This window comes from Sinohyriopsis cumingii, chromosome 12 (genome assembly GCF_028554795.1).
Source record: "Sinohyriopsis cumingii isolate HCF-2022 chromosome 12, ASM2855479v2, whole genome shotgun sequence".
Classification (NCBI taxonomy): domain Eukaryota; kingdom Metazoa; phylum Mollusca; class Bivalvia; order Unionida; family Unionidae; genus Sinohyriopsis; species Sinohyriopsis cumingii.
Window position 1 is genome coordinate 89824485 of NC_142972.1, and position 144179 is coordinate 89968663.

At 36.1% G+C, this 144179-nt stretch overlaps 3 protein-coding genes across 18 annotated transcripts; 2 read left to right on the forward strand and 1 right to left on the reverse strand.

Moving 5' to 3' along the window:
• Positions 1–10064: 10064 nt before the first annotated feature.
• Positions 10065–32036, forward strand: LOC149786945 (uncharacterized). Of its 9 annotated transcripts, none has more exons than XM_089977486.1 (11): positions 21764–24306; positions 24789–24956; positions 25488–25624; positions 26029–26134; positions 26592–26672; positions 27111–27291; positions 27594–27683; positions 29349–29439; positions 29880–29938; positions 30172–30234; positions 31962–32036. In XM_089977486.1, the coding sequence occupies exons 1-9, from the start codon at positions 24301–24303 to the stop codon at positions 29896–29898; spliced, it is 879 nt and encodes a 292-aa protein (XP_089833612.1). In that variant the 5' UTR covers positions 21764–24300; the 3' UTR covers positions 29899–29938; positions 30172–30234; positions 31962–32036. The 9 variants fall into 9 exon arrangements, with proteins under 9 accessions (XP_089833613.1, XP_089833606.1, XP_089833608.1 ...); XM_089977485.1 differs by having other exon boundaries at positions 21764–24302; XM_089977480.1 differs by lacking the exons at positions 25488–25624; positions 26029–26134; positions 26592–26672; ... (4 more) ...; positions 30172–30234; positions 31962–32036 and adding exons at positions 19210–19676; positions 20252–20487; positions 20935–21194; positions 21589–21697 and having other exon boundaries at positions 22370–22602; positions 24138–24269; positions 24789–24926.
• Positions 32037–41733: 9697 nt separating this feature from the next.
• On the reverse strand, positions 41734–83202 carry LOC149786946 (uncharacterized). 8 transcript variants are annotated; one of them, XM_089977490.1, is made up of 15 exons: positions 83085–83202; positions 57876–57999; positions 55081–55226; positions 54059–54172; positions 53149–53173; positions 52439–52611; positions 51107–51251; positions 50389–50475; positions 49762–49858; positions 48760–48837; positions 48254–48309; positions 47447–47524; positions 47010–47087; positions 45269–45346; positions 41734–43557 (listed from the first exon to the last, which is right to left on the reverse strand). In XM_089977490.1, the coding sequence occupies exons 3-15, from the start codon at positions 55093–55095 to the stop codon at positions 43490–43492; spliced, it is 1092 nt and encodes a 363-aa protein (XP_089833616.1). In that variant the 5' UTR covers positions 55096–55226; positions 57876–57999; positions 83085–83202; the 3' UTR covers positions 41734–43489. The 8 variants fall into 8 exon arrangements, with proteins under 8 accessions (XP_089833616.1, XP_089833618.1, XP_089833615.1 ...); XM_089977492.1 differs by lacking the exon at positions 83085–83202 and having other exon boundaries at positions 55081–55196; positions 57876–58308; XM_089977489.1 differs by lacking the exon at positions 83085–83202 and having other exon boundaries at positions 57876–58306.
• Positions 83203–83339: 137 nt separating this feature from the next.
• Positions 83340–91482, forward strand: LOC149786947 (complement C1q-like protein 2). The gene is made up of 2 exons (XM_089977498.1): positions 83340–83589; positions 90973–91482. Exons 1-2 carry the CDS (start codon positions 83391–83393, stop codon positions 91407–91409), a joined length of 636 nt encoding a protein of 211 aa, XP_089833624.1. The 5' UTR covers positions 83340–83390; the 3' UTR covers positions 91410–91482.
• Positions 91483–144179: the final 52697 nt, after the last annotated feature.

Here is a 144179-nt window from a genome sequence, read left to right on the forward strand (position 1 = left end):
GTCGTTGCATAAATTTCTCCAATTCTTCTTTCTGTCTCTGTCTAAAATTCTCCACTTGCGGTAATGAAGAAGGTAACGAAGGTTCCGGAACAAATTCTTGCGAGGTAAGAAAATCCACAAAATCCCAATGTACCTCTTCTGAAAGTAAGTCCGGGTTCCCTTGGGCAGTCTCCCCTGTTGGTGCACCCCAATGGATCGTTTTCTGAGTTTCCATCATGTTGAATCACTGTCGCATAGACTGACTGCACACAAGCGCTAACGAATCTATATAGACCACGTGACGTCACAGACTGCTATCTTCGGATTGGATGCGAGCTGACTTAATTTTGTAACGCGTGTTCGGATTGGTGAATGAATTCAATCCGTTTCAATCCTTCCTGTACCTATAAATAAGCGCAGTTCACTGCATTGATTCACCTGTTCTCGTCGCTTCAAGATGTGGACCACAGTTGAATCATCCACCCTTGTGTCTTCCATGATGTTTAGGACGGACATGCTCACGTATGTCAGGTCCAAGTGGACTGTTGTTGATAGGACAGATACTAGTCAATGGATGAGGAGAGTTTACATAGAAAGACAAGGATGTCTCAAGAGGGTACTTGTGTATGGACCGGCAGTCAGAAGGAGTTTAAGAAGAAGAAGAAGAAGATGTGACAGATACCATCTATGTTAATATTAATATTAACATAAACCCAAAGGCCCTTTTCAGGGCCAGCCATATTTCTCGAAAAGAGATAGCCTTTCCATTGCCTACCCCTTTTTTTAAATTTAAATTTAAATTTAAATTTAAAAAAAAAAAATCCCATATTCAATTCCCCTTGTCCCTAGACAAACCCAAACTCTATTCCCATGTTAATTTCCCCTTGTCGCTAGACAGACCCACACTATAGTTCCATGTTAAATTCCCCTTGTCGCTAGAGTGACCCACGATTTTTCTCCATGTTAATTTCCCTTGACGCTAATCTGACCCACGATTTTTCTCCATGTTAATTTTCCCTTGACACTAGAGTTGCCCAAGGGGTCTTGTAATGCTAATTCCCCTTTGACGGTAAAGTGGCCCACCTTACTACTAATATAGAATTTCTACAAGATGAATTTTGACGGACTAGAGGATACTTACTATAAGCGCCGTGATATTTTCAGAAAAAACATGATATCATTAATATACAACTATCGGGAGAAAACAGGAAAGTAATGCAAAAAGAAAAACAAGGAAAAAGAAAAAGAAAAACAAATATCCAGGAAACGGAAATGCTCACTAAAAAATGAAGAACGAGAAAGAGAACCGCAGCCATATATACCCCATAAACTGATAATGGAAAAGGAAAATACGAAAACGTGGCAAATAAAATGAACTACATTCAACTTTAAAGTTTTGTCAAATCATACTTAAAACCAAAGTGTCAGACCTTTGGGAAAAGGTACACAAATCTACTGAACATTGGCTTGGGTGAGTAAGGGGAGGAAACCCGACTAACAGGTAAATGCATGAAGAGAGGGAAATACGGAGTTGATTCCACAAAATTTTAAAAACTTAATATTTAGTAAAAAATACAGAGGAACCTCAATCAATATTTTCTTTCAAAATAATGAAATAACGCCTTCAGGCATTCGGGAGGTATTTTGAGGGAACGTCTCTAAATTTGTAACCAACCATATATGCTATGAAGGTAATAGGGCCCACAGATGTAATATTAGTGACCTGTCAGCTCCCCAGTTTGCGCCTCTGAGTTTGCGAAGCAAGTTGATATCCCGATTTCTCCGTTTTAATAACTATTTTATGTGAGTTGCCCACGTGAGCTCTTCATCCAGAATCATGCCTAAAAAAGTTGCCTGTTTTTCTAATTTAATATGTTCACCCTTGAGCCTTAATTTTGGTGGTGGTGGGTGGTTTTTGCCAAGTGGTTTGACTACTATGTCTATTGTTTTCTGCAGTTCCATTTGAACTCCATCCCCTTTTATCTGTCCAGTTCCCTATTTCATTTAGTCCTTTCTTTACTTGTCTGGTTATTTCTCTCATTGTTGGTTTGCCTGTTTTCCATATCCCGCTATCATCTGTGAATTGTCATAGGTCATCATGGTATGGGTCAAATGTTTTTTTCCCATCTCATTTGTCACATTAAATAGAGTGGGGCTGATCACACTTCCCTGTGGTGTACCATTATCTATTGTTCCGAAAAAATATTTTCCAATGCGGACTTGAATCATTCTGTCAGTTAGGAAGTTGATTGTCCATTTGTAGTTATTTCCTGTTATTCAGTTATTTCTGGGTTTATGATCAGCCATTTTTCCACATTACGGCTTATGCTCTATCCAAGTCTAAGAATATATCTGTAACGTACCCTGATTGTTTGTTTCTTTACGCAAATATTAGTTGAATGTCGGATTCCAATCGAATTAATTGGTCTCTTGTGCGTCGGTTACTGTGGAATCCGCTCTATAAGTTATCTATTAGCCACTGGCTTTCTAGATGGTATGTAGGTCCATTATTTATCATTTGTTTACGAGTGTTGTTAGTTATATGAGCCTGTATGAATATACATCATTTGTTGGATTCCCTGGTTTAGGGAATGGGATGTTTACTGCATTTTTCGATCTTTTTGGGTATTGTCTTATTTCCCATATTTTGTTTATAATGTTGATTATTACTGCTGCATTAGTGTCCACTACCGTGACGTCTTTGAGATTAGAAATGTTTAGGCTATAAATATAGACTTGAGTTTTTCCATAGGAATTTCTACAGGTTGTAGCTATAAATACATACTGGGTTTTTCTATAGGATTTTGATACAAGTCGTGGCTATAAATAGTTGCTAGGTTTATCCAATTTTAATCTAAACCAATGTAACGCAATGTTCTGTGATATGTTTAGCCTCCGTTAAATTCTTGGACAATTTCGTAACTTTAGAGTTACGTTTAGTCACATCCATTTTGGCGTTGGTCTTTTCCTTGATTATATCTATTTATAGCATCATTACAATTATGCAAATTTATGAACACCGCCAACATATTTTCAGGTCTAGGTAATACTTTATGTATAAATTTCGAATACAAGAATATAGTCAGTACAGTGTACACACGTATGCAATCTGAGGTCAGCCACTTGTAACAATGTTATTATGTAGACCAAACGGAAGTTAGCCACGTGTAACACTGTTCCCATTGCCGTGACGTCTTGGGTCTCAATGGTCCCATCCATTTCTACCCCATGATAACATTTAACATAGGATTTCTCATTGTCCCCAAGTGTCATTCTTATGGTAAATATCCATTGACCCTATAGTGCAAACCACCTCTTTTAACATAGATCAAATAGACCCCCACGCACCCCCAAATACTACTGATATGGTCCGGGCCGCAATGCAAATTTGCATTAGATCTATCTAGTGTTCAATGGCACTTCAGCTATAGGCCTATCAACTTCACTAAGATGAACTTAAATCCTGCCATCATAATGATTTTTTTAAGTAAAGACCGTTTCCTATTTGAACTTCTAGTACCCTCGTTGTTCTTGATGTCGCTAGTTTTGTTCAATGAAGTCCTTTAGCTGTACTTGTTATACTACTCACCCGAATTCACTAATGAGTCACAAATCAATGTCGTTGACACGTTCACTCAATGTATACGTTTCTTTCCTTAATGCATACCTTTTTCTATATCAATATACGTCTATCATTCAAAAACAATAAATAAATTAAACAATAAATATAGCTTGGATCTGAAAATATCGCAACCTAAATTGTGTACATTAGTACCTACGTTACTGTCGCCAGTATAATTTCGAGCTAATTATATCAGATAAAGATGGAGAAAACTGAAGATTGAATTGAAAAGTCTCTGAATCAATGGTGTATACACTTTGAGAAATCTAAAAGTAAATTGTGAATAATTATACACTGAACATTCATTCACGTGGCTTCAGAATGGCGGTTTTTGTGTAAAACGAGGATTTTGGGGAGTAGAAAAGGCGCTTAAAATTCACTTTTACGTTTTATTATAAAATAATCCCAACAAAATAATTTGTTATTGTTGATGCATATAACTTTTTTACGTGCCATATGTTGTGATGTTCATTGGTTATTTAATAGGGAATACTCACGTTACTTGGTCCAAATAATATGAAATAAAAATCAAAATATTGAATGAACCCTTCGAAAATGCAATCAAGTTTCATATATGTCTGAAAATAAAATCTTTATAAATCTATCAAGTAATATTTTGACAAATTTTAGCATAAAAAATGCTTAACAATGCGTACCTTACCGATACATACGTAACAAAGATATACTAAACTACGGAACACGTGACGACAGAAGGACAACGTTGCATGCTGACAGGTGTCATGCCGCCATCTTTAAATTCTCAGTAAAAAACATTATCAAGTACAACGAGGACAAGCCATTAAAACTGTGTTATACTCTATGCACTAAAGATCACCTATAGGTAAGCAATTCAAATCAATTATTTTGATTGACACTTACTTTTTTATTGGACAGGAATCAGTGAGAAAGAAAGATTATATATCATACATAGCGTAACATATGTCTTAAGTCATATTCTTAAAAACACAATTACTACTGGATTGAATTTTAAAAAGCTTTAAAATGACTATGAATGATATGAGTATATTTGGTAACTAATGGTTAAAGGACTAGCATAAAAAATAACAAATCTTTAGTGCGAAGGTAAATTATAAACGAACTAAGAAAAAAATCAATGCAAAGGTAAATTAGAAACAATCCATGAGTGTAAATATTTATCTAAACAAATAAATTAATTTCAGCTATGCTGAATACGTCACATAATAATTTGGTAAGGTATTATCGATACGTACGTCATTAGTGCCCTACCGGTGAAACGTGGGGGGGTGGGGGTACTTTAGGTCTGCACTGACTCGTTCTTGTTTATTTTAGAATGGCCAAAACAAGAAAGGAAATACAAAAAGCCTACAGGGAACGCCAGAAGGCTAAAGGTCCGGAGTTCCTCCAAAAGGAGAGAGCTAGGCAAAGGCAATATTATGTGCCATCGCCACAATTAAGCAAGCAGAAAGTGGAGGAGAGAAACATGACAAAATAAATTGAGAAACATACTTTCACGGCTGAGAAAAAAGGAAGCGAAGAAAGCAAAGAAAGCATAAGTGAACAGACCAGTGTATATGACAGTGATATTGTACCAAGAAATGAAGCGCAGAATGATCACCTGATAGTAAGGATACCATTTAGTACTAAAGGTAACAAAGGAAAAGGTTTGCAGATGATGAGGCGTAGGGCTCTTGCAGTGTCCACAAAAATATAGGTATTCTGAAATCTAACGTTTCAAACCGGAGACGTAAGATAAAGAGAAAAAAATAAGAAAGTTGAGCGACTAAGTAAAACTCTCAGGCTGTTGACAACACCTAAGGAATTAGCACCAAGTAAATGAGCCGATGCAGATGTTGAAAATTTATATCTGACCCCAAGAAGACGGAATCTTGAAAGACGAAAACTCCTTGTATGCAATGTAGTTTTGTCTGAAACAAAGGCGTCAAAACATTCTCATTTTCTGCAAGGACGCCGTGTTGTACATCAGATTATTTCTGGGTCGATAACGAAAGATTATCGATGTTTAAAAAAGTTAAGTAGCTTCACAGGCGCTCTCTGGGAAATGTAAACGACAAAGGTCTCGCCTATTTTAAAGAGAGACGACAATGCCTTTCGCGTTCAAATGCATCACTATTCTGAGACATGGACAGTGGAGAAAAATAATAGACACGGTTCCTGATCGATCACCTCAAGAATATTCACTGAAAAACAAATATGAAAATCCGAGTCACACTATTTCTCTAACTACATTCGGACGTTTGAGACCAAAATATATACTGCTTGCCTCATTCATTTCCAGAAATCGTTGTCAATGTATACACCATCAAACAATGGTCCTCAAAATTCAAGCTCTAAGAAAGAATGGAGTCAAAATAAGTGAGAGTTCTGAAAATCTAATCGGTAATGCAGATTGCTTTCATGAACTTCTTAAACCTCTGCCCAGCAATATTGTCTATAGGACCTGGAAAAAAGCAACACTTGAGAACGGGAAAACCAAAATGAAAATCGTGGAAATCGAATGTCAAGTACAAAGCTTCAAGGAAGATCTGAAAAAGCAGTTAGAGCTTTTTGACCAGCATGTACAGAGTCCATGAGCAGTACCAGCACATAAGGCAGGGAAAGAATTTCTTCCTGAAGATTAAATTGTTGTACAGATGGACTTTGCAGAAAATGTTTCTTGTAGGTCTTTGCAATAAATATAGACGACCTACTGGAATCAGTCTATGGTTACCCTCCATCCAGTCGTTCCATACAAGAAAGAGAATGATGAACTAAAAAACAAACGTTTCGTTTTTTGTCAGTGATGAAATGTCACATTCTTCTGGTACAGTTGCTACATTTCTGGACAGACTCATTCCGGAGCTGAAGGAGATGAAACCTAATCTTAAGCTTAACGGACAGTCACCGTCAATCAGTACAGAAACAGTTTTATATTCTATTTGATTGCTAATCACATAAACCTGTACTCCGTTGGTGCCAAGTAGAATTACTTCAAAGCGAGGCATGAGAAAGGGCCATGTGATGGATTGGAAGGGACAGTAAAAGAATATTAGATGAAGCCATAGGACAGGGAAATGCTGTAATCCAGGATACTGCGGATTTTCATGCATGGGGAACAAAGTCAAGCATGACTGGAGTACGCTTTATCCACGTCTCCAGTGAAGCAACCAAACTAACACAATGTGAACTGAATTCAGTTAAGCTAAATCCAGTGCGAAACACAATGAAATATCACGCAGTTGGCATCACTGATGACCCTAAAAAAATTGACGACCCACGAAACCTCCTGCTCCTGTTCTGTGTGCATTACGGGTTGTTGCTGCGACGAACTTCCCTTGTAGTCAGCTGGCCACTTCACCAGACGAGAGCACTTCGTCACCCACTGTCAATGACCTACCAAGTAGTACCCATCCGTCTGTACAGTCAGACGTGGCCATGGATCCTACAATCTCTGAAAACGACACCTCATCGCCTGCATTTGTTGGAGTTAAAGAAGGAGACTTCGTAGCCGCCATATACGATGGAAAATGGTACCTTGGAATGATTGAAGAAATTGATCTGGACGACAAAGACAGTGAGATTAACTTTATGAAACAAGCAAAAGGACTGATCAAATGGCCGGAACAACCTGATCTTGTCTTGATTGACGAACAAAATATCCTTTGTAAAGTCGAATCTCTTTTACCATCTGGAAAATCTGAACGAGTGTTCAAAATATCCGATGTCGAAATGGAATTAATTAACAATGCATGTGCTTCACGTTAGTGAAATACATACATTACCTAAATAGTACACGTGAACAGTCCGCTCACTTTAATCGGCTAAAAATGTTGTTTTTTATATGAGAGACTGCATATAAGTGCAGGCCTTTTGAATTGCACACAATTTGTTTTATTTTAAAACTTTCGTGAATTCACCTAATTAAGCATAAACATTTTAATCATAATATCTTCCTATAAAATATTAAAGAAGTCATAATGATTATATCAGACCAATGATCACGTAAATAATGATGATGTTCAACTGTCACATACAGGATGAAAACACTAAAATGACAAATGTAAGTGATTAATAGGGTAAATCAAACATATCTGTAATAATTTTATGCCACATTTTCATGACCAAAAGGGAAACAAGAAAACTGAGTGAAAACAATTATAGATTTAATGAGCAGTCTTTTGTCGCGAGTATCTGAAACATACGTTACATGTTTGGAGTCACTAAAAAAGCATATACATTTTAAACTTTCGTGCTTATATTTTGAATCGGAAACTGTTATGATTAAAATGGTATTGATGTGACAACTTTAAATGATTTTGATGTTTTGAATATTCATTATTATCAATTTATATGAAATTTAAATTCGAGAAATTTTAGGTAAAGATGAATATTACTTTATGCACATTTGTCTGTCTTTTTCATAATTCATGATAGCAAAACACAATAATGTTTTGAATTAAATTTATGTGAAATTATCGCAAATACCTAATTAAAAAATTTTCTACCATTTTCCTGATATAATTTGATTTGTAAATCATAAAAAATACTTTCAAATACGAGAAGATCTCTTGCAACTTATGTATTTTTCTTGAGAATTAAGGTTTTGAGACCATATTTGTGAGTAAACATAAACAAAATATGGGTCAATTGGTGTTGTTGAAAAGTTTTACAGTTTAAATTTCAGATACTTCGCTGTAAATTAGGCGAAGAAAGTTGTTGTTTTTAGATAATTTTTTCTTCCATTTTTATACGTCAAATTGCGCCTCATTGGTGAATTGGGGCCTATTGCCGTTTATTCAGCTATATTCACTGACATTGTGCAAGCTTCTAAACAAAAACATATTGATATCCATATTTAAATTTTTAAGTCCGCTTTCTGTGATGTGTTCCATATGTTCACACACACACACACACACACACACACACACACACACACACACACATAATGTTGTGCATCTCAATGTTGTATATTACTGAATAGAAGTTTAATTTGATGTTGTACTATATTTTATCTAATGTTGTATGGTGTTTTAATCTGATGTTGTATTGTCTAATCTAACGTTGCATATTTTAAAATTTATGTTACCATTGGCACTGTAATGCCTGCATGTGTACTATTACATTAAATATGTACTATCTGTGTACCACGCTAGTGAATTAATAAATGTTGTTATGTCAGTAAAATAGCTCGTACAGAGCTATTGCTAAATGTATTTTACTCAGATCACATACGTCAAGTACAGTGTATTGTATATTGCAATTTGCATCTGCAAGCATTCAGTTATGATTAGCTCTACTGTTAGAGCTTCTTTAATTACCCTGGGATATATGGCACTATTTTATCAGTGCTCTCAAGAGCAATCATCACAACGCTGGTTTCATTTGCTACAGTGTTCATTATCTTGGTGGTGTAGACCACATTGATTACACTTGAGTTGGTTTCGACACGTGTTGAAGAGATGTCCCCAGCCTTTGCAAATGCTATAATACCATGGCTTATTAGTGATTCGATAGATTCTGATAGGTACCACCACCCGCCCCTATCCCTTATTTTCTCTCTTTGAAGAATAGTACCACAGCGTCGCTATATTTTCCTTCCATATTCTTCAGTCTCATTGCTTTTGCTAGTTCATGTCCTTTGAATCGGATGAAATCGGCAATTTCATCTACCTTTTTGTGTTTGTTTGTGAATATCACACCTTTGTCGTGGTTTTTTCTGGAATTTTTATTCTTTAGCCTTTGTCCTATTATTTTTTGTGAAGCTGACATTACAGTTACCAATTTTTTCAATTTCCAAGGACTGTGCAACTTGTCGTGTAGTCCATCATAGGCTTAAGCAGATTTGCTTCTTGGACATTTAGTAGTAAAATCCCCACTGTTTCTTTTCTTCAGGTCTCCCTCCACCGATTGTAAAGTTAATCTGGCTAGATTGTAACCAACCTCTTTCATAAGTAGAGTGAGATTGGTGGGGTGTCTTTGGTGCTCTGGTGGTGTTGGGGTTTCCTTGATGATGGTCGGGTTGGTTTATTATTTTTGCTTCTGGCTGCGGCGGTTTCCTAGGTTCGAAGTTTGGTCTGGATGCTTTTTATTCATTCAGGATGTTTTCGTGGTCGGCATTTGTTTCCATGGGTTCGTCCAATTTGTGTATCTTCTTGGTTTGTAAGAGGTGGTGTTACCATATGGGTTTTGAAGTTTCGTTTTTCTACCTGCTTTGGTGGTTGGCTGGCCTATGACGATGTAATTTGGTATCTCTCCATTATCTCCTATTATATATTTATCTGAATGAATATAATTTAAGGATAAAATAAATTGTAAGTATATCATTTAATTTTATATCCAATAAGCATTCTGTTTATAATTCCTAATCAAATGATCAAATAGGGCACTTACAAAGATCTTCTAGCTTTCCTTTTTTTGTTCTGCCCTACCCTACCTACTTAGTCCTGGTCGTTTGTTTGATTTCCGACTTCCTGCGCGTATATGCGTCCGCTCTGTTCGTGACAGGTGTATATATATACATAGCAGCATGATGTTGTCCTGTTATTATAGTCAAGGCAATTACACAGGATAATTCAGGAAGCTTACAGTTGAAGAATTTAGATAGATTTTGTAAGTAGCAGTTTTCTTTAAACGATATAAAGCTACATATTTTTATAACCTGTACTCACGGGTAGTTGAAATAATACCCAGTCAATGTGTTTTGCAAGCATCGGTCTAACTATGCAAATGATGGACCAGAAAATTGTTTACCTCCATTTTTCTCTGACATGACTGCTTGCAGATTTCAAACAAGAAGAGGGGATGGGGGTGGAGCATAACAATGTATTGTTCTATGTTGAATGCAAGCCTTGCACATACCCTTTCGCTGTTGATCGTTTGTTTTAGTAGTGACGTAAACGTAGCCAGTATTGACTCGAACATGGTGAATACATTTGTTGGAAAGCCACTTTTGTTCAGGGAGTAACATTTTCGAGAGAAGTTTAGCTCAGCATCGCTGATGATATTTTTGTGTTAATACATTGATATTATTTTCTCGAAATTACTGGTAAAAATGCCACATACCTTTGTAGCACATATGATTTCAGGGTCATTATACAGCGCAACATTCCTCAATCGACGCATGCCCAAAACAAGTGGTACGCATACATGTAATATATTGGTCCCCGGGATGGGGAGAGTCCAATTATGATATTTCTGAAAAATTACAGGAGCCCTTGCTTGCCTTAAATAATCAAACAACTTTCGCATCATATATTTTGTTTTTCAGCTTAATAGCAGTTGGATTTGTTTAGTGAGTAATATGACCTATATTTCGACTTAGAAAGGGTTATAAAATTATTCAAATACATTCATGTGATGTGGATGCAGCTCTATTGAATGGCCGAAGGTAACCGAATATGAAAAGTAATCATAGTCTGATTCCCTGCTTTGTATGTTCACATGTTCAATGAGTTGCATTCGCAATGCGAAGTCAGACGAACGCAGACTCCACTTTATCATGTGATAAAAAAAATTGCCACATGAAGATAAAGACTACAAGGGATATTGTGTATGTACACATTTGATGCGGTACTCACCAGAATATTATTTTTAAAAAATCATAAAAATAAAATACGTATATGAATCCAAAATGGTCCATATTTTTCGATAGGGTTATTAAAACAAAGCTTAAGAGAAATATTCACTTGACCCAAGAAGGCAGTTCAAAAAAGTTCATGCACCTCAACCGCAAATGTACACCTGCATTTTTCACGTGCTGAAGATCGTTTCTAATAACTTGTGATACTCACATTGCAAACACAAGTCCTTTTCCTTGGTAATAAGTTTGCAAAACATCGTGTTCTAAACAGCTTGATGCAATTCAAAATGTTGCCATTTCATCCGTTTTTAGATATTCTACATGCCTCGACCCCACATGTCTACTGATATGGGTGGCGAGCTCTTTCTCTTAGCCGACTATTGGTATTTCACTATCTACGTACTGTAGACTAACTATGTGAATTGTATCAATTCACATGAATTTCAAGGACAACAAGATCCAAACACCTGATTCACAAATATATTCATATCTTTAATTAGTAAACAATACTAGCCGAAAAAGTTACACCCTAGCTTTAAATTAAGAAATTTGGCAGACTCCAATTTCCGAAACTATCCCCTGCCAACTAAAGCTTGATTATCAAGCAGTGACAAATTCATCCCTTTCATTTTCTGCTTGTTAGTGACTCTTCAGTACAAATGTTAGTTATATGTTTGGTTTGATATAGAGCAGTCACAGCAATTCGGTCACATAACTAATTTACAAACTTGTCACAAACGGGTGAAGATGAAGGAAAGGAATCTGAGTGTCAATAACGAGGCTTTGTTAATTGTGCACGTTTCCCACTACAATTGCTTCTCGAATCGATTCCTTAATAAAATTGATATGAGCTTATATATGACACCCTTAATTTTGGACACAATTATGATGAACATATCAACCGTCTTCTACGAGGGGTTAGGGTAATAAATGATTTATAAATATTGCACATTTTACGCTGAATCGTCTAAAATAATAAATCCGCAATCCCGTTCCTTGATCAATTTTCATCGATACTAATATATCATTGTACATGAAGGCCCATATTTTTTTCGAATATTATGATCCAAATACCACCTTCCATGATAGAGTGAGATTGACGATATCTTTACAAATATTGGTGATCTCTGACTATACCGCACAAGAATTTCATTTGCAATAGATTCAGTGAACAAAGTGGCGTATCAAACCTTGCAACTGCGGGGTAGGTCAGACTGGACCAGTAGGGAACCAAAATGCATGGAAGATAATATATACTAAAACAAAATAGAAGAATAGTTTAAGAACAGTCCGCTCGAGGTTTGAAGACTGAATTTACGTTCCCCTGACAAAAGATTTCATAATAAAGTTTTGCATGTACAAGTAAATTTATAACGCTTGAAAAAGAAAAGAAAAACTCGTGAGTTCATAAATGGCAATATAATTCTGATTGTTTTGAACTGAGCAAATTGTTTGCAATCATATTGTATATAAATGATAACGTGATACTGATTTTGAATTTATTATACATCAACCAATTCTGATGACGTCTGGTTCCCAATTTCCATGTAATTTTATGCAACGCTTTATCTATACCAACGCCATAGACCATAATAATAACATGTTTTCTTTTCTTGTCGGTACTAATGGTACATTTTGGTAGACACAGACATACTTATTTTTCTTCATCCCATTACTGTCTCTTAACCCATGTTTGCGTCATCCCTTTGTAAAAGAAGGATTGTACTTTGGTTTTAATCTGTACTTCCACTACACGGAAATGGAGGAGCACTCTCCCATTTACACTTAATTCCTCTCTAGCTCTCTAACTCCTGTCCTCTGACTCTTTCCACATTTCTAAAACACATTCACACTGTCATTTTTAATGATTCATTGTGTTTAGAATTTTCGTCTAATGTAATATAAAGATATCATTGCGCTTTTATCTGTTTGCGTTTCCAAAGCGTTGAAATTCAAAACTAAACAAATGCATTAAGTCCTTTTATAGCAAAGTATGTACTTTTTTTTCGAATATCGTGCAATAAAAGTATTCCGCTCCATGAGCTATTCATTTCCCAGGCATGCGTAATCATTAAGCAAACGCAAGAATGTTATGTAGAACTCTATGTCAATGAAAGCGAATGAAAATGGAACTTTCAGAAGATGCAGTCTTAAATGTGCATCTTTTGGCAAATTAGCACCCCACCCACCCGCGCCTTCAAGAAAAAATAAGGTGGTCATATATCTCCTTGTGTCAGTTCATACATAAAATATATCAAAAAATCAATTGCAAATGGAATGCTTTACAATCCCGTATTTAGTTTACTTGAAAAGGATCATCGTGCTCTGATTACCAAAATTGATGTTCTTTACAAATGTTCAAAAAGTGGACAAGTCGATATGATACTGCGTATGAACCATTCAACGTTTTATAAGGCGTGAAGTTTGTATAAGACCTTTCAAGTCTGGACGTGAATGACATCTGCTAGTCACTGCTACTATCATGTAAAAGACGTTTAAAATCTGACATGAATAAGGTCTGCTAGTCAATACTACTGTCATGTAAAATGTGCCATTACTGTAAGGCCTTTAAAACCTGACATGAGTGAGATCTGCCAGTAAGTGATAACATGTTGTAACATTCGCATATGGTCTTTAAAGCCTGACATGGGTGAGGTGTGCCATTCAGTGTTACTGTGATTTTAAATTAGCATAAGGCCTATAAAGCTTGACATATATACGGTATGCTAGTCAGTTTGCATGTGATATAGGATGTACCATCTCTGCAAGGCTGACATAGGTAAGGTCCGCTAGTTTGTCCTACTGTGATGTACAATATACCATATTTGTAAGGCCTCTCAAACCTGACAGAGATAGTACCTGCTCGTCACTGCTATTGTTATATGCAATGCACTACGTTGGTATAATGCCCTTCAATATGTCATCTCTATTTCACCTTTCAAACCTGAATCTGACGATGTCTGCTTAGCAATACTAACATGATATATACAATGTACCATGTGTTTGTATAAGGCCTTTAATGCCTTATGTATAAAATGTCTTATATTCAGTGCTGCTGTGATCTAAAATGAATAAGACCTTTCAAACCTAACAAGGATGACGTCTGCTAAGTATTGCTACTGTGATATACAATGTACTATGTCTCTATAAGGCCTTTCAATGTGTCGTCTGGGATAATGTGTGCTAGTATGTGCTGCCATGATATCATTTATGTAATATTTGTGTAAGGTCTTACAAGTCAGAAGGATAACATCTGCCAGTCACTGCTAATGTGATTAGTTGGCAAGGGTGACAAAACGATGCAGAATTGTGAAAAGAAACAAATGTTCATATTAAGAACATTTTTCATTTCAGTACTCGTTAATAACGAATCCCTTCATTGTAACACATAAGGCAAATATGATCATTAACTTCATTTTATAACGCGGTAGTAAAATTAAATGTATAAGGTACTTATTTATAAGATGAAGCCACTATAATGAGCTGCATGATATTACACAAGTGGACGGCATTATAATGGGGAATAATAACCTTCTAGAATGATCCATTGAGACTTGTTTACTTACAACACAATAACCTACAAAATTCACGTCGGAAACTCTAAGACCCTAATCAACATACTAAACACTTCTTATTTTACCCGAATAATAATTTGGTTAATATGCTCTTACACATAGAGAATACTAAAGCAATTTGTAGTTGTTTACATAAATGAAATTTTAAAAAATGTCAATCAAGTTAAGCAGAAATGAATTCAATTTTGGACAAGGTCAAGTCCAGCAGAAACATGGTACATTACAATAACATGTAATGGAATAAAAAAAAAAACAACAAACAAGTAAATTAATTATACATTACATTGTATTACTACATACCAAATAAATGAGTTATGTTAGTTTGCAAGTCAACTAATCAAATAATTTCACAAAGTGTTTCTAATTCGTAAACAGCAACAGCAGCAATGCTGCTACTACTTCTTCTTCTTCTAATAATAATAATAATGATAATAGTAATAATAACAAGATAGCAACAGCAGTTCATAATGAAATATGGTACATGAATTTTAACGACATTGCTCAAGATAATTACACTGTTCATTTTAGATCCTTGAGAAAATATTATATTTTTATGGAGAAGGTTTAGATGCAGACGCCCATGATTATTTATTTATTAGCAATGTGTTCCTAGGTGTGTCCCTGGGGTATACATTAATGTCGTTTCTAGGCCGTTATAGTTAGCAATGTGTACATTGGTGTGTCCTTAGGAAAGCTGCATAGCTTCAATTTCTTGGCATAATATAACAATTATGTGCACCTCAGTGTGCACATGGGGAAAGCTATTAACTCCAGTTTCCCTTTATGATACATCACATAATATTCAAAACGTGCCCTTAAAAGCCAAATAAATAGTAAACCAAAAAAATTTTTAAAAAAATCGAAAGAGTCTTACTTTGGCTAATGCGGATAGATATATAAAGCCCATTAAGTATATGTTTAAGGGATAAGAGTGAGAAGCAGCGCAGTAAATATTTTTTCATTATTTGTAATTTAATAAGGGTGATTCATTCAGATAGAACTATTTTATACAGAAGTTTCCTGTATGGGGTAATATATGCTGAATAATGGCGACATATTCAGATATCATATTTTATATCGAGGTTTTATGTGGAATCAGAATGGCAGATTACGATAGCACTATTTTACGCAGCTAGTCTTTTTTAATAATGATGACATATCGTTATTTTACAAAGGTGTTGTGGCCCAAATTTATTAACTCAGAAATATCCTGATTAGAATGGTGTGTTCATTGGTTACCATGGTTATTGCATATGTCATTGAAAAGTCCGTTGATTTGTGTTCAGGGGATAAGAGTGAGATATAGTGGGAAAACATACATTTCCTCATATAAGGTTTGTTTAATATGGATTAAGATAAGATTGAGATATTGCTATCTCACATAGATGTACTGTTTATGGAATAAGGAGGATAAATTCAAATATAACTATTTTACACAGGGTTTCCTTACTTCAGGATGACAGATTCAAATCTCAATAGTTTTCGTAAGTGTTCTGTATATTGAGTCAGAATAACAGATTCTGATTTCACTATTGTACAAACTTGTTTGTAAATTGCTCAAACTTGTTCACTCACTCTCCTAATTATAAATATTATGTTTGGTATGGAAGCAACCGTTTCACTTCAGATCAAACATGCAATATACCGTCTTATATCATCAAGTCGTTGATTGTTCCAGTAATGAACGAGTGACATGCTTATGTATTAGGTGTTCTTGCATCTGATTGGCTGTGCTGATGACCACTCTAGAAACTGTATTTTGATCACAGAACCAATCAGTATGCAATATGGTGTTTTCCTTCTCATATGTAATGCTTACAAAGTGAATCACGATACGTTCAACTGATATGAGAATACGATGTTTTAACTGAAATACATTCACATAAAACTGCTTCAAAAGCTCTTTCCGTCCACATTCTCTGATTAGTAGAAAACAAATACAATTCCCCTAACATATTAGTGAAAATTATATGGTACTCATGTCTGTTTATTTTCTGTTAGGAAATGAGTTTACACGCTAATACTTTAATTTAAGGATGTTGTCATTCTGTATTATTTACCATTGAAATAATAATTCAAACCCAAAGACGTAAACTAACTGTCATTACCTTACAGACAGTTTGAAAAGTGTATAGAAGTACCATGCTCAGTGAGGCGGCATCTTGTGTCCTTATCTCAATAGCCAGCTTCCGATTTACATTTAATCCTGCCCTCGAGTTTCCGTACATTGTCAAAGTCACGATGCTGAATTAATGGCCGAATACGGTCTATATTAAACAGGAAACAAAACTTAAACTCTTGACCTTTGGTTAATTGTAAGAAGATGTAGGTCCTTACAGTACACGTGATAATTAGAGATTAGCTTCTCTTCAAAATATTCCGCTTGAAAGCATAAATCAAGAACGAAAAATAAAGTAACTTACAATAAGGGTCTGTTCGGATTTAAGATTCTGAATTAATCCAAAGTCACACGTTCGACAAACTCAAATATGATTAAGACACAGAGATGATGCGTCAAACATCTTTCAGTTAAGCTAGGTAACAATATCGCAGCCAAACAAAATACAAATAAATAAATAAATAAATAAATTAGAAACATACAGTCAATGTACACACTACCACGATGCTTTGAAATTTTGCATTTCATCCTATATTTACGAGATTGCTTGAATTATTTACTATCACTGATATGAAATTATGAAGTCATGATTTTATCTGTATCTCCGTTCACAAATTAGCTTAGCAATTACTATTTATTTCATCATTTATTTACATGACGTAACAATTTTATCTGTATTTCCGTCTAAAAGGTAAGTTAGCAATCGATCTGTGCGTCATCAATTTATACAGGCCTTGACTGCAAAGGTAATTATCTGAACTGCATGCATCACATGGATGTGATATGTCAATCCCCGACAGTAACTCTGCAGTATGTGTCAAAACAGTCCTTAATCTTGTTAAATTGTATATTCAGAGTAGATTTAGTTGAAATTATTAAAAATGTAATTGCTTCAATATACATAACATATTGATGCATAGTAAATTGATGAAGGGCGATATCTTTGAATTAAGTGATCAAAATTTGTGGTTGTTTGCATTGTAAGTCGATGAAAGTCAAAGTGTTTTCATAGACTGATCAAAATTCGATGTTAAATGCATTGTAAGGCTATGAAAGGCAATATATTTTGTATAAACATATCAAAATTCCGGGTTAATTGCACGGGTTCGTCGCACGATGAATCTTCATTAAAAATTGTATTATTTATTAGTATCGAACATTGTGCTGCTGGAATGCTCTTCATGAAAGACTGGCGTCCGTCAATCATGAGCTATTATTTAAGGTAGAACTCTAATCATATAAACTATTACAATCATTTTAAGGAACAGCTTGACAGACACTTTGATGAAACTTAAAACAAATAAGGTTACAACGTGCATAGTTTGAAAGTTGGTAGGTTGGACTAAATTTGGTGATTAAAACACTCTAAAAGAAACCCACCAAATTATCCCAGTGATTGAACATGAACTTTTGAAGATGAATCTTTGACAATATTTGATTGCTAATACGCCATTGAAATACTTATTTTTACACAAATATGGCCTTACCTTGCACAATGTGGACAAAATGTATTCGTTATTGGATATATCTAAATAGATGATGGGTTAAAACTTCACATCGCATCGGGTCTTTTGGACTGAAGCAGCATACGATGCTTGATAAATATAATACTAAATAGGACACTGGTGGGGTTTAAAATATGATCATGGACGGATGTGTGGACGATTAGGCTTAATAAAGGACGAATACATTTGCAAAAGAGCTGACGAATAGTGGAGTAATACAGACACACCCAATTAACTGACTGTTTAGTGCTCCCTGTACATAGCGATATCGGTTAAATTCCTTAGCAATGAAAACAAACTGATTAAATGAACCTTATAGTATATTAGGTTTACTTGAGAAAACTTGCATTCAAAAGGTCAAGTTCTAAATGAAAATATGTTTTCAATAAAAGTATGATCTCCTTGACTCTGTGAATATCTGTCTGTTTCTATGTGTGCGTATGTGTGTCGGTCTTGAATTTTACTCTCTAATTTTATATTTCCGTATAAACTTATGGTTTTCCTACGTCTGTATTAAACGATTGTAGGTATTTCCATGTGTCTATTGGATATATTGTCTCTCGAGAGGTTTGAAAATTAATCACTAACAATGCCGAAAGATCTAATTACGAATTTATTTTAAGAATACCTAGCCTAATTTTATTAAAAATACGCGTATATATTTCAAATGAAGAATAGTGATGTCGGTATCTGAATGTAGTGTACTTAGTTACAAATATTTTCAAGTATATTTGCAATGATAGAAGCTGAGTGCTGAGTGCACTTTTGTATTAATAATCGTATCGCCTGCGTCACGCGTTTGCAGCATACCATCTACACGCCAACCTCATTAACATTCAACATTCTATCTACACGGTTAAGATTGCAAAATATTAAGCTAGATGAAATATATTCACAAACGTACAATTAGTAGAATAGGAATAACTAAATTCTTATAATAAATGTTCTGAACATTACTAGAACTACATTTTGTAGCGGACATACTCGGGATGTGAGGAGTTCATTCACTGGGTCAATACACAGCCGCGTGTAGTAAATTTTCGTTGAAAGGGCAAATATATGGATTTGTATGTGATATAAATACAATGTATCACCCGATACGTCCATTGTTACAGCCTACAAGCCTGGAATTGTTGATATTGTTAAGGCCTTCAAACCGCAACAACGTATATGTTCGTACGATGCAGTATACGTTATGTAGCTACCAAGCCTTAACAATGTTGTTGGAATATTTTCTCTGTTGTGCATGTGCGCAATTTCTAAAACTAAAACATCCGGTTGCAGAAGCTGTGGGCCATTCAGTTTCCCTTTGTTCCTGGTATGTAGATCTTGAGTATGGCTTCATTCCCAAACTTATGATAGATTTTGATCTTGGATTTATTGTGTTGTCTGTTACTGAAGTAATTACAACAATAATAATTTGTATCAAATGGAAGAAGTAATTATCTTTGATAGAGATTGCCTGATAATTCATTTTCCGTGATGTTGATTTGTACAATTAAAAATAAATGCTTTGACAAATTACCCTAGAGATGTATCTGGAGAATTGTAAATGTGCAAAGACTTATTTATAGGAACAGTTTAGCAAAGCTGAATTTTGTTGTAGCAGGTTGCTCAATATTGGTTTAGACAAGATGCAATAGCGAGAGCGTTGTGTTTAAGTCAGTTGAGAGCAGGTGTGAATAAAACTCCTGAAAAAGCACTGGTTTTTTTGAGGTAATTATTCTTCGTTTTTATCACTTTAATAATTCCATTTTATTTGTTAGTGCCACAATTTTGGAATGGTTTGTGCTTTTTCATAGTATTATTTCATGGCGTTGCATTAAATGCAAATATTTGTCGTTGAATCCATTTAACAGTAGATAAAAATGTTTGTGTCTGTTTTTTATTAAGGAAAATGGTGTTCTCATGGGATCGAAAGCCAGCCAAGAGAAAATATATATCTGTTCAAAACAAGTCAATTAGGATAAAGTATGAGAGAATTTTACCAACTTCTAGTAGAGAACAAGACCCAGTGGCCATAGATGAAACAAGTGGATCTCTTCCAAAGGCAATATCTGCATCTGGGTCCATATCCTTAAACTCAGAACTTGTAGATAAACAATCAGAAGAGGCAGTTTTTCTCTCAGGTAAAATACAGTCTGTCCCTAGTTCAAGATCCTAATGCAGAGTCCTTGCAAAAAGAACATGTTCTTATTTACAAAAATACCTTCCTATAAGAGTTGATAGAATGTTTCCTGATATTTACCGTGTCTTTCTTTAATTGACATCCCAATCATTCAGTACATAATAAATGCTTACCTAACAGATGTCTTTAATTGGCAAATACTTCCAGAAAAGCAATAAAATTAGAACAGCCAAAAGAGGCATAATTACAGAAGAATAAAATTACAGTGGTTACAGCCTGAATATACTACAAAAGCAAATTTATTTCTAGCATTTTTTCTGTCTCATACATGTATGTGCTTATTTACATTGATTTTACATGCGACTGGAATATATGTATCATATGATGTATAATCTGTTATTTTTCTCTTATTAATCAAGAACAAATAAAGTGCTTACAAATCTTGCAGATGCCTTAGATGAAACAAAAGTCTCCTACCGAGAGAAGAAGAGAAAAAGACTAGAAAATTGGGCAGCTCTTGCTGATGAATTGGTTGAAGTTGGCACAGCCGTGTTGTTTACACCACCTCACAGTCAGTGCATTTGTTGTACACAAAGTCCCGATCAGATTTTTCGCTGCATGGACTGTGGCACATCAGCCGTGTACTGCAGAGAATGCCTTGACATTTGTCACAGTCTGCCACATCTGCACGTGTTTGAAGTGTTTAAAGTAAGCTGTTGTTAATTTTTAATGTGTAAGTTTTGTTAGCATCAATTTATATTGTCTTGTATGAATTGAAATTGTTGTCTGTATATTTTACATCTTCAAGATATTGAAATACAGTCCAGGTTATCTTTTTATTAATTACCTTGTTAATCCTCAGATGATCTAGTCAGTTTATGAAAACAGATTTTTACCCAGAGAGTATAACATTTTGCAACATTTGTATATTAATGTGATTTTTTCATTCTTTTTATTTTCTTTTACATTATTTTTCTTCACTAGTTATCTTAATAGTATTAATTTTATTTACAAAAGATTTTTTTATTGTCTAGAGATTATACCACATAAGGGAATATATATTTTTCAAATGAGAAGTAACCAGCATTTTCTTGTTTTTCAGAATGGCACATTTGTTTGTGTGGACACAGATACACCAGTGTGGAGAAGGCCAGATAACCATGTATGTCAAAGTATCTATTGTCAGCAGATTGTAGTAATGGATGAACATGGTTGGTATACATTTATCCTCTTTAATATATACAAATTAAAAATGGTCCATTATCATTTCTAAACAGAAATTTACAAACTGCTTCTGGGGGCCCCGAGTGGCCGAGTGGTATAAAGCGCTCTCCGTTACGGATCACTGCCATCTCACCTCTGCCTGCGTGTGTTTGAGTCTCGGATACAGCCAATGTCGGTATGTGAGAAAGCTTGCCAGTAGCTTCTCGTGGGTCGGTATTTCTTTCCAGGTTTTCCTGGGTTCTTCCTCCGCCATTAATACTGGCCGCCATGTATAGCCTATCGTGTGCTGAAAAATGGCGTTAAACACTACAAGAACAACAACAACAACAAACTGCCTCTGATAAATCACCTAGCCTGTTTGACAAAATTTGAGGGAGGAAAAAAAACATCCTGGAATGGCTACATTTCAGACTGGTACTTATGATAAGAAATTTGAATCTGATATGTACATCACTACTACATGTGGAAACAAAATTCAATTCTTCCTGCAAACTGGTCAGCCAAGTTTAAAAATTTTTAAGAGGAAACCTTTCTTATTATTAGGCTTCTTAAGTTTGCACTAATGATACTAATCAGCCACTGATAATGACTTTGCTGCTTTCAGGTAATGTTCATTTTTTACACCTTCATTTTTCCAATAAGCATTTTTCTTTTAACAGGCAGACAGCACAAGCGTATCATTGAATTATGTGGGTGCGAGTCTGCGGCAGTTACAATGATCCGTAGTTATCTCTGGCCTTCCTCACCTAAGAATCCCATTGTAGGTTTCCACATAGGACTTCTTTAGTGGATGACAGCGCTGTTGCTGGAGTGTCATGTGTCTGCCAAAGGTTTCTGTGAAGCTTTAAAGGCCAAATTGTCCAAGCATCACAAAGGATTGTTTGATTCAGAAGTAATGCATTCAGTTCTTGTCTTTTTCATAATTATTCCATTTTTGTGTTTATATTCTTTCTTGAAAACAGTTGTTAAATATTTATATATGTAATGAAAGATTATTATTTTAGTGGTTTGTAAATTGATGTTTTTGTAATGAGTTCTGTTGTTTCCAGCAAAAATTAGGTTTTTTTTTTGGTTTTCAATTTGTGGCATGTAGCAACTGTGTATCAACATAAAATTTAGATTTTTCAGAATATTCTTACAAGTATCCAGTTCACCCAGATTTTATAACCTATGCTTTTTGCCATAATTAGCACACTGGGTTTGTTGAATATTTGACAGACTTGGTCACATTATCCTGTGAAAGCATTTACACATCATGTATGGATATATAATTTGGTGTTATACATTTTCGAAGTTGTTGTATTCTGCTCATTGGTTCAGTTTCACATAATGTGATTTGAGTCTGTTTAAAATAGAAATAACTGAAGACCTGCATCCTGTTTCTAAAATAAATATTTCTGATAATTTTGATTTTGTTGCATCTTTGTAAATGTTGTTTTGTAATCCACATGCTTTACAATGATACTAATACCCTTTGCCTGTCCGTTTTGGGGTCTCCAGGTGGCCAAATGGTCTGAATCACTCTCCATTACAGATCACTGCAATCTCACCCCTGTCTGCGTGGGTTTGAGTCACTAGCTCAGCAAAAGTAGGTATGTGAGAAAGCTTCCCATCGGTCGATGGGTCTTTGGAGTTTTCCCGTTTCTTCCTCCACTAGTTATACTGGCTGCCATGTATAGCCTATCTGGTGCTGAGAAATGGCGTTAAACCCCACAACAACAATAACAACTGTCTGTTTTGTTGATCTATCTATCAACAGATCTTTTTTTTTCAAAACTGCTAGGTGGCATTTCACAAAACTTAGTATGTTTTATGATCTTTCCCACAAAGTAAATATCATTTCAAAGAGGGTTCGAGTTTTGCAATCACCCGGTGGGAGAGAAAAAATGTTCTGTCACATAATATTTAGGTATATATTATGTTATAGCAGGAAGATGCACCATCTGTGTGACACATATTCCATTCCATTTTTTGGGGTAATCACAATATCTTGTTTTACAATGGACAAAGAAGAAATAAACTGTATCCATGATAAACAAAATTCTGAAAGTTAGCAGCTATTTGGCAAAGTATCCAGTATGCATATTTTAACTATCTCAGTTGGTCACATCGCCTTTTCTTTTATCAAATAGCTTTTATATGAAGTTTTGTGTTTACAAGATTCCGTTTCATGTGAAGTTGACACATTCAAACAAGAAATATATTTAGATGCTTTCATTTATTAAATCCTGTTGAAAGTTTGGGAGGGAAACGTTAGGACCAAAAAATTCCATCTCTACAAGAGATGTCAGTTTACTTATGTGCTATGAGTTATCAGTAATATTTATTATATCAAAATTGTATGCCCTTCTGTTAGATACAGTATAAAGTTTAAAATGAATCAAACTTGTTATTTATATTCTTGTTTTTTTGTTGTTTATTCTCCAGTTTAAAGACGTTTATAAAATTTTAATGAATGAATGCCTGGTGCAGTATCGAAATTTTAGGTACAGGATCAGTCACCCTATACATCTTTGTGAAGAAATTGATTCTGGAACCCAGTGACCAGCATGCTTTGAGGTACCAGCTGCTTTAAGAAGCCAATGGATGAATGTATGTATGTATGTATGTATGTATGTATGTGTGAATATATATATATATATATATATATATATATATATATATATATATATATATATATATATATATATATATTACATTATTCCTAGTATTGTAGACTGCAGTTTCTCATTATGTTTGTATATATCATCTGACAGGTATATAAATTTCCTTTGGATACAGTAAGATATGCAAACAGCTCTTTACTGCATAAAAAATACAGTTTCCTAGTTGATATATAAATCTAAATTTATGCAAAATATTAAGCATGCACATTTCCATCTGGCACTTGTTATTTGATGTTGTTCATTGTACAGTCTGATAGAAGCCTTCATTGCATGTCTGCTCTGACATTGAAGGTTGATGGGTATAAGGAATTCGATTTAAATAAGACAATAATTAGAGGCTGTTTTAACATAATTTTGACCAGACAGATGTACCACAACATTTCCTATAACTCATTTTCAATTTCATTTTCAGAATCCACAAAAGATTATTTCTTTTGATGCAGATTTCCAGTTGGTCAGAAAGGTTTCATCGGGAGCTGAGGCAGGAAAGCCTAAACATGATGGTCATTTCTTTCTTCATCAGGATGAAGTTGATAAATTCATGGATGGCTACTCCACAGAAAAGACAAAGAATATGCAGGTAAAAGGCAGTTCACAATGTAAGAAGAGTTTTAACTACTTGATTCTATACTTTATATACTATTTTCCTCAAATAAAGACAGTTTCATTAATTTACTCATATTTTTGTGAAGCTATTATCTTTTTAGATGCTTTTTGTTTACCATTGCCTGCCCAGTGCCATCAGATGACAGATACATTAATTTATTACCACATCTCCATCCACTACAGATGGTTACCATAATAAGTACCATGTATGCTTAATTTCCACCAAATAGTTTAGAAGGTCATACATATGCAGTTTTGGAGACAGAATGGTAGTTTACATGCAGCTAATGCTTGAGCGAAAATCTTGTAGATCATGAGTCTTATAACAAGTTCTATTCTCGTGCTTTAGCGTTTAATAATTTATCATCTAGCTGCTTTGCATAAAGATGAAGGATTCTGACCTAAGTTTATTAAGTCACTTCATATTTACCATAAAATTTTGCCTCATCTTCTGGACTCTTGATGTAGTTATTTTATTTTGCAAGTTTCCGTTTGTTTATTTCAGGAATGTAGTGAGTTTCAAGCTGGCAGTTCCCTAAGATCCAAAGCAAAGAACAAGAAACTTGATGAGACTGCTCTGTTTGGTTCCGCCTGTCGTCATGAATTCCCACACTATTTTTTCAACCTGAAACATGGTGAAAGGTATACAATTGTTTTTTTTTATCAAAAGTCTTAATAATTTAGTATCCACAATATCATTTGGGTAAATATTTGTCATGCAAAGTTTTATTTTCCCATCTTTGAAAATTGGTTAATTACTTACCAAAGTTTCTCTCCTCAAGGAATGTAACTGCATTAAAGATTTTTTACATAGTTGAATGAAATATCTTTACGGCTCAGTTATTTCAATCAATTTTACATTTATTCGTAATTACTCGATTACAATATTGTAATGATTATTTGTTTTGAACAGCATTGAGATTCATTAATACCGGAAGTAACTTATTGTTACTGGCAAAATTTTACAACTAAAGTTTGGTATACTTATACAATTGATTTTTTTTCTTAATATGATCTTGCATGTTTGAATTTCAATTTTATTACAGAATTGGTTATTCAGTGTACCTGCTTGAAAAATTAGTTGCAGAAAACAAGGACAGCCAAATGCACATATTGTATGATATAGCTTGTCTCCTGGAAACCCACCTGAAGGTACATGTCTGCCCTGTCTATTATGTGGGTGAATTTCTCCTGACTTAGTTGTGTATGTGGCCATGTCGTATTTCATGCAGTATTTCAGTAATTTTTCTGTTTTGATTCTCTCTCATTTCCTGATTGTTGTACAATACATATCTTCTTTTAATCATTTTAATGTATTAATTGAAAACACTTCTTGTTTATAATTAAATTTAGGTTCAGTATTTGATGTCAGATAATCTGTCAATAGATTGAGGTGTGAAGCATAGCTGAAACCTTATTACCACTTTGTGAAAGTTTTGTCATTTTGTTTTTGGCGTCAGTGTTATTTATGTGTTCAATAATTATTATGATAGTGTTGTTTCTAATCATTTTCAGCTTGCAATTTTGTTCTTCAGGTGCATTCTATTAGCATGGTATCATTGTGATATTGTAACATATTTTGTAATTTAATTTCATTGTTTATTTTTAGAAAAAAAAACGTACTGATCTGTTGGATGCAGTGAAGCTAGTTATCCCAATATTTCATTATGGACACAAAATGGCTTGCCAGGTTTGTTTTCTCTTTACCAGCAAAAACATAATGAAATATATCTTCATATACCTTTTGAAATGTTTTTAATTGTTGATTGTTCCAATATCAAATGCCTGTCTCTTTTAATGAAAATTTTATATGATGATGTAGACGCTCGGTGTATGCACCAAAGTTGTAATGACAAAGGAAATCTTCTTGCTACTGGCATTTGTAAAAATGTTGCAGTTTGTTTCAGATAACTGTATTTATAAGATCACGAAAAACTTTATTTAAGATCAGTTTTAATTAAATGGTTTTTGTAATTACTGCAGTTCTCAAGAATTTACATTCACTTTATTAACAATTTTTTTTGAAAGAACATTACCATGTAAAGGGAATACAAAATCTTGTGTATTAATGTTTCAACTGTGTTTTTTTAATTCAGTTTTGTCATGTACATTTTCCCCATTTTTGTAGGTATTGTACAACCCAAGGCGAACACCTGGGTTAGGACTGACTGATGGGGAGTGCTTGGAGCGCCTGTGGGCATACTTAGGGAAATTTAAAAGCATTTCCAAGGAGATGACTCCAGAAAATCGTGTTGATCTGCTTGTTGATGGCCTTATGCATTATGGAGATAAAATTAAAAGAAAACAAGGTACATGTAGTCTCTGCATATGCAGTTTCTGCAAGTAAGAAAATATGTCATTACCATCTAATTGTGCCATTAACAGATTAGGTTTTATCAAACATAATTATATTTAAAATTCCTTGCCATCTTTTTGTTGTATTAATGTATACATACATTAAGACCTGTCCTAACATGCAAATCCTGGAGTGAATAGATTTGACCGGTTGAAAATTAATATAGTACATCTTGATAAAAACACGATTTTCACATTCATTACAGAAATTATATACACAAACACACACAGTAATTATCATCTTACTGATTTTCAGGCAAAACCTTTGCAGAAAGGTTGAAGAAAGCAGAAGCTCTGAAAGTCAACACCAACAGAATGCTTCAAGAAACTCTAGGAAATATTTCAGGTGTTTTTAAATTATGCTTTTCTTTAATTCTTTCTTTATGTATATTTTGAACCATTAATCAATTTTTTTTAATTAAGATTTTCAACTTATGCTTGTTTTTGTTTTTTGATATATTATTTTCAGTATAACATCCATACATGTTAGCCTGTAACAATTTTGCTGGTGTTTGTTAAAATTATGCCGACCTGATAAAATCATGAACTAACAAATGATTAACAGGTATTTTGAAGTGATTTTCATGAAACGTGCAAGAACTCTAATGCTAAATCTTTAGTAATTGATTAATTAAGCTGACACTATACATATTTTAGTCATCTCTGGTGGACACTGTATTTCTTGTTTGCCTTACTATTAAAAAAAAATTGGAAATGTCTTTCAAAATTACAGCAAAATATCAAATCATTTTCAATTCAAACACAATTTCAGATCAAACCATTGACTTTGTATAAGCATTGTAATTTAATTCTGAGAAATGGATATGATGCTTTCAGTTTATTTTTATAAGCAGTGTTGCTCATGGAGGTGCAGGGTATTACCAGTAGAGCAGTTTTCCTCATGATATTTTCTTCCAGCTGTACATACCACATTATGTTTCCACTAAATCATACATGCCAACCATTACACTTTTGGCATAATCATTATGCTTTTCTCACCAGATTACATTTTATGTTAGCCGGTATATGAATTGTGCTTTTTTGGCATACAAAAAAGAGCAATAAAAAGTTCTTTTGTAATTTTTATTATCATTTCTTTGATTCCACTCATACACTGGAGATTATTCTTGAAAAGATGACTGCTGTGTAAGAATAGTGCAAGAGTAGTTTCCTTTTTCGCTATTTAGAGCAAATGTATATGACCAATTTCCAAGAAACAGACTGGTTTCTTCAAATATGAACATTGCATCACAGATTCATTAAATTGACAAGCTAGTTAGTTAGTGGACCTGTCTTTACATTTAATGGTGCCATATGTTAAGCAATTATGGTGTGAGTCGATATATGATAGAAAATATTAGAGCAGTTATCATCAAGAAGGAATGTACAGAAATTGCAAAGTAATTTTGTTATTGAAAGAAAGTAATGATATTTTTCACTTGTTATGCTAATTTGTTAAAAGTATGTGCATAATTCTAAGATTGGGGCATTGGTGTTGGCATCAGACTCCAGTTTCCCTGCCAACTGTATCATTATCATCACTTAGTGGAGTGTATGCTTCAGTGTCAGCACCTCCCATTTTTATGCACAAGCACTCAGTTGTTATAACAGTATCATTTACAGGGAGTAACTTATAGTGTAAGCAGACTCATTCATATGATAGGCCGATCATTTGCTATTTTTTGGATGGTAAGCAGGGATTGTTCTGAAGAACATTCTGTGTCCCAAATAGCATTAAAAATGTATTCTGATTTCTTGAGGTAAAAGAGAAAAAATCAAAGTTCGAAAGAAAATTCCAAGACCTACCTTCAAACAATTTAAATGGTCAATTGTGGTATACCACAGTACAGAGTTATGTGTAGTATCCATTGTAGCTTCATGTTAGTGTAATATAGAAATTTGCGTTGCATGCATTACTTGACCGGTTTTTTGCTTATTGCGAATTTATTTTCATGTATATCACTTTTTCTGGCTTTGCAGAAATAATTTTATTGTCGCTGTCTTTTTAAAGGTGTGTCAACAGATGACATTAGAAGATGGTCAGTGGAGGATAAAAATCGATTTTCCACAGGCAACTCTCTCTTGCAAGAAGTGAAAGCAAGGTATAACAGCACATCATTCACTGAGTTTGGTTTAAGAGATGATAGCACCCCTATGTATAGGTCAGGTAGAATTTATATCTCTAAAATTTCATCTTTGCTCATTTTAATTTCTTTTTGCTTTGCTTCAGATCCGAATTTCAGTTTGGAGTGGAAATAAATCATTGTTAATAAAAGTCGGTCATCACCCAATATAGTGACTGTGCTAAAATATATTTGCATGGAGGTGTTTTTGCCTTGTTTCTAATGAAGTTCATCAATAAAATACCTTTAAACTACTCATTTTCAATTGCTCTGAATCAATTATATTTTACTGTAACATCAGTAATGTATGTTATTAAATCTATGATTATTTTAACCTCCAATTATTATAGGTGACTTCACCATGTCAGCCGCAATTGCACAAGCAATATGTTTAATTTATGCTTTATAATAAATTTCAGGAACCGCTTACCCGATTAGAGACATATGCTATCAGTTTGAAGAAATACTACCATTTAAGGTAAGTTGTTCATCTCTTATAACTGATACCTTTTGTTAATTAGACATACAAAACCTCATACAGTAGCTTGTCCTTAAACCTGAAATCGTGCTATGAATAATGTGCCAGTGTTGCCCTAAACAATATTTTCTTTAATAATTTTATAATTTCTTTGAAAGGAAATACTTCACATAAATTTCAATTATATTTCAATATCCATCAAGTCAGTGTTATTTTTATATATAATCTTTCAGTCAGTCTTCACTGGGAGTTGTTGATCCACTAGTTAAAGAGAACATCAGGAAGAAAATGTCTGGGTAAATATGTTTCATTTTCATTATGTCTCAAGTCACTCAACCATTTACTACTGTATGTATGGTTCAAGGCATTGTTGTACAGGCAGTGTCTTTTACTGCACAGGTGCATCTTGCCAGCATCATAGTTTGAGAATGTAGTATATGTCAAAATTAAAGCTGTAATTTTATGACTGAGGTCAAACCTGCCTGTTGTCACAAAACTACCAACAAATAAAAAAGATGCAGTGATCACATTGAATAATATATAATATGTTTTTGTTGATTGTTTCAAGTTAATAATTGCAGAGATGCATATTTACTTCAGCCTATTCATTTTGGCAGGATGCATAGAAATCGTCTGGATCAGCTACAATAGAACAACCTCATGCATAGTTTGCGAGGCAGTTTTGGATGGCTTAAATTGGTCATTCTATAGTTTCTGTGCATCAGAGTAGTTTCAAAAACTTAGACTGAAATAGGTTTTTCAAAACAGTTTAATCAGTTGTCATAGTTTTCTACACACAAATGCACACCCAACACTTTTTCAAGTTAATGGTTAGGTATGGTGGCAGTATTTCAGAAATGGTCTAAAAGTGGGCTTGTTCAAAAACTGGTTGCAAATGTTAATGCCTGTTTCATGTTTATTCAACAGATTCAGATACATAGCTTTATTACAGCATGTGATTCATGGATTTATTCATTTGTGCATTTTAATTAACTTTCCATAGTTTCCTTATTAGCTACAATTAAAGTGTCCACACTTTTCATGATATAGTTACAACAAACTATGATATTATCAGACTCAAGTGACAAAGTATTTAATGCTGAAAAAAGTGAATATTTGTTGCAGAAATGAATAAATCCATGATTCTTGCACCTGTGGTCATTGTCAGACTCTCTCCCCCTCCCCCCAATTTTCATACTGTGATTTTTAATTTCTCACGATTGGGTTACCATTACTTGTTAAAATGTATTTTAGTTATTTGAGTCACTGATGTTTCTCCAGTCTGTATGCTACTTTAGAAATAAATGCAGCATTTTGACTATTTAATCTTCTATTTGTTTCATTTTCTTTCAGTGATCATTGGCTCTTGATTGGTTTTCAAGCTAATCAAAATAAGTAAAAGATTTCTCTCAACAAGTAAAGTTTAGTATGATATGCTTCTTTTGCTGGGAGTGCAAACTATCAAGTAATCTTGGTATGCACTCCATTCAGTCAGACCGCTCTGGTGGCCTAGTGGTTAGACTGTCCGCCTCGGATGTGGGAGGTCGTGGGTTCAATCCTCAGCCAAGTTATACCAAAGACTTTTAAAAAAATGGTACTAACAGTTACCTCGCTTGGCGCTCAGCATTAAGAGGTTAGTGTTAGGACTGGTCAGCCTGGTGTCAGGATAATGTGACTGAGTGGGACATCATGCAAAATGTCTGCGGCCTGATGTAAACTGTCACATTGCAGACATTGTAGAGATATGACTGAAACATTGTTAAAGCTATGTTAAAAATCCAAATCACATCACAACACATAACACAATCCAGTCAGTCTAAAAAATTCTTCTCTCTTTTTTGTTGCCCTGTTTTAATTGTTCTGGAGGAAAAAAATTTATGCAAAAGATGAAAACAATAGTGACTGGCACACGAGCAGCCTAAAATGAACACTGGGGCAGTAACTTAATTAAATTAAAGGAAACAGATGTAGTGATTATTACAATTTACTGGCAGTTCAGAGTATTCTGATTTATGTTTTTCAGTCTAGAACAGGTCTTGAAATCCCACGAAAGGTTCTTAAAGATTACCAGGTGGTCTTCGACATCAGACCAGTATAAAATGAACACTGAATCCAGTAATAGAAAAACAATATCTGCCAAAGTCCAGGTGATGACAAGGCTAATGGCAGAGAGAACCTTCTTACAGCAGATGATGAAGAAATATGCGCGTAAGTATTGACATAACAAGCCTTGATATCATGAGATAAAGGAGAATGTGAAAGAAGTGTTAATGGATATTTGGGTAATTAAAACATGTGTTTTGAAATACAGTTGTCTTTGTTTAAGAAGACTTACATTATTCCAGGCAATCTTTACAAATGTGTCATTTTAGAGGTAATCACAAGAAACAATTAAACAAAATGTGTAGGGAATTAATTTGGTGTATGTTTTTATGGTATGAGTTTTGTTTCATTGTAGTATATATTAAGTTGATCTGGCTTTATAAATATAACTGGCATAATAAAAGGTCATGTTTTTCTGTCTATTCAAGGTGGACAAGCTGTTGCAGTAAGACTTGGGAGACAGCTAAAAAAAGTAAACACAGCTGTTCAACATTATCTTAAGGAGTACAATTTATTGGAAGGCAGCAAAATCCCGTATCCAGATAAACTGGACCTGGACAGCTTGAAATCTCTAGAGGTTCCAGCTGCAGTTCCAGAAGAACTTAAAAGGCTTCTAATTGATTTGTTTGAAACAATGGAGAGATGTGATGAAGAAATTGAACTAATTGCATGTGACATGAGGAGCACAAATTGTTTTTACATAAAACAACAGGGAGCAGTGCTAACTTCATTTAAGAGAGCAGAGAGTGATGTGCACAGGGCTGTCCTGCTCTTGGAGGGTTTACATATAGAAAGATGTATTCTTCAGCTGAGAAACACGTTCTCTAATGTATGCATTGTTAATGAAGTTCCATTGCATTTCCACAAGATATTACAGTTTGACTTACCAAGTGTCGACCAAGAAATTCCCTCTATTCTTGGCAATCTTGTATCAGATGAATATCTGCTAGAACAGTTAGATGTTGAAGGGTATGAATCGATGGATTCAGACCCATCTTCAGACGAGGCTGATGACATTGAGATGCATATTTAAATTCCTTCTCCTATCAGATTTATTAGTGGTTTCTGTTTCCTTTTTTTAAGAGAAAAAAGTCATAATTTTGAATTCTTCAAACAGAACAAATAATCTTTAAAATATAAAAAAAATATAGTATTGTTTTAAATTATCAATCTACAGAGTTATTCTGAACTTTTGCTTATTACCAGTTGTACATATTGCATTTAGAATAAAGATACATTAATTCTTACTTACTGATACATGTATAGTTAACTGTTTTCATGTCTCAAATACAAACAGTATTTCGCTTTTATCTCTTAAATCCATATGGTTACTCATTTAATTGAGAGTGATCAAAATTATGGCAAGAGATAAGATTTAATCACTACATTATGCATAATAAATTGTCAAAATATAGTAATGATTATTTATGATGATTCACAAGAGACTGATTTTTTAATAATGTTATAACTAAGCAATGCTACGTCCAAATTCATCGTTTATTTTTCATAATGATCATGTTCATATTCATGTTATTGGACTAAGCCGATAAATCAGGTATTGGGACTGATAACACCTATTCATTAAAAGTTGCAAATATTTGTTTCATCTGCACACGTCAGTGTACATTTTATACACTTACTGGTATTTCTTGCAGCTGTTGAGCTATTGTCAACTTAAGGGTTCTTATGTATATAATATTTCTGGATCAAAACCTATGTTTGATAGATTATAACTCCATGTTTAATAGCACAACTCTTTCCAGTGACCATTTTTAATGTGGCACTAGATTTGGCTATTACCAAATGCCAGTGGTGATGTGAAATGAACAGGTGCATTAACTGTAATATTTTGTGGTTGGTTTGTTTTCAACATAACTTCTGCTTGTAGAGTCACATAAATTGTTGTCATATCCATTATTGAAAACTTAGTGACTTTGAACTGTATTTAATGGTTTGTAGTCAGACAGTATTGTTATATTTTTTGTTATTTTACCTCATGGCAAAGTGATGAATGTTATCATTATTAAGTTTGTTTTGAAAGCTGGCTATGTGCTGTAGATTTTATAGTAACTTGATTGACTATTTTGGGGGTATATGAATATAAAAAATTCATGACAGTACAAAGTCATGCGTTCTTGAAGAAGTGATAGCCTGACAATAGCATTTTTATATGAAATATATCTTGGAAATTATCATTTACTGTAAAGTACATAAAGTACACTATAGTAACTTAGTCATTTTGGTTTGTCATTTTGTATATTGTCATGCCTCAAAAACATAATATTGTGACCAAAATATATTTAATAATTATGTCTGACACAATAAACATGTTTTAATTGCATAATCTTTTATGTAATCCTTTCTTTATGGTTGTTCTCCATACCTGAACTTTCTGAAGTTGTTCTTTCATTTCTGTCTTTATTTCCTAGAATGTCTCTGAGTCACTTGTGCCTTCACTATGTATACATTTTTATATTTAAAAATTTTTAAACTTTCATATACTATTAAAAATATTCTCAGACATTTTCATTTAATTTACATACCTTTTTGGTGGAGTGCTATTGTAACGTTAAGTACATTTTTGCTAACCTTGCACTAATAAGTTTTATTAGCCCAGACATTCACTATGTCCAACATTGTGGCCATCTTGAAAATCTTATTATCAAATCTGCTATTGAATTGATGGTCATATTGACATGGGGATTTCACCTGAATATTTTACTCCATTTAGCTGGTCTTAAATATTGTGGCTGATTGTATATTCAATATGGTTGCTACCATGGCATCATGGAACATTTTAACACAGCTCCAGAACGGATGGTCATAGTGACATGGTTTTCAACAAATTGTATCTTGTATCATTCATTCCTGGAATTTCTTTTCAACCAGTAGAGTGCTAGCCCCTTCCAGGGATACTTGTTTATGTAGCCAGAAACAAGAGTGCCAGAGAAAGTTGACTCAGGATGATTACTACCATGATCTCAACAGGTTTCCGTCTCATGACATAATTTTCACGCCTTGTTAGGAAAACTTTGTTTTTAACCATGACAATTTCCTACATAATTGAAAATAATTACAAATTATCTTTTATACACGTTCAGTATGGCCCACATGCATTTTCATTATAATTTATCAATTATTTAGGAATTTATACATTTTTAACATTAGCATTACTGGTCATAGATCAAAAGAGCGTGTGGGATGGCCGGTTGCCAGATCAGTTGTCAAACGTGGCCTCCTGATAGAAAAAGTCATATTCACCAGAAGACTTCATTGTTGATTCTAAATCCAAACAGTGCCCAGTGGATATCCATCATAGTCACTATATCTGCCATCTTGAACATGTTTAAGCTACTCAACCTGAATCAGTGGTCGTATCAACACGGACTTTTCAAGGCAAGAATTATGATATCTCGTTCCTAAGTGATAATGGTCCGGATCTGATGTCAAATATGGCCACTTCATTGGTCATCTAGAATATCCTGTTTTTGCTCTTCCTTCTAAACAGAAAGTTGTATCAACATAAGATTGATGTAAACAGTGAGCCTTGATGCTGAAAGAAACACCTTGTCACATAAATTTAGTCCTCATCTCTGTAAGCATTTAATAAACGTAATACTTTTACAAATCTAATGTAAGTCAGTTAGGATTATGAATGAAAATCCAATTTTATAATTCATAAGTTTCTTAGCCCAAATTTGTCTCCTGTTTTCTTCAACGTTTTCGCTTTTGATAAATCTACTTTTATCAAGTTGTTCGCACCTAATGTTTTTCAGCTATATTATTCAGTCTTTGGGCCATTAGGTCATGGAATCTATCAAAACCATGACCTTGCTTAAAACAAAGCATATAGAAAACTAAAGTGTTTTTTACTAAACGGGTCTAATTAATTGATCCAGCTATAAAGCCTGCAATCCTTATTCAGAATCTGACCCTACTCAAGACATTTCACCCAGGTTATATCGCAACAAATATATTGTTGCATTAAAACAAATGATCTGCCCATACATCTGGAAACATTTCAACTGTCTCTATTAAGCATATGACGATTATTGCCATCGTTGTAATCATCGTCATCCTGATTATCAGCTCTGTCTTCTTCCTGTGAAGGCACTTTAATTCAGTTGCATCAGAACTAACTAATCTGTCCGTGTCGCTGTTTCGTCACTGTGGTGCCGTGAAACACAACACGGAATTTTTTCGTCATTAGTGCGACAGTCGTGTGTGTGTCTGTCTGTCTGTCTGTGTGTGTGAGAGAGAGAGAGAGAGAATAAATTCAATATCAGTACACTTCGAATTCAAATTCTCTTTCTTACTCGTATTTCCATTTTTGAATTCTGATCATGTGAGGCCCTCGGTCATTAAATTATAAATATCTACAACTCTGAACGCATGTAAGTATTAGAGAAAATCTCTCTCTCTCTCTCTCTCTCTCTCTCTCTGCAATAAACCGAAAACATTATATATTAAACAACGGAAAACCCTTTGAATCAAATTTAATTTGCGATTTTCTCTCTCTCTCTCTCTCCGAAAACAGTATATATTAAACACCGCAAAACGGAAAAACATTTGAATCAAATTTAATTTGCGATTTGGAGAGGTTTTATGTTTAATGCGCAACCGAGAGAGAGAGAGAGAGAGAGAGAGATTGTGTGTATTTGTGCGCATGAGTGAACAAATTAAGAAACCTGTTGTTGTATTTTAATATAACATTTAATGACAATTTAGATGAACAATGAGCGTTGCTATCGACAATCACACACATTCATAGAAATACAGTGCTCGTCTCAGTATTTAAAATACGTGATAATTCTTCAAGCTTAACGTAACTCCATTACGATTGTAAGCAATAATCCATAGTTTTAAAGCTTCTGGATACGTTATAAGTCTCATAGCCCAAATTTGTCTCGTTTCTTCAACGTAGTGTTTAGCATCTATTCATATTCTATAATCAGATTAAATATATAATGAAAAGATAATACACTCATGCGACATTTAGCAGGTAGTTTTGACAGCTTGACGTACGAGTGGCGACAAATATCAGTGATCGCTACATAAATACGTGTATGCAATGCCTGTTATCTTTCGAAATTCCTTCTAGTAAATCTGACTGTTGTATTGGTCGCCAGCGACAATAAGCATCAAAAAGCTCGTTCATCAAGCCCTGGAATGCAATAATAAGAAATGCACAAATGAAAATAAAAAATAAAAAGTTATATGGATCATTGATACAAAATAATAGAGAGGAAAAAACAAGAATCCGTGCTATGCCACCAGTTATGAACGGAAACGTTTTTTCTGTCATTATCATGCGGGTAATCACCACAACAAATATCACGATTTAAACACAAGAAATTCACGTACCTCTATCAGCATGATTACTCGGAATATGTGATCAACACAATATTTATTATAAACCAGTGATTTTAACCAAAGCGATCCACACACTTTTATAAGGATTAATTTGAATATATATTTTTTGTTGATTACTTACATGATAAAGACCAAAACACGTTTCCGTTTCATTCATTCTCACATATTCATAAGTAGAAATGATCCATAAATTTGTTATTATTGTATTGCATTCCAGGGCTTCATTAACTCTCTCTCTCTCTCTCTCTCTCTCTCTGCGCACTGAAATGCAGTAGTGCAGATTTATCATCATAAAAAAGAGGGAGTCAGAAAAGAAGTTTATATGTCAGTAATAAAATAAAGGTACCTAAAATTTACATTATTATAGTATCGGTTGAAACGCGATATCAACAATATTAAAATAATACATCAGTTGGATAGAGTAGATCCAACGGTTCCTGTTGGTTTTATCGATTGTCTCGTTTCTCACAGTTTTGTAAGTTTTTTTTTACTCTCTCTCTCTCTCTCTCTCTCTCTCTCTCTCTCTCTCTCTCTATATATATATATATATATATATATATATAGAGAGAGAGAGAGAGAGAGAGAGAGAGATAGAGAGTAAAAAAAACTTACAATTTTTTTATCATGATTAATCTGCACTACTCTCTCTCTCTCTTTATATATATATATATATATATATATATATATATATATATATATATATATAAATTATTATTATTATTATTATTATTAAATAATTCGTGAACCCAACTTTTGGTTTTATTTGACTGTTGACGTATCTTAGTCTTATTAGAGAAAGTGGTCGAGTATGAAATGGAGGCCCTTGTTTCGGTTTTGGCCACGAATTAGGTATGTCTACATGTCTTAATCAGATAGATGCTTACTTTATTACTAACAGTGCAGTTTAAAGCACTTAAGTTATTGTGTGTCAAGATCGATCGATGGAGTGGGGGGAGAGAGAGAGATCGGGGGAGAGAGAGAGAGAGAGAGATTCACTACTACACATTTTAGTGTCCACCTCTTTCTGGATCTTAAGAGCTATGCTAGAGCCCCCACGACCCAGACATGAGCCCCACCAAACCTTAGGATCCTATTCCAAGTTTTAAAATTTCAATTTGGTTTTACATTCTAATATAAATTAAATAGGAACCCCAACTCAATATAAATTATATAAATTTAAATCGTTTAATTTTTAATAATTGGGAAAAATCTACTAAATTATAACAAGGCTTGTATAGGAATCCTAACTTATTGTAACTTTCAAATACCATTTGAACTTTCTAAAGAATCCTATGACGTTACACATTGGAAAATTCTAAAATACTATTACCCGAAATATGAAATTAGAGGGAATCTATATGGGGAAAGTGCAAGGTGATGACATCATGGGGCTATGTCACAGGGCGCAACGCGAAGTGGACAGACCTTCTTTAACACGTATTGAGAAGAACGACACATATTACCACTCGAATAAAACAATATAACTTTTTTCCATAACCTAAAATATTACACAGTTCCGATCGCCAAAATTCTAAATTGAAAATAAACGGAATATAATTTTAAAAAATATATTGTAATGGATTTTAAATCCAAAGAATTAAAATAAGACAACTGGGGGGGGGATATAAAAAAAATTTGATTTATACTTGCTGTCTCAAACATACAGAAAATATAGCATACACACAATAGCAAACACTGCTAATTAGGAGACCTCTAGCAAAGGTCACAAAAATTACAAGGCTCGGATGGACAACCCTTTAGATAAACACTAGGGAAAAATAAATAACCCATCAAAAACTCAAATTAATTTTTTTCATACAAAATTCTTTATAAATAGAACATACAACATCTGAAGGAGAAACACAAACTTAAAATACTTTTTATATTTTTTTTAAATGGGCGGGGGTGGCATCTGTCTGTTCCCCCCCCCCCAACTTAAGAACTAAGCATATTATTTTTGGGAGGGGAGTGATTTGTATTATTTGTATCTGAAAAGTCTGTTATACCCTAAATACATCAGGAGATACGCCTTACATTGTAGGACTAGTACTGATGCAATATAGTACTAATATTAAATGGCCGGATTGGGTGAGTGGGTGTCAAGGTTTTCCAGCTGGCCCCAAAAATAATAAACCAACCACATAAACGAAGTTACTTGTCACTTGCAATTGTACCATCGCTGTATTCTTGCATATGCTTATTGGATATTGTGCACACTGTTAGTTTAGTCCTTCTAGCTACGATATTGTTGCCTCAACTTGATTTGTTGTGGTTGTCCACGAGGTTTTAGTAAGGGTACTAATATTAGTATTATATTCCTACATGTAAGACCTCGACGCTGATATGTTGTGTGCGGCATAGCGCTCTAAACAAAAACAACATGTGCTATGTCTTGCATTGTAGGACTAGATCGTAATAAGAAGATCATTGATAGAACGCAATACCTGCTAGACCAAGAACGAATTCTATTTGCGCTTGAGTTTTCAGCATTTAACTCTTAATGTGTCACGAATGAAAATGTGTACCGATGGATAAACAGGTGTTAGGTTCTGACAGGGATTACTACTAAAAAGGTGAGTGTTCTGAAGGATTTAATGCTATAGGTCAATAGTAGATTAATTTAACTTAACCAGATACAAAGGTGGATCAAAATAATTGTAGTAATTACTAACAAGTGGCCAATAGTCCGACAGAGCAGGTTGCTCAAAACTCCAGCACAGATAGTGCCAAGTGGAGAACCACTTGCTGCAGTTGTTGCCAAAACCTCATGCAAGCTAACGTGGTACGTCCATTCATAGGTTCGCTGCAAGTATACATAATTGTCTGTTACAATGCTGCATGTATTATCATATTGAAATTATACAGGCAAATTGTTTTCTATTATCGTTTATTACTCATAATAAGTAGAACTAAACTTTATCCTGGCAATAAGGAAGAATGTTCCGATGATTTTAATATCATGACCTTTTGTCAAATGTTTTGGGATGCTCAGCATGGGTTTTCATTCACCTCAGTTGCATAAGTATCAAATCCAAATTCAGAAATATTTGCCAAAGCATATATTTTATGCAAAGCAGAGTAGACTATACCTGATTGATCTTTAAAATGATAGCATTTTCAATATGATTCCTTGCAGCAACATTTACAGAGGAACTCTCATGTACATTTGTGTATATACTGACCCATACAAAGCTACTAAATGCCCCAACAAGTCTTTTAGAATTCAATCTAATTTTGGATCAAAGCATCAGTTTAACTATTTTAAGATTTTGAAGTTATTTTGTGCCAAATCAAAATATTTGGTTGTCTTGAAATTTATTTGCACAGCACATTATTAAAATATGTTCATGTTAAAATGAAACAGCCTTATCGAAACATACTTTGTTATACATTATAACGAGTCAGTTCTATTGCTCACATGATGAACATTATACCACTCCTAGGATGATAGATACCCTCTTTGGATCTGGTGTTTATGACCAGGTAGAATTTTTTTAACCAAAGTCTTAAATAGGATATTTAAATTACCAGGACCATGTCTGATGTTACAAGGTAGGGTTGAAGTGCATTGACTTGAATGGTACTGTAGAAATAATGTAAATTCATGAATGTTGGGTGTCCACTGTTAGGCTGATAAGAAAAATTGTTACCACATACCTCGCTGGAGAGTTCAGCATTTATTAGTCTGTGCATACAACGAAAGACTATACTAGAAATACATAAATGCATGGCCTGTAGTATTTTGAACAGCATCATTCCTTATTTTGTTTTCTAATTTCAGTACAGAAAAACTTTATTTTGTGATAAGATTATGTGAATTTTAGATACTTTAGAAAGTAACGATCTTTAATTTACCGTAATCATTTTTCACCATATTCCATGTACTGTTTAAGCTCATTTGATAATAAATCATAACGAAACTGAAAAATACCAGATCCAAAAATATTTGACCACCTCTTACTAATTTTCGCATTTTTCAGTCTCTCACTGACAGTTGCCAAAAGGATAATTTTGATAACACACACAGTTGAAGACCCAAATCCTTCAACAAGGTTGCAGAATTTAATATCAATAAGTCCAAAATTTTCTATTTAATCAAGATGTTCAAATGACCTTAACACTGACAGAGTCAGAGGAAGAGTAGAGGTGAATGGCTATTAAAGGTCTTACCTGATTCCACAGTATGAGAGTTATCAACCCAAATGTATGAGAATTATGAGCATTCAGAAAAAAGTCTGCCTTATCTAAGTCATACTCTCTTTAAAGCAGGCAAGACAACTAGGCATGAAAAACAAAAACATTGTAAAAACAAAACTTAATCCAGTTTCATCATTTTATTCAATATGTGCATTCACTTGTGACAAATTCAATACAAATGCAAAATAAATTTGTTTTTTTCAGCAATGAACTATAATACTGAAGCATCTAGCAAAGATTAAACTGATTATTGCTTAAACACCAGTTAAAGTTTAATATGCAAAGTGACTTCTAAGGAAAAATAAAAAGTTGCAAAGTGTGTCCACGATCCAAAATCAAAATGCATTTTCTAAGCAACATTTTTCCTGAATGAGAAATTTATAAATGGAAAGCAACATCTTTTATCGCAAACTTAAAATATCATTTTTTAAATAAAAATCCAATCACCCCTCTCCCTCACAAAAGTGACATTAAGATTCTGTGCCAAGATGGATAATAAATAACAGTTTTCTCAACTTTACATGGTGAATCTTTTATATCCAAGATAATGACACATATTCAACAACTTCTGTTGCAACTAATCTGCCTATCAATATACTGGTAGGCTTTCTAAAAACGCTTTTAAATGACCATACGTCAGTACTGGCTGCATTTTGATAGCTGTAATATTGTCACCTAGCAGCAATTTGGCTACTTTCAATGTCCAGTTTGTGTAGTTCATATTCTGAATACACAATATTACAGGCAAGATACATTTTTGATTAAGCTAGCAAGTTAACAGTTATAGGTTACTTCACTTGAGAGTGCAGTATATCCATCCGACAAAACGAGTTCATATTTTCCTATGCAAATGAAGTAACCTTTTTATTATATGCTAATTTTCTTATTCTACCTAAGGCTTAATTACATAAACAAAATACACTACATGAAACAAAGTAATTGAATGTACGCCGCATTTCAAAAAACTAAATACACAAGCAAATATTCATCAGTACACAACATTATGAATGCCCACTTAAATCCACCCAGATAAATTTGAAATGTCACGTGCTACACATACCTTCTGAAAGAAAATTTCATTTTGATCTACTTTAAATTTAAAGTTGTAGTCATATTGTGAATGAATGTGCATTACAACAACTTTCCCATTTGATCTGTAATGAAAAGATTTTGGTATTTTTTTCATACTTACGAAATTTCGTGATTATGGACTGGATTTATGTGCCAACTGTACATGAAGTACATTAAATTTCAGCAGCGACGGAGCAGCGTGTTGACATCTGCAAGTGTGTTTCTGTTCTGCCATTGAATGTTTGAAATCATAATGTAGGAAAAATATGAAGTCATTCAATTTAGTTATCACAAAGACGCTATGGACATAACAATTATTTAGCATCTAAGCATATACTCTTATCATTTGAGTATTATATTGGCAAAATATATACATATGTACAAGAAATAAATATTAGAAAAAATCATCAGACTGCAATCGTTGCATCGAGAAACAATGTCAAAACTTGAACAAATAAGTTCCAACTAAATCCAGCTCATGGTAAAAATACAAATGTAATAAATTATCTTGTGTTTTTTTTAAATATTAAGCCCTATCTTTACACAGTCCGATCAATCCAGAATTATAGTAAAATTGGCTTGAAGTAGTACTAATTTGTACCTATATAACAAATGAATAGGTAGATAATAAAGCTGTCTCTGAATATTTATGGTAAATATGATAACTGGTTTGATGATAAGAAATGATATTCACACTGAAGGAAAGTGGTATAGTATATGTATTGATGTTAATCCCTTTCTTGTAATTTTTTGGGTTTTCTAATATTGTGTTCTGGTTCCCAGGTTGGCTCCTCATATCCCTTCCACTTAATGAGATATTGTTTGCCTTTTCCTTTTTTTTTTTTTCAGTATCTTCTCCACCTCAAACCAATCAGCTGAAATTAAAAAATTAAGATATTTATTTTCTCATTGTATTCCTGTTGATCAGTAGACACAATAAGCATGAGTGTGGCACTATGATTTAATTTCAAGAACAGTTAAATCCTATACTTTTTCATAAGATAGACTGATACAATTTTTTAAAACTTTAATTTAATTGGCACCATAAAGGCATTATTGTTTGGACATGATACTATACTCTAATACAAATATGCATACATACATACATACATACATACATACAAAGATGCGTACATACATACATACATACATACATAGATGTGTACATACATACATACATACATATATTCATACATACATACATACATACATACAAAGATGCGTACATACATACATACAAACATACATGCATGCATGCATGCATGCATACATACATACATACATACATACATACTGGAAATAAAGATTTAATACATACAGCACTAATTCAGAACAAAGTAAGTAAGCTTAATGCAGCTAACAATTCTATTTCAAATCAGTTATTGTTTACAAATGAGAATAATTTCTTTACAACATGTTCAAGGCCAATATGCTCTTTGATTTCTCACTGTTATACATTATACTGTGCACTTCACAAATTTTGCAACATAATTTCACTTATCACAAGAAATGCACACAATATTAACATACAACATATGCAAATCTTAATAGCTTACAAAATTATAATTCAATTTTCAATTTTCAATAAACTGTCATTTATAATAAAAAAATAATTTGTCAATCACTGGAAATATTAAGAAGAAGATCTCAGGGTTAAATTAAAAAAGTATGTAATAACAAGAGAACAGTTCATTTTCCAAGTATCTGAGGAGTTACTGGATGCAAGAAATATGTCTTAACTGCCTTTAATATCACAAATAACAGTAACTGGGAAGGTGAAAAATTTTCAAGATGGCCACCATGGCAGCTGTACTGGATGTCAGAGGAGTACAGTTTAGAAATTTAAGACCAATGGGTATTTTTTGAATGAATAGGTGTAGTTTCATAGCAACAATAGCACACAATATTACTATATAACACATAAAAATCATAACTTCCACAACCTGAATGCAATTTTAAATAACTTAGCAAATATAATAATAACAGGGTTAGAAGTGAAATTGAATTTGAAAATTTTTGGTTATTATTAAGTTTTTTTCTTCAAAGTTTTAAAAGTATTTTTCAGGTTGAAAAAAAAACATTTTAGGTTTATATTATCTATTTAGGTTTCCTACAGTTTCTTTGTGATTTTGTTAGGTTTCAAAGGTCAAATGAAAATTTAGGATTTTCATGTGTTTTTAGGTCCGCTTCTAACACTTAACAAATTCTTTGTCCAGCACTGATAATATTTTCAATAAGATCAGAATGATTAAAATAAAATAATAAACTGGTTGGAGAAGAATGCATGTTCCAGAAAACTGTTCATGCTGTTGAGAAGGGATGTCAATAAGATTCTCAAGGTTGTCACCATGGCAGCCATATTACATGCATGTCTGAAGGGCAAACTAGACCTTGCAACAAATAAGTGTACAGTTTCAGCAATCCTTCCAGTTTGTTAGGAGAAGAAGCAATAACAAATTAGCACTAATGGCTGGACAGATAACAATTTATTGCATAAGCATTTATCAGTTATATATGACATAAAGAGATAAAAATTGTGTACACTTATTATAAGAGGTTAATGTACACTCCTAAAGCAATTCTTACATGTTGAGGGTTCCATAACCTCTAACACTGAATTTGTATCCTCTGAATCAGTGAGGTCCATCAAAAGCTCAGCTTCAACTGTAAATAAATTTAAAACTGAAACAAGTACAAAACCATTATCAGACAGTAAAACAATGAACTGCTTTATTTTTGTTATAAAAATTGTTGAAACTTAGAGAAAATCATAATTTGATTTCTCTAGTGTAAGAATAAAGAAAACATTTTGTTACTTTTACAAACAATGGAGCAAATGTATTCAACATTTACAATAGTGAAGACAATATAGGGGTCTCTGTATTAACACTTAATTTCACCTGCATAAGGTGGCATAACAGCAATAAAGAATAACCTAAAGATGACACATTGCACTTTCCCAATTTATTTTAAGAATCCAACTGAAAGCACGCTGTATCATCACTCAATCTGCATACTCACAAGTTATATACTACTTATGTTACACTATATTTCCATGGTAACAGAATATAATGAATGCAGTATCAATAGGAAGTGTACACAGCTTGGTTGATAAGTGTACCACGTCTGTCTGAAATACTGTACCTAGAATGGTTTAAGAGTTTTGCTCTGGAAATGAAATTGTTTTTGGACAGACACAGTGATGGTTCTATTTCTCCATCTCACACTGGAAAGTGAAAAACAGATAAAGAATGTTTTCTTGCTTGCCCAAAAGTTGTTTCAATTCCAAACGGCGATCAAAACAGACATTTTACCCTCTTTGATAAAATAAAATAAAATGACCTCATGATAATGCTGACCATTATATAATATACATATGGTTCCCATTGCATTGGATTTTAACTTTGTTATTGATACATTGTTTTTAACTTGACTTGATGTTGGACTGCTCCCGTGGCCCAGTGGTTAGTTAGAGCGTCTGTCTTGGATGAAGGATGTCATGGGTTTGAACACCAGCTGGGTCCTAAGAAAGACTCATAAAAATGGTACTAGCAGCTGCCTTGCTTGGTGCGAAGCACTAAGAGGGTAGTTTTAGGACTGGTTGGTCTGGTGTTAAGATAATGTCACTTAGTGGGAAATGATGCCACATGTCTGCAGTATGATGCCCCAGTGCTGGATCAAAAAAACTGTCACACTGCAGACATCACAGAGATATGACTCAGATTATTAAAGCAACGTTAAAAATCTAAATCACACATACACATACATCTGATGTTGTTTCTGGCTTAAGAGAAACCTGTTATAATGTTGTTTTTAATTCAGTGACACCAAATTTTTGTGCTGGGTATAATAAAAATTTGGAGCATGAATATCTAGCCCTATTGTGATGATGTTGTTGAATGATTATCTTAAAAAATGAATATACATACTGCATCAGAGACGTGTATATATTTATCAATAATTCTGAATTGAAGTCATTGCTGTAATTATTAAAAAAGCAATCTCGAGAATGTCAGACAGACTGAGACTTTAAAAAAATGTTTGTGCCAATAAAGAACTTATTGAAATAACAATTATTAAACAACTGGGCTGTTTATAGAAAGAATGCAGCTAAAATGTATTGCATGTTAGTCCAAAAGAAAGAGTCGTTATAATACAATGATAAACTCATTATACCGTCTACATATGCATATAAACATGCATATTAATTTCAATTTAGCCAAGAGCTACACAGCAAACAAGTGATGGATGATTAGCCAGTAGCAGATACCATGATACAATGCAATGGGAGCATAAAAATGAAATGAGACCTTTGTCAGGAGAGTACCTGGATTGGGAACAAAGGCCTTTTGCTTTCCCTTATCTTCCAGTGACTCTTGCATTACATTTGGAACACCATTATAATCTGAAGTAAAACAAATTTCATTAAGTTTTCTGATGTTATTAAGTGATACTGCTTTTTAAAAAAGAAAATGTGCAAGGAAATAACTTGTTAAAAGAACTGCTATTAAGCATACTACATGAGTAACAAGATTTTTTATTTAAAAAAAGGCAGCCAAAATGTATTGCATGCAAATCCAAAAGAAAGAAGGCAGAGTCATTCCAATGCAATGATAAACTCATCATCTACATATGTATAGAAACATGCCTACTAATCTCAGTTTGGCTGAGAGCTACCCACCTAACGAATTATAGATGAATGGCCAGTAGAAAATAAAATGCAATGGGAAGGTAAAAATGAAATGACCATTCTTAAGAAAGTACCTAGATTGGGAAAAAAGGCAGTTTGGTTTCCCTCATCTTCCAGTGAATCTTTAATTGCAGTTGGAATTTCAACCTGTTCTGCAAGAAAACAAAATTTGTTAAGTTTCCTCATGCAATTAAGTGATGCTTCTTTTACTATTTTGTCATCAACATTCCACTACCACGACGTAAATTCTGTCACACAAGGATTGTGCAACATATACAGATGGCCTAATTCCAAGACCAAAATGCACCCCCCCCCAAACGATTCAGAATACAAGTAAAAAAGCTTATAAATCTGATTAAGTTGGCTGTCAATATAAAGAGGACTACTAAAATCCAAATGCATAACTAAATTAGTTTCTGAGAAAACTATACCAAAATGGTTTTCACCAAATAATGCTTAATTTAAAAATATGCCAAAATGGATAAAGAAATGCAAGGGCCTAAATAACATATTACTTTGTTATGCATATGAACATGCTGTACACATTTAATTTACAGCTTTTAGTTGCTTAAAATCTGGTCAGTAAATCTTTATATGAATACAAACATAACAAAAATCCTGCATCTGTGTTGGATATGTCCAAAAAAAGCTTCAAATGCATGTACAAGTAAAAGATAAATGTAATCAGATGGCCGTTAGAACTGATCATCACTGAGTAAGCAATCTACCATTATCATGATATTAGGTACATATATTACTGCTTTACTTGGTTAAGTGTATGAATTCTAATATAAATGCATAATAATCCAAGACATATATATTCACAGATCAGCCTTTTCATGCTGTGAACACACCAAAAGATATGTCATAATATAAATTACCTTGATTCAGATGGCAAGGCGCATCTGATGATGTTCTTGTGGCTACTTTATTTGTCCTTTAAAAAAGAAATTATAAAGGAGTAAATAACTAACCCTAACAGTCATTTTGTAAGCTAAAGTAAAACCTTTTAAAATAAAAAACACACAAAAACACAATCTAAAATGATAAGAAACACACTATATATATATATATATATATATATATATATATATATATATATATATATATATATATATATATATATATATATATATATATATATATATGTATTTAAACTGTATAATTAATGGGCATAAAATCTTCACTGTATAGACAGCTTATAATCCAAAACAACAAACACTATGCTTCTCTGCTTGGCAGAGATTTACTCTTGATTCTCAGTTTGTCCCACTGCAGAGTGGATTACAAATTTATGATGTACTGTCCACAAGTAACCTTAAATTGTTTCTTTAGATTGCAACTCTCTGACTTCGATCATTTTAGAGTAGTTTCAATGGCCAAGTACCTTGTGACGGAGAATTCCAAACTGTCTCTTGCATTAATTATTTCTTTTAGAGTTGGAAGGCCCATACAGCTTGGGTCCCTGGCACACACAAAAAAATACAACTGAGACACAATCTTGGATAGTCAAAAAACAATTCATGAACATACAATTACTTCAATGAACAAGAATTTTGCAGGATGTCTTGCATTAAAGGCTAGTGAATAATGTACAATACTTAATCAAAAGCTGAGTGGCTCTCTTTTAATTTTCCGATTCTGTAATATGAAAGGTTTACTAGACATTCATACAATAAAATAATATTTTTTACAAAGATTTTATATTTCTTAAGGTACCATAGTTCTTTTGAAGGATTATGTGTTTATTCTTGCTTTTTCCCTTCCCAAATGATTTTGCAATTTTTTAACAAATAATCTTTATTCTGTAACTTTTTATCCTAAAATAAAGAATGGATTGTGATGCCATGTCCTTTTATCCCATTACATACATGAAAAAATCAAACTAATAAGAAATTCAAAGGAATTATATCATTGATATCCAACTTGATACAGAGATGACCTCTCTGCTTGAGGGTCACTGTAAGAGTGCAGGTAAGGGTGCATACATTATGAAATGAATTCCTTCTTTATACTACATTACAAGTATAACACAGCCAGCCATCCCTGGATCTGGGACTTTTACCATATGCATAAACCTGAATGAAACCATTAACCAATGTTGCTGTTATACCCATTGGTGGAATTAGTGTATTCTGTGCTTTTTCTATGTGCATTTGTTTTATCCAATGTCGCATTAGCTTTTTACAAAACTCAAAAGATGGCAAAAACTTGATACATAGTATCAGCGTCATAAAGTACCTAATATAACTTGATACATCACATCAGCATCTGAACCTAATGCAGCACCTAATAAATGGCAACATAATTTGATACATGATATCAACAAGGTAATATATTACTAATAATGAATATAAAGTCTACAGCGAAAAGAAGAAAGAACACTTACCTAAATTTAACACCATTAGGCAAGTTCTTAATCTCTACCTGATACAAGTTATCTTTTATTGTCTTGTATGGCACTTTATTCTTTCCTGTTGTCTTGGCTGAAAAAAATATTGTCACTTAATGACAGACATTTGTTCATAGTAATTGTATGTAAAGCATTAAGTTGTACAATGAAATTTCAGATGTTGAAACTTAAAATTACATTTAATAAATATTTATTACCTATAATAAAAGGTTTTTTTTACTTGAAGACTTCATCTTAATGTGGGTAATGGATTTAACATTCTTCAGTCATACCTTGATAACACACATTTTGTGAATGTAAGATAAACATTCATTTACCATGCATCAAACATATTAGAAAATTGAAACATGACATGACATTTGGCAGTTGAACAATTCATGAAGATAAACTGAATGGGTTTTTCAATTGCAAACATGGAGGATACAAGGATACATATTACTGAAGATGGAGAAAATGCTATCATGATTAACTGACAGATCAGTAAACATAAATTTTCCCTGCCATACAAATGATGACCATTACTATAGAAGGCATTCATATTTCTTTCTCTTTATCTAAATAAATGTAAGTGATGACAAAAATGAAATTTGTATCAAATATTACCCCAGCAGTCATTAAAGATCTGTTGCACTTGTGACACATATTTTTTCTTGATTTCATCAACCGCTGGTGATAAACTTGTCTGTGAATCTAAAATATTAAACTGAAGCCTAAATTGCATATTCAAACAATAAATATTCATGTCATTCAAGATTTTAAAAGCCTTCATATGATTTGGCAAACAAAATGCCATCAAAAATTAATGGACATGGATCTTAAATCCAATGTATAAAATAATTTTGTACAATACTGTTACATATAAATACAAAATATGCTAGCCAAATTCCTGTTGTATATGTTGATTTGTTTCTTTACCATTCTTAATTAATTTTGTTCACATGTGAATGTATAACCCAGTGTAATCTATGTTTATTTTCTGGCAATTACATGTATAAAAAAAGCTTTCAAAAAAGAGTGTCACTTTCCCTTTTGAACCTAGTAGCATTTCAAACAATATCTGGACCTAGTCTAAAAGTAGTGGACACCATCTTGAACATAACAAATTCAAATATGCAAGACTGTAAATAAACCAGCTATGTATTGATATATTTAAACTAATTGACAAATTTATTACATATAATGCAATTTTGGCCAAATGATCATGACACTATTAATCTGCCTAAAAGCTAACAATGTAATGTAACACTTGGCCTAGAAACAAATATTTTCTGCCACTGAAAAATTGTCATAAAATGATATAAAACTGATTAGTTATACAAACCCATCATGCTGGTTACGAACTGATCTTTCCATTCAACAGTCTGAAAAGACTGGTAGGCCCTTGTGTTACCGAATACACCAACACGTCTAGTACTGTCAGTAAACAGACCACCAATATTTACACCCATGTCATTAAGAGCTTCACACTGAAAATACATGATAACAAAGTCCCTTAAAAAAAATGATGCTTTACTGGGCAAATAGAATTTTCAGGAATTCAAGATAAAACCATTTCTTTCTATTAACTTTGAAGTCTTGAAACTATCTCTGGTGTTACTGTTATTAAGTGCTAAGAAGATTCTCAAATTAGCTGCTGTGAATACTTTGGATTTCAGATTGACATCATTTCCATTTAGGCCAAGCAGACATCATTAAAAGTCTTCTGGTGAAAAGCCCACATTTCAATATTACCAGTCATTAAAGGGGAATGAGGACAACAAGATTTTCAAGACAGCCATCAAGCCAGCCATATATGATGTACCATTGGCAAGATCTGCATTTTCAGGATTATGTAGTTAGCAAAAGAGGTCTTTTGGTGAAATCCCCATATTGATATAGCCATCCATATGGCCTCCACTGTGGACAGATTGAGAACTAGTTTGCATCATTATCATTAGTACCAACCTGACACATTACCAACCGTTAATATGAAACCCTTCATGTTCAAATTGCTTTCTATTTAAAAGTAGGAATGACAAGATATCATTGTAGAAATATTGGACTCGATAACAGCACCATTTTAATTTTGGACCAATAAGACAGTATACGAAGTCTTTTGGTGAAAGCACAATGTTCATATGACCAGCCATCTAAGTTCTTTTCCTTTCTGATATGACCAGTAGAGCTAAAAACCAAAGTAAAAGCACAGACAAGTAAAAGAAAGAAAGAAATCACAGACAAGTAAAAGAAAGAAAGAAATGGAGAGGCCGAAAAAATGGGAGAGAATGTATTAGCAAGCAAACTCTGCCAGCTAAATGGCAAACAAAGATTTACAAAATAATGACAAACTCAGCATCAAAATAAAAATGAAAACTAATGAGTAAAAAGTATTTAAACAAATCAGTTCTAAACGAACCTCAAGTCTAATCATCAGTGAAATTAGCTTGTTTAAAACTGCGTTTTATTAAAAATAGAAATGAAGGAATCTATAATATTTACATTGTTACCTGAAACACTAAAGTACAGTAGTACATTTTATAAATCAATGTTTGTTAGATGCAGGTTCTCTTCCTCCAGGTTGAAGTATTCATAGGATCTGAAAGATGACCTCATACATGACTGCATGCTAACTGAACAGACATAACTTCATACTGAATCAAGAAACATGACTTACCGACTGACTGATCAGTTTTAGGTGGTGCCTTATGAATTTTGGGGTGCCCACAGATGTTGACAAATTTTGCCTCTGTTCCTCAGCAGTCTGCTGATATTGGACCTTTTCTGAAGCAGGCAGATGCTTCCATTCATTTGCCCACTGAACAAAAGTAGTTCCTGAGGATGATGGCTCTTTAAACAAATATAGATAATAATATGAAAGAATTCCGATACTTTCATAAACAAAACTAACCACAAAAAATAATTCAAAAGTGATATAGGCATATAAATTGAAGTTTACAATAATAATAAACAAAATGCACTTTACCATCTAGGCATTAATATGTATTAAGAATAACAGTGTCATTATTTTTCAAACACCATTAGCATACAGTTGCACATATATGTGAATATAATTTAAAGGTGCATTTTATACAAAAATTGCTCAGAGTATACTGCAAAGAGATTAATGAGCCTGGTTATACATGTGCATACACAAGACTAGAGAAAAATGTAAGCAATACTACCTGAATAATAAATTAATAACAGAACATGCCAGAAGAAACAGGTAAAGCAGTACTTTCCACACATTCACTATGTCGCAGCATCAAAAACAAGACAAAAAGCAAAGTGATCAGAAAAAGGAGTTTTATATTACATTCATACAAAACAAACAGCCATTAACACCATTACCAGAGTGTATATGTCACTAAATCAAAGTTATTTTACCTCTCTGACATCTTAAAAGTACAGACTGAAAATAAATAAAAATTAGTAACATAACAAGAGTAATAGATTTATGAGACTCCTTCATTATATAATATTTGCAAAATGAAGCCATTCAACACAGATGCATTTGTAGTAATTTCTGTACAATACAATTCATTTGCTTTCTAAATTTGTCAATAACCCAATAAGAGTGTTCTCAACACACAACTAATGACCTTTATTTTTTATTTCATATACATTTGACAGAATGTAACATCTTTACGATTTATATTTTATATTGTTGATAATAATGTTCATATTTTGAATGGTTTGTCTTCCTAAACTTATGTGCAAATTCACTGTTAGATCATGTTAAATGGACATTTAGTTGCCACTGCATAGCCACTATTGTGCTGAGGTGTCATAAGATGTAACACACACACACACACACACACACACACACATCTTAATGAAACATCACCTAAAGATAATCACTATCTCACCACCAGTGTACTAATAAGCTTACAAGAAGTAAATAAATGATCTGCATATGGGCAAACTGACGGACAGACCGGATTATTCATTGTAATATTACCAAGTGGGCACATGGTAAGATATCAGAGAAAATCTAAGTTTATGCAGAATAATTAAGCAAATGATGTCAGCATAAGTCAATATATACAGTTTTACCCCGCTATAGCACACTCCGCTATTATATGAATTCAGATATAACATGGTATTATACAGAGTAGGACAAAGACCTAAACATTCTTTTGTTAGAATCTGTTAAAAACAAAGCAACACTTTCAAAGGGAATGAAAATAAATTTCCTTTTTCTTCCATTTTTGGAAATAGTATGGTACAGGACTGGCTTTATCAAAACTGCACAGAGCAATAAAAAAGTTTGTGACCAATAACATATTTAGCCTACCAAGTGATTTTCCCTTGCAAAATATATTGCATGCACTGGCTTGGAAGCAGAGCTTGAGACAGCAGGCTGCTGAATGCTGTGTTTCTGTTTTTGCCGCTTATTTCCAATCCAGTCCTGAAAATAATAAATAAACAGACTGTATGCTATTCATTGTGTCATCAACATTATTAAATTCATCCTAGATAATGCGAGCTTCCACTGACCTGCTGCAATCTATTTCATCTTGTTTGTTTCCTGTATTATCTGTCCTTGAGAATAATGATCCTTGATTTTTTGTTGTTGCTGTTGTTGTGGGGTTTAATGCCATTTTTCAGCACATGATAGGCTATACATGGCGTCAAGTATTAATGGTGGAGGAACAACCCTGGAAAACCCCGGAAACAACCACCAACCCACGAGAAGCTACTGGCAAGTTTCTCACATACCCACATTTGTTGAATCCGAGACTCGAACCCACGCAAACTGAGGTGAGATGGCAGTGATTCATAATGAGAGCGCTTTAGACCACTCGGCCATTCGGGGCCCCCTATAATCCTTGACAATGGGCAATCTATTTTGTACCAACCTCCAAAAACCAAATTGCAAAGCATGTGGCTAGCATATGGTTTTTAGGCAGACTAAAATAAATTCAAAGATGCAATAAAATCATAATTTCAAAGAACGGATGTATTTAAATGATTTACAAACTATTGAATACATTTACTTCTGCACCCTCCCAAAAAAACTGAATATGAAAACAACTGAGAACATTCATTTCTAAGGTGAAATAGAGATCAAGAAACCTAAAAAAATGTTAAAGCCAAAGATTTTAATTAATTGAAAAGAAATGTACTTTTGAGAAGTTTTACTTTCATTTGAAAATTGAGAAGCAAACACTGGAAATATCCTGCAACTCTGACTTACGACAGTAATTGATTAATATAACAAACTGTATTGCTTTTAAATTATTAAGAAATGCAATTCATTAAGCTGCTGGATATCAAAACTTTACAAGAAAGAGGAAATTCTTTAAAACAACTAACCCTGACTTGTTGCATTGTAAGGTTCAGAGAGTTGGCCAGGTTCTCGATTCTTCTGCCATCCTTTACACTCGTCAATCCTGCATTCCATTCTGTTTCCAATGCATGCAGTTGTTCATCTGTAAAGATGTGGCGCAGCTTTTTGGATGCTGACGGCAGCAGATGATAACAAATTATGAGTTATTGCATTGTTTTGATACCATATAAATAGGACTACCAATTCAGGGGAAGTAGCTAAATGATTCTGAAGATGACTGATGTCTAATGTCTGAGAGGTATATTTCATTCCGAATCAACAGGACATGATAAGAAGTCTTTCAGTGAAAATCACATATCAACTAATTTGACAAAACAGCTGCAATTGTAGCAATATTGGATACTATATTGGTACCATTTTCATTTAGGAAAAACCAAGCATAATAAAAAGTCTTGAGGGGAAACACGATGTAGATAGTACCTACTGTCAACTGAAAATACAGGACCAGTGGTGATCAGATTTTCATCAAATCAGCACCATTTTAATTTTGGGTCATCTTTGGTTAAAACACCGTATCTACATATACATCAATTGTAATAGAACGATTTTCAAAATGAATAACGTGTAAATATTAGATGTAAAAGTTCTAAGGACCAACTAAACAGAAAATTATAAATCTTTTAGTAAATGACATGTGACCTATTACCTAGTCCTACCTGTAATACCTGACGCTGATAGTTATGTTTTAACTAACACGCTGTGTAGTGCGTTTTGATGTCGACTAACATCGTTATGAAAGTAAAATTTTCAGGAATATTTCACACAACTGACAACTAAAATAACGACGCTTTTCTACAAAGTAAAGTTATAATGTTTTAGTCGTACTTTACTTACTATGATGCCTTTTCTCTAATAAATTCAAATTTTCACAAAAGAAACGGGCCCGTTTTCAAGTTTCTAGCACCTAAACAAAATCAAAATGTGCTATGTCTTACATGTAGGACTGACCTATTACCATGCACCCACTAAGAGTACCTGTACAATTTTCAAGATGACCACCATGGTAGATGTATTTCATATCAGAGGGGTATTATTTTAATTTAGGACCAAGCAGTATGTATTGGTTTGATTGGCATTTTTAACGTTGCTTTAACAATTTGAGTCATATCGTTATGATGTTTGCCGTGTGACAGTCTATAGTGATGCAACATAATGTGAGATAGTGGTAAATTATTCAAGGTTTAAACATGTGAGCGAAAAATCAATTTCATATATTGTAACAAGTGTGTTAAGGAAATATTAGGATAAATATACCAGCATAGTATGAGCTGTCATATGGGCCTCAGTCGACATATTTTCCATTTCAAATTCTCAACGTTCTGCTTTCAGCTACTTAATTATGCACAGCTTCCGCAACCGGATGTTATAGTTTTAGAAATTGCGCACATACACAACAGAGAAAATATTCCAACAACATTGTTAAGGCGTGGTAGCTACATAACGTATACTGCATCGTACGAACATATACGTTGTTGCGGTTTGAAGGCCTTAACAATATCAACAATTCCAGGCTTGTAGGCTGTAACAATTGACGTATCGGGTGAATGTATGTACCGTATGCACGCTGTATCAATGATATACCACTCGTTGTATAAACGTTTCATTAAAAGACAACTCGACAATCCTCTTAGCCTTTTAATTAAAAATGTATACATGCCGTGGAATATCATTGATACAGCGTACATATTATATATATATATATATATATATATATATATATATATATATATCAGGGAGCTGGAATAGAGATGGTTAGGAGAGAGAGTGTTAGATAAATTTAGGACGGAGAGATAGTGAGCGTCTGGATAGTACATGAGTATGTGAGAGTGATTTGTGTGATTTGGATTTTAACGTAGCGAGTACGAGAGAGAGAGAGAGATTCGGTAGAGGGTAGAGAGCTTAGGTAGATAAAATACGAATGGAAAGAGTTGGGGTATGGAGATTGAGTAAGATATGTATATAGCGAGATTGTAGAAAGAGGGAGAGCAGAAACATATATAGTTGTGAGATAGGAAGGGAAAGTTGAGAAATAGTAGGAATACCAAGAGAGAGACGGTTTGGAGGGAGAATAGGTATACAGAGAGAGAGAGAGAGAGAGAGAGAGAGAGAGAGAGAGAAGTAACTAGAGAGAGATAGAGAGAGTTGGGGCATGGGAAAAAGTAAGAGTCGGAAGAGTGAGGGAGTAGGGCGGAGATGTATATTCATGGAGAGAGAGTGAGAAAGAGAGAGATTGGCGAGAGAGAGGGGGGAGAGAGAACGAGAGTAGGTAGAAAGAGAGAGAGTATGGGCAGAGTCAGTATGGTGATTGAAAGAGGGAGAGATATAGAGAGAGAGAAAAGCGAGGGAGAGTTTGGATAATGAGCAAGTAAGATATGTTCATAGCGAGAGAGAAAGATAAAGATCAGATACAGAGTTCGGATGGAACAAGGGTAAGCTCGAGCAGAGAGAGAGAGAGAGGGATAGTAGGGATATATTGAATGAGTAGGGATAGAGAGGGCAAGTTATAGATACTAAGGAAAGGTAGAGAGTCGTGATAAGAGACGAAGATGTAAATTATTATTATTATTATTATCATTATTACTGATAGTAGTTGTAATATCGTATTTGGTAAAGCACTAGCTGAGGTACAGTACATAAATTAATGAACAGCCAACAAAAAAATAATAATAAACGAAAAGAAGAAAACAAGGAAAAGTTATTATTTGGATGAATGGCTATATCAAACAGGATGTTGTTTACCGTACTATGTTACAACAAATACCTGAAACCTGGTCAAAGTATCTAGATCTGACTGATCAACAGCTTGTTCCAAGCGGCGCATCACAAGCAACCAACTGTTCAACGCGTTGTACATAGAGCCTCATCACAACGTGTAAAGGAAGTTGCTGAAAATAATGGCAAATATTACAGCGAAAAAGTGATATGACAACTCGTCTAGTGTTGATAAAGTACACATTGGTGTATAATTGCAATGCCAGTAGCTGGCAAAGGAAAGAAACATTTCCATTGGTCACAATGTTACAACGTGATCAAAATGAATTGCGTTCATTTCTGTATGAACTGTAAGGAGAACTACTTTTCCAGTTCTATAAATAGAGTCACGTGTACAGCATAAGATAAACATTGCCAGTGAAGGCAGACACGAAGTAAGCATTAAAGGAAAACAACATTCTTACATTTTTTTAAAAAAAAAAATAATTGAATAAATTTGGCTTCCATTGGTTGAAGGATTGTATTATGATGACCTTATTGAGATCAAGATGGACATCCCAAGTGCTATAAATAGCTAAGTAACACAAAAACCACAAACATGTATTACTACGCTCAATTAAGATTTCTGTTTTTGTAATGATGCAAACAAAATAACATAACAAATAATTAAAATTTCAATTATAAGAGTTTAACGTTGTTTTTTTTTTCTGAGTTTATCGTGGTATAAACTGTCAGTTGCCGACTCACACAGCTTACATAAAGCCCTTCGGGCGTTATGTGCCGTGTGAGTCGGCAACTGACAGTTTATATCACGATAAACTCAGAAAAAACAACGTTAAACTCTTACATGTACTTTTTCTCTATAACACGTGTAATGTTTTATATTTATACAAGGTGAGTAATGTATATTATTTCATATTTTCAATTGCTATATTATGCTTTTTTTCCTTTAACAGTTTTGATTGTATAGAATGCTGCTATGTTACCATCTGAAATAATTGCAATCTTATCCAAACATCCTCTAATCAATATCAAATACTTTGTCTGAACTATCAACTTAAGACATTTATTTTATTACAAAACCAGTTAACAGTAGTCATCACAACAAACTAGTTAAATTACACACCATGATACTTAGAGAGGCGATAAAAGGGTTAGATTTATAGTCCCATTGATTATTTTTCATTTTCCCTTGCAGCTTTCTAGCCAACAATACAATAGACTACATGGATTTTATGATACTTGCCTGTTCATTTAATCAATGTGTTATCCACGGCCTCTTTTCATTTGGACCATATTTGTATAAGAATATCGATATTTTTTAAGCGTATTTACAAAACTATCTTCTTATTCTCTCCCTATCAAGATGAAAATAGCTTAAAATGAATGACGATCGTTTACCCTCTAGTATATATTTATGTAATCAATGAGAACGGGCCATCATCAAAGCTTAAAAATGAACCATAAACAAAAGAAATCATTCTTTAAGTATTATATTTAATAGTTTTCCACATCAATTATGCAAAGTGTCTGTGACTGAACATAATGACCTAATGCGATTCGATGCTCTTCTTCACCCAAACAATACAGTACACCTGTTACACTCAGCATCAGATGGTACGTATCTTTGAGAAGCTATTTATTACACATAGTAATAAAATTGTTCAAGTAGCAATTATAACTGTTACCACAATAATGTTCACAACAATACATTCATTGAATACAGAAATTAAAGCAAAAATAGAAAACCAAATTCTTGCCAGTAAACATACAATAATACTGTTTTATACAATATGTCACGGAGTCACACAAGAGGTCGGGTTGAACGAGACTGTACTTGAGACCACTGAACGACACATTATATGACATCATTATGTATATGCAGTCAAACATCTACAACGTTTCGAGTGCTTTCAAAACCGAAACGTCAATTTGTCCGGTTTACATGTATACATTATTACTTACATTATTGCTTACAACATATATATTTTTGAAAACTAAGCTTGCATGCTTTTTATTCATGACTTACAATTTTACATAAAGTAATCATTCTATAGCTACACCTAAATTTTGGCTAAATGTGCAATGAGATTTTTATTGGACATATTGATAGTTCCAATTCCTTCGTATATATTTACAATGACTTGTATCACATTTTCACAAATTATAACAAGAACCATAATCTAGATATGAATTCACAGGATGTAACAATTTCCCAAGAGATTTAACTTGTTTTAAGCCTGACAGAAATGACAACTTTTACATTATGTATCAATACGAGTTATTTTATTTTGGTTTATTTCTGTATACAATGTTACTTAGACATTAGCCCCCTCCGTTGGTACCATGATATTTATTCTGACTCAGTTATAAATCATTGGAGTAACTATGTAACTGAATTATAAATATCTTTAATCTGTCCATTGCAAATAATTACTTTGTATATTCGCAAGTAGTGAATGGGGTCACTTTAGCGTCAATGGGAATTAGCATTACAGAGACCCCTGGGTCACTTTAGCGTCAAGGGAAAATTAACATGGAGAAAAATCGTGGGTCACTTTAGCATGAAGGGGAATTGAACATGGGAATAAATCGTGGGTCACTCTAGCGTCAATGGGAATTGAATATGGAGAAAAATCGTGGGTCAATCTAGCGTCAAAGGAAATTGAATATGGGATTTTTTTTTTAAATAAAAATTTTAAAAAAAGGGGTAGGCAATTGAAAATCATTCTCTTTTCGAGAAATATGGGTGGCCCTGAAAAGGGCCTTTGGTTTTTCTTCTTCTTCTTCTTCTGCTTCTAATTTCTTCTTTTTCTCAACCAACTTCTTATTTTCTCTCCTACCCTCTTTCTCTTCTTTTTTTTCTCCTCCTCTTCTTTCTTCTTCTCTTCCTCCTCTTCTTTCTTCCTCTTCTCATTTTCTTCTTCTTTTTCAATTTTTTCATTCCATTTTCGTATTCTTATCCTTTCCTCTTCATCCTCCTTCTCCTCCTTTATCTCTTTCATGACACCACTTATTATGTCCTTTACTTTTCTTAAGTTTTTAATTTCCATCTTTAGTCGATGGGGACAATAGGAATAGTGGTCTTCATTGAGTCTCATTAACATCTGCTCCATCATTCCTAAATTGTCTAAAACGTCTTGTAATTGTTGCATTTTGTCAAGTTGGTTCGAAGCCATCTTCTTTGTAGAATGGTTTGAACGACGAATACTGTGGGTTCTTATACGAAAAGCGCGGACGTGAAGGAAAACATCCCCCTAAAAAACATAAAATTGATCTTACCTAGATCATGACCAAACAACGCGCGGACGTGAAGGAAAACACCCCCCACTTTTCTCATTTCATATAATAAAACCCAAACTATACTCTCCACATACGCTAAGAAACAATAAAGAAACCCATAATCTACTATTCACACAAACTTACGTGAGCAGTTACAAACACAAACACACAAACACATACACTCGCACTATGAAAAAAAGAGTTAGTGTTTATATTCACACTACTCTACCTACACACATTGGCAAATTGATGGTTATTTCTTTTCTAGAGTATTGGGTAGCCCTGAAAAGGGCTGTTGGTTTTTTTTTTTTTTGAACTCCAGATGCACCTATCTAATGATGGCACCTTCCTGGCCTGGCGCCACACACGCATCTTCTTCCCCAGTCTCCTTTCACCTTTCTTCTTGGGAGTGCAGAGGCGGGATGATTGGCTTCAGCACCCCAATTCTCTGTCTCTGGTATCTTGTAAGTCATCCTCTCTCCTATTTTCTTTTCCTCCTCCTCCGTCTCTCTTCTCTCCTCCTCTTCCTTATTTATTCTTGCCTCTTCTACTATGGCTTCCGCGGATAGTTCATTTACTATGCGCCTGGCATATTCCAGGTGCATCTGGAGTTCTAGCAGTTTCACAATTCTGGTGTTCATTCTTCTGGTGGTGTTGATCAATCAACAAGGGTAGCTAGACTGCCGAGCGAGTTTCAATTTATACTGAAAGCGCGGACGTGATGGAAAACATCCCCCTAAAAACATAAAATTGATCTTACCTAGATCATGACCAAAAAACAACGCGCGGACCTAAAAGAAACACTCACTCACTTTTTATGCTACCCATTACTATTCTAAAAATTTTTTGTTATTAACCACTTCAATAGACTATCCACATACGCAAAGCAATCCAATCTAACTCCAAATATACACCTCAAACACCAAAAAAAGACATCATTTTAATCTACTATCCATACCAACGTACGTGAGCACTTACAAACACAAACACACAAACACACAAACACATACCCTCACATTTTTAAAAAAAAAGAGTTAGTGTTTATATTCACACTACTCTACCTACACACATTGGCAAATTGATGGTTATTTCTTTTCTAGAGTATTGGGGTAGCCCTGAAAAGGGCTGGGTTTTTTTGTTTGCTATGGCAATCTTTTTTTAGTTTCTAAGAATGCGATGTCCTCTGAGGATAGACTTTCTGGCAATAGGTCTGCTTCTTCTGAAAGAGAAGAAGAACTCTTTGGTGTCGATACAACAATCGACAAAGCCTCTGTCAGCTTCAGGTTGCTGCTGCTGCTGCTGTTGTTCTTGTTGTTGTTGTTGTTGCTGCTGTTGCTGTTGCTGTCTTTGAAGTCTGTACTTCTCTGTCCATTCTTCTTTCTCCCTGTTCACTTCTTCTCTGAAGAGCTCTTCTATCAGGTCTTCAGTAACTTTTAGCATTCTCACATTCTCTATCTCTTCTGGCTTCGGTATCAGAATGTGTCTGACCCTGTGCAAATTCACGTAGGCTTCGTTTAGCTTAGCTAGTTTGGAGCACATCTTCGTAGGAGGATGAGTCGACAATGGATGGTTAGACTGGAAACAACCCGTTTCTTAAAGTCAAAGCGCGGACGTGAAGGAAAACATCCCCCACAAGGTTTTCGAGCCGCAACGTTCAGTGAGTGTCATGAGAGGGATAGTAAGAAATTAAAGAGCAGGAATCCAACATTCTTACAGCTAAACAAAAGACAAAGGCATTTTTTTCAAAACACAACATTTTTTATTCAAAAATCACTTAACACTAACCAACAACTTTAACATATTTTAAACAATAATCCAACACTATAACATCAAATATTTTTTTCTTCAAAAAAAATGACAAACATTTTTTTTCTCAATTCACAGTCTACTTTAAACAGGGCTGACAACGTTGTGAATGAAATTGTGATTTCCACTGTTGGAAATCATTAGGCCATTGATGGACACTACGTTTCCTAGCTTGAGACAAAAGATAAGCATAATGGTCACAAAACCATCGATCTACTTTCACATCGTTTCTAGAAGAAGAACGAGGATCAAAATGAGTCACTAAATGTTCTAAGGAATAACCTAGGCTGCGATGATGCAGAAAATACACACAATATTGTCCACACACCAAGGAATCGGTGCCTTGTAATTTCACATTATTGAATCGGGTGGTCTGAGCATTTCTTCTCATAAAGTCAATAATATCGTCTTCCAAAGGGGGCAATCCGTACGAATCGAAATATTCCGCACATCCTTCTTGAGGAAAGTAGACAGCAACCCAGTGGGTTCCTGGGAGATGACTGTCGTCCGTGTTGATCACGTAAGCTTGATGGTCTTTAGGTTTGCGATGAGGGAGTTCATCTTTAGCACAGACGACAGGATTCCAAGAAGCCGTATACGAACTGTGGTTCAAAAGGTAATAAAGTTCCCAGGTATCCATTGATTTGTGTGTTTTTTTCTTCTTCACAGGTAATAATAAGTCATCAATTCGATCCTGACTTTTTGCTTGAAAATGTCTGACGAATAACCGTTTCTTCGTTTCGTCTCCTCACTCTGATTCAGGAGAGCTTCGATGCGATGGATCTCTTGAATGGTTAATGGTGGACAAGAATGTTCACGCAAGTCTTTATACCACTGATGCAACACGACTTCGTCCGAGATGAGACTCCAAGCTTCGTCCAGATATTCGTCCAATTTTTCTTCTTGACTCAGTATTAGGCATTTATCGTGTTGAATTTGACTGGGATGATCGTTTTGACATCCATAGCAATTTTTCTTGATCAATTCCGTCATTTTTTCGGCCAAGTGTTTGGCAAAACAGCAGACTAAACGGGCTTCTTGTTCTGGCCATCTCGACTTCATCATGATCACTTCTTCTTCTTCCACAGTCTCCTCACATTTTATGTCCAAAGTTTCTCCACTAGGTAAAGAGGGATAACAGTCTTCCATGACTTCTAGTAATCTAGAATGACTTCTCTCAAACTGTTGATTTCTATGGTGTTATCGAATTCGGCATACAGGATGACGTTCAACGTTACATCATCATCACGGATTGTGTTTCCAAACTGAATTTCCACACGAATCTGGCCAGATTTTATAGGGTGGAAATGTCCCTCGTCGCTGCCTTGGTCTGGAGTGAAATCAAAAGACCACAAAGCATAGCCTCCGTCATAATCGTCGTACGTAATGCCGTGACTGGTGTTGGTTCCTAACTGTCCGGTGGCTTCGTACAGGGGTAAGTACGATCTCAAGTAATTCTTCGCGGCACCAAAGTCAGGTTCGAAAGGTCAGGTACACAAGGTCTTGCCATCGCGACTGACTTCAATCTTGGACACGTTGAAGTGATGAAAGTTGAACGGATTTTCATTGATAGCTCCGTTGAAGGCTTCATTCTCGACCATACCAAGGATCAAACGTTTGGGTAGCTGTCCTTGGAACAGATGATCTTGGATCATGGATCGCTGCCCCTTGGGAATGGTGAAAGTTTTCATTTCCACGCGTCGTATGGGATACTTGGCGGTCGTTCTGCTCAACGTCTGACTGATGTCGTTTCCCACTTTAGGTAACACTTCCACACGGCGTACGTAGAGTCTGGCTTCTTGGATTTTGGTTTTGTAATTATCGTCAGTATCAGCCAATAAATGGAAAGCGGTACTGCTCCGATTCAGTCTCAGGCGGACATCCACCCCGTTCAGCAAATATTTTTCTTGCAACCACATGTCCAAATGCAAACGATCCATCAGTTCTAAACTGTGTCCGTCTTTGATTCTGTCTCTTCGTTCTACAAATCCCGCATTGTGTGTACTCTTTGGATTAATTTCGAATTCTTCAAACTGGCCTGCATCGTCAGCTTCCCATACCACACAGGCATTGAGATGAGTGTTCTTGGCGTCTATTCCGTACGTCAAGAGATTTTCCAGGTAGGCACGGTAAGGGTAAGTATCCATGCTGCTGCTGACTAGTTTGTTATTCAAGTACAAGTCCACTCCACTAAACAAGAAATGCATGAAATTGTTGACGGGAGCTACTGCTTCATCGTCTATATTACCTCCATTCTTATCTATAACTTTGACTTTCAGGTACAAGTAACTGCTGTTCAGATCGATGTAATCTTCGGGCTGTCCTTTGATTTCAAACTCGATGGGAGCAGAATCGGTCAATGAGGAGACGGGATGAAATTCCACCCATTGGGATTCTTGTATGGTCATCATGGTGGGTGGCATGGCAAACAGATCCAGTTCCGTCTTGGAACAGGCGCAAGACTCTCGGTGCATCATTTTTTTCTGTGTTTCAATAATCGAAAACGTCTAAGTCTCGAACGGTTCTTCTTTTCTTGATCTTTCCCGCTTGAAGTCTGGTGAAAGGGTGTTTTCTTCGTCGTCTCTTTCTGCCTTGTCCTTGCTGAATGCTTGACTCGGTAGCGTGCAGTGCATTTATAGGTGTGTCTCGTCGGCCCAAAATGTCTTTGCCCGTTTGCAGCAAGACATTTTTGCCTGCCCTCATGAAGGCTTCTTTAGGGTTTTGTTTGTCGATGATGACATTTTGGAGAAATTCTTTGCCTTGCGTCAGTGCCGCATCTTTCAAGGCGTGCAATCCGCGTGTCACCATTGGTTTCAACACCGGGGCACCGAACGAAAGGCCGATTTTAGCATATCTCCTTAACCGTGTCCTCGCTGTCGAGCAACCCCTCGGTACACTGGATACATGACTTACGAATCGTGAGAGAACCGTTTTCGAAAATGGAGTTTCACCGTGACTTTTCCTTTGGTGAATGGATTTTGTCCCAAATCTCCTTTTATAGTAATGTTGACCGTGTCCAAATACGACTTGCTGACAGGCAAATAGTGAGGATGGACAAATTCGCGGTGAACGTGGTAAGTGTTTCCACCTTCCTCGTCGGCGTTCGCGGCAGAATCCACTTTGAAAGGAATGACACGCAGTAACGGTACGAAGGTGTGTCCCACCACGTTGTACTCCACCACATCGGAATACACGAACATCAAATTCAGTCCTTGGTTCAGTTCTACCGGGGTACGAAATAACTTGCTAAAAGACTCGTTGTCGTAAACGATGGGTAATTCGTTTTTCTTCATCATGGTCATTCTCATGTTCATGTCTCCGTCCAACATGTCAAACAATTCAGGACAAAATAAGAAAGACATGATTTTACCCCCCTCAGGAAATTTCATCAGGAAGCGACGAGCTGTTTTGTGGTATTCCAGGGTGACACTTTTTTTGACACTTTCCAAAGCTCTAAGAAACACGCCATTAAACCTGGTGGCTATGGCGCTGACCAAATGTTGACCACTAAAATAATAGCCTGTGGGAATGAACAAGTGATAGGTGGTGTACTTTTGATTTTGTGAACGGGTTTTCTTGTCATATTTGACGTTGTCATCCAAGTGACGTTGTATTTGTTCGTCATAAACTTCCACATCAAATTTATTTTGATTGGGAAGGACATTGAGGACTTGGGTCGGGTGAATGATTTCCACTAAAGCCACTTCCCAATGGGCTTCGTGATCTTACGGGATAGCTTGAGGTAATTTGGCCGTGTAACAGCACAACGTGTTGTGGGGAAACACCTCCATGGAACTGTCACTGGGTAAGGTTAAGTAAAATTGGTTTTGGTGACTCATAATTCCAGAGTTCTGTGGCTGTCCGAGGGGTTACTGAACGTCAGAGGCGTGTCTCCGCCCAAAATGGGGTTCTGGTTGTGGTTGTTGTTATTGGAGTGGTGACTGTCACTGGCACTGGACACAAGGTTCCCGTGGTTCCCGTTCGAAGAGAATTTCAGGGAGGGATTGGGAAGCAGGTAACCGATGCAACTGCTCAATAAAATGGTCCACAATTGTTTATCTCCTTGTTGCAAACTCAAATTGGCGATGGCTGCCCCGATGACACAATACACCACGAAGATTTGGCAGAAAAAGACGATTTGCGTTTTAGGCACACGTTCTCCGCACCACACCCACAAGGGTTGTTTTTGTAAATCTTGCACAGAAGAACTAGGTGAAGGAGGAGTGGTCGACGTAGCTGCGTCTGTGTGAAAGGGCATGATGGTCACTTCTTTTTATAGTCGATGACTTGCGAAGCCTCGATCCAAGAATCAAAACTGGGTGGATATCCTTTCCAACGTACTTTGACTTCTTTGACACGTCGTTTGCCCACTTTACGGGTTCTGCGTTCGAGAATGCTTTCGATGTCGTACACGTCGTCTTCTTTTTTGGTGACACGTTGTAACTCGGGCAAATAAAACGTTCCTTTGAGCACTTCTCCGTTCATGTCTTCCAATTTATAGACGGTAGGATGACGGCCATGCACTCGTCCAGTGACGCGAAACAATTCAGTCGTCCAGTTAGGTAAGTAACCTTTGTCGAAAGTGCGTTTGGTTTTGCCAATGCGTACCCAATCTCCTACGGCCAACTCTCCACTTTTCTTGGGGGACAGCCCTCGTCGGGGACGTACCAAACAGGCGCTCAAACACCAACACTTCGTTCTCGGGAGTCACGTCTTGCGGGGCACGTCCGATACTTCGATGGTAAGATTGATTGTACGCTTGCACCAGGTGCGGTAAGATGTCGATGTACTTCAGAGTGTGGTGATGCGTAAAATATTTCCACATGCGTTCTTTCAAAGTGCGTTGAAAACGTTCCACGATGCTGGCTTTGGTTTCGGGATTCTCGGTGGTAAAAAAATGAATGTCACGTTTCTTTAATTCTTTTTGGAAAGCTTGGTTCAGAAATTCGGTGCCTTTGTCCGTTTGCCATCGAAGAAGGTGACGACCGCTTTGTTTCAACACCCGTTGCAGGGCTCGCACTAACTCGCTGCTCGATTTGGAAGTCAAGGGCACGACCCAGGCAAATTTGGAAAAGACGTCGATGACACAAAACAAATATTTGTAGCCACGATTATAGCTGGCCAGATGAGAGACATCGGCTAAATCGGCTTGACATTGATGATCGATGCCTTCCACTCGGGTGCGACTTCTGGCAAACTTGCGTCGAATGGGTTTGTGTAAAGTGTAGGTAGCTTGTTCTTGTAACCATCGTTGCACTTGAGGTAAACGGAGACTTTTCAGTCGCGTTTTGGCAGCACGATACAATTTTTGAACTCCTGCGTAACCTGCAGGATGCGAGGGATCGTAGTAAATGCTGGCTAAGACTTTTTCCATTTTTTGTGTTGGTTGGTGTGTTAATAAGGCACCCACTCTTGGAGGATGCTACTCTTTTTCTCTTGGGGTACTTTCTTGGATTGCAGTGCTTTGCGTGTGCGACCGGCAATAGGTGTTGAAGAGGAGGATGTCTGAGCGGGGGATATCGGTTCTTGTTTCACTTCTGTCTTCACTTTCTTTTTCTCTTGTGATGAAGAAGGGGTGGCCATCATCTTTTTAATCCATCCAATTCTGGAGGTAGGTGGTGTTGTTAACTTGCGTACTTTTTCTGGTGGAGTTTGAAACCCTTCTTCTTCTTCTTCTCCTTTTTCTGTCTTGGTCACTGGTAGTGGTGGTACTGGTACTGGTACTGGTGATGGTGCTGGACTTTTCATCAAGGTCTTAAAATCTTTCAGAGTGGGTAGAGCTGTTTCGTCTAAAGCTTTCTGGTGAAAGAGTTGCAGTCGTTGCAAGAGTTGACCGTACTTTTGCGATTTTTCTGTTTCGGACAAATCTTGGCGATCCATCAAGGACTGCAGTTCGTGTTGTAACTGGGACATCTCGCTCAAATTGGGATTGGGAGGTAAATGCGGGGTGCGTTGTTCTTGCCACCAATGGTATTCCATCCATCGTTTGTAAGGCACTAAAGCCAGTTTTCGTCCTTCCATGGGGTTGTCAGGGGTCGATTCTGAGATCTTGGGACTTCCGAGGACCTTTTTTTCTTGCTCCCACCAGTCCTCCCAACATGGTTCCCAAGACTCCTTTCAGTATGGGGCCTAACAAGAGGGGTAAAATGCCTCCACGTTGGACCAACAGCTTCTTCTTTTGACGAATGGGAATTTTCTTTTGAACCATTTGGCGAAGAACGTGACGATGTTTGCTTAAGCATTGTTTCTGGTGTTTGGACAAAGGGATCGTGCCTTTCAAGACGTTCAAACAACATTCGCACACGGTATCGATGACCTCTTTGGAGGCCGATTGAATGAGTTTTTTTCGTAGAGGTGGAGAAGGTTTGGACAGGACAGATAACATGTCCCCATGTTTGACTAAACGTGGTGGTAGTCCTTTTCTTTTTTTTCCTTGGGGTTTTCTGGAGGGTGACATCTTTGAGTCTTCAGGAGCACCAAAAAACACTGATACCGCCGACTTGGTCACAGGCCTTTTTTATACTGGAACGCGTCGCCACTGATTGTCTTTACGTCGTATCAGTTTGAGGACAGGCATGACACGTCGTGCAGGGGTACGCAACGGACTAAATCGAGCCAGTTCTTGCTTGGACAAATCCAGTAAACTTTGTAACATGCCCGATCTTTCATGGACTTTGATTTTGGGAGAAGGTACTTTGTGAGCAGCAGCCACTGCCACTAAATTGGAGGGTCCTGCCACTGGGGAAGTTCTTTTTGGAGTCATCAACGGAGAAGTTCTTGGTGTGATCAACGTCTCCAAGTACTCTTCAGTTATTGGTGTCATCAACGGAGAAGTGGATGAACGTGAGGCTGCCGGTGACCGTGTCACTGCCGCGGCAGGTCGTGGTTTGCGAGTGTAAGGTTGCGTCCTGGCCGAAGAAGAAGTGCCTCTCTTGCGACTAGTTTTCTTCTGTGGGCTTTTCTTTTTCTTGGGACTTTTTCTCTGTTTCTTTTTCCGGGGTGGTGGTGTCTGGTCAGAGGAGGGTCCCGCCACTGGAGAAGTTTTTCTTCTTCTTGGGGACCTGGTCTTTTTCTTTTTCTTCTTGGGGCTTCGTTGGACTTTTTTCTTGGGGATAACTTTGGGGGCATTAGGATCCCATCTTAAGAGTGAGCGAATGATGACCCCTCCTAGAGTACCACTCCCTCCAGGTTTCAAAATGATTTGTTTTTTGGTTTGAGTGTCGATGCGGGGATCGGCCAGTTGGACCAAAGCGACTTTGTTTCGATCGAAAAAGCGTTTGGTTTGATGAGGAATCTGAATGATTCCTTGGAGTATTTGACGTGCCTTCACCGTGAACCATCGTAAGACTTCTTTGAGACTAGCTTCTAAGACACGAACTCGTATTTGTGGATTTTTTTCTCGACTGATGCCATACAAGGCACGAATCAATTTGAAGGGAAGATGCGACTGAAGGGACGTCATGTTCACACTGTGTGTGAGACAGACGAAAAGGGTCTGAGGTTTTTATGGATTTTTTATGTGGAGTGAAATGAAGTCGAGGACGGAGACGTGTACAGGACAGGTCCTCCGTCTTGGCACCAGTGGTGAAACAAGTGGGTACGAAATCGCAAATCCTCGGGGGTTGTCGGTTTCAAATCGACGAGTAAATAGGCGTGTGGCGTTTGAGTGGCATCGTCGTACGCCTGAGCCAGCCAAGGCGTTCCTAACTGTTTGGCTAAGACTTGCACTTGCGATTTATCTCGAGGGCTTTTAAACAAGACACGTAATGCGCATTGAGACTGATGGTGCGATGGGCTTTACTTTGTTGAAACAAATTTTGGGTGATGTAAACGACACTGGCATTACGGTGATGCCCTTTGCGCGTGAACCACAGTTTAATTTCTTCTTCGTCTTCTCCTAACATGTCGTCGAAAAGGACCAAATGGGTTTGACGGGAGTCAGAGACGATGCCGTCGTCTTCTTTAGGAATGCCTTCCACAAACACGATGGAATCGCCTTGACTTTCTCGCAAGAGGCTGTACGCCGATTGCCACTCTTTGTAACACCACACGATCCGTTGAGGTGGCCGATCGATCAAATGATGTTTATGTTCGATCAAACGTTTGACGAATTCGGTTTTGCCTGAACCGCTAGGTCCAGCAATGAGCATGTTAAAGGGATGGCGAAGATACAAAGCCTCCCAACTGGCACGATCTAAGTGTTCGTCGATGACTTTGACAGTAGAGGAAGAGGGAGCAGAGACAGCAGAGGTAGCCATAGTGTGAGAAATGTCACTTGTGACACGAAAACAAACAAGACAAGAGTTTATATACTTTTTTTCAGAACACGTTTATTGAATGTTTTTTTTTCAAACATCAATACGAAAGACAAAAATACATAAAAGCCAAAGACTTAAGTACAAGAATAAAAGGCACATGATAATCATTAACGTGGAATAAAAACAAGTGGCTGTACAACAACATGTTTTGGGTAATGTTCTAACCAGTTCTATAGTAGGGGGTAAGGTCACACAAGTGTCCTCCCGAGAGGGTCTTTCAGGTCTGTCCACGTCCTGGGTGACAGGTTCTTCTGGCACCGTCACTAACACGGGATGAAAAGTAACTTTTTTCCTTGAACAACTCTCGTGCATACTGGGCCACTTCTTGGGTCCAAGCCTCAAAATTCCATTCTTTCCAGGCACGGACATCTTTCCAATGGGGGTGTAAGTCACAAGCTACACACACATCGTCATACACGTCTTGGGTAGCTAAAAGTTGACGAATCTTTTTTTCCTGTTGAGGTTGAGAAGTATCCAGATGAAAACGCAAGGCTTTGAGCAAAAGGAGTTTTTCGTGACCATTTAAGGCCATTGAGGTGGTAAGTACTGATCGTAAAGAGTCCACAAAGAATCGGCTGGTAAATGAAATCCCAGAAAACAAGTCACTAAGACACACACCACTTGTCGACCCAAATTGAATGGATACAGTTCTTGTAATAATCGATGGTAATGATCCACAGTTTGAATATGGTCATTGAGTTCCTTCCACGGAATCTGTTGGATTACATGCGATAAAAGTCGTGGCATGGCAGCCTGTTTTTATAGTCTCTTTGTTTTGGAAACAATACACGTACTTTCTAGCCAGACATCTTCGTTCTCCAGTAGGGAATTTAAATGTTGCATACTGTAACCGAAACGTCAGACTTCGTTTAGAAGTTTCCTCTTCCGCTAAGTAGATTCCACGTAAAATATGTCTGTAATCCTTTACCTTGTCTTCCTCAATGTGTTGTACTAGGTGAATCTCGAAGTAACCAAAATGATCAACACGTGGATCATCGGGGGCCTGGAAGTATTGAACAAGGTCTGACCACTGAAACAATTTCTGACGAATCAGTTCTCTTATACCATTCAGGTACCAGTGGTTAAAACTCTGGTGACGTAACGGATGCAATTGTTCTTTACGTTTCACTTGTATTTTCACCAGCTCTCGGTAAATCCTTTCTCTCAACTCCACAGGCAAGGCACGAATGTTCTCTTGTAAAGTATCTATGAATAGGTCATACTAAATCCTCTTTGGTCTGACACAAGACATGTACTGTTTGCACAGACATGGTTTCAATTCATTGTCGAATCTAAATCGTTTAGTTACTAATTTACACGTTACAATTCGTTCAGAAGTTTCTTCTTTCACCAAGTTGACATTGTGTTCAAGATGTTGGTAATTCGTTAACTCTTCCTCTGGAATTCGATGCAGTACGTTTACAATGTAGTAGATAGAATCGTCAATGCCAAACCATTCCTTTTTAAAACCAGGGGGGTCGTTGATCAATGTCTGTCCAATGGAACACTTTCAACTCAATCAGTCCTTGTATAGCATTCAGGTACCAGTTGTTCAAACACTGGTGACGTAACGGATGCAATTGTTCTTTACGTTTCACTTGTATTTTGACCAGCTCTCGGTAAATGCGTTCTCTCAACTCCACAGGCAAGGCACGAATGTTCTCGTGTAAAGTATCCATGAACAGATTATGGTAAGTTACTTCAATGTCTCGGTCCCACTAAGGGTAAGTAATGACAATTCGGTGACCATCGAGCATGTTCTACGTAGGCCGAATTTTGCGGTTCCCAGTAATGAAGTGACACACCGCAACTGAAGCACTTGACTTTATCTCCTTCGCCCAGGTAGAAAAATCCGGCTCTGGCTAATTCTTAGGGGGTCGGTCCTCCCAGATACTTAGGCCATTTTCCTTTGAACGATTGAAGACGATTTTCAAAGTCGTAGTATTCCGACAAACGTACAGGAAACGAATATTCGTCTTTCACAGGTTCGTTTCGATGAGGGTTGGGTGACATGAACAGGAATTTGCTCAGGGCTGGATGACATCCGTAGGGGGGTAGACGTGAAGGTGAACATTCCCCTTTAAAACGAAACCCAGTAAAATGTCCAAGAGGACGAGCGGCATCACTTTCGCATCCCTCAGGTTGGACACGCACAGCATCCCTTTCCATGATAGGGGTAGTGACACTAAAGTTCCCATGATGCTTTACGGCATCGCTAAGGTCACAACGTACAGCATCGTACCCATCGCAAGGCTCACAATAGCATTCCACTTCAGAAGCCTCACACTTGAATTGTGCCTTTATAAACAACTTGTTCTGTGTTTCTCTGAAAGTATTCATCTTGTTCCCTCGGTCTTGGTAGTCCCAATGAACTATCTATCTTGCCTAGGGTTCCTTTTTATATAGAGACCAATACCAACGTGTCCATACGGTAAGGTGAAATGATTGGGAAGTCGCACTCGCTTCTGGTACACGATTTGATAGACTTTTTCCAGGGGTCGACTGACGATGTGGTGAGTGGGTAAACGTACAATCTTGTTCGGTTGGTGAGTGGTCACCTTAAAGTTTCCATCCTCTCCGGATTGCAAAGCTTCTTTCAATACCCCAAAGTTGACCACACGACTGGTACGATAATTCAGAGTCAGACCTTTCACTTTGCACGTCGTGTGCACTTCTCCTTGTTTGTCCCGGTATTCGTAGCCGTAATTTTTGGGACCGCCACTGACGAAACTTAGAATCTTGTCGTCGGGATGCTCGTCTGTCCAGGCTCCTAAACGGTCTCCTTCGATGTTAGGGTGCTGTTGACTCGGGTGATGGATGTAAATGCAACTGTCCGTGTCAAAGTACAGGACGCGTTCTCCTAACAGTTCTAAAGCTTCGTACAATTTTAAGCGAGCATGAGCTGTCACGTAAGCCGCAATGATGACATTTCCAAAAGGGTCGTCTTGTACAAAGTCCAGATCTTCTTCGTAATTGACCAAGATCAAATCCTCACGAACGACGTCCACGTGTTTCATGTATTTGGTTTTGTCGTGAATCATCTGGAAGTAGCGGGAAGGTTCTGTCAAATACTCCGTCTTGGGTAAACACGGTCGTTGTGCCATTTTACCCCACAAGCAATTTAACATCGCTTTGGCAAACGATCGCCTGCCTTCGTTTTTCTCGATGTGGTCTAAAGAGATGCCTTCTTGTTCATAGTATTTCTCTTTGAATTGTATTTGGTCTTCGGGAGTGTGACACCAGGAAGGATAGCCGCTGGCTTCTTGTTTCAGTTTCAAAAAGGCATCCACGTAGTCTGCGAAAATGCCTTTCTGACTGGAATCACCCTTGTGGTATTGTTGTGTCTTGGGAAAGTGGCAAATTTCGTATACTTCTAACAGTTGGTATCCCATGTCCAGAGCTTTGAACAATTCTACGCTGACCCAGGTTCCCGTCAAGGCCCGTTCTTCATGGGTGTGCTGACAAGGTTGGTCTTGGTTGCACGTTTCGGCACAAGTACGGCACAATGGAAACATCAGTTTGCCTTGACAATGGTGAGGTAAGACGGGATGGTATAGGTTCGTGGGCGGCAAAACTTTACACTTGATCAAGCCTTCGTATTGTCGAATGTTTTTCGGGTCGATGTAGTCCGTTAACAATTGCGGGTGCCCTACAGGAAAGCGGCAATATTTGCACACGTCCAAGTATTTGATTTCTTCTCCTTTCTCTTCGCCGGCTTGGTACAGCAAACAGGTGGCATTGGTCCTTCCTCCGTACAAACTATCCCTCGGGTTCAGCGGGTCCATGAACTGGTAACTTTCCACGAGGCGTTTAAACTCGGGATCGGTTTTCATACAGTGATCGTACTCGTGTTCCCACATTTCCACCACTTGGTATCCTTCCTGTTCCAACTTTAGGCGCCGCTGACAAGTGTCCTGGTACAAGTCTTCCACGGTTCGTTGTAAAACTGATTTTTTAGTGCTACGATCAGGGTAACAGACGGGACATCCGTGAAATAAGCAACCGTTAAACTCGTACACGATCTTGGGGTTTTCTAAGTCCCAGCCATCGACCGAATACGTTCCGATGGTCTTTTCACCCCCTCCGTTGCGAGCATGCTGAATCCACTTGTCTTCCTTGTCGCACAAGTAATGTAACCAACGTAGGGCTTTGACCGAGCATTGACGTTTGACAAAGTTGGTCGTTTGAGGACTAATGACAGCCACTGTGTTTTCAGGCATGAATCGTTGTCGATACACTAAGGAACACGCTTTGGCAATGGTGCAAGCTTCTTTCAAAGGATCGACCCCTCCGTGTTCCATGAACAGTTCTCGAAATTTTCCACAGCAACGCCGTAAAATGTCCACGTCGGAACGACAATACTTTAGCATTTCTTCCTGAAAGTCGAAAGGGTCCGAGGCGTGAGCCTGGTACCAAGTGTAGAAAGCTTCTCGTTGTTCGGTACGCATGTTGTCGGGGTCGTAATAGTGAACCTCAGGTAAATGGGTTAGAACGGCGTGTTGATTGGCTTCCGTATTGAAAAAGTGTGGAAAGTACCCTTTAGCCATTTCTGTCATTCCAAACGTTTTAGGCATTCGACTCAAAGGCATGGCCAAGTAGCTCATCGAATCTTTAAACTGTACTTGTCCCACTTGCATGAAAATGATTTTGGCTCCGTTCAAAGTGACTTTAGGACGCTCGGTGCCTTGTTCCGTATAGTACCTCAAAAGAAACTGTCCATCGTATCCGGAGAAATTGTGAGCCATCACCGTGGCATGACGATGACAATCTCCGTAACGTTCGATGTCCTCTTGGCTCCACGTCTTGTCGATGGGGTCTAAGACCCATTGGGCAAAATCGGCTAACGTGTTCGGTCCCCGAAAGATTTTTTCACGCCCTCCGGGAATCTTGCTGCAGTGAGGGCAATGACTGAAGATAGGTTCTTGAATGCACTTCTCGCACGCTCGATGAGCCACACAGAAATTAGGAATGTGAATGCCAGTCTCTTGCATGCATTCGAAATCGAAAAAGATGAAATTGCCTTTCTTCTTGTGACCGTCCTCTTTCTCTGGTGGGGGTTGGTATTTTTGCACGTAGCATTGGTGTTCCAAGTCCACGATGTGGTGACAAATGTGACATTTTTTCTTTCCTCGACATACGTGTGCCATGGTACTATTGGTACGTATGCCTTGTCTACACGTAGGGCACAATCTTAGGAGTTGACAAGCACATTTCTTCCGTGAACCTTGTGTTTTCAGATGTTGTTGGTAACAGGTAGGGCTGACAAACGTGCGCAGACAAGTTGAACAAGGCACTGGTTCTTCGCTCAGACGGGGTGAAGAGGCCAAACATCCTGAGCATTTCCATCCACAATGCTTGTGTTGCTCTCGATTATTATAACCATAATCACATTTCTCACAATAATAAACATATCCCAGGAATCCGGTGATAGTGGTAATGGTATCGAAATGGTCATCGTGATAATAAACATGAATGTATTTTCCGTCCTTAAAATCTTGACCTCGAAACAACAGAGGCCCGCGCATTTCTTGAGGGTGCAATTTCAAGGTGTATCGTGGAGCTAGGGCATCTTGCAATTTTTGCATCTCAGGAATGCCACAGGGTGTGTCTTTGGACAGTCCGGCTTGTTGTAACAGGAGTTCTGCTTCGTTTCGTTGTTTGGCTCGGTCGGATTGTTGAATAGTTCTCCAGGTTCTTTTCCATTCTACCGTATCGTTCTTGTTGGCATAGGTTCGTCCCACCACGATGGCACGGGCTAAATACATCTGGTCTTGAGGGTTGTTAATTCGGACGAGACTCTTTTTGGTGTTGCGAAGGTCGTCCACCAATAACATCTTTTTGCGTCCAGTCCCTTGAGGAGGAGAGACGTGGGTCATGTCCAGTGTGGCTTTACCATCGGTGATGTCAAACTGATCATTAGATTGTTGTACGTGTTGAATCTTGTCCATGACTTTGGAAGCGGTCAATTCTGCAGGGGTGCTAAACTCGATCCAAACAGGGGATTTCAAACCGTCGTGTTGTATGGAAAGTCTCAAGCGATCGTCTTCTTTGGGTTGACATTTTCGCTTAAGTGCGGTGAGCAAAGAATCCCACACCCCAGTGATAAACACTTCTGCTTTCTCTAACGGCACTTCAGCCTTGAAATCTTTAAACTTCACTGTGTATTTGTAAGCCGTGGTTCTAAATTTTCTAGAGGAGCGCTTTTCAGTCTCTCGAATGGAATAGTATTTTTCAGGGTTGACTAAGGGTAGTGAACTTGGTTTAGAGGGTTCGGATTCTGGTTCACTCATGTCCTCTTCAAAATCACTGGCATGAATTTGTGCCAAGATTTCAGCTCTAGTACGAGGCGATAGATCACGTTTCTGCCTCTTACTTTCTTCTTCTTCTTTCTCAAATGAATAGGATCGTTTCATCTTGAGTGAAAAACGTCAAATGACTCTAGTTTAAACATCATAGACTAATTTATAGTCATGGCAGACCGGCGTATATAAAAGTGTGTGTGTCCTGTTCTTTCACTATTCATTTCACTCTCAAGCCGAACAGAACGATGGAAGAGACTAGCCAAATCGAACGTTTCGTCAGAGCTTTGCGAGGGGTCATTAGAAAATTCTCTTCAGACCAGCCCACGGACTACTCTCCTTCCTTTCGAGATAAAAGTCAAGATACTTGCTATATCTGTCAGAAGAAAGGGCATTGGTCTTCAGAGTGTCCAGACCGTCAAAAAAGAAAAAAAAACAGGGGTTAAAAAAGACAAAAGTCAAGATACCTGTTATTATTGTCAAGAAAAAGGACATTGGTCTCCAGATTGCCCAAAAAAGAAACAAGAGGAGTCAGAAGAAAAGAGGAATTCTTCAGAAGAAGAGAGGGATTCTTCGGAAGAAGAGAGGGATTTTTCAGAGGAAGAAAGCAGACAGGTGAAGAAAAAGAAACAGGAGAAGAAAAGAAGAAGGGAAGAAAGTGAGGAGGAAGAAGAGGAAAAGAGTGTGACGGTGAAGAAATTCAAAAAAACAGAGAGACTAAACAAGGAGACAGAAGAAGTCAATGAACTTTTAATTAAAGTGTTCTGTTGTGAATTGTGAATTGGATTGTAACAATGGATAAAAGAATAAATTAATGATATAAGGTAAGTGTCTTTGAGTTTTGATTTTAAAATAAGAAGCTACACTCACGTACTCATACAAAGACACGTACAATAGGGGGTAAAATGGGTTGGGTTTTTTTTTGAGTTATTGGCAAATTGAAAGGCTATCTCTTCTCGAGAAATGTGGGTGGCCCTGAAAAGGACCTTTTTTTCATTTTGGTGTAGGGGTGAGTTTAAGCAATCAACTTTAACTGCCTTAAACCTTTGCCACGGCCAAGGCCTACTTCTGGACTGCGTAATGTTGATGATTGGGTTGAAATCACTAAGGGTGGTACGGTAGGCTTAGTCACAGGGTTAACGTGTTTAGCTCGGGAAGGTCGTATTCTCTTCGGTCGTAATAAAGAAGTCTGATACATTTGTTTCAGACTTCTTAACTCCGCTAAAATGTCCAACAGTACCGTGATCGTTTGATTTTCACCCTCTTGTTTCTTTGCTGCTACTTCTTCTTGCTGTTGTTGCTCTTGTTTTTTTCTTACCTCTTCTTCTTGCTGCTGTAGGAGAAAAGCTTGTTCCGCTTCCTTTTGTCGTTGTATAAATTTCTCCAATTCTTCTTTCTGTCTCTGTCTAAAATTCTCCACTTGCGGTAATGAAGAAGGTAACGAAGTTTCCGGAACAAATTCTTGCGAGGTAAGAAAATCCACAAAATCCCAATTTACCTCTTCTGAAAGTAAGTCCGGGTTCCCTTGGGCAGTCTCCCCTGCTGGTGCACCCCAATGGATCGTTTTCTGAGTTTCCGTCATGTTGAATCACTGTCGCATAGATTGACTGTACACAAGCGCTAGCAAATCTATATAGACCACGTGACGTCACAGACTGCTCTCTTCGGATTGGATGCGAGCTGACTGAATTTTGTAACGCGTGTTCGGATTGGTGAATGAACTCAATCCGTTTCAATCCTTCCTCTACCTATAAATAAGCGCAGTTCACTGCATTGACTCACCTGTTCTCGTCGCTTCAAGATGTGGACCACAGTCGAATCATCCACCCTTGTGTCTTCCATGATGTTTAGGACGGACATGCTCATGTATGTCCGGTCCAAGTGGACCGTTGTCGACAAGTCAGACACCAGTCTGTGGATACGAAGAGTGTACGTAGAAAGACAAGGTTGCCTCAAGAGGACACTGATTTATGGCCCTCGAGTAAGACGCAGCTTGAGGACAAGAAGATTCCACAGATGCCCTTTATGTTAATGGATACATTAACATAAACCCAAAGGCCCTTTTCAGGGCCACCCATATTTCTCGAAAAGGGAATGACTTTCAATTGCCTACCCCTTTTTTTAAATTTTTATTTAAAAAAAAAAAATCCCATATTCAATTTCCCTTGACGCTAGATTGAGCCACGATTTTTCTCCATATTCAATTCCCCTTGACGCTAGAGTGACCCACGATTTATTCCCATGTTCAATTCCCCTTGACGCTAAAGTGACCCACGATTTTTCTCCATGTTAATTTTTCCTTGACGCTAAAGTGACCCAGGGGTCTCTGTAATCCTAATTCCCATTGACGCTAAAGTGACCCCATTCACTACTTTCGCATGTTTCCTGCATCACCGTTCCAGTGGCCTAGTGGTCATGCATAGACTTACAAAAATGGTACTAACAGCAGCCTCGCTAGGTGCTCCGAATTAAAATTTTAGAGTTAGGACTGGTCAGCCTGGTGTCACAATAATGTGACTGGTTGGGACAGCAAGTTTCCCTCAGTGCTAGACATCACTATAAACTGCCACACTGCAGACATCGTAGCGATATGACTGAATTTGCATTTAACGCTACGTTAAAACTCCTAATCACACAGACACACAAACAGACACACCTGCATTTCCAGTCAATGGATGGATTAATGGATGTATACACTAAATCGCTGCATTATTCTTGTGCCATTAATGCCAGTCGCGCACCATCCTTAGTTTACAGTCACGTTTATTCAAACTCAGCCATGCACTCTGCTGCGTTTACAGTCACGCCCACTCAGACGATGATTGTGCAACTAAAAACTTCCCAGGAACATCGTCTCAGACACTGATCAGGCATAATACTGAGAAATATTTATAAACTAGTTTAATTACTCGTCCCAGGAAAAGAAAGTTTCAACATAAAAATAAAAGAGTAAAAAGAAACATTTGGAACTCGAGTTTAAAGAAAATTTGAAAATACAAATAAAAAGTATATATTTTGTTCATATTGCGATGCCGCGAGTTTCGAACTCACGACCTATTTTGGAATTAGGCGGGCGATATACGCCAGATTTCATACAATTGATGGGTACCTACAAATAACATGCAATTGACAAAGCTTGCGCTGTCTCCTTTAGCTGGTAATAAGAATGGCAAATCATATATTTACAGTTTTACATCCTGAATTTCCCAAAAAATGTACTTTCTTAGTTCTCCAAATCCGAATTACATGAGCCATGTCATAAGTTCTCAAGATTGATTACACATTTCGAAATTGTACCGTAATTTTGAATATATTCCATGTGAAATTACATCCTCCTTACTGGACTACAAATAAAAAACATTAAATTCCATAGCGTCTTTTTGATATTTGCAATTGAAAGACTTCATACGTTTCCCACATTATGATTTCAAACATTCAGTGACAGAATAGAAACACTTTCAGATGTCAAAACACTTCTCTCTCGCTTCAATCCGATGTATTTTAAGTAGAATTGTCACATATAAATCCAGTTCATAATCACGAAATTTCTTAGAATCAATAAAAATACCAAAATATATTCATTCCAGATCAAATGGAAAAGTTGTTGCAAAGCGCATTCATTCACAATATGGCTCCAAATTTCAATTTTAAGTAGACACGCCATTTTCTTTCGAAAGTTATGTCTAGCGCGCGACTAAGTTCAAATTTATATGGGCGGAGTTATGTGCGCATTAATATTGTTGTTGTGTAATGATGAATCTTAGGTTGTGTATTTAGTTTGGAATACGGCATACATTCAGTTACTGTGTTTCTTGTAGTGTATTTTCGCTTATATAATTAAGCATTAAGCAGAATAAGAAAATGAGCATATAATAATGAACTCGTTTTGTTGGATGGATATACTGCACTCCCAAGGTCGTACAGTATTTCGATCCGAAAAACTTGTTCATATTTTCCCAAACAAATGAAGTAACCTATAATTATGACAGGTCTGTGGGTACGTAATATGTTTTATTAGGTTAAGTATATGGGTATGCAGAAAGTGTTATTATGCCATTAATACGGCTATTTAATACGTGATATTATGTTGCTTCTGTGTATATGTAATAAGTGAAATTATGTCATGGCCATGGGTATGCAATAATTGTTATGATGTCATGAATTTGGACATGTAATAGTTTTTATTGAATCATGAATATGCGTATGTAATACTTGTTATTACGTCATGTATAAAGGGATGTAATATATGTCATTATATTATGTGTATGAATATGTCATGACTGTTATCATCTCATATATAGGTACGTAATGGGTGTTTTTATTTTCCTAAACTTCTACCCATTTCCATGCTTCATTTTAAGTTAAGTACGTCGACATTGTAGTTTTCAAAGTTCTACTAAAGTTTTCTGGAATAAGGTCTTTGGTTTGAGAGGACGTTTTGGAAACATCATGAACATATAGTATGTTCTGAAAGGATGACTGACACTGATGACCTGGAATAAGTTGTGAATGAATATTTATATTATAAAGGATATAATGGAACAATTTGAACTCAAATCAATACTTTATTCCAGTGTGATAGATTTGATTATGAAATGTTTCAGAAATGTACTGCAAGTAAATTAAGAGCACGGCTGATTCGACCATTCTTTGACTACTCAACTGTGTGGAACTCACATAATAAAGACCTAATAAATAAGATATATATGGTTCAGAGGGGAGCTGTAAGATTCACCACAAACATACAACTATATCTCCAGTGGGAATCATCTAGCGGACGAAGCAGCGAACAAATACTTGACCCTAACGTATAGCCAAAAAAGGGCCAACCACAGGAGTAGGTTTCAATTAAAGTCAACATCAACATATTGTTTCAAGCTTACATTCTTCCCAAGTACAAGAGCTAATTGGAATAAGTTAACATCAATAATTGCAGAAGCTTCTGACCTTGTACCTCACAATGGGGAGCTTTCTAAAATCACATTCTAATGAACCAGACAGCAACAAGCTAGTCCTGGTGATTATCAGGGCTATGCCGCTTGAGGTTCATTACCTTATCGTTGCTAGCCGGATTGGTCTGAGTATGATGGGAAGGAAACGAACACTGACAATAGTTTACTTATTTCTGCATTCGCTATCATTACTCATCTGACTGTCCTGTCGCTACCATCCTTGCTTAACCTTTAAAAGTCATTTGTGGCTGTCAAAGTATTTATATATAGATATAGAGACAAATAGACAGACAGACAGACAGACATACAGACAGACAAACAGACAGACAGACAGGCAGATAGATAGATAGATAGAAAGATAGATAGACAGGAAACCTGTGTTTCATTATATGTTCTTTTCTCTGACGTGTAATTCATTAAGGTATGCTAAAAGAACAATACACAAAATAAAATAATTTATGAAAATATTATATGTGAGCCAAGTTCCAGATTGAAAAAAGAAAACACAGAATTAAGCTATGTATATGGAGATAAATTTACACACATAAAAGAGTAATAAATAAAAATTAAAAATTAAAAAAACAATAAAAAATTATCTTACTGCATGCTTGTTTTGTGAAGGACCCACTGCTTGTTACATTATAACTCTTGAAAAATCCTGAAAAAGTTATAAATCCTTTCAGCAATGAAATTGTAATCGATAATGACTCCAGCCGATTTAGATATATCGTTTACATCGAGAGTTAGCTCAAAAATTCAAACACATACTGCATTTTGGTGTATATGAAAATTATAATAATCGTGTACCAGTCAAAACTGCTCAGCTAAGCTTATGAATATTCATTTTATCCATATTTCTTCGTTTGTCAAGGCATACCTGCAGTACTTTCCGTCTAGCGTTTACCCGATGCAGATCATAGGAGAACTTGCATTTTTTGCAACCCTATGTGGGTTAGGCTTTATGGAGGATACGGGGAAGGCCAACCTGGAAGCAGTCATGGCCCGTCTGTCGGAGGAAAAGGCCAAGAGACTTCTCTTAGAGAGTGACGTAGAGATGCTGATGCTACAGGACCGGAAGAGGAGATGTGAAACTCGTGATAATCAAGGTACACCTTTTCCACGTTTTATCTTGCATTCAATGATCATTCAGTAATACTTTTTCATCTAGAAGTAGTATGCATACTTCCTCCACCCTGTTTCCTGCAGTGAAATAAAATAGAGCTTTTACCAGTACATTTATAGCAATAGCATGTGCATTGAGAACTGTAGTGTTGGATGAATTCTAAAGAATATGAAAGTTCGCAAAGAATGTGAGGTTTTAAAATGTTCACAATTCACTCTAATAAATAGAGCTTCTTACTGTCACAATCATATTCCAAACAAATCATCATGTCCTCAATAAAATCTAATTTTTGAAAAAAAATATTATTGTGTATTTTACATTTCTATTTCTGTTAATGTTTTCATAACATTTAATATTTAACGCACACATTTACATTGCTCATCTGTATATCGCTTAAAACTAAAATCTAAAAATGCAATACTGGAAGATGATAACATGACGCAAATAGCTATACCTATAAATACAAGAAACGAATGCATTTAATTATTGACAAAAAGAGACTGTGGACATAGGCATACATGTATTTACCAAACCATGGTGACTGTCGACAAAGGTACATCCATCATAAAAACGGAAACTTACATTATCTTGTAAAATGAAAATGAAGAAAAACATTACTAGTCCGTGGTTCAGACACAGAAAGTTAGAGTACTTTCAACTAATTGCAGTTAATTTGTATTCCTGGACAGGTCCTTAAACCTTGCGATAATCATAAGACGACCGCTGTATTATTGTATTTCCCTAGGTGACGTGGATTGTTGAGTGTTAGTATTGTGGTTCCCCTCTTATATATACACACACACACATACACACACACACACATATATATATATATATATATATATATATATATATATATATATATATATATATATATATAGGTATATAGGTATACATACATACATACAAGAATGCGTCAATTGACACTATCAGCGCGGTTTCTACGCTATCATATTTCAAAACACGTGATGCATTCTAATTTAAAAAATCACAAATAAATCACAAATAAACCGAACAAAACAATAAATCGTGGAAACTCTAGGGACTGTAGTCCAACGAGGACATGCAATATCCTGAGAAATGAAAACAAAACTAATTTTCAAAAAGGCATGATTGAGGGGATCAATAAAATCATGTATCAGAATATACATCTGTATTTCTCAAACATCGTTATGTAATATAAACTCTTCTTATGATACGTTTCATCATTTCAAAATTTATTTCCACTAGTTTCAGCTTGTTGTTTTTTAAAACAGACAAGTACATTGGGAGCAAACACAATGTTCGTGGTAACATGAATAGTATTATTTTCAGCTTTCTCTTTTGCGTGTGAGTGTTCATGATGTAGTTCTCTCCTCAACTATTACCAATATTTTACTGTATTTGTGATTATATTTTATCTTCATTTGTAACGATTACATATTTAACACTCAGTATTACTCTCGCCAGCTCGTCCGTAAATAAGTCCATCCATAAGATTTGTAAGATCCACTGTATTAAAACTAAATAATATCTTCTGGAATTTCTACCTGGTAATGTCGTTTTGTTTGGAGTTTTTATTGTTCATCATTGTCGATTTCCATATGCAGGTTATAAAAAGACATTCCAGAGGCTTGTGTGCGTTTCATGCAGTAAACTTTTGAATTAATTTCAAAGTTGGTACTAAAGTTTATAGAAGAAAACCTAAACATATTGTTTGAGAAGAAATTTTCTTAGAATTGTTTTCTGTCTTCACATTACTCTTTGTTTCGTAGCAGCTAAGTCCAAAACTGAAACAGCACTAAAGGAAGGCGTCGTGGTGGACCACCATACTAAGTCCCTCAAACATGGAGCTACACCAAATATGTATATCTTTATGTCAAATCAAAGGTGTCTGATGGTAATATTGCACGAACAATGAATTTAGACCACTGCTTTAACACTTCAACACCATGCAGCTGATATATTTGATAACAACACATTCAAAATTTCCTTGACATTCGTAAAAAGAAAAACAGAAAAAAATTATAAAATATATAATATGCATTCTTTTCCAAAATCTCTTTACAACCGTTGACAAACATCAATCATGTCTTCATTACCTGTGTTAAAATGCAAATCTTGACATTTAAAGTCGTGAAATGTACACAAAGAGGACTGCTTGAGTGACAACTTCCTGATTGGTATGTAGCAGTCTGAACTTGCCAGAAACGATTTTATATGCATAAAACTGACATATACTGTATATTTGGAAAGGACAACACTTATTTATTTAAAAATATAGCTATGCAGTTAATTTGCAGGAAGGTTGTATGTGTACCAATAGATGTGTTATTTTGTGTTGACTTAGTTGTAGTGTTGAAAACCAATAGATGTGTTATCTTGTGTTGACTTAGTTGTAGTGTTGAAAATGTGGAACATATTGTATCTGACATTTTCTTTAAACATTCCTTAGACGATCATTATATAAAACACATACGACACAATCGCAGTTAATGTAATTTGACATTTTAGACTATGGCACCTAGAGGGATGGTTCATTGTAAACGCTGTAGAATATCGCTCTATGTCGTCATAACTAAAGTGACCATATTGGAAACAAAATGTAACTGCTCACTGTATTTGTAATTATTTGATCTAATCTGATTAGTTAAAATCCATAGCGATTCAGAATTTTCATCAACAACATATATGCAGATTCGCTCCACTAGCAGAAAGAAATAGACGTTGGTTAAGCTGCTTTAGTATTACATTAAGAACAACAGTTAATACATTACTTACACCTTATTAATGTTATCTCTTTTAACCTAGGGAACTTTATCTGATGATTTCAGTTCTTTATATCGTTGGATTGACTTTATCAACTATTGTCTAACTTGTATTAAATGAATAGGTTGAGATAATGGATCACATCTAAAAAGAATTATCAAGGTTCCGTTCAGGAGAGAATAAATGCCCAGTGTTACAGGCATGACAGATAGAATCGACAAAAATAATTGTTCAGCAAAGATGTATTACTATGCTTAAGATGCGGAGAAACAAAAGAAGAGTAATAAAGTAGTTCCATTGTCTCTTGACATTTTGTACATGATTTTAGGACCCATTCAGTTAATTTGGCAACATAGAGAACATGCATTTGGTTCATGTTATGTATTATAAACCTTTACAATTTTAACAATACTATGATTTTAATGACTATTAATCAAGGTCTACCTTAATGACATTATGTTTGGCTCCCAAATATCGAAATATTCACCGCTCATTGCATCCTTTCATTTGTACCGCCACATATATACTTCATTTTCATTTTATATTTAAAATTTTCTCAGTCCCGAATAGATCGTCTCCTTATCGCATATAAATAAATCCTTGCAAAATGTTTCATTTTTACTATTTCCTTTTCGGTCTTCTACTGTATATACCAGTGGAACTCCAAGTTAACTTCTCCGACGTTAATACTCTTTTCGTGAAATTAGGATGATAGTCGTATGCAATAACAGACTTCTCTCTTAGATACTATGTGTGAAATATAGGGACTTGTTGGCGAAATAATTGTCTTATCGTATTCATCCATGTTTCAAATGTGAAAATAATATTGTTATTTCTTCACATTTGAAGAATATATCCTTACCTTTTCACATGTGAAAATATAAAATGTCTCATCATGTCATTGTGTGTATCTGTAAAGGTTGTATCTGTAAGAATAAATGTGTTTGAGCTGGAACAAATAAATAGAACTACTTTGCATTACGGGCACGGAAGTCAAGCATTAATAAATAAATCTGAACAGACACTGTGCGCGTCTCTCTGAAGTTATTTCCCTTTACACCTTGACAACAAGGACAATCCTGCATTGCTGACTTTGAATTGCATTGTTTTTAGTTAGATAGGGTCGAATGACACAAATGTAATTTACTTCTGTAGATTAGGAGAACCCAATCATACAGCTTTCTTCAGTCTCGTATAGTTATATGCCCATCATATGTAAGTGAGGCGAATTAACAAAAAGTAATGGGGGAGAATATGTTGTGTCGTAGGGTGAGTTTAATCTTTTAACCTTCAAAGATGGAGCAAGTGTTTTATATAACAAAAATAAGATTTTATTTTCCCCACATTAACACCTAATATATTTCACCTTGAAGTACAAAAACGCCACTCATTAAACTATCAAGTTTTTAGTACAATGCGATGGAATATATCTAGTATTAACTTTGGAAAATAACGTGTACTCTGTATATTCTATATATTAAAATCCTGACATTTTCAGTTATGTTAATTCTATGCGCTCCATAGACATATGTTGAAAGATCTCCAAATAAATTAATTCATATTTTAGATTTATTTTCTTGCTTGCTTCAATTGTCGACATGTCTTAAGGTCGATAATGTGATTATTGCATCCATCAATAAGGTTTCGTAATGTATTGAGTAAAATGCTTCAAACGTTCTAGTTTAAAAAGTCCGATTAATATTTTTGTAAATAGACGCTTCATTAATGAGTGAATGGAACAATACTCAGTACGTTCTCCCTCAAGTGATGCATTGGCTTAGCTTCATCAAACTTTGTTTTGTCTCTCTCTCTCTCTCTCTCTCTCTCTCCAATATTTTGTTACAGCAATGGTGTATTTCATCCCATATTGTTGCTTTTACACTGTTGAAAAGACATATATAATTGTTGAAATTTATTAACCTTTTATAATGTTTAGTAAGCTACAATATGAGCTATAACTAAATCCGCTTGATTAAGGTAAACCGTTCTATATGGAAATTTATATTTGATATATTTGTCTAATGTGTAAGTAGAGTTTAAGATTAGATAGTCTTTAGGTTCAGAATAATTATAGGACTTAAACTTTGCCATGCTGCCTAAATGTTCCACAATATATAAATAATATTTTTTATTCAACCGAACTGTAAGGGTCGTCTAAACATATGTGTATGTCCATATATATATATATATATATATATATATATATATATATATATATATATATATATATATATATATATATATATAGTTCCTATAAATGATAATGAATGGCTCAAGCGTAGGTGTGTAATCAAATAACATCTCAATTTACAACAATGATTATTCTTTTCAAACTGTAAATTTTGCCACTTTATTCTCTGTAAAACATATATTGTTTTCTCATATTCCGTGATGTCAGCATACATGATGTAAGTGTCTAAGGCATTTATGTATCTTGTTATAAGGAAAACTCAGCATTAGATTAACAATATCAATTATCTTTTCATTAATTTTGTCAGTATAGCTTGATATGATAATATTCAAACTGTTAATATAAAATATTTCCTATGACAACTTTAAGCTTTCAGAAAAGTAATATTAGTTTTTCATTCGTTAAACGTTATAAACATTGATTTTACGCATTGTAGTTGAACAGTTGAAATTGTACTTGATTGAATTCATGCACAACATTTGAGAATTATATATAATTGGAAATTTATTTCTCTATTAAATGTCAATCATATTTTAACTGCTGTTTGATTAATTGTTCACTGGAATATTTGAAATCCAGAAATTCTAGGAATATTTAACACTTGTAAAACTTGGTACAAATGTTAGCATAAAGAGGAATAGTTTTGCCTGTTTTTATCTTCAAGTAATAATATTGCTTCTGCATATCTTAAGGAACACATCTCCACTATGTACGCAATAGTATCGACACATGTCACCTCTCACACGTCAGCAAAATGTAATAAATATTTCGGATCAGTCGACGGAGTGACAACTGATGGAGAAGATAAAATGCTCTCACTAGTTCTAACGTTTCGGCTTGGACAGTTTTCCTTTAAAAAAATAATAAGAAACAAAAATGTTTTCCCTGAGATATTGTGAAGACGAAAAGTTCATGACAGCTCGAACCTTTTTGTAATAAACGAGCAGAAAACCAAATCATTTAACGACAATTAGAACAAGCTCATACATTTTTAACGTTTTGAAGATGTCTGAAATTTAACAAATGGTCAATACAAACAAGATCGAACTCTAATATGCTGTCAGAGATTTACACAGGAGTAGCATTGGATTCTTGCATTATTTCTCTCTAGATATATCATCACTTGATTATGGGAAATATGATTACTTTCTTCCTCTTAAAATGAGACAGGAAACATCTATAAAAGTATAGTGTTTTACAAAAGTCTTAGACATCTATATTTATTTTCGCGATTTTATGATACAAATAATATTTGGGAAGAAATATTTCTCTTTCAGGCTATTTATGATACAAAACTATGACTGATGCTATTATGAAGTCATTATAGAAAGGTTTATATCAATTTTGGGAGTTACAAAACTTTCGTTATATGTAGTTTCATTCTTTTAAATGTTGCTCCATAAAACACTTCGTTGTAAAGTTAACGGCTTTGCTTTGAATGAACATGTTGAAAATAACTGAAATCTGGTCAAGATATGTGTTATTCTTCTCAATTATCTCCGTGTGCATAAAATGTATAATATCATTTCGAGAGTATGAATAAAATGATTTATACCTTCTGAGTCTTCAGTTCATTAAATTTCTTTGTTGGACTTGTAACTGTATTTTTTTTTATCAATGAATTTAATTATTTCTTTAATTCATTCAATGTTCAACTGATTAAATTTGTGTTTATTGATATATTTATGTGGTGTCACAACCTACTATGTGGCATGTTATTAAGAATATAAAATAATTATTGTACCGAACGAAAGCGAAATTAAGAAAATTATTAGCTATGGTGGTTGACATAAATAATGAAAACTTTTATCTTGACGCATTTATTAAATTAGGAAAGGAATTTAAAATTTTTAAACCACTACATAAGCGGATTCGGAAACGAAAATTCATACATGTATCGCTTCCTCATGCTAAAATAACGGAATTAATTCAGGCCGAATTACATGTAAATGCAGGAATTACAATATTGAAACTTCAGAGTAACTAATCTCCATAATGTTGCTTCCTAGAACGCACGGATATATTCAATAAAAGTCCAAGCAAATGGCATATACAGCAATGTATACAAATACAACTTATTTGGCCCTATACACCATGAGACCAATCGGAACATCCTAGACTGTCGAATACCTTTTACTCTCTACCATAAACTCTGTGTTAACTGTAGTGATACTTCCCAAACTGGTAAGTTTTGGTGAGTGAACTTACATTCAACTGGAACTGCGAAAAAGATCACAACAAAATTATTAATATTGAAAATAACACTTGACAATATTTCAACCAGCAACCTGCGTTTTTAATTTTTATTTTTATTTCTGCACCTGTTAATGCAAAAAAATGAAGACATTAATAATTGTCTGCTCCATAACAACAACGGATTTTTAGCTTTTGCTGTAATTATAAAAACGATCGTATTAATATTTTCAGATCTCTGTCAGGCTCATTGTTTGAACAAGACTGGCGTCGCTTTTACAGCCCAAATGTCAGCAGATCACACGCACGCCGCAAGAGAGGTAGTACGTTTTGATAAAGTCCTGGTCAACGAAGGTAACTCCTATGACCCACTGACAGGCAAATTCACAGCACCCTATCGAGGTCTTTACCTCTTCTCCGTCACTGTTATTAGTCTACCGGGGAAAACCGTACACTGTCAAGTGATGAAAGGCGATATTGAAATTGGTAGAGTGTATCAAGGTGAGATCCAGGCCAACCGGCACAAGTCAGGGTCAGTAACTGTGGTCACAGTATTAGACAAAAGCCAAGTCGTCTATGTTATGGCCTACTCTGAAATTGTCGGTGTGGAAACCATTCATGGAAACAGCTTTACAACATTCACTGGTATGCTACAAATGAAATATGACTAAGATGTGGCAATGTTAACTGACCAGAAGATCACGTTCTTGTCGTGACAGGTTTTCAATAAATCGTAATATCTTCCAGCATGTTTGTTGTATATTATTCATAAGAATTATCGGATATATAGTCTCGTGTTGATACAAAATACTAAAAACCAAGTGCATAATTATATCAATCCCAAAATCAATCCTTTCCACACCAGGCTCAGTGAATCATACCCAGTCATTCCAAACAACGACCAGTCATGGTAACAATACAAAGCGGTCATTTGGAACAGGTGGTTTATATATATATATATATATATATATATATATATATATATATATATATATATATATATATATATATATATATATATATGTGTGTGTGTGTGTGTGTGTGTGTGTGTGTGTGTTACAATGTTATATATGTTTGACGACATTAAGAGTTCATAAGCAGTTACGATGTTATATATATTTGATGACATTAAGAGTTCATAAGCATAAAACTTGCCCGAACAATCGTGTTGACCTAAACATATAAAAACAATGCAAATCTGTATTGTAAATGCCACAGAAATCTAGCTACGAACGGTGGACTAAGTAACTGAAACACTGTATTCAATATTAAAAGCTACATGCGAACAGTGGATTGAACTCGATATACATTAATCATTACGATTTGTACACCTTTATACGCATTTAAAACTGTAGTAGTGTCCTTTTATAATTAGGACTATCATTTTAAAGTAAATTCAAGAGCAATATCATGCAGGTTTACTGATCTTTGCTAGGAAAATACAATTATTAGCGTCCCGATCAAGTAGATATTGTTTCCTGAATTTGCATCCTTTAAGTAGAATCAGAATAAAAAGTTGGCAAGCTCAATACAACGTTAGAACTAAATAAACTGATTTAAAACATTTACAAATTTATTATGATTGCAGATAAATGAAGTTATTACATTTGGATATTATTTTATAACGCATATTTCATCTCTTAAACTTTGTCGCGTTATTATTTGCTTAGTGAATGAAATAAATTGCAATATTTATTCCAATGCAGGTATGGGACAGATGTTGATTTTTAAAGCCACGCGCTATGATATAAATTGTCGAATAAACCAGTTTACGGGCTGAATCTGTCCTTAGGATCGTATTTTGCCCACCTATGTTCAAATGATTGATAGCCAGTGTTATGATAGTCAAGTATTTATCGTGATATGCAAAGTATCATGATATTGATATCTTATCGCGGCAAAACTGTCAGCGGCAGAGAAGGCCAACAGCCTCTAATTGGTTCACTCTCCGTTTCACAAAATAAGCCTTCCTGGAAATCGCAAAGAAACAAAATCAAAAATAAATCGCGATTGTCTCAGTACCTGGTATGAGAGGAAACTTTAATTGACTTACCCAGCCTAAGTTTTTCTGTTCGCGAAAAATCGCAAGGAAAATACGCGATCGCGTCGGTGTCAAGTTGAGACAGTGCTCTCTCTGCTGCTATTAATTAAAAATTGTTATATTTATGATTCATCCGCAATCTTATACTGCCCGGTTAGCTCGAGAGCGACTAGAAGCAATTAAGAAATTTCTCCTTGTGAGAGATTCTGTTAGAGAAAACCTTCAAGCGAGACAGCACGCACCAATTGAATAAGCAAAAGGTACAAAACAGTTATTTAAACCTGTTACTAAAGTTACTGAACGAGTTGCAACAGCTACTGAAAGCCTTCTTTCACTTTCCAAACAAACAGATGAGAAAATTGCAAAGATACCTGCCGCTCAACCCCAACCCCAACCACAAGATGTTGACGTTGACGACCCTGCCTCGGATAAAGATGTTGGTAAAAAAGAACTTAAAAAGGAAACTAATTTTACGGGAAAATGTACTGATGGTGGCGCACAAGAAATAAAACAATTCCAGTTAAGAAGTAAAAAGGATATAGAGGAGTTTGGTTCGTTTGCTGCTGCAAGTTATCCATTAAGACATAATTTTTTAAAACCTGAATATGTTAAAAATATAAGTCGTGATACATGGATTGATTGGGTGTATAAAATAAACAGGGGTATTAGTCGGATATCCAGATAAGACAATATTTAGGTCACTTTGTAGGTGGAGTAATATTGCATGATGGAATGCAACAGAAACAAAGAAAACAAAAACAAAAGGAAAAGAAAAAGGAATAAATACAAAAGAAAAAGGAACAAAAACGACAACAACAAACTTCCTCATAACTTCCTCCTCCATTGCAACAAACGGAAACAGACAAATAATTTCGTAAATTACATGGAGAACCTACAGAACAATAATTTTACAATGAGCCTGGTGCTACTGGTAGTGGTTTGGGAAGGGGTTTTGGTTGTCCTAACAATATTCTTTCCGATATATCACGATTAGAAGTTCTCGTGGGGTAAGCGCGTGCTGGTAATAATTATCCGGAAATAATTAATTAAGCAGCTGATATTTGTCAATGAATATTTCAAGGTGGTATCGTGTATATTGGCGTCTAATGGTAAGTAAAATAAGATGATCATACACAATGGACAACATAAACCTGTAATGGGCAGAGTAGTAAACTCGCGATTACCTATTTATATAATGTATTACGGAGATGGACTTGGTGATGTTGTTCAGGGAGTGTTCAGAAGATTAGCTCAAAACGTAGCTCATGTTGCAAAACAATTATCTATGAAAGCTATTGATGTTATTCGTGATAAAGCCCCTGGTGCAATCGTCATTGTTTTTCCTGGTAAGGCATTCTCGGCAATCAAAGAAAGACTAGCACGATTAATACGACGAAAATCACAGCCAGTGAAATTACCAAGCAATGAAGTTATGCCTGCACATGTCAGTAAAATAATAAATCAAGCTGCAAATCAGCAACTGGCAGCGCTATCCGATCAAGAACTCGGTGAAGCAGGACATAATATTTCAAGTTGAATACCAGGAAGCGGAATTTCCCGAAGAAGGTGTTCACGTGTTAGACGAAAATAATTATAATAAAACATGTTTAAGCGCATGCCAGAAGCAGCATTTGACATGGACGCACCTGTCCTTAAGGACGAAAGTGTACGTAATTATCACTTTTATTCGTATAACGCACCAGTACCCAACGAACGAGGAGGAATTGAGTTATATGTCCATGATACAAGCATATACTTTATGCCCGCCGAGGCTATTATTGAGGTAGAAGGTCAAATTATAAAAACAGATGGTAATGCATATGCATCAGGGTTTGAAATTGGCTTTGTCAACAACGGCATTATGGCATTGTTTGAGAGCGCTAGTCATTCAATTGATGGAGACATCATCGAGACGATTCAGCAAAATGATGACGTTGCTACAGCAATAATAGAACTTGCAATATACTCTGACGATTATATAAGATCAGTAGGTCCTACAATGATGTTTTCGAAGGATAATTTTAATTCCCCCGTTGCCAAACAGTATACTGAAAGACGGCCAAGAAAACATACTAATGTTGCCTAAATTGCAGATGCAGAGTCTGTGGTCGTAAGCTCTAATCCAGATTTTAACCTAGGATTTGAAACACGCCGAACAATGTTGGAGGGGGAATAAAGAAAGTTTTCATGCGCAATTGCACTGTCGCATATCTTTGGATTTCGCAGAAATGTTAGAAAAGGTATCTTTGGAGCTAGATACACAGTTGCTCTTGTGAGAAGGGATACCGACAACGACGCGCTCTGGAGACCTGCTGGTGATGCTGGTAAAGTAGTACTGTCAAAACCTTCGTTGCGGATACCGGTAATGACTCCATCGCTTGCTGAAGAACAGCGACTATTATCTTTTATGAGCACAGGTGGTAAGTCTCTGTTGTCCTGGTTGACAGCAACCACGGATAGTATACAATCTACCGTCAACGGGGATTTTACATGGCATATAGCATCACAGAAAAATGTTTCTGCACCACGACATATATTTGTTGCTTTTCAGAATTATGATCGATTGAACTCACAAGAAGTAGTCATATGAAATTTGATCGACTTGGTGTTACTGAGTATTGTTTGCGGATAAACGGACAACAAGAACCAACAGTAAGCATAAAACTGGATTTTGCTAAAAAAATCATATAGCACGTGCATAACATCGGTTAATGATGTATATGGGACGTGATCAAAACGTAGATACTGAATTACAGATCTCAGAGCATGATTTTAGAACTAAGTATCAAATTTATTACGTTTCACCGGAGCATCTTGATTTATCCAAACAGTGTGTCGTTGATATACACTTCAACACCATAACAAATAAAGGGGGTGCCGTCTACAGAGCAATCGCGGTTATACTTAGTGACAAATCAATGTTCATTGAGGGTGGAAGTGGTCAAATGAGAGTCGTTAAGACACCAGTGGAAAATCTTTAATCTTTTAGACACACGAGTATTTTATAAAAATGTCATATCATCATGTTAGTGTCAGTCTGACTCCTGATCAGATCAAGAAGCTACAATCCGCATCAACAACAATATCGGGGACCACAATAACGCTAAAGCACAATCAAATCACAGGCGGTGAAAATAAACTATCGCTGACAGAACGACAGCTTAAACATCTTAATAAAGCCAAACAATCCAAAACTGGAGTACGACTTGAACTTTCCGATGGTGCCATCACATATACTGCTAAGACAGGCGGGATATTCCCATTTCTCGCGGCAATACCACCGCTGCTGCTCCAGCTGTTTCAAAAGCTGCTTGGTAGGTGCTGATGGAACCGCTGCTGAAATGGCATTAAAGAAAGCAACTGGGAAAGGATATAAAAAAGGAGCAGGTCTGAGACTTCCAGAAACTTATCTAGGAATAGGTCTACGACTTCCGGGAACTTATCTACGTTGAACTCACAATGGGGTTTACACCAATGTCAAATTTTGATTTAGTCTATGCGGCTAAACAATTCCAAATAAAAAACTTCAGAGTTTTTTTTTATGCGCGATCAATTACCACAACATCCAAATTACACTGAAACCGTTATTATTAATCTCGATGACAGCGTTGGTCCAGGAACTCATTGGGTATCATACACGATTGACCCTCGTGGAATTGTTTATTTTGACTCATACGGGTTAGCTCCACTACAGGAATTTATCAAATATGTGTCACCGCTTCACGCAATTGCTTGGTACTCAACGCTTCCAACACAAAAACTAACAGATCCGGCAATATGCGGTAGTGAAGAAATTGCTCTACTTGACGCTATATCAAAATCGTCATTTCCACCTCACAAGACAGTGCACAATTATACAAGTCAGCAATGGAAATCTCTGATTTATTAAAAAAAACACGAAATGAACAACGGTAGATATTTACGGAAGATCTAGTAGTGATATTAGTAAAAACAAATCTGACATAGATTGATCAAAGTACGTGACCAAAGATGATCTTAATGATCTAATGAACCTGACTGGAGTTGAACGGGATGAGGTTGTTGTTTTTCAGGACCGAAATGGCAGGCTAAAAGCCAGCAACATCAAATGGAATGATATAGTTCGACGAGTAATCGGTGCGGTCACGGATAACATCCCTGTGTTTACTGACGGCGGTAGAATCAGATACTCAAGTATATCGTTTACAACTGTCAGAGATGAAATTGCAAAAAGTGCTGCTAATCGTTCAAAGAATACCAGCGGCACAATGCAGGTGAACAAAGCATGAAAGGAAATAAAATAGTAGCTGTAACAGGTCCAAAATCTGATGAAGACGTGGCGACGAAAAAATATGTGGACGTTAACTACAGCGCCGTAGATGGTAAATTATCCTCGTTACGGGCCGAGTATGATGTTCACGTAAAAGCGTTTACAAATCTCCGTAGAAACTTTAGAAAAATTAATGAAATCGCAGAGGAATTCTTTGGTACTCCGCTCACCGCTAACATGAAACTTTCTGATTAAAATTCCTACAATCAGATCATCAATAACGTATACACGGAATCATCCGGGTTAGTAACATGGTCACAGCAAAATAACACTATCAAACATACTGCAGAAGTCACTGGCATATACAGACTGACTGTGTTGAGTGCTGCAAAATTTAGTATATTTACTATATATCCCTGGCGACATAACACCGACAAATTTTCCGGGGTTGTGACTGTTGGGTTAAAAAGCGGGAGCGAAGAAATGTTTTTTCGGGAAGCAGCTGATAACAAATTAACCGCAACATCTTACTGGTGGTGTCTGGAATTTGTTGCTGAAACACCTCAATTGGTTACTGCGTACAATAATATGGCACTGACAAGTCAAATGTTCAACAATATAGATACGATCAAATACGCGAATGGCAATCAGAGTTAAAAACCATCATTGACCAGTACACGCTGAAAGTAAAAAAAAAATACAAGAGGCTTGTAATCGCGCTGGATGTTGTGGTTTATTCAGTATATGCGTTAGTTGCGTCCACCGGGGTAGTATTATCAGCAATAACACCGGTAACAACTGCAGTAGTAGTAACAATATGCGTTTCATTATCAACGTCTGTTGCAGGTATTTTTAATATTATCGTGAAAAAAGATAGCCACGTGCACAAGCACAAAACTCAACGAGTACGTTGCAAAATTAAACACGGCAACAGAAGCATATTCTAAATTATTGTCGCTGATATCATCAAGCCTCGACGAAACAACACTATCAGATTTCGAATTTACCAACATCGTGAAGATATACAATGAAGTCCTTGGTAAACGCGGCGACGCAAAAAACCGACATTTGAAAGAAAATAAAAAGAATAATGACAGAACTACTTCAGCAGAAAGGCGCAAATACAATTCGGGCAAGAACAACGATGATAACGATAAGCTAAACAAACCCTGGATTTGGTAATAATTTTCCAACTGCAATTTCAGTAAAAGAAATCGCTCTTGCACAGTTGCGAATATACCACAGTTGGTCAAATATCAGATCAACATCAATCGGTATATTACAATCAAATAATTCACTGGTGTTTGCAAATAAAAATAAACCAGATGGAACCCCCCACTGGACTGTTGTTGGAATACCAACTGGTATTTATCAAATGGAACAGATCAATGAGGAATTTGAACGCAGAAATATAAAATATCACCGGAAGGGAATCAGAAATAAAAATAACAGTTCATAAACCAACGCTATCATCTGCAATCGAGATAACCTCTCCCGATTACGCCGTTGATATATATCCATCATCAATCAGATCAGTGTCATGATGGCCTGAAATTCCACCTGAAGTACCACCACGTTCACCTGACCTCGTTCGGGATAAATTTAGCACGGATGTGAAACAAATGTATAATGGTACCAGAGTACAGAAAGAAGCTTTCTGATGATTATTTTTTGACTGAAGATTAAGATTTGTTTATAAATTATTTGAGTTCGCGACACTGGCGACTCGTCTGGTTATCGAGAAGAATATTTTAATTTTCTTTCAAAAGCAAATACAATTTCTCCTGAACTTATACGCGTATTTGGTAAATTAAAGAATTTATTTGCAAGTATTACGCAGTATTATTCTGATGACCTAAAACAACAAATTATCGAAACAATTATGCATTTAAATAAAATTGTGGACGATATCGAGCATTTTAATCAAGAAATTCGTGACACGGTAATTAATGAAGAATATTATAAACTTTATGGAACCAGAGAGCCATCATATAATGTGATTCTTGATTATTTTAAAATAACCGAACAACAATTACCAACATTTGTATTACCAGCACTTGCAACCGATGAAATAAAGTAAACTCTCAACGATCAAATCAATGAAAACTTCCCTAAAATACTCGCTGCATGGAGAAAGATAACATCACCCCAGGATAATATTCTCCTACACAACAATGACCCATCAGGGACAGGCCGTCATGTATCTCCGGAAATCGTAAATATATCCTCGGTGATCGCGATCAACCTCGTCTGTGATGCATTTGATGGAATCTATCAGAATAACACAGAAATATCCACACAAGCACAACATCTTGTATAATTTTAAAGTACAAATCCCACCTGGGTCTCTTAGTGTGCAAGAGCCGGCCAATCCCGTCTATGTGCGATGTCTTAATCCACTGTTATCAAGAATAAATATCAGATTACCTGACCAATCCGGGAACTTGATTGGCCTAATAAATGAAACACTGAGTATCGAATTTGCATGTAAGATCTTAAAATCTCATCGTAAAAATCTACGATTATCAAGGGAACAGCACACATCACAGAGCAGGTCTTTCTGCAACTGTCGCTCAGATTCATAATAATTTTGTAATTCTGATAGGGTAAAGGGTTGTCAAAATCATGTAAATTGACTGCTTAGTTAATTCTGATAGGGTAAATGGTAGTCATAATCGTGTAAATCTAACAAACTTCAGTGAAAAACAAAAATTATAATATTTTACTGAAATCTGTAAGTGTACAAAAATATTATAGGACATTTATTTTCTGACTGATTTTGTTAATTCTGAAGGGGTAAAGAGTAGTCAGACTCATGTAAATCGACTGATTTGTTAATTCTAAAGGGGTAAAGGTAGTCAAAATCATGTAAATCGAGTGATTTGTCAATTCTGAAGGGGTAATAGGTAGTCGAAATCATGCAAATCGTCGGATTTCACACACAAAAATACAATTACTTTTTTACTGATAATAGCACCAAAAGAAAATAATTATCCGTCCTTGTCCTTGGATCAACGAGGTGGACAAACATACTACTTTCACTTTCACTTTCCACGATCTACGAGTCTAACTATCATTTTCATTACTTGAAACATTTTTTATCTTAGTTGCCTAACACGAGTATTAATTGTCTTCTTAGCCTCTTATTCATGAGATAATTCTGATCTAATTTTTTCGATTGCACGAGAGCGAGAGAGAGAGACAAACTATTTTACTCTTTCTTCTTCTATTGTAGCCAGCGATTGACACATATCCGTCTGAATTTTCGCTACAAATATGTACTCAGACAGTAGAGTATATGCTCCATATTCTTGTTTTTCTTACAGTGTCTCAAAATCAGAAATAATTTTTTCAGGATTTAGTTCATCAGATATATTTATGCCGTCGCGCTCTAATTTTTTAATAGCAGAAGTTACATCGTTGATATTTTCATACTTCATTATTTAGTATATTATTATACCCAATATTATATATTTAAGAAAAGATATTTTACCCTTCATGTGAACACCAAGGGTGCCATCGCATCCTAGCAAGTCCAGAAGGGTGTACACTGACAACACAACCCCATATGAGCCTCTAGGGTGTTCATATAACATCATACCAGGCTCAGGGGCATTAAGAAACACAACCCCCGTTGTGAGCCTCTAACAGCGACTAGAGGCTCAAGAGGGCGTGTTTTCGGAAGACGTGACAACACATATAATTTACATCTGCAAACTCCTAAGATGCCACCGCATCTTAGCGAGTTTACAAGAATATAATAAACCTTAATTAAGGGACGGCAAAACACATAGTATTTAGATCTGTAAACTCCTAAGGTGCCATCGCATCTTAGCGAGTTTACAAGAATACAGTAAACCTTAATCAAGGGACGGCACAAAACATCTTTTGTCTGGTGTGGAATTACCGTCTGCTTGTCATGCTGAACAACACACTGAGCTCCAGACACCCACTGGAGCAGGCAGACGATGGCGGGTCAACGCCTTATTGACCGGGGGCTGCCCGGCTTGAGGCGGGCGATAGTTGACCAGTGGGACACGATGATCCCTCCCACCGTCAAAGCTGACCCGTGGCGCCCCTTCCCTACGCCAATCGGGTGGGACTTATAACCCGTAAACTGTCAGCTTCCGTGTTGTTTCCTCACTCAGTAGCGAGACTGGAGTGTCCTCTCCAGGGTGCAAGCCTGGGCGTGAAGTATGGAGATCCTGGGCTGCCCAGACGTCAGGATTCCCCTCTCGTCCTTGCTGGTGGGGTCCAAAGGAATGCTGAGCATGACATTTGGCACCAGTCTGGATGCAGGAGCTGCCGGAAGGAGGCCGTAGTCGACCCCCAGCCGCTTTAGGGGCTCCACTCCTGATTTTCTGTCTGGGTTTACTCCCGTAGCCTTTCCTTCTCCCGAAGATATCCACAAGGCAGTGGAGCCATAATCCAATGGATGGGACTTGGTTGGTTTTGAATCAGAGTTTCCTTCTCCTAGATGAACTGCCTGACAAGGCTAACGAGCTTCTTCTGCCCGGGTTTGGGGTCAGAGTTTCCCTTCTCTTAGACTGGTTGCCTGCCAAGGCTAATGAGCCCAGTCTGCCCACCCAGTTATACCGCCGGGTACTCGGTCGCGCCACACAGCAGGCTCTGTTAAAACAGGGGGCACCGCGTGAAGGTGCTGCTATGGACACAATAGTGTAGGAGAGGCCATATGCAAGTAACCTCCTGCCCCGCAGAGCGAGACAGTGGTCCTGCGGCGATCACTACACCTGGGAAGGAGAGGCTATGAGAGACGCTTCACTTTCCTTTGGCAAGCGGTACGTCAGGCCCAGGCCACGCACCCCCCACAAAACATACTATTTACATTATTTACACTATTTATAGTAAGGACAGCACGGTACGTGTATTTACACGATTTATGGCAAGGACGAAACAAATATATGTATTTACACTATTTACAGTAGGACGGCACATACATATACAGGGTTATTTTCTACGCTCAACAGATTTTGCACACCCTCCCTCCAAATCTATCCCGGGAGGTGCAAAATAGCACCGCCACGTGGTGACATTGCGGAAAGGTGTTTTTTCTGTTGAGTTTCGAAAACCCCATAAACAATACGGACCCTATAGTATATAAGCTGACTGTTACTTGGAAACTCACGCGATGGGTGTGGTTTATTTGCTGTATTTTTTCTTAAATATAATCGCAGAAGAAATACGGATGAACCAGAAAACCAGACTGATTCAGAAAAACATATATATCGTCTGTGAAAAATAATACTATTTATCCTAATAATTAATTACATATGTCCGTGTAGACAGTCCTTGATAAAATCTACGGGAAGTAATTGGAGGTAGACCGTAGTATTTTACTTCCGTGTTAACCATATTCTATCCTAATGATCATAATGGGTCCATCTGGATCTGGTAAAACACAACTGCTACATAATTTGATAATGACATGGTTAAAATGGGATAAGTTTTATTTGGTAGCTTCGTCTATTTATGACCAGTGGTGCTATGACGTAATTAAGGATTTTAATGAAAATGCAAAGTTGTTGGATGAGCGGGATGATGATGTTGTTGAATGTATTACTGATATTGTTGAAGCGCCATCGGTAGACGATCTTGATGGATTTATTAATAATTTAGTGGTGTACGATGATGTAATGTTGGATAGACAGACAAACCCTACTAGAATATTTTCCAGAGGTAGGCGTAAAAACACAGACGTGATTTATGTTACTAAGCGGTATACACAAATACCAAAAGTAATCAGGGATAACTGTAATATTCTTGTTGTGTTTAACGGAGTTGATACTCACACGTTGCAAGATATTCATCGGACCTGATGCGACGCTGACATAGATATAACTAAATTTAGAAATTTATTTAGTCAGGCTCAGTTATCCCCGCATTGTTTCCAAACAATAAATTTACATGATCCTCGAACACGTTATCGAATTGGTCTGGATAAAATTGTTGGATAATAGCAGCAGAAAGGGCGCTGTCTCAACTTGACACCGACGCGATCGCGTATTTTCCTTGCGATTTTTCGCGATCAGAAAAACTTAGGCTGGGTAAGTCAATTAGACCTTCGTCTCATGCCAGGTACTGAGACAATCGCGATTTTTTGTCTTGTTTTTTGTTGCGATTTCCAGGAACGCTTATTTTGCGAAACGTAGAGGGAACCAATTACAGGCTGTTCGCCCTCTCGGCTGCTCTGTCGATACATAGCTTTTCGTCGGTCATCGGCTCAGCCGTATTGTTAAAACCAGGAGTAAGTGTTCAAAAACCTTTTGTTCACACAATGATGGCGAAGACGCATTTCCAACCGTTTGACATTGATTTAGTATTACTCTGCTTTTTTTTCTTGTTTTGGCTTTTTCCTGAAGTAGTCGTGATTATGTATGTATCGCTACATCTTTCACTACAGTAGCAACTGAACTGTTGTGTTATAATTACCTTTAAACGATATGTTTCTTTATCTTCACAATCTTCTCTTAATTAATTACCACATACACAGATGCAGGCACACATACAAATACATTCACAAATATTTACAAAAATACAAATTGGCATAAAACTCCTAAGGTGTTATCAAATTTTCATATTGTTTTTTTTAAAATATAATTTCTTTCATCCTCGCTACAAAATTGAAAGGCACGAAAATTAGTCACATCTTAATAACAAAATACGTACCAAACTTGACAATAGGTGAACACTTTCTTTCATTTATCAATTATGTTGTTCACTTTGGAAATGTATATTTCCAACCTCTCATCAAGGTTTATATTTCCTTAAGAAAGATATTTTCTAAGCTTTCAATCATAACCTTGGTTTCCAAACGTGTTTAGTAACTGAACAGTCATATGATACGTGCTCGCGTCATTATATTCCATCCATGCAAAAAGATGTATTTATGATTATCACTTAAATTAATCTTTATTTTTTCAAACACTGGTTTTGTAGCATAGGCTATATGAATATATATGAAATGAAAGCCTATCAGTTTTGTAAATTTTGTACACAGTTTAGCCAAGTTGTCTAAACCAAGTTTCAGATTTACCTTTTAAATTTTGTATCTGAGTTATTGTGAGGTCTTTAAAAAAATGCAGGGTTTCCACTTACGCTAAGGAATGACCTTTTATTAAAAACTACAAAAAAATATGTCCACGTTCAAAACAATAATCTACTTTTGCTGTTTCATCATCATTAACGTCGTCGTCATCATAATTGTTACTATCGTGATGTGCTTAAAGATGTGTGTTTAGAACAGCAAACATTTTATTTGGTTTACTAAACACTTGTTCGTCTGTACTGACAATAAAAACAGTTTGCCCAAGCCTGTGTGACAGCATCAATATGTATGTTGCAAGGTGTTACTTTTTCAATTAATTTAAGCCATTAAAAAACCTCCTGAATATAGTTCATCAAAAACGCTGTTTCTAGCTTAGGAAAGTCACTATCGTACAGAATTTAGTAGAGCTAAGAATTCCTAGACGGATAATGTCTATTAGTTCAAGTTATAAAAATTATTCGCAGTTTATGTAATTATACATTAATAATAATGTGGGGAAGGAGTCAACAAGTTGTTCTGCAAAATAGAGGAACGCAAAAAAAATTGTGCAGGTTCAACGTATACAAAATAATACATTAAAGATCTCGCAAATTAATGAATACAAATGTTTGAACGTTTGAAATATTGTCTGGAAATGTCTTCTTAACATCATTACACAAACTTTTTACTGTGAGAATACTATTTATTCAGTTTACAATAATAAAAAATAACTTACAAATTTCCTGGTCATCTACATTATATTTTCCTTTCCCAGTTACAACATACTATTATGATTCGGATTCGTATTTCCCCCTTATCGCGAATCATTTGCACAAAAAACACGAGTATATGGCTTGAATTACAATACTATCATTCTAGATTATATGATGATGTGTTTGGTAGTGTCTTGAAACATTTAGTAAGGTATTTAACATATGAATATGATATCGTAAATTATTTCATGGAATAGAATAATTGCGGTATATGTTCAGTTCAATAATGCAGATTGAATTATGTGTGTACAATATTGGGTTCATTTTCTTCACATTAACAGTACTGGATTCCCATTAGAATATATACTTCATTTGTTGTTGTTGTGGGGTTTAACATCAGTGTTCAACGCAGGATAGGCAATACATAGCGGCCAGTATAAATGGCAGAGAAAGAACCATAGAAAATCCCGGGAAGAACCACAGACCCACGAGAAGCTACTAACATTCTCACGTAGCCACGTTAGCCCAGCCCGAGACTCTAACACACACAGACAGATGTGCGATGGCAGTGATCCGGAATGATGCTAGATTTATTTTGAACGTTATTTCTCTATATTTAGTGCAAAAAAACATAGAAATTTGGTTTAGGAATTATTAAATCTATCAGGTTCCTTGTATCCAAAATTTAGTGTCTTTACGAATTTTTAAAAACAAATAATGATGTCTAATTTGTAATTTTAAAAACATTTGTTTGATGAGCGTCTTGACTTGATTCAGTATTTTCCTTCAGATTGTAACAAATTACTTCTTATTTCACGTCCGTTAGGGGCGCTGAAGGACCTTATTCGACAGTTTTGCAATTCATCGTTCATGCGTCCACTAAGAAATATTAGGCAGGATATGAGCAAAGGACTAGCTTACATGTAGTACGTACAACACCTCCTGGAGCAGGTGAAATAACTGGAGCTACATTCAGGCAGGATATATATGCATAGAGAGTCACTCATTTGAAAATGGACAAAAAGCTGGTGGTATCGATGTAACAGAAGCAGCAAAGGAGGTGAATGAGGAGGAAAGAGGATGGACTGAGTAGTGAAGACCTACGATAAGCAGTGACAAGAACAGTAACAGCAGCAGCGGAAATGACACGAAGAGCCGGAGCCCCTCACCAACAGTAAATGACGACTTGGAAAGTGAGGATAAACAGTTTAACCCCTGGAGCGAGGCAATATTGGATCATAGGTTTCACGCTTGCGGCGCCTGATCTAGGAGATTCACTTCTTCGGGATATCAAACTAAAACTTACATCCCGCTCTATCCTTTTGAATTGCGTGATGATATATTATTAGTATATCTGTGCGTATGCGTGATTTTTGTTTATTCTTCTTACACCCCACGAAAAGACATATGTGTTGGTCAGTATGGGTGAATGCTGACCAGTCGAATGAGGCAATGGTTTGTACTTATGGGAGTCGGTCAGTAGATATCGTTGTTGTTCAGTCAGACACGCCGTTCATCAATATAGATGGTTGCTGTTAGATGCTATTGGTGCTGATCGGCTGATGTATGGGTACTGGTCAGTAGTTATCATGCTGGTCAGTTTGTGACGATGTTGATGAGTAATGCCCCAATGTGCCACTTATTGCTAATTTCCATAATGCCACATATGTTTCCAAAAAGATTTCTATGGAGCAATGCTGCTATTTTTTTCATTTTGCCCACATTGCACATGTTGCATTAGGTATTTACTTCTAAGCACCTGATTATGAATCAATCCCATATTGAGTAAAAGTCAAATTTCTCATCAATTGGTAGCAAAAAAATTAAAATCGATTAGCTGATAAGAACAATGTCCTCATCTCGTTGGAATTAAATCAAATGTCTTTAATTTTTAATTTTGTTTTATTTTTTGTTTTAAAAAATGTGAAATATATCTATTTAAAAGCGCGCTTGGAGCCGAACATATCGGCTGCGTAGCATTATTTAAACTCATTTGCTGTAACACCGTTGTAGTGGTCTCGCCCTATAGCGTCGATGTCACGGTTGTCCAGTCTGGAAAACAGCATAAAATATCCCGTGTTGCACCTGATGCATTTAGGTCGTAGTAGTACTATTCCGTCAGGTATATACTGTTGCAGTACTTCTTTTGCAACAACAATAAATACTTGCAAAATCAGTTCATGACATAGTGGTCGATTTTAAGGTCTTCAAAGACGATACTTTTGTGCAGATCCGAATCAGGTTTCTCCACTGGTTCGATCTTTTCCAGCTCGACGATAGTATATTTATAGTCGTCGCCAGTGTTGCATGCAATACAGGAACGTGTTTTTCCAAGAACTTGTTAAACTCGGAAAGAGTTTTGTATTTTCCTTGACACTGTTTCAGCCTAAATAACCACGCGATCGTAAATGAGGATGTTGTTCAGCCGCAGATTCATCAGCAAGTAAGTTTTGCCACACATATAATGGCAATCCGGCAGCAAAGATGATGGTGGTGTTTTTTCGTCCTCGTCTTGGTATCAATATTAATTATGGTCATTTGTTATATTAATCATGTGCTACACTTCATTTTCCACGCTCATCCGGTCAGGCGGCTCTGATACCTCCCAGGAGGAACTGGATAATCGTGCCGGTACGTCCACGCAGGGTGATATCAACATGAGTGGACACAAAATCATGAATCTCGAGGACGTGAGTTATCCTCCGCCGGATGCCAACGTAAAATGGTCGTCGCTCGTGACTCGACTGGTACAGACTAACTTATCGCTCACAAGAGGAGATTTGACTGGCAACCTTTACATAGGAGGTAAACTATTATACGTTCTACCAGCTCCTACAACACAGGCTCTGGTATATACTCAGGCCGTCTATTCAGCGGATCTTGAGGTGGTACTCGCAACAAAATACTAGAAAACAGAAGGATCGGTATCAGGGAACGTGCACATCACGGTCACTTTTGGCGTGGGCACAGAAGTCAATTCTAATTTAACGACGGTACCACGGAGCTCTAGCACGGGCACGTAAAATATGAGACGTGTGGGAGTATACTCAGGGCTCAATCATGTAGTGACTATGGTGAATTATTTTGCTACCTTTTGGAAGTTCTTCGGAGCCGAACGGTACCAAAAACCAACATTGAAGAGTTGAGTCAATAATAGCACTTGTCAGGCACTGATGACAGTCACCAACTCTAGAAGCACATTGTTGAGACCACTGACTGGACTTCCTAACACGTGTTCTCTCACGGATAAAACCCAGGAGATCTCGTATTCGCAGCTAAACTCTGTCGGAGGCACTAAGTTGTCGAGCATCGGCGGAACCCTAACTGGAACTCTCACCGCAGTGGCGGGAGCTAAACACGTTGTGACGGATTATCTGCCTGTTGCCTGTGACAAACAAATAGGAAACCACGAAAATGTAAGTGGACAATCGCCCCGTCAGCAACAATACAGGGCATATTCCATCACTCACAGGAAATAACGGAAACCGACGTCATGTTGTCATCTCGGTATCGTCGGAATTTTCATCTTCTTTCAGGGCTTCATTAGCCCATGCCCATCACATGGAACACAAATCTAAACGAATGGGCGACTGCTTAAGTCACGTGATGGTTGCGATATAGAAATTCCAGATACACCGACTCACTTCTGGATCAGAGATTAAACGGCATCAAGTCCGACACAACGGTGGACTTTCCTGCCAGGGTACTGCAACCATTGCCGCAAACACGGCAGGTACACCAAGTATTCCATGTTTAAATTTATGGCCTCAGGCCAGAACCTCCAAGACCCGGTCTCAGTTTTTTCCCCATTTATAACCTTGGACGAGTTGATTCTAACATTATACGCATTTGTCACCTTTCTTGTTCCATGAAACGTACAGGCAGGTCGTTTCGAACGTCGAAGACCACCTGAACATGCTTATGCAGATCACGGGACATTATGCAGAGATTAAATGAGTGCAGAATATGTGTAAATCCTCGATCAGAGAAGCGAACGAGGAATGAAAGCACGACGCGGTCAAACAGTCTCGCCTTTTCTGCTGATTTCAAAATTAGCTAATCAGCATAGCATCAATGTACGTTACTATCAGTCACATTTCATCTAGATTAACGAGTTTCGTCGCCTGTGTATATCATAGGACACTAAGCAAGATAAAAGGACGCAATTTTGCAACAAGTGTTCGCAATGTTTCCCACATCCAGAAAAGCTGGAGGAGCACTTGGCTTCGGGTTGCTAATAAGAAGTACAAGCTGTTCAGATGCCCTAGAAGGAGTTGAGTAGTTTCCAGCTGGAAAAATTTAAACATTATATTTGCTCAGACTTTTCATGTCGCACTGGATACTGGAAAACGTGGAAGCGCCTCGTGCTGATCCCGGTCGATCTTTCAAAAAGGTGGAGCAGCAGCACATGCCATGCGAGACCAGTTACAAAAGCTGCTCTGCCGCCGATGATAGTTTGTCGTCACCGTTTCGCAAATGTCGTGGTTAAGATTCCGGGCAGCTCCTGTCCGAGTATAAGAATTTCACCGACATCAGGAAAAAAATCATCGCCGCAGTGACAGGAGAAGTCGGCGGGTCGTTGTCACATTAGCGAAGATTATTTCCAACCGCAAGATAAGAAAATAAGGGAGGATTGTTGCATCACTGTGGAATATCGTGGCGCCGCTCACATCAAGCACATCCACAGTCTCAAGAATTCAGCCTATGTCCTGCCTGTCATCACCTAGATTAATTGTTTAATCCGAACTGTTGAAAAGTTTCATCAACAGTGATAAAAAGAAACATTTACCTCGCTAGCGATATTTCGGTAAAAGTACAGATATGTTTAGGCAAAAGATAACAAACAAAAAAACTCGAAAATATATTAGAAATATTACAAATGTTATATCATAAATCAGAACTACAACATACCAGGATCAAAACAAACAACAAAAGTAGTTTAACTATATGCCACCATACTAAACTAATGCAGTTTGCTTTGGCAGACTCTTAGTCAAAAACTTGAATAGTGATATTGTCTAGGGGATTAGTGCATCGCCACCTTAGTGCAACTCTCATCATTGTCGCAATATATACTTTTTCTTTTTCAGGTGTTAAAATACGCTCAATATTTCTATTAAATTTTAAAATTTGTGAAATAGGTTTCTGCAATGTTTGCTATTGTACATATAAATTATTAGCAGGACTATCTGTGATAAACATGCATATTTTTCAATGGTGTTTGTCTCAGAATTTGTGCTGACTGATGTTGTATATAGAAAATGCTCAAATAAGGTGATGCTCAGGTATGTGTACTAACGTTATTACTTAAACAACAGGTCCATGAAACAGGTCTATGATCAGGTAACAACCCAGCAGCTACACTTAAAGTCTGGACAATAGCTATGCCCTTAAAGTTATAAAAGAAATGACAATGAAACCGACAGTCATTCTGAGACAGAAATACCTGATGAAGATTATTATGTAGTACAAACATGAAGAGATACTTATTAAAGCTTCACAATATCTTGAATGTACAAGTCATCTGTTACTCAGCAGGATATATTATCACACATGAAGAACAAGGTGAAGCAGACATATGCTAAGTTCAAACCTGATCGTGCCCGGGACTTGTAAACGAATGACCTTCTCTATACAGACGATGAGGACTTTGACCTGGATATGTTGACTGTTCTTCCAAAAAACAGTTTCTACCGGACAAGATTAGGTTATTGTTCCTGGCGGACAAAAAACAAACTGGACAATGGAGAATACCATCTAGGAAATCAGTTTCCCAAATATATGGTATAGAGCACTAGGCATTTAAAGAAGGAACTGAGTAATGTTCATGATACCGCACAACGGAAAAACAAGGAGTGACTCAGAGGTTTGTGATTTTTACCAGACTGATAAATATTACCGCATGTACCTTTGCAATAAGTTGTGTGGAACAATAAGGGTAAATTATTCTATAGAGTAAAAAAGAAAGTGTCTGCTACTAACCAGTACGCCAAGAAAATCCTATAAGATAAGATTTGAGTCTCACATTGACAATGTTTTATAATGTCAGTTTTTGGCTCCCAGTCAGATTTAGATGACATACATACAGATAAAATATGTCCCTCTCTCTTCCGTAATTCTTATACAAAATCGCTGTTAAGAACGAAAAACTTCCTTAAAAACAGCCGTTTAAGCGCCTTTTGTTCCTTGAATAATAATCTCTGTTTTAACAAAAAAACTGGATAAAGTGATACATCAACAAGTATGCAACTGCATCATTGTGGCAAAACTTAGAAACTGAACATTAGAAAGAATCTCCACAGATCGGACTGGCAAACCAAATAATTGGAAAGGAGACCATTAACAGAACTGGTCACTCCTCCCGACCATACCTTCAACGACTTAAACCTGTCTGGGATCCTCTTTGGGATCACCAATAGCTCAAAACGAATAAACGCAATGGGAAATAATAATAATAATAATAATAATAATAATGAGGACTTTGTATAGCGCCTAATCGTTAGAAGCTATATGCGCTTTACAACATTAGACAACACCTATAAGATAAAAGACATATACTAATATTATTACAAAAGCAAATACCATGAAATAAAAAAACATTTAAAAATATTTTTACAAAACTTTGCTGAGAATATTACAGGTAGAAAACATTATTAGGTCTTTATGTTTGTTCCTGCAGTTGAAGTAATTGAGTTTTGAGAGCCCTATTGAATGTGATCACTGTGTCTTTGTGACTAACTTCAGTGAACAATCCATTCCACGTTGCTGGGCCCTAGTATGCAAAAGAGCATTGTCCATATGACTTTGTTTTGATATTGGGAATAATGAGCATACGATTCTAAGAAGAGGAGCGTAATTATCTTGTTAGTGTGTACACATGCGTGAGATAGGATAGGTATGTTGGACTAGAGTCGGACAGTGAAACGTAACACAGAGAACAAATTTTGTGTTTGATTCTGGATCGAATGGATAGCCAGTGTAGGGTACAGAGCAGCGGGGAGGTGTGCTCTGATCGTGGTACTCTAAGTATGATCCAAGCAGCTGTGTTTTGAACTTTTTGAAGTTTCTCGAGTAGATATTGAGATGAACCAGACATAATTGAGTTACAATAGTCCAATCTTGAAAGTACTAATGAACACACAAGTGTTTTAGTGGCATCAACTGAAAGATATTTGCGAACTGAGCTGATGCGTTCCAGCTCAAGATATGTAGCGTTCCATATGTTCATGACATGTTTGTGCAATGTGAGAATACTGTCCAGAGTAACACCTATGTGTCGTACTGATTGTGTGAATTTAATGTTGGCGTTCCTGATATCTATTGTTTGAGGTAAAGGATGTGAATTCGAAAGTCTTTGTGTTGTGATCAGAATGGCCTCAGTTTTATCATCATTCATCTGCAGCTTGTTACATGTCATCCATGATTTCATATTAGAAATGCACCTCTCTACACCTTGGATGGTAGCATCAACTTCAGTTGGGTGGCTATATTTTGTATATTTGGGTGTCATCAGCGTACAAATGGTGAGACACTGGATGATGATCTATGACACTTGAAAGCGACTGAGTGTTCAGAATGAAGAGAACAGGTCCAAAAACAGAGCCCTGTGGAACATCACAACATAGATCAACTGAGCTGGAGTGTATTCCATTGGCAGATAGAATTTGTGTCCTGTTGACCATGTAGGACTTGAACCACAATACGGCTGCATCATGAATGCCAAATACATGCTGGAAACGGTGAAGAAATATATCGTGGTCTTTTGTGTCAAATGCTGTAGACAAATCAAGGAGGATGAAGACTGTAATCTTTCCGCTATCCAACGCATAGAGAATGTCATTAACTACTTTTAGCAGAGTAGTTTCAGTCATGTGGCAAAGGTTGTACATTGCTAAAAAGACTGTTTGAATTTAGATGAGATACAATGTGGGATAGAACAATCTTTTCTAAGATTTTTTATATGAATGGGATATTAGAAACTGGGCGGTAGTTCTTTAAATCGTTATAGTCTAGTGTTGATTTCTTGAACAGAGGCTTTAGAATGGCAGTTTTGAAAAATGATGGGAATTCCCCGAATGAGAGAGAGGTATTAATAACATTAGTTAGTGAAGGCAATACTGGATCTAAGCACTCAGGCAGCAGTGATGTTGGAATTGGATCAAGTTCAAATGACTTTGGTGCACTCTTCATCAAGATTGTACGTACGAAATCCATAGAGACAGGTTCAAATTTTGCTAATGGCTTCCGCTCAAATTCTATATACCAACTGTATGGTGACGACGAGTCAATTGAAATTGTGGTGTCAAGCTTATCTCTAATGGTTTGCACTTTGTCACGGAAGAAATTTGCAAACATGTCCGGAAGGTCGACGGGAGAGAAGGTAGTTGGAAGTGGTGTTGATTTGTTCCTTGATATTAACTTGTTAGTAATCTCGAAGAGCTCTTTGCAGCTGGAACTTTCCATGATCTTAGTAGTGTAGTGGGCTGATTTCGCTGCATGGACTATACTTGTGACATTCTTCTTAGCGACTTCATAGATTTGCTTATGAATGGTGAGTCTGGTGGAATGCCAGAGCCTCTCCGCTTTGCGTCGGTCTCTTTTAGCAGTGCGAAACTGGTCCCTAACACTGCTATACCATGGAGAACACTTTTGAATTGATAATCTGCACGTCGTAGCTGGGCCTTGTTTGTCAAGCAATGAACGCAGACAGTTATCGAGTTGTTCTGAGGTAGGAGGTACGCACGTTGTTGGGTTGGCTTGGATGTCGTGCATTAGTTTGGTTCTATTTATCATACGGAGGTTTCTCTTTGTAGCAGATAAAGGTGGAGGGTGAGAGACTGATACGTCAAGATGGTGATCTGATGCAAAATAATTCACCATAGTCAATTGAATGTTGTGGTGTAGTTAAGACGTTTAAATACTAAACGAGTGCTGGATTCACCGACTGCATACGATCAAACCTACCTAGTTAAATCAGGAAGAATTGAAACGGGCATTTGTTAATACACAGGTAACAAAGGACTTACAGGTTACCACGATCGCATTTTCTTACCATGTATTTGCTTTCTGAACCAAACACTCTTCAATGATCAACCTGTGTCTTTTATTTAATTGTATTTATGTATATCTAACAGAATGCAAACTTTGTAGAGCGCTCACATTTTGTGTTTTTCCATGTTGTGGTTTGTGTAATTATCTGTTGTCATTTTGTGCCCCTGAAAAAAGAATTGGTAGATTTCGAAAGCGCTAGGGCTGGTTTGTATTGTGTCATCTTTCTCACTCCGTCATATGATGGACAACATAGATATTGCCCAGACCGAGTAAGTATTAACATTAACTGAAAAATTAATGGATTGAATAACAGAACTCTGAGCAGAGATGTAAAATAGAATAACACGAGTCACGTAAGTAAAATCTGATAATTCAAACGAAATGTAATCTAACATGACATGTGAATGATTCGCTTTCTCTCAAAAAAAGAGTTACACAATTATGCGAATATCAATTGCCGTACAATTACTGATGAAACAAATTTCACCATATGATCGAATGACTGATCGACTCAGATTGCCGCCATGATAGTATCAAATGGTACTTTAAGTTATCTCCCAATCGCTTCTCCCCCTTTATCATTTATGGCCATCAACATTCAGGCATTCATATCATTCCTCTATGTAGTCATCATGGAACTATCATGTTTGCCCTTCAAATAAAATATAACCTAAATACTGTCAGGAATTTCGTTCCTCTTCTCCTGAGATGAACAAATATCTACACTGTTTTGTTCAGATATCGTCTTTCAAGCTTTTACAAAACTAGCCGAGATTTTAAGACTAAAACACGAAACACAACTATATTATCATACATGGATATACTGTTATCTGCTACCACATTCCTCACTGAGAACCATGACATAAAATACAATTTTGTTAACCTGGAAAAATAATTATGGAAATTGGAGATGGTCAGCGATGGAGCTCTGGGTGGTTTGGCATGGAATTCTCATGTATAGTATATACACGGCTGATTTCGCATTGAGTTACTTTATTGCTTTCTACTTTTTTCCTTCTATCTTCTGTTTTCCTTATTGCATGTTATATATATGATTGCCATTTATGTTCCGTACTTTCAGCCGCGTCGGGGAGGGGATATGAGGTTGCAGGACAGCAGACAACAAGTTTAATTATCTGAAGTATTCTCTTCCTTATACCAGACCCTGCATGCTTTCAACAAAGTTATATGGGGGGGGGGATTGTAAATCTACGAGTAACGACAGCCTTGCACGTACTTTTAATGTGCATACGGTCTTTGGTTTGATAAATGCGTCGTTATAACTTGAGCTGCTGCACTACAATCAGTACTCTTTTCATGGGGCTTTGTATGATTAGAATCATTAGATTGTCGTCTTTGAAGTATTAGTGAAAATATTGTTTTATGGGTCACGCGCAACCCATAGGTAATTTCAAACGTTACTATAGCAATGCTAAGCAGGTTAGTTTCCTTTAAGGTTTATATTTTTATCATCTCGATCATTTGTTCAAAACAATATAAAACACTACGAATTTCCCAAAAGTTAAATTACAAATAAATACAATAAATGTATGGATATAAAAATCACTAAAAGGTCCAGTCTGAAGGATAACAAATCCGAGGTAAGACATCGCTAAAAATAAATCATCGGATTATAAGGGCGTCATTTTTGACGTATCCTAATAAGCAACAATCTGGTAAATATGACGATGATTATTATCATCCTAATAATCATCATTGTGGTTGTTGTCACCAACGTCATCGCTAGCTTCTAGATCTTTCTTTTAAAGCTTTCCTTCTGTCGGAGTTCAATTTATTACTCTACCCCTTGTCGTTATTATTAGGTGAGAACAAGCTCACACATCTACCATTTTCAGTTTTAATTGATAAACTAAGACCCATATTTTTAATGCATCTGTCCATATATCAAATCATAAATGAATTCGACACGCATTCACTAATTCAGCTTGTGTTCCTTCCTTCATTGCTTCTCTAATTATTCATCAGTCTTTCTTTTCTTCTAACGTTTGCTAGTATTATTAAAAGGCCAATGCATATTTTTTAAGGAATTTAACGGTTTGTCACACGACTTTAGTCTTGTTGATTAGTTGAATATATCAGTTACTTATGCAAAATGCATAATGTAATGGTCAAATTAGTTAGTAACTACGTGATTAAATGAATTATTCATGGACTTGAAAATTCAAATAATTATGTTGGATTATGTGAAACGTTCAGGCACTTCAGTGATATTCTGCCTTCACGGGGCTAACTTGAGATGGAACCTTTTGGATTTGGAACTGTGATTCTTTAGAGCGGCTAAACAAAAACACACATAATATATTTGGAAAGTGAAATTGATAGAACAATTTAGGATATTCTAGGAATTCGTATCATCATTGATTTGATTTTATATTTTACTTTTATTTTATATTTTAGGGAAATAAAGTTTTAGTTGTGGAAAATTCATCGATTGTTGGGTTTTACCTTCTCCTTTTATTTAAATTCAAGCCCATGTACGTAACATTACATACTGTAATAAACTGCACATAGGGAGTGATGTGTGCATGCTTGTATACGGTAAACACCATCATACAAACCGCCCAATTCGGTCTCGATTTTCATTAAATCAGTGCATTACCAGTGAACTGAACAAATGAGTTAACATTACTATTTTAAATGATCTTCTGCTTTGTTTACTTCGTCGATTAATATTTAGCTGGTATAGTCAAATGTTTAGAGTTAGTGAAAATCGGGAGCATCATGCCGGCGGATGGCATCCTTGATAATTTGAGCAATGACTATTTCTATTTAACAGGTTGAGGTTGTACGATACATACTCAATGTGTTTATAGCCGATGATGTTTCATTTGTATACATCATCGCATTTATGAGGTTTTTTTTTCTTCTTTATTTCATTGGTACATACACATGTTGACTGCCCTGTCATGCGGTCTACCTCGGTAATATTGTACGAGTGCATAACACAGTTTTCGAGCCATTGCTATGAGCGATAGCATAACACCGTATGTGACGCGAAATACAAAACTGATTTTTGTTTTCTTTTCTTGCAATACAGTCGCAGTGTATCCATGTGTAAAATATCAAGCTGGTAATTTCTATAAATAATCATTGTATAAATTGGCTAAATATACACATGCAATACTAGCCCATGCTTGTTTGATTATTCCAAAAACGTGTGGGTGTTCTGGGTTTTGATAGAACTATGAGTTTTTGAGGCTCTGTTGATTGTGGGTTTTGTAGGCGTTGTGGGTTTTGTAGATTTTGTTGGATTTGTTGGTTTTGTTGGCTCTATTGGTTGTGAGTTTTGTGGATTTTGTTGGCGTTTTGGGTTTTGGGTTTCTTTTAGAACTGTGGGTTTTGTGGGCGTTGTGGGTTGTGTAGGTTTTGTTGGATTTTTGGGTTTTGTCATGAGTATGTAAGGCTTTGTGGGCTGCTTGTAAGGATTGAGTCAGCTAGCAACCATCAAACTAGGTACATCACAGTTATTGTGAGTTTTTTTAGTTTGTTTTATTTTCTCTTGTTTAGTTTGTTACAGAGTTATGTAACTTTAGGCAATATTTTGGACAGTAACTTTTTTTGTTAAACTTTATTTAAGTACAAATCAAAATTATGTAAGGAAATTTTTTAAAAAATAATTTTAATCCCTTTCTATCTTTCAAATTATATGCATTCTAGTCATTTTTAATTTATATTTACAAACAAACTAGATAGTTTTGTATCATTTGTTATTTGAAACTCAGTTAGATGGTCAAGTGAATGTTGTCCTCACAGACCAATACTTTTATTTATTTATTTATTTATTTATTTTCTTTATTTAATTATTTTTATTCAGCTAACGATATGCAGATCACTTTCTCTACATTACAAATATATAATTCCTTTTCTTCAATTATAGGTCCAACAAAGGTCTTAGGGAAATATAATGTCTAAGTCATTTTGAGTGTATTCCTCACCGACTTGACATTCTAAATTCAATTCAACAATAATTGATTAATCAAGCTACCTATGAAAACATAATTTATTTATGTTTCTATTTTACAATTTACTAGCTGTCTAAGTCTTTGTGAGTGTTTTCATCACCGACTTGACAGCCAATTTACTTTCATATGTAAGTCTATCAATTCACATTAAAAGATGTATTATGCTATAGATGAAGTGTAAAGTCAAGCAAGTGTTTTCCTTGCAGTATTTTACATTTCACAATATAATCAAGTCATATTGTCTCTTCTGTAGTAAACTTTATTGCAACTAAATCCACATATGGTAACTCTTATTAAGTTTCAATCATCAAAATAAGTAATAATATAATTTACTAATAGTACAGTGATAATGTGTACCCTGACCTTGTGTGAAAATATCATATATCATAGTGTACCGCAAGACAATCATAGTATAGTGTTAACGCGTACCCGGACCATGTGTGAAATTAGTGTATATCTTACTGTACCTCAAGTCAATCATAGCATTTTGGCTTAGTACAAAATCAGGAAGACTGTCATGGTTATGAACTGAATTTATTCAATGTTTCTCAATAAATGAATCATCTTGTGTTATGGTTGAACATAAATCAAGAGTTCGAGTTTACTCCATTCCCCCCCCCCTTAGTCAGCTGATAAGAAACATACTCATCCCTGGTGCCGTACTCCAAGGTAGTATTATCGGGACCTAGCTCGGCCGTTACAATACATTGCATACATACATAAATACACACATACATACATACATACATACATGCATACATACATACTTATATACATACGTACTGTCACATCGCTATGGTCACGAACATTAATAACAGAAATGAAGCAAAATGAAAAAGTTCTGTAAATCTTTACAAACACTTAATTTTCAAAAGAATAAATGAAAACGTGAGAGGAACTTACAGTATTATGAAATGAATCCACGCTAGTCCTGATAAAGATCGATTAAAGTCCTAAGTACATGAAAAGTTCCTCATTAATTTCAAAGATTGGAATATATGGATCACCCATGAACCGTTACGTTGTTAAGAGTTCCTTTGAATAATTTATAATATTCCAGAATAATATTATGGTCTGTTTTCACTGAATAGTACAAACAAATGTGTCTTCCTCTCACATAATATCTAAGCACAACAAATACGTATGCAGACATGCAAAAGGAACATAATGAGTGCGAATTACTCCAAAAATCGAAATGAAACAATGCTTAGTTTTTTCCTTATATGCAGCGTATATTGCTGATCCCAGATAACGTCATAGTCTATTGAATTTACGTCCATGTAAGCATATTCACGTGACCTAACTCAACCAATGAGAAGCAACGAAATTATACTCAAAACGTCGTTATCCCATCAGGCCATATAGCACAATTAATTGTACTATATGTTCTCTACATTTGTTTCTCAGTACTGACCTTTCCATTGTGTGGCAATCAACACAAATCATATGTTAATCTAAAATACCTTCAAAGATGACTTTACGGTGAAGTTCTTGTGAAAGGTTGACCTGTTCTTTTTTGAGATCCTGGACTGTCAACAGAGCAGCATGTAAACATAACACAGATTTCACTTCCGGATCATCACCAAGGCCATATTACTCACTGTGCACTGTCGCAGAAATATACACGGACAATCACACCCTGAGCTCATAGTCTCAAGAATAAACAATTACCTTTAAATCCCTACCAAACATGCATAAACTCTTCTATCACCACCAAAATGAGAGAGGAAAAAATGTTCTAAAAATAGACTAGAATTACATTCGTGGGTACTGAACAGGAATACTAATTGTGACCTGATTCCATCAGCCACTGAGAAACTTCGCTATAGGCGCCATTTTAAGTCTTATTAGTAAGATTATTATTACTAAGCGTCAATACACACGTAAACATCTATTTGTAGATCCTGTGCAATGGTATACTCAAGTCACGTAGCTTAACTAAAGGTATTGTGTACATATTACAACTATGAATCAGAACTATAAAAGTTAGATAAAATCATATAACATGATTTACAAAAATACATACATACATACATACAAATTAAAACGCAATTGTTTAAGCAAAACACGACGCCGTCATATAATTACAACAACTTATTATATATTTCATAATATACACTAGGCTCTCTCTGTCTCTCTGTCTCACTCTCTTTCCTCTCTGCATCTCTGACTTCCTCTCCCTCTTTGAAGCCTCTCTGCTTTTATGCATGTTATTTAGACGCATATTTCCATTTTTGCTCTTTTCTTTTTCTTCTTCAACTTCTTCTGGGTTTTCTTTTGCTTCTTCTTCTTCTTCTTCTTCTTCTTCTTTGCCAGGCTCAGCAGATGTTAAAATGTGCCAAGACTGTTGGCCCTCTAGCATAAATCTATGTAATCGAGGATAAGGGGGCCATGCAAATGCCTATACAAATGACGGCAAACATTTATTTTGATCAGACTATATACATACATATATATATATATATATATATATATATATATATATATATATATATATATATATATATATATATATATATATATATATATATATATGTAGCCATCAAGCTGACACGGAAGGGACATTTTATAAATTTGTTTAGTGAAATGCCAGATAACAAAAGGTTGTAAGTGGGGATGGTCCGTGGTGCGACTACACCCTTATGGATGATCCACCAAGATTTCCCACTGGTGTTTTCGGGTTAGAAAATACACTGCACAACCCTAATTCTCGTAGACAGATTCACACTACTAAGGCCCTTCTTCTATGCTGGTATTACAAGAAATTCGGTATGTCAACATTGAATAATTTTTGTATTCTGTTATATATTTTTTCTTTTACTCAGTAAATGTTAATTTGTAGACTTTCACTAATTACATGTAAAGTTGTTATTTGCTAATTGTATTAACTGGATACATAAAGGTATTATACTTATGTCTATTTGTATTGTTAAAAGTTGTCTTGTGAACCATTTTACATTTCTTCTCATGACGATTTACATCTATAGATTTTGCGAGTCAGTTTTAATTTTTTTAAACCATAAAATTATTAATACACAATACTGATAACAGTATTGTATTTAATACTCAGGCGGCACTATGCAGGTGACTGTTTCCCTGTAACATAAGGTATACATCGCTGCCAGTATAACTGGTAGGGAAAAGGACGGGCAACTCCCCGGGAAAAACCACCAGCAACTGGCACATTTTTATCTCATACCACTTTGACCGAGTAGATACTCTGACCCACAGCAACATACTGAGATAAATGTGATCAGTAAAGGCAAAGAATTTAGACCAGTCCGCCTCTTTATTTATTAACATTACTGTCAGTGCTAATTGAATTATGTGTTCATATCCATATGGAGAGAGAGAGAGATGGGGGAAGCAACAGCTGTTAATTCGTGTGCCATTGTAAAGCCACTTTGTTCCTATTCAACATGTCCAAATTAAACGCTCGTCGTAGCCTTGACCTTAACGCAAAACAAATTAAGTAACACGAAATATCAATTCATTTTTCATTATATCTACGTTACTGACCTTAATGAGAAACAAAATTAGTATGAAATTATGTAAATTCAATTTCATTAAATACAAGTTATCGAACTTAATGATTAATACATTATATCAATCCCTGTTCATTAATCCAAGTCCATACAGACCATATAAGAACGAAGTTGTATCACTCCAGGTTCATTATATAGAAGTCATTGACCTTAATGGAAAGCCACGTCTCTTTTTATTAATGCGTACAAATATCAGTTGGACTGATGCAAGGCAAATCGCAAAGAAACGCATAGCTGTATGAAATTACTCCTTGCAGAATTTGATTGAGTATATATAGGTGTATGAAATTATGCCCGGGAGAGTTTGATTTATGTTGTAAAATTATGTCAGACAGTGTTTGATTGATTATAACTAGGTTTATGAAATTATGCCCGGTAAAGTTTTGTTGATTATATCTAGGAGTATGAAATTATGCCGGGCAAAGCTTGGTTGATAATTCTTCATTCGCATTGTTTTGTTTCTTTTTTTTTATTCACTCTATTTTTGTTAATTCATCTTGTCACGGAATGGTGTGGGAGGGCACCATGTGATATCTTTCTTCTTCAACTTCTGTTTTTTTTTTTTCTTTCTTCTTCTTATTGCGTACGTCAGGCAACGTACTTCCTTGATGTTTATGATATTGGGCATCACACCCACGTCATGTTGAGGAAGTCGAGCAATCCATTTAATTGATGTTGCGTTTGTCCTGCAACGCATATGCTAGCTATTGAGGATGTCACGCGACGCATTCACTTCATGTTGAGGATCTCGAACAACATATTCGCTTCACATCGAGCAAGTCGGGAAATATCTTCATGTGATCTTGAAATGTCAGGGTATGCATTAGCTTGACTTTGAAGATGTCGTACAGCGCACGCACTTGATTTTAGGGAAAACGGGCAAAACAGTCACTTGATCATGGGAATGTAGGGCAATGCACTAATATGATGTTGGCGATGTCGGTCAACGCATTCACTGGATGTTAAGGAACTCTGGCGACACACACACACGCACACACACACACACACACACACACACACTGTATATTGAGGATGTCAGACAAAGCACTTATTTGATGTTGAGAATGTCGGACAAATCAAAACATTAAATTAATGTAGAGAATAACTCACTCATTTGACCTTAGTGTGAAGTAAGATAAAATTGTACTGCAAGCATATTTGCTCCCTGCATCATGATGAAATCTCAATACAGACAGCAGTTATTAATTTGTTTTGCCTTTAAAACCACTTCGTTCCTATTCCACATGACCAATTTTATCGTCCGTCGGAGCCTTGAGGTAAATGAAAAGCGAACTAAGTAAAAAATATACATCAATTCCTATTCATTAAATAAAAGTTACTGACTTTAATGAAAACCAAAATTAGTACTAAACAGAGTCAATCCAGTTTCATTCAATGCACAATACCGTTCAGACTTATGCAAGGTAAATTGCAGTAATGCTTATATATGTTACGTTACGCCCGGCAAAGTTTGACTGATCATATCTAGGTGTATGAAATTCAGCCCCGCAGAGTTTGATTTATTATATCTAGGTGTCTTAAATTATGCCGGACAAAGTTTTGATGCATTATATTCGGGGTATGAAATTACGCCCGGCTAAGATTGATTGATTATACTTAGGTGTGTTATATTATGCCAGGCAGAGTATAATTGATTATCTCCAAATTTATGAAATTATGCCCGCCATAGTTTGATTGATTATATCCAAGTGTGTAAAATTATGCCCGACAGAGCTGGCTTAATTAAACTTAGGTGCATGAAAGTATGCCCGCCTGAGTTTCTTTGATTATACCTAGGAGTACCAAATTAAGCCCGGAAACGTTTGATTGACTATACCTATTTTATGAAAGTATTCCCGGCATTGTTTGATTGACTATACATATTTCTATGAAAGTATGCCCGGCATTGTTTGATTGACTATACATATTTCTATAAAAGTATGCCCGGCATTGTTTGATTGACTATACCTATTTATATGAAAGTATGCCCGGCAGATTCTGATTCATTATGCCTAATTGTATGCAATTATGCCCGGCAAAATTTGTTTGATAATACTTCGTATTTTTATCCTTTTTTATATTAGTTTTCTTAGATTCTCTGTCTTTCGTTCTTTCTTTTTTCGTTACGTTATCCCGTCACTGAATGATGACATGACCTTACCTTCAATCAAGAGAACCGGGAAGATAAATCATAAACCTTTGGAAGACTCAACGTGTTTGTGCAAAAGAAAGAAATAAAGGAATAATTAACTATACCTTCATTCGTTTGTATTTCTACATTTAAGAATGTTACAAAACGATACACAAAGAAAACTAAACTTCTGAGGTATCGCCGGCATGTGTTGTAAACTTATTTTTATGACCCAAAAACGTTTTTCTAAAACCACTGGCGTCCTCTTTCTAATTAACAAAGATATATTTAAATTGTTTTTTTCTGATATTAATTTTATGTTTGTCAGAGTTCGTGTTAGTTTCCTTTTTATCTAGAATAAACAAACCACCTGCTATTATCACATTAAGGGTTTCTATTATTTTAATCGGTAGGGGGTACAAACAAACGGGACTGTATTATCAGACTATACTTAATTCGTAATGCACCCCTTTAGGGATATGCAACTAAGGAATGCTATGTCCTTTGGGGACAACTGTTGAGATAATATTTATATGATCACAAAGTTTAGTTACTTGGGAGAACAATGAATAATTGAACATTCTATTGTAAGGAAGTTCAACATAACTCCGGCTGTATTGTACCTTGAGAAGAACTCATCGTATTAGTTTACGGAGTTTACGATCTAAACAGGAGACAACCTATTTCCTGCTTGATATTATCTAAAACGACATTATCTTGAGTGTATGGATCGTTATTCAAAAACACCCGCATTGTTTTCTGCACCACCGCTTTCTCTCTCTCTCTCTCTCTCTCTCTCATTATTTTTTTCGAAATCATCGACAAATACCACTAATAAATAATTAAACATAAAATAAAGGTGACTGTTCTGATTATGTTGTATTACATGTTTGACTGATTGGTTAACAGATAGATATATAACAAAGAGCCATTGTAGCAGTAGCAGTAGTAGTAGTACAAATCCGATTTAAACATTCAGGTTTAGTTAATAGGAACGATGGTTAAAAATGGATGTTAGAAAGAGAACAATTAATAATTACCCTATGGTAATACAATACTAGCTGCTAGCTTTAAATCTGGACATTTACTTATACTTCTGTATATTTCTTGGTGTAGTTATAAGTAGACTTGTAGAACATTAAACATTCCTTCTCCTGACGATATACCTCTATACATTACGCCAGTCATTTTTTTTATAAAGAAATACTTTTTATCCATAAAAACGTTACTAAACAATATGAATATCATTACTTTGGCTTTTCTGTAATTAGCCTTCCTCGCGACGATCTACGCAGGTGATTGTTGCCATATGACAAAAGTTCAGCGGACACAGCTTGTAACTGTCTGTTTTGTTGTTCTTGTTGTGGGTTTAACGATAATGTGGCCTGTGTAAATATAGGAGAAATGAACGGGAACTCTCCGCGAAGATTCCGCCGACACAAGGAAAGCTATTGACAAGCTGTCTGACATACCAGCTTGGCCGGATCCGCGACACGAAGAGACATCAATAGACTGATTGATATGGCTGTGATCGTTAAAGGCGAACGTATTACACCACTCAGCCACCCTTGGTCCTCTCTTCAATTTATAACAAATGTATTAACGCGGCTTCATTTAAAATGCAAGGTATTTCACCAGATAGTGTTAGTGACTTATACCATTCTAGAATATATTTATTAAAATCACTAAACCAAATGCAGATAATAAATAATAAAACCCACAGGAGACACGTAAGGGGACAACTTTTAAAACTGCGAATTACACATTAATCCGAATTGATATTCAAACTCCGTTGGTACCGCTATTTTATACATTTAGCAAAAGTGAATATTATGTGCCTTAAGAACTCTGGCACACGCTCAATGATCTGATTTGAATTTATATGTTTGTGCTCTCCATCAATTTTTTAGTTGTTTTTATACACCCTGATACGTTCAAGCTAATGCCGGTCTCATGCCAGCAATATAGGTTATGATTAAAATGATCGAACCTGAATCCAGACAAATCACAATTAAAAATTAGACTTTTATTTAATTAATTACGATATTTACTTGCATAGTTAAATATTAGGAAAAGAAAGCTTAAATTGCCATATATGACGTGCATCTGAAGCCATTGAAATTTCTATCCCAACGATGTATTATATAATAATGGAATATTATAAGCTCTGTATAGAACATTGGTTTTTACTGCCGCAATAACAACTTTATAGTGATTACAGAGTGCACATCCGCATGTAGCTGAATTGTTATTCATTTTCACTTATACAGCAAGTATTAGGAGTTAGCTTGTTTGAGTCTTCCAAAGATGATTAAAATTTGGCAAGATGAGCTTCACCAACGAAAGATAAGTATGAGCTTATTGATTGACATGTTAGATGCAAGTCAATCTGATTAAGGTAAGGCGTGTTAGATACAAGTCAATCTGATCAATGTCAGAGATGTTAGGTACAAGTCAATCCGACCAAGGTAAGGCATGTTAGGTACAAGTCAATCTGATAAATGTCAGAGATGTTAGGTACAATTCAATCTGATAAATGTCAGAGATGTTAGGTACAAGTCAATCGGATCAATGTAAGGCATGTTAGGTACAAGTCAATCTGATCAATGTCAGACATGTTAGGTACAAGTCAATCGGATCAAGGTAAGGCATGTTAGGTACAAGTCAATCGGATCAATGTCAGACATGTTAGGTACAAGTCAATCGGATCAATGTCAGACATGTTAGGTACAAGTCAATCGGATCAATGTCAGACTCGATTTACTTAACCAACAGATCTTTAGTCTGGGAATAGTCATCGACATGTTAGGAGGTGTCAGTCTCATTAAAATTGGGCCTGATGGGTGTCACTAACAGAACCTTAGAGTGGGCTTCGTGGCTGTCATGTTAGTGAAATGTCGCTTTGATTAAAACTAGGGACGACGGGTGTCACTAACGATTAACAAATGGCGATATGGCTCAACGATTTATAAGTCAATACAAATATTTTTCAGCATCAGGATCAAGTTGACATAAAATATTTCAAGCTTTTATTTCATGTAGAGTTAATAAGTTTTATAACCTTAACGATCGTTTTTGTATGTTGTTTTCTTTTAGTTTGCTTGTCTCTTTGTTTTAGTTGCCTCTGAAAAAGGTTAATGTAGAGTGGAAAGCACTCAGGCTAATTAGAAACAAGTTTTGCGCTGCTCGTTGTATATATATATATATATATATATATATATATATATATTACGAAGTGTTTTGCTTCGTAAACTCTAAGTCAATCCGTTTCAATTCCGAGAGAGAGAGAGAGAGAGAGAGAGAGAGAGAGAGAGAGAGAGAGAGAGAGAAGAAAGGAAGGAAGTTCAAGTCATTTGATGTAGTGTCACTCGATGACGAAGACGTGACTACATTCTTGGGGAATTGAAGGTACTCGGGATCGAGCTGCAAAGATAAAGCCTGTTTGAGCTTCTGGCCAGCAAAACGTTATTGAAATACTCAACATATAAACTTACATTTCAATATCAAACTACAACAAGCTCAATTTTCGGATATAAGAAATACATATAAAACTACGATATTCTTTCACTTACTAACATCATACTTGTATAATATCTGCCGTTTAGAATGTAATACAGATGATTACTGAATTTATTCTAAAATGTCAGCATATTAAGCTCTATTATTTAAAGAGTATTTTATTTCTAAATTAACTTTTACTGAATATGAAGTTGGTAGCGAACGTTGTTTTTACTATAATCAATAATATAATTATAAGTAAATATGAGTTCTTCAAACAGTTAAACTTTCTAATGCATTATGTTAAATAATAGTAAAGAAATATTAAAATGATCTAATGTTTAAAGATACTGATGTTAGGTTAACATCTTAACACTAAAAATTCTTATAACACTAAAAGTCTTATGCTATGAAAAATTGTACATAGATGGTTATCTTACCTGCAAAGATAAAGCCTGTTTGAGCTTCTGGCCAGCAAAACTGGTGTCGGCCCGTGGCTGGGGCTTTTATACCAGTTTCTTAAGACAACGCCAAATATGGCGCGCTCCTAGCTCCTTGCGAAGGCCAGAATCTCAAAGTGTGGCTTCGTAGTCTCTTACAGATTATTGTCTAGGTCTATGTACATTATTACGTAGGTACTTCTGCAAGATCAGCACATGTGCCCTCTATAGGAATCTTTGGAATCTGTCTAGTTCACTATTTACGTAACCTAATGAATGTACTCTTTTTGTGCTGAGTATGAGATACAAGTAATGTGCGTATAAGACGGTTCGTACTTGACCATAATAGCGTAATCATTGTTGAATAGTAGTATATAATTGTAACACGAATAAATGGATTCAATCTCAATATATTTTAGTAGAAACTTGCTTCCAATATGATTTATCAATTTACTTCTGATACAATTTAATCAAAACTTACTCTTAATACAAATTTAGAGGAATTTTCAATCGTGTTACTTGTACTGAAAAAATTCTGTCCTTATATATATATATATATATCTATATATATATATATATATATATATATATATATATATATATATATGTGTATGTATATATCTATATGTATATATATATATGTATATATATATATATATATATATATATATATATATATATATATATATATATATATATATATATATATATATATATATATATATATATATATATATATTTATATATATCAGGGGGATTTGGAATAGAGAGGGTAGGGAGAGAAAGTGTTAGACAAATTTAGGGCGGAGAGAGAGTTTGGATAGTGAACGTCTGGATAGTGAGTGGGAATGTGAGAGTGATTTGTGTGATTTGGATTGTAACGTAGCGAGTAAGAGAGTGATATATGTATATATGGAGAGAGCGAGATTAGGTAGAGAGAGTAAGAATGGAAAGAGCTGGGGTATGGAGATTGAGTAATATATGTATATAGAGAGATTGCAGAAAGAGGGAGAGCAGAAACAGCTATAGTTGTGAGAGGGGAAGGGAAAGTTGAGAGGGAGAGTAGGGATACAAAGAGAGAGACGGTTAGGAGGGAGAATAAGTAAATAAAGAGAGAGAGAGAAAGAGAAAAGGAACGAAAGCGAGAGAAGGAGAGTTGAGGTATGGAAAAAGTAAGAGTCTGGAGAGTGAGGGAGTAGGACGGAGATGTATATTCATGGAGAGAGAGAGAGAGATTGGGGATATAGAGCGGGGAGAGAGAACGAGAGTAGGGAGAAAGAGAGAGTTTGGGAAGAGTTAGTATGGTGATCGAGAGAGAGAGAGGGAGAGAGAGAGAGAGAGAGGCGAGGGAGAGTTGGGATCATGAGCAAGTAAGATAAGTTCATAGCGAGACACAAAGGTAGAGTAGGGATAGATAGATTGTAAGAGAGAAGAAAGACATAGTTCGGATGGAGTAAGGGTGAGCTGGAGCGAAGAGGGAGAGCGAGAGATAGAGAGAGTAGGATAACAGGGAGAGATTAAATGAGTAGGGATAGAGAGGGTGAGAATAGGAGAGTGGAGAGAGCAAGCAAGAGAGAGATAATAAGGAGAGGTAGAGAATCGTATTAAGAGACAAAGATGTAGATTATTATTATTAGCATTATTATTAGTATTGGCAGTAGATGTAATATCGTAATTGGTAAAGCACTAGCTGAGGTACAGCACAGATATTAATGAAAAGCCCTAAGAAGAAAAAAAAAAGAAAACATAATTGACGAAAAGAAGAAAACAAGAAAAAGTTATTATTTGGATGAATGGCTATATCAAACAGGATGTTGTTTACCGTACTATGTTACATCAAATACATGAATCCTGGCCAAAGTATCTAACTGCTCAACACGTTGTCCCTAGCGACACATGACAAACAAGCAACTGTTCAACATATTTTACCAATCGACGCATAAAAGGTATCCAACGCGTTGTACCTAGAGGCGCGTCACAACGTGTAAAGCAAGCTACTGAAAATAGTGGCAATTATTACAGCGACAAAGTGATATGACAACTAGTCTAGTGTTGCTAAAGTGCACATTGGTTTATGTACCTTTTCTTTATAACACGTGCAAAGTTTGATATTAATACAAGGTGATTAGTGTATATTATTTCATAATTTTAATTGCTACGTTATGTTTTTTTTCCTTTAACAGTTTTGATTGCATGGAATGCTTCTATGTAATTATCTGCAGTAATTGCAATCTTATCCAAATATCCGCTAATCAATATAAATTACTTTATCTGAACTATCAACTTAAAACATTTATTTAATTACAAAACCAGTTAACATGATGCCCCAGTGCTAGACATCACTATAAACGGCCACACTGGAGACATCGTAGCGATATGACTGATTATTTTTTTAAAGCTAAGTTAAAACTTCTAATCACACACAAACACACACACCTGCATTTCCAGTCAATGGATGAATCAATGGATGTATAAACTAAACTGCTGCAATATTATTATACCATTAACGCCAGTCGCGCACCATAGTTAGTTTACAGTCACCTTTTTTCAAACGGAACCATGCATTCTGCTGAATTTACAGTCACGTTCACTCAGACGATGATTGTGCAACTTAAAACCTCCCAGGAACGTCTTTCAGACTCTGATCATGCACCATACTGAGAACTATTTATAAACAAGTTTAATTACTCGTCCTAGGACGGGAGTCGTTAAACAAAGTTTCAACATAAAAATAAAAATTTAAAAATAAACATTTGGAACTCTAGTTTAAAGAAAATTTCAGCAAACACATAAAAAAGTATTTATTTTGTTTAAACTGCGAAGCCGCGAGTTTCGAACTCACGACCTCCTAATTGGCAGCCGAGATGTAGACACAGAAAAAAGGCAAACGCCAAAGTCGCTGTTTACATATAAGACAAATGAATTGAAAAGTTAGAAATTTGAATACAGCTAAAACATTGCACATAATATAGTTCTTGGTTGATGTTTGAAAATACATAGTTCTATTTATGTATTAAATGTTTTTGAAGCTGACCCGAATAGTATAAATTTCCTTTGACTACATATTATTAAATTTCTAATTCGTGTATATCGAGTCACATGCGTAGCCATGCTTCAGGGCAGTTAACAAGAAACTAAACTATAATGCACAATATCTTGTGCCTAGTCAACATCTTAAAATATATGCATTGAAGATCAGCCAGCACACTATAATTCCGCGTATTACCAGCTGCTTGTCTGAAGTGCGGTATTCGTTCCATGATATCGGTCAACCTGCGAACTGTATGACAGTATGCGGCATTCAGTGGTTATCATGTCAGATTCGTGAGCAGAAGAGTGTTGATCATATCAGTGGCGTGTCCTGAAGCAAACCCCTGTATTATGCTTTCTTATGGTCGATGAAAATTTAAAAGGTTGCTGCACCTTACAACACTAAAACTAAAACCAAGTTAAACATTGTAAACGTCAGACCGGAGCAATGTATTGCAAGTGTCTAACAACTATGTTAGTGTCCGATCGGAACAATTTGCTGGTAGTGCCTTGCTAATGTGTTGCATTTGTTTGTGTTGACGTGTTATGTTAATGTTTTGATAGTATCAGATATGGGCAATATATTATGTTATGTAAATATATAATTTTTGACTACCCTTGGTACATTGTTTTTTGATATGAAATATTCTAATTTGTATTCATGGCTCTAAATTATGCGAAATATATTTAGTTAATTTTGCCTACATGGCATGAGTCTGTTAAGAGTGTTCTATAAATAGATGATTACGTGTGTTTTACATTACTAACAATAATCTTAATAATAAGATTTAAATAGCGTCTTTGGCTTATGTTCTCGTTCGCTGAAACGATTTCGAAGTTTCCAGAAGGATTTAGTAACTTCCCATTAACATATCAAATCAGTAGTGTTGTTTGTCACGTGGTGTCTCTTACAAAATACAACGCAATATATGCTGTTTACGAGAAAAGAACTCAGTCAGTTGTATTCCGTTTTTGGAGTCATTCTCACTTATTGTTTTTCTGTAATAAGTCTGCAGACGTGATTTACAGTATACGTATATATTTTTTTAGAGGAGAAACATTCGTTATGACTCTTCAGCTAAATTTGAAAATGCTTATTATATAGACAGTTTGAAGTTATTCTAGGAATTCTGGACAACTCCATCTCGACAACGTTACAGTTCCTGAAGGGGTGGAACATTTCTTTTTTTTTCTTAACTTTTTTGGAAATTTTTACTAATTTAGGACTTAGTTTGCATTCACTCCTTAATATTGTAAGATCCTTTCACATTTTTCTTTATAACCTTAATAGTTAAATTGTTTGGTAAGTTTTGCAAAAATGTGTTGGTTTTGCTTTTTACTGTTACTTGGTTGTTTGAACACAGAGTCGTTATGGGAAATTAAGGGCCCGTCCGGAAAAGGAATTTCAGAGAAATTTCAATTGTTTTGAAATTTAAATGGATTTTATTTCAAACGTTTCTTACCCCCATATATTTTGATTTTATATAGTGAAACCAACAAGCCTTCATAATGTCAAGTAAAGTGAAAAAAAGTATGCTAAATCCCAGCCAGGAGAGTTATGAGACCTTGAAAAGGACGAATTGCTTAAATTTGCCAGACAATATGATCTTTCAGATGCAAAATCATCTTTGTTAAAACAAGAAATAAAAAATATCTTGTTTCAATATTTTGTGAAAAAGTAATTTGGACAACAGTTATTTGGGTGTGATTAGTAAGTCTGAATCTGGCTCTAACCTTATGGAACAGAAATGAAAATATAAGCATGAAATACAGTTAAGAAAGCATGAGCTTGAAAAAGGGGAATAAAAGAGATAGACACAAACAAAACAAAAAGAAATGGAAATGGAAAAAATGTTGCAAAAAGAAGATCTGCATATGCAGCAAAAAAAAGAAGAAAAAAGAGACAACAGCCGGAAAAATGAAACGAGAGACAGCCGCTAAAAAGAATAAACAGATAGTCAGCTCAGATTGCAAAAATAAGCTATATATATATATATATATATATATATATATATATATATATATATATATATATATATATTTGTGTGTGTGTGTGTGTGAGAGAGAGAGTACATCACGCAAACAAGACATTGCAAAATTAGAGACGCTTTCTTGGCCGAGACGGGTGAAGTGGAAGATTCCATAATATGGTGGCCATCTTCATATTGAATATATATGAATTTACGGTTTTGCATACGTTAAATTTAAGATTGGTATGAAGTACAGACAGATTTAGAATGTGTGTGTAGATATATATATATATATATATATATATATATATATATATATATATATATAGAGAGAGAGAGAGAGAGAGAGAGAGAGAGAGAGAGAGAGAGAGAGAGTGGTGTGAGGCAGATATATAGATATTTAGATAATAGATGGATGGATGGATGGACGGACGGACGGACGGACGGACGGATAGATAGATAGATAGATAGATCCACTGAATAAAGACTGATGCGTTTAAGACAAAAAATATCAGTGTACACGACTCTTGACTCTTGTGTCCATCGACGGGAATGACCACTGGATACTGCAACGCTACTGACACAACAACATATGAAGACAGATCGTAAAAGCATACCGAACGTTATGATTTTAAGCACAGTTATCCACCACTGACCCAGCAAGATTTTGAGAAATGACTAAGCACAAAGAATTACATTATATTTAGTTACCATCATATGATCTTATAAAATATTAAAAATGAATGTATCTAATTTGAATCTGTTTAGAGAATTGAATATTAGCCGCTTTGAGAGGAGTATAATGCGTACGTTTACACATGTTACTTTACAATTTATAACAGCTTTTGACCATGTTTCGTCCGAGAAGTGCATGTCAATGAACTGATCGAGATTATGCATAATACACATCGGAATGTGAAATGCAAGGAGGGTATCTTATATATCGATCAATATATAGTTATGATGATCAAGATAAATAATCGATACATATTTCGATTGTGTAATGAGAAATCTATAATACTATCATCAAGTTAGAGGGATTTTAATTCGTACTCTACGGAGATTAAAACCTAGGTCTGGGGGTTAACGGCACTCATCTCCATGGCCTTGCCTAGATTCGAATCTCCGTAAGTACAAATTAAAAATTTCTCTAACCTGTATGACTGTATTATTTGGATTAAATATTAATTATGCCCACTATTATCAAACATTCTTCTAAATAATCCAATAATAGCACTTTCCGTTCTGTCTGGTATATATTTATAATTCTCTTTAATTAATTATATATACCATAATTTCTTTCATAGGAGTCAAGAATGACAGTGTATATAGATAATAATTAATTACTACGTCGGCATGCGAGTGTGTCTGCTATACAAGAGTGCATATAACACCGATTGAGTAGCATCATTTTTTGATGATGTGTGCTTAGTGGCGAGGGAATATGGGCTCGTGTGTAAAGGCAAGGCGATTGATGCCATTTAGTCATGGACCTGGGTTCGAATATCAGTAGAGTAAGACTAAACGTTATTTACCCCCTTTGATAGCATTATTTATGTTGTGTGTGTGTGTGTGTGTTCCGATAATCTGCATGGGATCAATTTTAAAAGTCTTCTTTGATCTAGAATATAAACAATTCCATCCCGTTTTCACCGTTCAAAAGGTCTTAGACAACGCTTGTAAGATAGACAAACAAGATTATTATTGCAGAATCGTAACGACTTTCATTTGATTATTAAACGCATAAATTGTGTATTACGATGATATTTTACCTCGGTCTTTCGAACCTCTCATATTACCTGACCCACCCTATGTAAATAGAATGTTCCAATCAGGATGTTTATGTCTCTTCATTCAGCCAGCCAATTTAATTTTGCAGCCACCACTTTCATCCACTCAAGTTTATAAATTCTTCTATGTTTGCTTAAGAAAGGTTGCACTTTAGTTTTAAATTTAAATTTTCCTCACACTTTTGTACACTTGGATTTATTTTACTACCTATTTGGTCGTAAGTTTTGACGACACGTCTATGTTTTGTTTAAAGTATTTTGTATTTCTGGCTTCATCTCGCGAGATTTATGGCAGCAAGAAAGTCCTCTTATGGCTTATGGCAGGACCAAACGTAGACCTGGTAACACTATTAATAGCACATCAAGCTTCAGTCTGTCATTTTGGACAATGTCAAGGAAGATCTTCTCGATCAGCTAAGCAAAGCAGGTTGAGAAAAATGGGAATGGTGTGTTATGACTGTTGCTCTTGTGAGAAAAGCATAAACTAATTGTTTTAATATTATGAGAATCAAACGTTAAACAAAACACGCTTTTGCTACATTTTATTTTTAATTATTGATACATTATGGAGTCAGAATCGTTCAGTATTACCCGATACTTAACTCGCGCGACAATACACATATAGCATGCACGTGCATAAAGGAACTGCTTTATATTGTAAACAAACAACGGACGCAGACACCAGCATTATCAATTAGTACACAAATCATGTACACTCGCCTCAGAGGCTCTTTATGCTGTGGTTGTTTAAAAAAAATTTCTGAATGAACTAAAACAGATGTTTCGTGGACTGCCACATACCAGTTGCTTTGGCACATTCCGCGTTGATACAATGTCAAGGATTTAAGCTAGCTACATTATATAACAGACGCAAGATAAGGTCCTTACAAATATATGCAAGCAACAAATCATATGCTCTCTTCTTTAGCTATTGATAAGAATGGCAAACTAAAACATACTTACAGTTTTGCATCCTGAATTTCCTCAAAATGTGTTTTCTTAATTCTGCAAATCCGAATTACATAAGTCATGGCATAGGTCTTCAATCTGGATTACACATTTCGAAATTGTGCTCTAATTTCGATAAGTGCAATTGCATCCTCCTTACTGCACTCGGAATGAAATAAGCATTAAATTTCATGGCGTCTTTTTGATCATTGCAATGGAAAGACTTCATACTGTTCCCACATTATGATTTTAAGCATTCAATGACAGAAACATAAACACATCTGCAGATTCCAACACGCTTCTCCCTAGCTTATTATATCTCATGTATTTCATCTGGAATCTCACATACAAATCCAGTCCATAATCACGAAATTTCCTAGAATCGAGAAAGATACCAAAATCTATTCATTCCAGATCAAATGGAAAAGTTGTTGCAATGCACATTCATTTACAATATGACTCCAAATTTCAATTTTAACTAGACACGCCATTTTATTTCAAAAGTTATGTCGAGCGCGCAAGTAAGTTCAAATTTATCTGGGCGCAGTTATATGCGCAGTAATAATGCTGATTTGTAATGATGAATATGCGCTTGTGTACTTAGTTTGGAATGCGGCATACATTCATGTACGTTGTTTCTTGTAGTGTATTGTGTTTTATAATTAAGCCTCAGGTAGGATTTAAAAAAATGAGTATATAATAAAAACGTTACTGCATTTGTATGGGAAAATATGGACTCGTTTTGTCGGAAGGATATGCTTAACTCCCAAGGTCGTGCAGTATTCCATCCCAAAACTCGTTTGTATTTTCCCATACAAATGCAGTAACCTATAAAATACTAAATACATGCAGTCTCTCATTAAAGATCATGTCATACTATTTTCAATAAATGCATCTATCATAGAGGCCACATATCATACTTTATTCAAGACATGCAGTATATCATCAGTGATCATACATAGTCTGTAATAAAGATCATATTACCTATCATTGAAAGGACCAAACTAAGTAACAAAGAATATTTTTAAGACACAGTGTATGTCAGTGACTATTCTGATACGCTACCAGCCATACAATTTGTAGAAGACATATTGATTGATTGATTATTTGATTGATTTTTTAACGGCGCATCAGCACTCTTAGGCTATTTAGCGCTAAACAAAGTGTTATTTGTATAATCTTTTAAAACTTATAAAAGGTCCTATATCGACCAGCGATATAAAATAACAAATGGTTGAAATTAAAAACGGTAAGATGGTAACGGTGCAAAATAAAGCTTCCCGATCAACGGGAGATGTACATGTTCTATGTTAATGAAAAAGGATGAAAATATATTAAAATGGGACGGCACATATATTGCATAAAACTGCACAAGGTGATAGCATAAAAGTCAGAGTTTTGAGTAAATAGTTACGGCTTTCAGGAACTCTATAATACGAGTGATGTTTATAGTATCAAAAAGTTCTTTCATGTCATGCACAATGTAATAATTATCGCGCGTAGGTTGCAGGTCAAAGCACTCTATCAAGAAGTGCTTGATAGTGAATGGTTCATTGCAAGAAACGCACTCTGGTGGGTCTTCACCTTTTAGTATGTGGGTGTGGGTGATATAAGTATGACCAATTTGGATTCTTGCAATGACTACCTCCTCCCTACGCATGGTTCTGTAGGAAGGAGTCCATTCTCCTAGAGTTGGCTTGATTGCATGAAGTTTGTCATTCACGGCATCATTCCATGATGCCTGCCACTTCTGGCGAAAGAACTTACTGATAGAAGGTTTAAAATCAGTATACGGTATTTTAAAATCAGATGGTTCTAGAGTAAGGGCCATTTTAGCAGCGCGATCAGCTTTTTCGTTACCTTTAATACCAATATGACTTGGTAACCAACAGTATATTATATTGTGGGAGACACTCAGCTCGGTATTTTTGACGAGTATGTTTTTCAATAATGGATTATCCAGTTTTCTATCGTGTAGTGACTGGAGTACTGATATCGAGTAGAAGATGATAATGTTTAAAATATGTTTCTTTTCTATATGTTGCAGAGCAAGGTCTATTGCTCTGATTTCGGCTGTAAAAATTGATGCTCCATTTGGTAAGCGAACTTGCGTTGTGTGATTTCCACAAACAAAGGATGCAGCAGCCTTTTCCTCATCCTTTGATCCATTAGTGTAAATTCTGGTGTAGTTTTTAAATTCGGTGAGGAGTTCATGGTAAGAGTTGTGGAAGGCAGAAGGGTTTGTTTCGGTTTGTTTCCATCGTGTAGCGTAAAACGTACTTTTGGTTGTATGATTAGCCAGGGTGGTGTTTCGGAGATAGACATTTTCTGAATTTTAGAAAGATCTATATTTGTAGTGTCAAGGCTGGATGCTATTCTAATGCCAAAGGAAGGTATGGCGTTTGGTTTGTTTTCGTAAAATGGTTTGTATTTGGGTTGAAAAACAGCCGAAAAAGCAGGATTCAGAGTATTTGATTTTAATTTGAGAGCATGCTGTGCGAAAAGCATTTCCCTACGATGCGATAATGGTGGTTCGTTCGCTTCAGCTAGAAGGCTTTCACACGTGGATGTTTTAAATGCTCCCAGAGCCAGTCTTATTCCTTGATAATGAATTGGATCAAGCATTTTAAGATATGACTTTCGGGCTGAACCATAAACAACGCAACCATAGTCTAGTTTGGAGCGAATAAACGTTCTATATAAATTCAGGATGATTTTTCTATTAGCACCCCAATCAGTGTGCGCTACTACTTTAAGTAGGTTAAGTGCTTTTAAGCATCTGGCTTTTAAGTTCTTTATGTGTGGAATAAAGGTCAGCTTTCTGTCAAAGACTATACCTAAAAATCTTGTTTCCTCAACAACTGGAATAATTGTTCCATCCAGCGTGAGTTTAGGTTCTTCGTGGTGTCGTCGTAATTGACAGAAATGCATGCATACCGTTTTTGATTTCGAGAATTTGAAGCCGTTCGTACTAGCCCAATTTTGAATCTTGTTGATATTTTGCTGTAGTTGTCTTTCAATTGTATGCATGTGCTTTGACCGATAACATATGAGAAAATCATCAACATATAGTGAACAATCCACACCAGGAGTCAAATACATGGTGATGTTATTAATTTTGATATTGAAAAGTGTCACAGATAAAATACTGCCCTGGGGCACACCCATCTCTTGCTAGTGCAGATCTGAGTGGGTAGAGCCCACTCGTACTTTGAATTCTCTGTCTGAGAGAAAGTTTAATATGAAATAGGGCAGACGGCCTTTTAGACCTAGCTCGTGCAGGTCATTTAGTATACCGTACTTCCATGTTGTTTCATAGGCCTTTTCTAAATCAAAGAAAACCGCTACTAAATTTTCTTTCTTAATAAATGCATCGCGAATAAATGTTTACAGTCTGACCAGATGATCATTGGTGCTCCGGCCATATCGAAAGCCACTTTGGAAAGGAGATATTAAATTGTTTGTTTCCAAGTACCATACAAGCCGAGAATTGATCATTAATTCCATTGTTCTGCACACACAGCTTGTGAGTGCAATTGATCAATAGCTGTTGGGGTCGTCGTTATCTTTACCGGGTTTGGGGAGTGGTATTACAGTTGCTTCTTTCCAGATTTTTGGTACATTACCAGTAATCCATAAATCATTGAAGAGTTTCAAAAGAGATGTTAATGATGTTCTGGAAGGTGTTTCAAAAACAGGTAATGTATTTCGTCAGGCCCAGCGGATATATCATGGTTCTTATCTAAAGCCTCCCTAAGCTCCGATAGTGAGAACAATTGATTATAACTTTCCCAGTTGTTGGATGTGAATTTTAAATGTGACTTTTCTTTTTGAGTTTTAAGTTTTCGGAAGGCTTCTGAATAATTAGATGATGATGAATTTTTGGAGAAACTGTCAACAAGAGTATTTGCAATGTCACGTTTTGAACTAAAGTTGTTATTGTTCAGTGTCAGATGTCGGAGAGGGTTTTGTTTTCTCTTTCCGTTTATTTTGCGTATAGTGCCCAAACTTTCTTAACAGAGGAACGAGAGTTTAAAGAAGAGTCATATTTCTTCCATGATGCTCTTTTATTTTCTTTGATTGTGCGGCGAGCTTTGGCCCGGACAATGCGATATATATTTAAGTTTTCGGGCGTCGGATGATTATTAAATTTTTTTAATGCTTCTCGGCGTAGTATAATGGTTTCCTTACATTCCTAAGTGACCCAAGGTTTTGGGGTTCTTTTACAATGCGTCGAGGACTTGGGAACGGATTCTTCTGTAATCTCTATTAAAATAGATGTAAAATGCTGAATGGGGTCGCTAACATTGAAAACTGTATACTCATTCAGCCTAGTTTTACAGAGTGTTTCAAACTTGGCCCAGTCGGCCTTATTTAAATTCCATTGTGGACTTACTTCTTGAATTGTAGAGTTAAGATTTACAAGGGAGATTGGGAAGCGATCGCTGCTGTGAAAGTCATCAGCGACCTGCCATTCATAGTCCAAAAGCAACGAAGGAGAACAAATTGTCAAATCGATGAATGTGTATGTACCCGTGCCTTGGTGTAAATATGTTGGTGTTTTGGTGTTATATAGACACAGATCGTGTCTAGAAATAAAGTCTTCAACTTTATGACCTCTGTCACTTATATGATTTGATCCCCATAAAATGTTATGGGCATTAAAATCCCCGAGTAAAATAAATAGCGCGGGAAGCTGTTGAAGAAGGGTGTCTAATTCGTTTGGAACTAGGTTAGTCTTTGGTGGTAAGCAAATAGAGCAAAATGTAATCACTCGATGAAGAGTAACGCTTACAGCAATGGCTTGTAAATTTGTGTTTAAAGGGATGACGCTATGAGGGGCTCTGTTGTTCACAATAACAGAGACTCCTCCTGAGACCCTCTCAACATTTTGAGAGTAGTTGTTAAACAGGGAGTAGTTTTTAAGTGTGATGTTATCTGTATTTTTCAAAAATGTTTCCTGAAGACATAGTACTGCACGATCATGTTCGTTTAAAAGCAGAAGAATATCATGGTAGTTGGCTTTAAGTCCTCTACAGTTCCATTGTGTGATGGTGTTCTTCATTATAAGTTTATACTGAGTATTCTGGACCTAGGTTAGACCTTTCACGGAGGCAATCTGGTTATTTCTCTGGAGGAAGTACGGGGGTGAATTTTTTCTTGTTTGGTCTGGAGCTACCTTGAGGACATGGAGCAGATTATTCTGCATCCATGTCCTCTAAGTCTCCAAACCTATTGTGCAGCTTGATGGGGTCATCAGATCCCTTTTGCTATCTATTTGTTTGTGACTTTTTCTTGCTATTTAGTGATCTTGGTGGTGGAGTATTGTTGAGTGTTGTTTGCGTCGATGTTGAGTTATTTTGGGGTTTGTAGTGCGGAATGTTCGAGTCGGAATGGGATTCAGGTGGGTTCGTTTGAGTTTGGGCGTCTTTCGTTGCTTTATGGGTGCTTTTCACTACAGTTGAGAAGGATGGGCCGGGGAGTGATCTAGCTTGAACAAGCTTCCTGGCCTCTGGATAGGGGATGTTGGATGTGTATTTGACCCTCTGGATTTCCTTCTCTTATTTCCATGTGTCGCATTCCTTTGAACTAGCATGGTGTTCCTTGCCGCAGATGACACAATGCGGAGTTGCTTTGCTCTCTGATTTCCGATGGGAGGGGATTTGGTATGTATATCTCAACCTAAAATTGTAGGAAGCCAACTTTGACCACTTTAGGTACTGTTGGCTTATTGAAGGTGAGTATAATAGTGTTGGTGTCCTGCAGACTGTTGTTTCGTTTGATACGAATTCTGCGGACTGCAGTGACACCTTCATTTTTCATGCCCTCGACGATTTCCTTGTCGCTGACTCCAGCAACGAATGACGCCTTTTGATGTATTAAGTGTAGAGCGGGCGAAGCAGGTTACTGGAATATCGTGAAAGGTCTTAATTTTTAGGATATTTTCAGTATGTGCTTTTCGCTCACACTCTACAAGTAGGCCGCCTGATTTTAGTTTTTTGACACTTTTCGGCTTGCCGACTGATCCAAGTATAGTCTTTTCGACTATAAATGGCGATAGTGCAGCAAGTTGTTTAGCCTCGTCTTTCGATTAGATGACCATGAAGCGAGGAAAGGATTCCACACTACATGGCTCATCATCCGACTCTGATCCAGTTTTGGTACGTTTATGGCTTTTTTGGAATTATCCATGATGGCTTGAATACAAATTCAACACCCGTGCTCCCCACCCACCAAGGAGCCCAACAAGGGGACACTTTTCAAGTGCCAGGGATACACAGATGCCATACTCAGTTGATAAAATTACCTTTGATTGACCATGAAGTCGCTAATTTCTAAGGTCGGTAAAATTACCCCCCGATTGACCCTTTAAGCCACCGCCTTCTAGGAAGTCTTCTAAGACTTGGAAAAGAGAAAGATAAAGGAATAGAATATAGGGCAACGGTGGTATCAAGAGAGATACAAGGAGACAGATAAAGAAGGTGAGAGAGTAAATAAAGACTTCCTAGGGCTCGGCGTGACCAGTCGATTTGTCGGAACCGAGCCCATCCCGACCACCCGTCTAAGAGAAGTAGAGGCCAAAGTAGTGTATTGCATGGAAAGCCTCTGCTCAACTACCAGGATCCTTTCCTCCCCAGACACGGGACGCAACCCACGGCAAACAGGTTGCCTCTACTTTGTCGCCTTTTACAACACGTAGCGAGGCACGTCGGGCCAATTCTACAACCCCAGACCCGCAAAGGGGGGGGGGGGGATAACAGTTAAATTTAGATTAATAATTTCATAGGATGCACGCAATATTGTATATTTAGTGAATGTTTAATGTGTAAAAATTGAAACAATAGGGAAACAGAAAGAAATATTTTCGATTCAAGAATAGAGGATTATTTCCCCATCAAACGACTGCTAAGACAAAACACATATCCAAAGATTTTGTGCAAGCTGTCGCTGGAGCCCATGGTGTTCAATGATGAAAAGCACCATCTCACGTCTGTCTGTGGTTTGAGTTGGTGCGTCTTTCAAGGGCTTTCCAGGGTGTAGTCTCTTTGATTGCGTTACTTGCTAGCATAAGAAATTGATGTACCATAATTTGCCTGATATCATAATTTTACACCGATTCACAGCAGTTACAGCTTGTATTAATTCAACGCACGAGTCACATATACAGAGCATACAAAGTGGACATCGTTTCTTACATTGCATGGTCACCTGATTCGAATATACTGAACTCATCATGTGGTGATATCATGTATGCGAACAAGTCAAGTTGCTAACAAAGTTCACTAGTTCGCCATCGACGTGGCAGGAATTTAACCACATATAGAAGGTAAATAAAGTAACGAAGATTCGCACTTAGAAAACTTGCTGCTACTTCAACTACAATAAGATACTCACACTTGTCACAAATGCAAGTTCTCTTCCTACGGGCAACTTTCATTGACAGGTTTGGTAATATCTCTTATTTTAATTACTGGAAAATAGTTGTGTGTGTGTGGGTGGGTGGGTGGGTGAGAGAGAGAGAGAGAGAGAGAGAGAGAGAGAGAGAGAGAGAGAGAAAGAGATAGAGAGGGAGAGAGAGAACCAGTGTTTCTCAAAATCTACAAATGCTGATGAGTAGGTAGACCTTTCTGAGTGTGTACGATAAGTTCACTGGGTCAAAGCAAGTTGGAACATTTCCAGCAAACAGTGTATGTATGGGATTACCTTAATCCAGGTTACACAAGCCTAAGCCCTGTCTTTGAACATTTGTTATTTTTTCTTGTTTGATGGAGAGCATGATAACTTCATTAGTGGACTCAATGTTGATGTTCCTACCTATATAAAATCTTAGTTGTTGTTGTAAACTGCAGATTGCTATTCTGAAAAGTGATATTAACGCCAGGAAAAGCTGTCATTGTATAGGAAAGTTCAATGTTCCATTTGGTACCGTTTTAAACATATTGTTCACAAACCAGTTAAAAACAGGAACTTTAAGTCCCGACGTAGGTAAAATTTCTAAGGTGAAAAAGTAAGATGGAGCAAATGATGAATCCCTAGACTTTGAATCTTTGACAATTATGTGATATAAATTTAACTGGAATTAATTTGTTTGATCACTAATTAATTTGCTTTGTGCATACATTGAAATGTTAGAGATGCAAATCGAGCAAGAGGCACACCTCTTTCTAACTATCTAAAACATATGGCATGTATAATAGCAGTCAAGTATCTACAAAAGTGGTTGCATACAATGGGAAATGACTAATAGCAAGCTATGTGATTTTCAAATATATTTAGATTTATTATAATCCTTGTACATTAAGTATAGATTGTAAGATTTTGCATAATATTTTATAGGGTTGTCAAAATATGATACAAGTTTTGAATTGTTTAATGTGAAAAAATGATATGAAAAGAAAGAAACTAAATTAATACTTACGCGTAAGATTAGATTGACATGTTTGACATAATATGGCAAAGAAAAACAAAACGTTTTCCAAACACCTCTGTAGAAGCCGCAGCAGGAGGTTGGGTGGCCCAGAGGTCTAAAGCGGTCGCCGTTATCGATCACTGACATCTCACCTCATTCTACTTTGGTCATTCGTTTTTCCTGCAAAAGTTATACAGTTAACCATATATAGCCTATCATGTGCTGAAAATGGCTTTAAACCCAAAGCAACAACAACAACAGCAACACATGGTAAACACAGATCATTAGATAGTGATTCTCCTTAGCACATCATCTGCTGGTCATAAGCCGATAGAAGGGAAAGAGTAAAAACATTTGCAGTATAGGTTTAAGAACTTATATCAATTTTGAAATTCCACCGACTGTGTGACAAACTTATTTATTTTATTAACCTCAATGCTTTTCTTTCTATTGTTTTTACTTTTTCATTAATTTCTCTTTACTAAACACTGTACTGGATCACTAAGGTAGTTTCTGCCACATCTAAATATGTATTTATCAAGGAAAAATAATATGGCATATAACAGTTTTTCCTCATTCCATGAATCCCAAGAGACA

What these genes read in the sequence shown, in the direction of transcription:
- LOC149786945 (XM_089977479.1), top strand. Translation starts at nt 19,444, where the DNA reads ATGTATCACCCGATACGTCCATTGTTACAGCCTACAAGCCTGGAATTG. An exon ending in ACGTGTTTGAAGTGTTTAAA is followed by an intron (nt 21,195 to 21,588) that starts GTAAGCTGTTGT and finishes CTTGTTTTTCAG; the next exon opens with AATGGCACATTTGTTTGTGT. An exon ending in TGTAGTAATGGATGAACATG is followed by an intron (nt 21,698 to 22,369) that starts GTTGGTATACAT and finishes TTCTTTTAACAG; the next exon opens with GCAGACAGCACAAGCGTATC.
- LOC149786946 (XM_089977490.1), bottom strand. An exon ending in TTGCAAGGGAAAATCACTTG is followed by an intron (nt 53,174 to 54,058) that starts GTAGGCTAAATA and finishes ATTTATTTTCAG; the next exon opens with TCTGTACTTTTAAGATGTCA. An exon ending in TTGGAATTCTCCGTCACAAG is followed by an intron (nt 48,310 to 48,759) that starts GTACTTGGCCAT and finishes TCTTTTTTAAAG; the next exon opens with GACAAATAAAGTAGCCACAA.
- LOC149786947 (XM_089977498.1), top strand. Translation starts at nt 83,391, where the DNA reads ATGCAGATCATAGGAGAACTTGCATTTTTTGCAACCCTATGTGGGTTA. An exon ending in TGAAACTCGTGATAATCAAG is followed by an intron (nt 83,590 to 90,972) that starts GTACACCTTTTC and finishes TAATATTTTCAG; the next exon opens with ATCTCTGTCAGGCTCATTGT.